Source organism: Balaenoptera borealis (genome assembly GCF_965194805.1).
Source record: "Balaenoptera borealis genome assembly, chromosome: 1".
Lineage (NCBI taxonomy): Eukaryota > Metazoa > Chordata > Mammalia > Artiodactyla > Balaenopteridae > Balaenoptera > Balaenoptera borealis.
Window position 1 is genome coordinate 19,520,060 of NC_138860.1, and position 143,648 is coordinate 19,663,707.

The window sequence follows — 143,648 nt, forward strand, 5'->3', positions numbered from 1 at the left end:
TGTAGGAGGTTCATACACATCTGGAAGGGACAGAGGGAGGACTCAATGGTAAACCCTTTTGAGTAAGTGCTCTAAGTGAGACAGGCTGGGACCTGGGACCCTTTGCTGCAGTGCTTGCACCTGGACAAACATCTCCTCCAGCGACAAAATACAAAGAAATTATAAGAGACTAAAAATTACTGCATCCCTGTGCAATTGAGGCAAATTATGAACAAGATACAAAACGAGCAAAAACCCAGCAAAAGCAGGGGACCGCACATGCCCCCTGCACACAGCACCACCAAGGGGGTGGGCAAATGACCTAAGCCACGCCTCCAGCGCTACCCCAGGACCCGCTCCTACACTCACCCCACTCAGGGAGGAAGCAAGGGAACCTGTTACTTGTTTTTGCTCTCTGGTGCTGCAGCTCAAGTCTCAAGAAAGCCTTGCCCGAATTTCTTGCCTGGCCTCTTAATCAGTTTCTATCGATTAAGGAGGCCAAGAACAAAGGTCCGTAACGGAAGGAAAGGGGGTGAGAGGCCAGTCCTGGATGTTGGCTGGAACAGTGAAATCTCTGGCAGCAGGGAGCTTTCTCAGGCAGGCATTTTAATGGGGAGCTAGGGTCATCCTTGGGACTTGGACTGATGCGGCAAGAAGCCATGCTCATATATGGAATCTAAAAAAAAAAAAAAATGGTACTGAATAAAGACGCAGACGTAGAGAATGGACTTGAGGACACGGGGAGGGGGAAGGGTAAGCTGGGACAATGTGAGAGAGTGGCATGGACATATATACACTACCAAATGTAAAATAGATAGCTAGTGGGAAGCAGCCGCATAGCACAGGAAGATCAGCTTGGTGCTTTGTGACCACCTAGAGGGGTGGGATAGGGAGGGTGGGAGGGAGAAGCAAGAGGGAGGGGATATGGGGATATACAGGTATGCATATGGCTGATTCACTTTGTTGTACAACAGAAACTAACACAGCATTGTGAAGCAATTATACTCCAATAAATATGTATTAAAAAAAAAAAAAAGAAGCCACTCTCGAGTTTGTTCAGAGCGCATAAGTTTCCACGGAGCAGGTTATGGGCCGAAAGTTCTGCAGTTCTCAGAGCGATCTGCCAGTAGGAGCTCCTAAACATTTAAAATCACCCATTCTGCAATCTACCATCCACTTGCACTGTTCCCTGCGCTCCAATCACGCAACAAAATGGGCAGTACAGGGAGCGAAGGGGCAGTGGAGAGCCGGGTAGCGTGAGGGCGGGCGAGGAGTTAGGCTGAGTCGCAGGGCCCCGGGAAGAGGGAGAAGTAAGGCGAAAGTGACCGTTCCAGAGAAAGTGGGCAGCCAGGCCTCTGGTGTGGGGCCTCCGGAACCGCCCCCAAGGGCACCTGAGCACCCCAGTTCGCTCTCGGCCTCGCTTCTCTCGGTTACCGCCTGGCCCTTGGCGCCCAGTTAAGCGTCCCCTCCTTGCGCACAGCCAGTCCTTTCGGCGCGCGGAAAGGGTGTCAGGGCCGGTGCCTGGGCCAACTCTGGCTCCTCCCGCTCGCCTGCAGCCTTGAGCGCCCGGGCGCCCTCCCCACGCCAATCGCTGCCGAGTCCGCCTCAGACCGCGCCCGCGATCGCTGGGTCATGGGCGCCGCCGGCTCGTCCGCGCTGGCCCGCCTGGGCCTCCCCGCGCCGCAGCCCCGGCCCCGCTGGCTCGGGGTCGCCGCGCTGGGACTGGCCGCGGTGGCGCTGGGGGCCGTGGCCTGGCGTCGCGCGCGGCCCGGGCGGCGCCGGCGGCTGCAGCAGGTGGGCACCGTGGCAGAGCTCTGGATCTACCCCGTCAAGTCCTGCAAGGGGGTGTCGGTGAAGGCGGCGGAGTGCACGGCCCTGGGGCTGCGCAGCGGTCACCTGCGGGACAGGTAGGGCCGGGCGCGGCGACAGTGCAGGACCTGCTGGGGAGGGAGGGAGTGGGGCGGGGGAGCTGGGGCCTGTCCCAGGGTAGGAGAAGAGACGTTTGCCACGTGCGTGTGCTGGGCTGCTTGTTGGATCCTCTGCCTTTGATCCTGAAGCTGGAAAGGTGAAGCTCGTGTCTGGTGCAGATTTGGAAAGGTAGTGGAGGCAAGATGTTAGCGCAAGTTCCTGTGCCCGAAGACACAGTGAGGCCAAACAAACCGAAAGGTTGGAGTTCGGAGCAGAGAAAGGTTCATTGCAAGTCTGTGCAAGGAGACGGGTGGCTCAGGCCCCCCAAGACCCAGAGCTCCCTGAAAGGTTTCGGCAAAGCATTTTTAAAAGCCAGGTGAGCGAGAGGGGTGTCACAGGGTATGTGATCAGCTCGTGCACAATTCTCCCATTGGCTGATGGTGAGGTAAGAGGATGGTGTCACAGGGGTTAACATCATCATTCCTTAGGCTCCAGGAGGCCTGGGGCTATGCCCTTCTGGTCATCAAGTAATTAACATCTTCCATTTGATGGGAGGTTGTCACATCTGTAAAACCATTCAGGAAATGTGCATCAAATACTGTTATCTAGGTACTTCAGAGAGGAGCTAAAGCAGAGGGTATGGGGGAAGGGCCTGTCCTGGGAAGGCCTCAGAGAGTCCTGATCCGTTACAAAGCCTCTGCCCCTCCCTGGAGGAGAGGCTCTGTAAAAGGACAGGGTCTGACTGGTTATCTCCAAGGCTCCTGCTAGTTCTAAGCTTTCTGATTCTTAGTATGAGCACAATAGTAGAAAAATAAAATGTTATTGGCACTAGTGGGTAGATGGGAGCAATGCTGAAACCAAGTCTTATTCAAGGACACTGGCTTTGGCCTTGCTGGGCTTGCCCCTCACAGCTTCTGGTGCTGGGGAAGGTGCTTGGGAGACGCAGGAGGTGGGGGCCTGACCCACTTTAATACAGAATGAGCACAGCGAAGTCTTCCTGTGGAGAGAGGAGGTGGCAGGTGGACTGTGCGTATAATACTTGCCATTAAAACAAAAGTGTGGGGCTTCCCTGGCGGCGCAGTGGTTGAGAATCCGCCTGCCAATGCAGGGGACACGGGTTCGAGCCCTGGTCTGGGAGGATCCCACATGCCTCGGAGCAACTAGGCCCGTGTGCCACAACTACTGAGCCTGCGCGTCTGGAGCCTGTGCTCCGCAGCAGGAGAGGCCGTGATGGTGAGAGGCCTGCGCACCGCGATGAAGAGTGGCCCCCGCTCGCCACAACTGAAGAAAGCCCTCGAACAGAGGCAAAGACCCAACACAGCCATAAATAAATAAATAAATAAATAATTAATTAAAATAGCTTTAAAAAAAAAAAGTGTGTCCCCTCCCTCCAGAGGCAGACTGCTCCTCAGTGAAGAACTCTAAAGTCCCCACCTACACAGGGCCTGGCACATAGAAATTTCATCCTCCTCCCTCAGAAAAGAAAAGGCAACCTGTCATTTTTCTCCCCCCAAAGGTGAGTCCACAGACACATACTCATGGACACAGAATGGTGCAGCTGGATATCGGGAAAGCACTCTTGACAGAGAAGGATGCTAAACCCTAAAAAGAGTGAACAAGGAAGAACGGAACCTTCTTTGCTTCCTTAGGATGCAGACGCTTTCCTGTTTGGCTTGGATGGATTAGCTGTGGTCCTGTGTCTAGGGAGAGGGAGGTTTGCCAATTGGTCATTCAGGGAGCCTTCTAGACAGGCTGTTTGCTGTCCTGAGTTCACTCCAGGACACGTGTATTCTCTCTTCTCTGGACACTGCTGTCCTCTTAAAGAAATGTGGGCTCCCACGGCACTGAAAAACTTCAGCTAGTTGTAGAGAACTGTTGTGTGTGCAGACCATGTAACTCATGGGGCATTTTCCATCCCCTTTCACCTCAGATTTCTGATCCTGGAGAGGTTTTTAAGACTATAATTTCCTGAGATTCCCATCCCAGACCTACGGACTCAGAATCACCAAGAGTGAAGCAAACTCATGTGGGGGGTGTTTAAATCTCCCCAGGTGATTCTGATGCTATCAGGAGAGGGTTTTCTCTGTGACCATTAAGAATAAGAGCATTTTTCGAGCCTATTCAAGTGTGAAGGCTTCGAAAAGTCTTCTGACTGCTGGGAAGACCTCAGGCAGAGTGAAGAGGTAAATTCTCAGGATGCACACCCAGAGAAAATGGACTTGTGCTCCTTCCTTCCTCACGTGAAGGACTGAGGTTATTTCACAGAGAGATTCAGTTCTTATCTGTGTTTCCTCTTTTCATCAGAATAACTATTGCTTTCCCACTGCTCATTGCCACTACTTTGCTGTGACTCTTGCTTCCATGGAAAGAAAATATTTGTCCTTTGCTTTTCTGCTTCTGTGGGCATCTGAAAATAGATGGAACTGTATCAACTTTCCCTTGTTTTGAACAATAAATGCTTGGGATGGGGTGGTGTGGTATGGAGACTGGGATGAGGTGGGGAAAAACAATGGAATAAACTTTTAGTCAATGGTTCATATGCAGCAGATGCTTAACTAAGTTCTTTCAACAGATGATGTAATTTAAGCCTCAAAACAATCCTGTGGGCTAGGTATTGTGTCCACTTTGCAAATACGGTAACAGTATCAGAAAGAATGAGTATCTCACCCAGGATCACAAGACCATTATGTGCTGGAGGGATTTGAACTCAGATCTCTGAGTGCAGCACTCACGGCCCTCCTGTAAAACCAGCATGTGATTTACAAGGGCAAGGACTGTGCCGAGGATCAGGAGACCTCAGGCAAAGTCACTTAACCTCTCTGAGCCTCATTTTTCTTTTCATTTGCAAAAGAGGTTGAACTTGATGATCTCCAAGACCCTATCAAATCTAGGTTTTATTTATTAAAGGATAACTGAAACTCGAAAGCAAGCTGGAAAGAACTCTGCTAAATGCTGTTATTCTCTCAACTTGAGAGTTCAATCACAAAACTACAAATAGTCTAGAATGCAGGAAAAGCCTGCCTTTATTTATTTCCAATTTGAATCTGTGTCTTTGGAACTGTTCTAAGAAGCCGAGAGCTTCCTCTCTAAGGGCTCTGTGCCTTAAATTTCTAGAGCGATTTTGCTCAAAGCCTTTAGCATATTTGTGCAAATGCTTGGCCTGAGAGCTCTGAGCTTTGAGCTCGTTTCAAGTCCATCCAGCAGAAGGCTAACACTGGCTGATTGGTACAGATGCTGGGAGGGCATGACTGCCCACCTTGACCTTGTAAACCCTCACTCTCCGCACCAACCATGTATGACTTGCCCGTTGATAAACCCAGCCCTTCATTTCTTCTGCATAGACTATTACCTCTTGGAGACATGAGTCTGCTAAGTTTATTATCCCAAGTGTCATTCCCTCCTGCCCTTACCCTCCAGCTCTCTGTGGTAGGGCTCCTGTTTTCCCCCCTTTTCCAGCTCAGTCATTCCTACTTCCCAGGCCAGTTTGCCAGTTTAGAGATGAGACTTTCCAGCTGTCTTGGACTCTGCCTCCTGAACACGGCTGTTGGTTGTTCAGGGCATTGCTGTTCTTTTGGAGACTCTGAGCTCTGGTCTCTGCACTGCTCTTCAAGCCACATACTCATGTTTTCTGTGTAAAACGAAGGTGCTGGCTTTCAGGGTTGCAGACGAGAAAAAAATGGGTCGTGAAAAAATCTACACTCCAGACATATCCTTTCTTTCAGATCGGGCAGAACAGAGGTCATTATTCATTTCCTGGGCATCATTTGTGTGCAAGAGGTGAAAAATATCATCATTCCGGTTACAGGGTGATGGGGGTGGCTGGCTGGGGTATGTTTCCGATGGCACCTTTGCATCTTTTATTGTGGTCTTCGTCCTACCGCAGTGTTGGGCTGCTTGCAAGTTGCCACCTGCCCCTTCCATTGCAGGATAAGCACAGAACCTCTAGCCACCACTTCTGCTACATCCCAGGGCTTAACCCCCAGGTGATTATACAACAGGCAGGAGCTGGGGGCGTGGCTTGAGAGCCAGAGTGAAGGGCTAAAGTTGGGGGATGGATGGCAGGTGAGAAGACTCAGCCCAGGGACGGGGCTGACTGTTGGAAATAATGGGCCATGGCGGGGGGCGACTCCTGTCTGGACATGTGTCTGGTCATGTGCAGCTCTCAGGGCGAGCCTTGTCTCAGAGGGGGACGGGCCATGTTGGAAGTTCAAGTGCAGGCTTTGGTGGAGTTCATCAGAACGGGGTCATCCAGGACTCTGCACCCAAGGATGAGGCTGGAAATAAGGAACAGGGCCCAGGCCCGAGGGAATAAGGCTGTAACAAAGTAGACAGGAAATCCCTGGTCACAGAACCCACCCTCACCCGGTAGGTGAACGGGCTAGAGAACCCTGGGAACCAAAGATCCCTAGAAAGAAAAAGGTGGCCTCCTCAGAGGGTCGGAGACCTACGACTGCCCAGTATCCTCAGCTCCTGGGAAGAGTAGCCACGGCGGTTCCTAAAATGCCTTTGCACTCTCACCATCCCGCCGCTGTACCCTCGCACCAACGCACACGCCAGTGAGCCGGCTCGGGACCCAGCCCCTGTGTGCTGGCTCGGCTGCAAGGGAGGGAAGTTATCCAGGAGCTGGACAGGGATGGGTGCCTGACGGGGAGGTTCCAGAGCGCGGATTACCTGCCAGGGTCAGGAGGTGGCTTAGACCTGGTTCCCTGCGCTGCGATGATAGCGGCTGTCCTCACCAGGTTATGGTGAACATTCCATCTGGCTCCAGTCATAGTTTGAAATGTCTCCCTCCTTCTGGAAGCGGCTGTCCTTTTTATCCTGCTCACGTGTGGCAGGCCCCAGCGTTCAGTGGTGGCTCACTCATCAGAGCCCGCAGAGTTCCTCACCCACTGCACTCGCTCTGTCTAAAATAGTGTTGAAACTCATTTCCCCTAGGGGTGGCACATTTTTCTTTTTTAGTCATCAAATCATTTGTGCGGTGTCACCCCAAAGACACGCTCTACTATCGATAAGAGCATAGCCAACCTAACCAGGTCGGCCTCCCATTCCATTCTTCAGCTCACCCCGCACCCCACTGTCCCCTTGGATGTGATACACAGCGTGTGAAAGCTGAGCCTAGAACGGGGGCTGAGGGAGGTGCTCTCTAGAAGGTGAGTGGAGTTCCTATCTAACACGTGATTTGCATGACTTTTTTTCTTCTCCAGCTCTATTGAGATATAATTGACATATAACATTGTGTGAGTTTCAGGTGTGCAATGTGATGATTTGATACACATATATATTGTGAAATGACTCCCATGATAAGGTTAGTGATCACATCCTTCACCTCGCGTAATTTCCGCTTTGTTGTTGTTGTTATGGTGAGAGCATTTGAGACTTTTCTCTCTTAGCAACTTGCAAGTAGACCATACAGCAGCGGTTCCCAACCTTTTTGGCACCAGGGACCGGTTTCGTGGAGGACAGTTTTTCCACTGACGGGGGTGGGGGTGGGGGTGGGGGATGGTTCGGGCGGTAACGCGGTCCACGGGGAGCGATGGGGAGTGATGGGAGCGATGGGAAGCAATGGGGAGCCGCAGGTGAAGCTTCACTCACTCGCCTGCCACTCACCCCCTGCTGTGCCGCCTGGTTCCCAACAGGCCACAGACTGGTACCAGCCCACGGCCCGGGGGTTGGGGACCCCTGCCGTACAGTATTATTAACTATAGTTGCCATAATGTACATTACGTCTCTGGAACTTTTTCCTCTTAGAACCTCTTTTTGCTCTTTGACCACCTTCACCCATTTCCTCCACCTCCAACTCCTGGCAACCACCAATCTACTCTCTGTTTCTAGCAGTTCCCCCCTTTTTATATTTCACTTACAAATGAGATCATACAGTATTTGTCTTTCTCTGTCTGACTTATTTCTCTTATTATAACGCCCTCAAGTTTCATCTGTGTTGTCACAAATTGCAGGATTTCCTTCTTTTTTATGGTTGAATGACATTCCATTGTAGAGATATATTTTCTTTTTTAAAAATGGAGGTAACATTGGCTTATAACATTATATAAGTTTTAATGTGTGTATGAAGAAGAAAGGCTGTTTAGGGGTTTCCCGATCAGGGCCCACATGCCCCAGCAACTTAAACCCAGCAGAGGCTGGATTGCAACCGCTGGAGTCACAAACATTCAAGACCTTTCTCTAGAGTTTCAGTCTGCTTGGGCCATTAGTCGGTCAACCCCATCTTGTTCCACAGCAAAAAGACCTGGAAGACATTCTGCTTCAACCAGAGACAGGCTCAGGGAAGTCTCTGACCAAAGCAAAGACCCAAAGTAAGCAAAGTAGTTGCCCCAGCAGTTGAGAAGGTCCCTACACCAGCCTCACCAGAAGGATTTTCAGGACTGGGGATTTTCGTACATTGGCCAGATGTTCTTTCCCAGGGCTGTTTGTACCAAACAGCCAAAGAATTTTGGACCCCCAAAATTTGGCTAGACCTAGATCCTGTCTGGAAGAAATTGTTGGGTCCTGAGTTGGGGCAGAGGGAGGGTTTTGATGAAATAGAAAGCTAGAGGGAGGCTATGGAGAGGGTGGTAGAAGATTTTCTGAGTGTGCCCTTGTTTGTTTCTTGGCAGGTTTTGGCTGGTGATTAAGGAAGGTGGACACATGGTGACTGGCCGGCAGGAGCCTCGCCTCGTGCTGGTCTCCACTACCTATGAGGATGATTGCCTTATCCTCAGGGCACCAGGCATGGACCAACTGGTTTTGCCGAGCAAGCCACGTTCTTCAAACAAGATCCATGACTGCAGGTGCTCTGCTCGGGGGCCTCTGGGGATCTGTGACAACTGATTTCCCTTTAGGCTCTACCCTGCACTCTGCCTTGCTACCCTTTGCATGCTAGATGATGAGACTGGTAAAGGAAATATTTAAGAGAAGTCTAGTCTATGTTGGGATCAAGCCAGTGGTCAGGTACGAGTGGGTGAAGCAGAATATTGCATTAAGGATATTTAGATTTGTTTTCATCAGATATGGCAAGACATGCAGATACAGAAATGACTGTCATGAAGAAAGAAGTCTTTTATATTCACAGATCCCTAGAAACAGGAGGGTTATACCATGCAGGGCCACATGGGGAAATACCAGGTCGGTCAGGAGACAGAGAGGGCAGGGGAAAATGTGAGCATGAGTCTTTATTCTGGTTTCTACAGGCTCTGGGAAAATTGGCTCTGGGGCAGAGGGGCTGTCCCCAGTTGTCTGGTACCTGGTCCTGGGTGATTAGAGCAGGGGACAGTGGACAGAGTATAAAAGCACAACGGACGAGGTCGTTGGGGTGAGGGCTCTGGATTGGCTGGTCTGCCTATGAAAGCCTAGTGTTTTACTATCTCTAGGAATTGACTAGCCCTGGGAGGGGTAGTTCCTTCAGCATCACCAAGTCCCAAGATGTCAAAGCATCAAAAATATAAAAAGTAAAAAGTCATGATTAATACAAATATAGAGAGGATACAAAGGGCCAATCTTTAGGGTTTGTCTCCTTTTATTCAAGTAGGATGGACTTCTATTCAGAATTACCAGGCAGGCAAGGGCATTAGTGGAGATGTTACCACCTGTATCTCCTGATTGGAGATTGTGTTCCACCTGATTGGAATTGTATTGAATTGAACTTGAGGCTCAATTAGAGAAAATTGTAATGAATTCATATATTTATTTATTTATTTATTTATTTCAACTGTGCCTGGTTCATCTCAGGCACTTAAATAAATGTTAGTGCTTACATAGTTGATATCATCTTTATTGCATAGAGCCTCCCTATCCATGAACGTGTTATCTTTCCCCACTTATTCATATTTTTTCCCCCATTTATTTATTTATTTATTTATTTGGCTGCATTGGGTCTTTGTTGCTGCGCGCGGGCTTTCTCTAGTTGCGTCGAGCGGGGGCTACTCTTTGTTGTGGTGCGCGGGCTTCCCATTGTGGTGGCTTCTCTTGTTGCGGAGCATGGCCTCTGGGTGTGCAGGCTTCAGTAGTTGTAGCACTCAGGTTCAGTAGTTGTGGCTCGTGGGCTCTAGAGTGCAGACTCAGTATTTGTGGTGCGTGGGTTTAGTTGTTCCACGGCATGTGGGATCTTCCCAGACCAGGGATTGAACCCGTGTCCCCCACATTTGCAGTTGGATTCTTATCCACTGTGCCACCAGTGATGTCTCTATTTATATCTTTTTTTTTTAATGACTAATTTACTGAATTGTAGGCTTTTCGTTTCTTTTTTGTTTTTTTTTTCAAGCTTTTTATTGAAACCGTTTTCAGCTTGTTAGGAAGAAACATCTCAGTTTCAGATAGAAGTGGCCCACACAGTTGCAAGTTTTTACCTTAAACTGTTTCAGACAGGAACTTTTTAATTTATTTAATTTATTTATTTTGGCTGTGTTAGGTCTTCATTGCTGTGCATGAGCTTTCTCTAATTGCAGCGAGTGGGGGCTACTCTTTGTTGCGGTGCGTGGGCTGCTCATTGTGGTAGCGTCTCTTGTTGCGGAGCATGGGCTCTGGGTGCGTGGGCTTCAGTAGTTGTAGCGCGCAGGTTCAGTAGTTGGGGCTTGCAGGCTCTAGAAAACAGGCTCAGTATTTGTGGCGCATGGGCTTAGTTGCTCTGCGGCATGTGGGATCTTCCCAGACCAGGGAATGAACCCATGTCCCCTGCATTGGCAGGCGGATTCTTAAGCACTGCGCCACCAGGGGAGCCCCTACCCACTTATTTATATCTTATTTTACTTCTTTAAAAAGTTTTATACCCAATCAAAAAATGGGCAGAAGACCTAAATAGACATTTCTCCAAAGAAAACATACAGATGGCCAACAGGCACATGAAAAGCTGCTCAACATCACTAATTATTAGAGAAATGCAGATCAAAACTAAAATGAGGTATCACCTCACATGGGTTGGAATGGGCATCATCCGAAAATCTACAGACAACAAATGAGAGGGTGTGGAGAAAAGGGAACCCTCTTGCACTGTTGGTGGGAATGTAAATTGATACAGCCACTATGGAGAACAATATGGAGGTTCCTTAAAAACTAAAAATAGAATTATCATATGACCCAGCAATCCCACTACTGGGCATATACCCTGAGAAAACCAAAATTCAAAAAGACGCAAGTACCCCAATGTTCATTGCAGCACTATTTACAATAGCCAGGACATGGAAGCAACCTAAGTGTCCATCAACAGATGACTGGATAAAGAAGATGTGGTACATATATACAATGGAATATTATTCAGCCATAAAAAGGAACGAAATTGGGTCATTTGTAGAGATGTGGATGGACCTAGAGAGTGTCATACAGAGAGAAGTAAGTCAGAAAGAGGAAAACAAATATCAAATATTAACATATATATGTGGAATATAGAAAAATGGTACCGATGAACCAGTTTGCAAGGCAGAAATAGAGACACAGATGTAGAGAACAAACGTATGGACACCAATGGGGAAAGCGGGGCGGGGTGGGGTGGTGGTGGGATGAATTGGGAGATTGGGATTGACATATAAACACTAATATGTATAAAATAGATAACTAATAAGAACCTGCTGTATAAAAAAATAAAATAAAATTCAAAAATTAAAAAAAAAGTTTTACAATTTTCTCTATAATAGAATTGCACATCTTTTGTTAGATTCAGTCCTAGACATCTTATCTTTTTGTTCCTATTTTAGATGACAATTAAAAAATTTTTTCTGTTTATGTTTGGTAGTATTTATTCTTTGATCATTGGTGGAAATTTCCAGTAAAACTGCCTGGATTTTCTTTATAAAAATCCATTCAAGCTTTTATGTCTTCTTAAGTATTTTTAGTAAGTTATTTTGCTTTATGAATTAGTAGATTACTAACTAATGTTAGTTCTATTGTACTCACACACGGAGATTCAGTTTTTTTCTATGGGGTGTTGATGATAGAACATTTTGTATCAGAACATGGAAGAAAGTAGACTTTGCATAAAATTCTGAGAGAACTTTTTTTTCTTTTTTGGCCACATCACATGGCTTATGACATCTTAGTTCCCTGACCAGGGATCGAACCTGGGCCCACGGCAGTGAAAGTGCTGAGTCCTAACCACTGGACTGCCAGGGAATTCCCAAATTCTGAGAGAATTGAAGAAGGTGGGATGGCAGAGGGATAGATAGAGTCTGCTGCAGGGGTGGGAGGGAGGAAGGATTAGGGGAGGGATAAGTTTCAGGAGTGGGAAGGGACACTGGATAATCAGTTTTCCCTTGCCCCACTGGATGCTTTCTACTTTTCAAAGTGCCCACACTAAGCTTATCTGAGTGGATGGAAGCTGAGGGTAGAAGTGTGTGCACTTATACACGAGGGCTGTGGTGAAGGGGTTGAGGGAAGTGCTCAGCCCAGGAACAGATACTTAAGGAGCTGGTGAACGGTGGGATCAGATCTGTGTGAAATAGTAGACTGGTGGGTTGAGGAGAGTTTTAGGGGAAAGGCTGAAGGCTCTGAGAGAGAGGACCATGAGATGACAGGGGGACCGAGGCCAAACAGCAGCTCCAAGAAGGGGGTTTACAGAGAAGGAAAAGGCCAAGAAACATCAGAAGAACAGCATGGAGATTTGACAGTAGGTGAGCTAGGTTGTCAGAGAATGAGGCGTGTGTAGCAGTCAGACCAGGACTGTGGGCCTCGGGGAGCGCAGGGTTGATTCCTGAGCCTCTCTGGGATTCCCTCACATACATCACATACATCACATACATACCCTCACATACATCACATACATACCCTCACATACATCACATACATCACATACATACCCTCACATACATCACATACATACCCTCACATACATCACATACATCACATACATACCCTCACATACATCACATACATACCCTCACATACATCACATACATACCCTCACATACATCACATACATCACATACATACCCTCACATACATCACATACATACCCTCACATACATCACATACATCACCCCAGGAGCCTTCAAGCTGGGAGAAGCACTCACGCAGAGAGGTGCAAACGCTTCCTGTGTTACCTGAGGGCGGGTAAGGGAATCAATTTCCAGATCCTCAAATCCCATAGGTTCTCCCTCCAACAGTGATCTTAGCTGCAGGGGGCAAGTTCTCCTCTCCACCTCCCCTTTGTACAGATGAAAGGCTTGCCCACCCCATGTCTTAGTAGGGAGCACTGCTCTGGGAGGGGAAAACCTATGGGGCCCAAACAATAAAATATACTGGTGTTGCTAAAGGAGAATGTCTCCAGTGATGGGGTAAAGTCATTCTACAAGACAGCGGTTCGAAGTCTTTGTCTTAACGCTAAAATTAAGGAGCCTCTAATCAAATTTGCTGATAAATTATTAAAAAACACTTTTCGATGAATGATTATTAAGTGCCAAAGATCACAGAAGGGTTCAGAGGATGAGTGAAATTATTATAACTCAACTTCTTCCATTCCATCTATTAACACAGTGGATCCTTAGAGTTCTCATTATAAGGAAATAAAACTTTAAAAAACTATGAGATGATGACAGCTAACTGAACTTGTAATCATTTCACAGTATATGGAAGTCAAGGCGTTACGCTTTACACCCTAAACTTACGTATGTCAATTATGTCTCCATAAAACTGGGAAAAAAGTTAAAAATAATTTTTAAAATGTGGGCCATAAAAGAAGACCGTAATCATTTATTTTTAAAAATAGATTGTTTTTAAAAATAGATATCAAACTAGCCTGGCATTTGGATTCCATTGCATGCTTTTAAAAGCATAATTTTATTTTATTTAATATAATTTATATATATTTATAATATTAAGACGCAGTATATAAATTATGATATAATTTTATTTTAAATGTTAATATTTATAATTCAATGGAAATTTAATCTTTCATAACAAATTAAACTTATAAAAATCATGGACAGACCTAGAGAATATCATACTAAGTGAAGTAAGACAGACAGAAAGACAAATATTATATGCTAACACGTATGTGTGAAATCTAAAAAATAATACAAAAGAATCTATATACAAAACAGAAACAGATTCACAGACATAGAAAACAAACATTGTTACCAAAGGGGAAAGTGAGGGGGAGAGGGAAAAATTAGGAGCGTGGGATTAATAGATACAAACTACGGTACATAAAATCGATAAGCAACAAGGATTTACTGTACAGCACACGGAACTATATTCAGTATCTTGTATAGCGACTTCCCTGGTGGTCCAGTGGTAAAGAATCCGCCTTACAATGCAGGGAACTCGGGTTCGATCCCTGGTCAGGGAACTAAGATCCCACAGGCCACAGGGCAACTAAGCCCACGTGCCACAACTACTGAGCTCAGGCGTGCTGGAGCCTGCGTGCCACAACTAGAGAGTAGCGCGCACCACAATGCAACTAAGACCCGCCGCAGCCAAAAATAGAAAAATAAATTAAATAAATAAATAATAAATAAATCTTAAAATAAATTTTGTATAAACTATAATGGAAAATAATCTGAAAAAGTATATATAAAACGGAATCACTTGCTGTACATCTGAAACTAACACAATATTGTCAATCAACTATATTTCAACTTTAAAAAAGAAAAAAGTTGACATGCCAACTTGCAATTCTGTGAGGGGTACATAACTTTTATTTTTTGGGGGACGCTCAAGCAAAAAAATCCTTGAAGACCATTTTGTTATCTGGTGGAATCTGTGTCCACCATATGAGGCAGGTGGTATATTATTATCTCCAATTTACAACTGGAGGCAGAAGGTCAGAGGAGTTTAATGATTTGCTAAAAGTCACAGACTAGAGATGGCATAGTTCCAGTTTTAACCGGGTCTTGCCAGACTCCAAGCTCAGGGTGCCTTTACCACACCACCGTTCTTCTCCCCTTCTGAAAGTATCCTAAATCCTTGCTACTCAAAGTGTGGTCCGTGGACCAGCAGCCTAGGCATCCTGAAGCTTGTTAGGAATGCAGAACCTCAGGCTCCAGCCCAACCTCCTGAACCAGAATCTGCATTTCAACGAGATCTGTGTGAGTTACAAGCCTATTAGGGTTTGACAAGCTCTTCCCTGCTCCCTCCCCCTCTGTTTCTGCCCAGCTTTGGCCCACAGACCACTTACTGGTCTTCTGGGAGAGTCAGGTCCCAGCAGCACAGCTGTTCCCTCTTGACCCCATCACTCAGTGTGTTGATGAAGAAAGTAACCCCACTGCTCTCTGTGACCCTTCCAGGGTGTTTGGTCTTGACATCCAGGGCAGGGATTGTGGTAACGAGGCTGCTCAGTGGTTCACCAACTTCTTGAAAACAGAAGCTTTCAGGCTGGTTCAGTTTGAAAAGAACATGAAGGGAAGACCATCGAGCAAAATTTTCCCTTCTGTTGTCCAGAATTACCAGGTGAGCTTGCAGAGAGCTGCCCTTCACTTCTGGCTTCCTTCTGGGCCCACAAAGAGCCTCTCTTGGGGCCTCAGTTAGGAAAGTGCAGTGATGGTCCAGGGGAGTGGTACTGAGCGTGATCCCTGGGCAGGTGTCAGGGATGGAGAGGGAAGTGGGTGAGAGCCTGGTGGGCTCTCCAGGATACGTGGAGGATGGAATATGGGAGGAGCTGTGGAGAGAGAAGTCAGGGGTGACTCCCGGGCAGATGGGGACTCAGGAGAGGATGGGCTGGGAGGCAAAAGTGAAGTTTGATTGGGACTAAATTCAGGTTTCCTAAAAGCACAGAAGCAGACTTTCTCCAAGTCCTCCCTTCGCAGCCAGTGGGGTGTGGTTGTTTCCAGGGCTGAGAAGTCACCTCCTCCTGTGTCAGCTACAGCCCCCAAACCAAAGCCTTTCATTCTGCCGTGAGATGAGATTCAAAATGCACCTCGGGGAGTCTCTCCTCATGATCCTTGGACGAAAATTTCCTTGAATGCAGGGGTTTTTATCTGCTGTGTTCAGTGCTATTTCCCCACCTAGAACAGTGCCTAATATACAGTTGGTGCTTAATAAATGCATGTGAGTGAACGGTGTTGATGAAGGAAATCATGGCTAGAGTATAGCTGATTGGCAGGAGACCCTTGCCCAGTCCGGTGATGTTGATGATGTGGCAAGGGGCTCATTGCTGGGCGCCTGAGGGAAGAACAAGAGATGTGGCTGGAGGGTAACATTGGACCTGAGTCTGGCTGCTGCCTTCAGTGTGTGGATGAGGAGCCCCACCTGCGTCCAGGGTGGGCAGGAACCCTGACCTGGCCGTTTCCAAGCCCTCAGTGTCACCTATCCTTCCTGAACACCACTCTCCCCTTCTGCGCTCAGGTGGTTTTGCTTCTGGGTTTTGCTCAGTTGTGCAGTTGGTCTGAGCCATTCCACGGGCAGCGAGGCATGATGGTGCTGTGTCCTTGTCACAGGTGGCCTACCCGGACTGCGGCCCCATTATGATCCTCTCAGAAGCCTCCCTGGAAGATCTGAATACCAGGCTGGAGAAGAAAGTGAAAATGGACAATTTCAGGCCAAATATCGTGGTGGCAGGCAGCAATGCTTTTGAGGAGGTAAGCGGTTTGCTGCTTTTATGCTTGATGCCCAGATGTGCTCCTTAGGCAGTGCCAAGTCAGACCCTCCGAGGTTGGCAGCTGGGGAGGCTCTCCTCCTCCAAGGATCACCTTCGCCTTGTGTGGAGTTGTTCACTTATTACTGCTGTCATCACCTCGCTGGCCTCAGGGGGCTGCTGTTCACTCTCTTCAGTGCTCAGGCCCCAAAGCAAGCAATGGCAACTCCACATTGGAGCAAGTCTGGGACAAGGTTAGAATGTCTAATCATAGCTCAGAGATAACTAATGGGAAAAAAAAAAGATGAAGAGAACAGCCATCTCTCCCTTTCCTGTAGCATCCAGGGGTGCTCAAAGATTTGAGGCTTCTGGAAGCCCCAGACCCCAAAGTGGAGGCCAGGAGGATATAGGAGATCTGCCTGTGAACCAGGACCTGGGGACATTCCATGCTTGGCCTGATTTCTCTCCCAGAGGACCCATATACTCCCCTAAGTAGTTGAAACTAGAAATTTCCACCCTCCAAAGACTCAGCCCCTTGTAGCCGTAAAAGGACAGCCACATCAGAACCCAGTTGTAACCTGCGATCTGTACAAGAAATACATATAGCTGGGTGTTGCTCTGTAATAAGAAGGACCAGGAATCATATTAAACATTGGGAGTCAGCTCAACTTTGTAAGCACTGGAAATAACAACAAATACCATTTGCTGGGTGTTTACTGGGTGTCAGGCACAGAACCAATGAATGGCTTCATGCAAATTATTTAATTCGATCCTTAGGATCAAAGCCTACAGTCTGTGAAGTCTGTACTATTTTCTCCTTTTTAATAAGGAAACAGAAGCTTGCAGGTGTTACACAGCTTGTCAGGCGTGGAAGTGGTGGCTTTGGATTAGAACCCAAGACTTGCAACTCCAGCTTCTGAGGAGCGGAGGTCATGGTTCCAGTCTAGAGATTCCAAGTAGTTAACTCTGAGGGGAGAGGCTCTTGAATACCTTATCAATTCTTTGCTCCCTTGGGTGAACACACTTTTTTTTGTGTGAGTGAAATGTGCCCCTATGTGCTGGTAAAGGTTGCCTTTTAGGGTAAACCTTTGCATGGAGGCTAGTATAAATCCGTGCACATGGAGGTACTTCATATTACTTGATAATGAAAAAAATAGCAATGTATACAGAAGTTGTCTACTTGTTGATATTATCCTGTTGTTTGTTATCTAATTTCTTTAATTTCTCTCTACATTTAAAAAAAATGTTTCTTAATTGATCATCTATCATGGGCCAGGCACTGTGGTCCATAATAAGGGCCCTGGATATAGAGATAAAAAGATACAGATCCTGCCCTTCAGAATTTCCCAACAGGAGAAGAATGGCCAGGAGGCAATGACAGCCCAGCGTAAGGAGTACTTTAATGCACATGCTTAGCAGGTGCCAAGGATGCTTAGAAGTAGGGATGCCTAAATCTGCCTGGAGAAGGGGGGTGTGGGGTCAGAGAGGGGTCAAATCAAGCTACCCAGAAGCCATGCTGTGTAGTTGTGTGTGCTGACGAGGGGGAGTGAGGGTCATGGTGGGTAAAGGAGGCCACCAGTTGGGAGGCCTAAAAGCACGACAGGCCATTACATTAAGGGTGCCTGGGAGCATTTCAGAATCATAGGGACACTGGGGGTAAAGGAGAAGTGGCAGAAGGAGGGTGGACCTGGAGCTGCCTGAAGGCCAGCATGCCGAGGAGTTTGGGTTTTATACTGTGGTAATGATTTTGAATGAGGAACTAATTATTGTTTGCATTCATCCAAGAAATATTGCCGAATTGCATGGTATTATGATTTGCACGGTATGACTCTGGCCACTCTCTAGAAAGTGCATGGAAAGTTAGGGAAACTGAGGCAGAAATATCAGTGCCATGCTTCATCCCCAGAGGGAGATTAGCAGGACTTACCTGAAACCTGCATCAGAATCGTGATATGCCTGTGACTGTGTCGGCAGCACCATCCCAGGTGAATCTTGGGCAAACAGTGCCTGAGGAAGCGTTGATTTAGGAGAGGTGAGGGGGCAAGGGTTACGGAGGGGGTGGGAGAAAAAGGGGTGCTGACATTCTCAGACCATCAGCTCCTTGAGGGAAGAGACTTGATTTCTCCCTAGGAATAATCTATATTTGGTGTGACCTGAAGTGGATAAAATTTGAGGGTGCTCTTTAAGAAAAGAAAATATCAAAACCAAAATTAAGTGCAGGGTCTCGAAAGGGTCTGGGGCTTGAGGCTCAAGCCTCATTAGCGAAATTCCCAGTAAACCCACCTATTTCTCCCCTGTTCTCCTTTCCCATGCTGATGAACAGAGGGTACAGAAGTATGGACTCATTAGACACTTGTTAAACACCGAATGAAATTAGACTCAGTGTTAATAATGCAAGTTACTAAAGACTGATTAGAAATTAGTCCAGGAAGCAAAAATTCTTGCACAGGACTCCTGTAACTGGCCCATTCTTTTCTGAGAAACTTTCTTTTAGGGAATACAATTTTTCTTGATTTGTCTCCCCTGAAGATAATAATTTTAGTTTAAGATCTTGAACCAGAGGAATAAGAAGAAAAGATAATCCCATACCTGGCTAAAGAATTTTTGCTTTTCTGTAACTTGTCAACTAAGAACTTTTGCTCACCTCTAACTTGTTAAACTGAACCTAAGACTGATGTAAACCTAACCGTATTCTCTTAGGCAATTTGAGCGGGTGGAGTCTTTTTTTTTTTTTAATGTTAAGTGACCTTGTTCTCCCAAGTCCGTTTGTTTAGTCCCGCATTGTGATGGATGGGCTTACAGAAATAGTGCATAAGGTAGAATACTCTTATTTGAACAGAAGAGTCCTCTGGAAATGCACATTAAAAACACTTTACTATAAAATGATGCTAATGTTGCTGATTTATTCTCCCTTAACTTAAGAAGACAAAGCGTTAAGGGCCTGATGAGTTAACCTGTCTACCTGGCACCATCACACAACTATAACCCTTCCAATTAGTGGGATTCTGTTAAATATTAATGTAAAATGATAATGCAGGTAAATATTTCATAGACCAACTAATAATAAAAAATATAGCAAACCTAAGCATGGTACAAAAATTCAGGCCATTATCTATTGCAGAATCATAGAGTGATAAGAGGATGCATTGTGCAACATTTACTCTTTGTGACCCAAAGCACTTTGTACTTTTACCGTGTAACTCAGAATAGTAAGCAGATTTTAAAAAGCGGCTTCCTTTGGTCCAGTGTAGTGTGTTTGAATTCTGGGAACGTAGAGCAATCAAGTTTGAAAGTAATAAGATTGACCAATGCTTCTTATCTCTAGTTGACCATTTCCCATATACACCCTGCCCTCACACGTGTAGCCTCCCCCATTATCAACATCACTCACTAGAGAGATACATTTTTTTTTTTTTTTTAACCAAGAATGGACCTATACTGACATCATAATCACCCAAAGTCCAAAGTTGACCTTAGGGTTTACTGTCGGTGTTGTACGCATGTGGTGGTCTGCAGGGGCTTCCCTCATCCCTTTATAGCATGCCTTTCAAGTAAGGGGTCCCTGTTCTCATCTGGGGAGCTTTTCTGACATCCCCACTTTGATAGGAGCCTCAAGCAAGGACCTCAGGTAAATTAGTCCTGATTTAGAAAAGCTAACATCATGAGCACATGGGAGACAGGAGTCCTGGGTGGAGGGAGCAGTAATACAGTCACATTCCTGAAGAATTTGCCAATGGAGTTAGTGCCTTTACTTAAGGAGATCTCCTTATACATTTGCTTTTTTTGTTTCCATCTCAGTAACTCGAAATATTTGCCACAGAGACTTTTAGGGGCTGAGAAAGAGAGAACAGAAGCATGTGAAGCCAAACCCTAGAGAACTTTGGCCCCTCTCGTATCAAGGACAAACTGGAGGACGCTTCTTGGGGCTTCTGTACAGCCTCACAGCGCCCTTTCCATCACTGCACCCACACAGTAAATGAAACACCCCTGAAAGCCCGCAGCAGGAAGACAAGTGGACTTAGAGTGGGAGGGAATGCGTAGAGATCAGCTTGGGCTGTGGTTCCCACACTGGAACAATCCCCATCCCGGGTCCCAGCTGCAGTCTGAGCAGAGGAGCTTTGTAAAGCCCCCTGGTGACTCTGGCTTGAGCCAGGGCAGAGACCCTCTGGCCTGGGGTTTTCCTTGGGAGCAAGGTGCTAATCAGCAGGAGCTGCACGTGGCTGGAGACCAGGAGGGCCACATGGTCCTTCTGTCTCTGTGAGCTTGACCTTAACCTGCTTGAGCATCATTTTCTGATCTTAAAGTGGACAAGTTTTACTAAAGGGTTTTAAAGGTTCTTTGCAGCCCTAGAGTTGTACAATTCCTGTTGCTTTTTTCTTCTCTCTGTTAATGTGTGAGTGTGAGTGTGTGTGTGTGTGTGTGTGTGTGTGTGGTCAAAAAGGTACTTTACCACAAAGGTCTCTCAGACCCCCTCTCTGACATGACCTCTTTTGTTGGCTTTTTTTTATTGAAGTATAATTGATTTACACTGTTGTGTTAGTTTCTGGTGTACAGCAAAGTGATTCAGTTATACACACATATATGTATATATATATTCTTTTTCATGTTCTTTTCCATTATAGTTTATTATAAGATATTGAATATAGTCCCCTGTGCTCTACAGTAGGACCTTGTTGTTTATCTATTTTATACATAGTGGTGTGTATCTGTTAATCCCAAATTCCTAATTTATCCCTCCCTCCCTTTCCCCTTTGGTAATCATAAGTTTGTTTTCTATGTCTGTGAGTTTATTTCTGTTTCGTAAATAAGTCCATTTGTATCATATTTTAGATTCCACATTTAAGTGATATCATATGATATTTGTCTTTCTCTGTCTGACTTACTTCACTTAAGTACGATAATCTCTAGGTCCATGCATGTTGTTGCAAATGGCATTATTTCATTTGTTTTCATGGCTGAGTGATATTCCATTCTATATATGTGCCACATCTTCTTTATCCATTCATCTGTCAATGGACACTTAGGTTGTTTCCATGTCTTGGCTACTGTGAATAGTGCTGCAATGAACATTGGGGTACATGTATCTTTTCTAATTAGAGTTTTTCTGGATATATGTTAGTTGGCTTTTTTAAAAACAAACACTAATGTTGCACATACTATATTCCAACTTTTAAAGAAAAGTAAGTTAACAAACACGTTTTAATCTTCCTAACAATTGCATGAGGTCTATTTCTCAAGACTCGCCTCACTGTGCTTTTTCTCATTTATCCTTGGTCCTGAATGCACAAGCCCTTGAGTATGTAAGATCTTGTTGAACTGAATTCAACAAGGGGCAGGGATGTGACCATTGAATTTTGTTCATCATATCTTACCCACCTCTAAGTATGTTATTTTTCAGATCAAGGAGGAAATAAAAGCCTTCGATGACAATAGTACATGGGTATTCCCTTTGAGCAGGTATGATCGCACAGACATACACATTTGAACATCACGAGTAAGGAGTGGCCATGTGCTTTACAAAACAACCCTAGAGATGAGCCCATCGAAGACAGATGTTGAAGCAGAGAAGGTATTGCAGAGGCGGGTAGGAGTCATCGGATGGACCCACCCCCCCATACACCCAACCCTTTCCCTCCATGTCCTCCTGAAGGCTGAGATTCACACACCTGGACCCAGATGCTGAAGAGCAGCCCAGGCTGCTGCCCTTGGGAATCAGGGCTGGCGGCTGCCTCTCCCAGACTCTGCTGTTGGTGGGTGTGGGACCCCCAGCATCTCAGTCAGAAGCTGAACCCCAAGGGGAGACTAGGATCTCGTACTGTCCATGAAGCACTGGAATCCTCAGGACCCTAACCTCCCTGAGAGGAGCCTGGCGTGTGGATGGGACACGAGCAGCCACAACAGCCCCGCAAAGTATCCCTCCGTGAATACACATCAGAGAGAGAGAAAGAGCCACATCTCAAGGTCTCTTCTTTCCTTTTTTGTAGCCTGTTACTGGTGTTCCGAAAAGTAGGTGACCCCTCCAGGGAACGGAAGCTAGCTTTGCTGGCTTTATCCAGCTTTAGGAAGTCCTTCCCTCCTGCCTGGATTTTCCAAGTCCAAGTGCCTCCAAAGAGCAACTTCCTCCTGGCACATTTATTATGCATTTAGGTTAACAGAAATGAATCTCCTGTAATTCTGTAGGAGCATACACCAGCCGCTGTGAGGATGAAGTGATTTACTTCTTTGCACGGGGTTGCTCAAACACGGGGTCAGGAGAAAGCCTTGAGGGCATCTGGAACCAGGGCTGCAGAGAAGTAGAAAGCTTCTTGATGATTTAATTCAAGAATCTTTTTAAGATACAGTTAATTTTTTTCTGATTATAAAAGTAATTTTTTAAAGTACCACATCCTCTGTATACAGTTAGAAAAATACAGAAAAATTTAAAGGAGTAAAACTCCCTCACCATCCTACTGTCAAAAAGTAGCCAGCAATAACATTTTATTGTGTTTCCAATATTGTTTGTATGATATTGTATAGATCATTTTGAATTCCACCATTTTCACTTCATGGCATGTGGCAAACACATCTCTTATCTTTACAAATTCCTCATCAGCATAGTTTTCATAGTTCCATATTAGTGCATCACAGAACTATGCAATAACTTATTTAGCCATTCCTGTATCATCGGGCATTTAGGCTATTTTCCATTTCCCCTTACATGAATAATGAACAGCTCTGTAAAACAGTCTCTGTCTACATTTCTAAATTTACTCTTCAGAAATGCTGAATCAGCACTTTAAAGGCTCTCCATATACATTGCCAAATTGCTTTGCAGAAACCCTGCACCAATCTATATTCCCACAAGCTCAGTGGAAGTATGCCCCTTTTCTTGTACTCCTGCCAGCATTGATGCCAATAATCTTTACTTATCTGGTAAGTGAATAGTCACGTCTCATGTAAGTTGGTGATTCTCAGTGTATCGCATCCAGTGTTAGTCAGTCTGTGAAGGAAGTTTGACCATGAGGTCGAGTTTTACTTCGGCTAAGGAAACATTTCCTGCAAGTTCATATCATAACCAAGATTCTGGAACATTCCTTTTGGCAACAAACATTTATTGAGGGCTTCCTGGGTGCTAATCTCTGAGATGGATGCTAAAATTACCAAAGTGACCTCACTGTGTCTGCCTACAAGGGTCTCAGGACGAAGCAGGATGTAGGAGAAGGGCTGTGGTACTGGGAACATAACCATGTTATGTTTCTCTGGAGCCCAGAGAGAGGAGCATGCAGTGCAAGGTATGTGTGTGTATAGGGATCTCGTTGTAGGAAGAATGCCATGGGGTTTCTTTATAGGGAGATTCAAACAGGACATTAAAGAATATCATTTTGCTTGTGTACCTTAGAAATAGAGAAACAGATTTTGGATTGAGATAGCTTAACTGTGCGGTGTAATGGGAAATATCTATTTGGTCTTTGTCCCCTGTTCCTGTCACAGCTCCTAAAACCCTTGGAATTTCCTGACTGACAAGGGTGATAGGAACGTTTTTTGTTAATAACAAGCCCCTTTCAATCACACCTAAGTTTATGGTAATGAGATGAGTGTCAGGATGGGTGAGGCAGGTCGATAGCTTCAGGAGGGAGCTTGGTCACCAGAAAGACCAAGACATGATTACAGTGTGGAACTTTCAGCCCCACCCCAGACTTCCAGGGAGCGGAGAGGGGCTGGAGGTTGAGTTTAATGATTTAATCAATCATGCCTAAGTAATGAAACCACCATAAAACACCTAAACGATGGGGTTTGGGGAGCTCCCTGATTGGTGACACATCAGGGTGTTGGGAGGGCGGTGCATTTGGGGATGGCACAGAAGCTCTGCCTGTGCCCTTCCCCCATACCTTGCCCTGTGCATCTCTTCCATTTGACTGTTCCTGAATTGTATTCTTTATAATAAACTGGTAATTGTAAAGCACTTTCCTGAATTCTGTGAGCTCTTCTAGCAAAATATGGAACCTCAGAGGGGGTCATGGGAACCCTTGATTTATAGCTGGGTGGTCAGAAGTATGGGAGACTTGGGACTTGCAGCTGGCATCTGAAGTGGGGTAGTCTTGTGGGACTGAGCCCTGAACCCATGGGGTCTGTGCTAACTCACAGCAGTTAGTATCAGAATTGAGTTAAATTGTTGGACAGCAGTTGGTGTCAAAGAATTGCAGAATTGGTGTTGGATAAGACACCATGTATTTGTTGTCAGAAAGAATCTGAGAAACTTTCTAGACTAAAATGATTTTTTTAAATGTGTTGTTGGGATTATAATGCTTCGTATAAAAAGTAAAATAAAAAAATAAAAGAAACATTTATTATAAAAAGCAAATAATACTATTTAAACTTGAGGAGCCTTCCAAATATATTGCTATAAATATATACACACAGGTATTTATACAGATTTTTTTAACATAGATGGAATCATCCTACATGTAGTATATATATCTAGGTGTGCCTTTTTCCCTCAGCAACATCTTGAACATTATTCAGCGTTAATAAATGTAGATTCACACCCTCCTTTCTAATGCCCAAACAGTAAGTCTGCATGCATATAGCCAGCCTCTAGTAGATGACTTTCTGAGCCTATGGTAATCTTGTCCAGTCACTGATACCAAGCCAGAAAATTACTTAAAGATTTCTAGACAAAAAAAATTTTTTTTAATTTACTTATTCATTCCTTCGAATTATCCTAACATAGCTTAAAACTTCTTCTAACAATTGTATGTATGACACAGTATACTGGCTACTGATGAGTAGCCATTAAAGAATCAGGAGTAGCGGAAGGAAAGCACCATTCATGTATCTGAGATTTGGGAGGGGAAGGGCTCAGGTGGTAGTAGGCGAGCAGGGCCTGAGGTGTAGGTGCCCAAAGGCTCTGTAGCTGTTGGTCTGATTAGAATTGCTGATCTGATCTGTGCTCTTCAGAAGAATTCCTTTGTAGATCACGGAACAGCAGACCCACTCAGGCTTTTGCCCTCTGTCTTTCCTTCTTACTTTCAAATGTCTTGTCTGTCTATGGTTAGTTGGTTATTCAAGAGCTTACCTGGGCCTCCATTCTCACCTGGCACTCTCCTCTCTCTCTCTCTCTCTCTCTATATATATATCCATAGAAAAAGATGGAATATATAGATATATATCTATTTCCTCTCTACAAATATATGTATATATCCATGTATACATGTGTATGTATAGCCACAAGTATATATGTATATAATCATAGAACATATAGAGAACCATAACATATATAGAGAATGATGGATAAATATTCTCTCTATATAGCTATTACCTCTCTCTAAATATGTGTATATAGCTGTGTGTGTATAGCCATATGGAGAGAGAGAGAGAGAGATTAATCTCCTGGCGTACCTTTAGTGTTTTTCTGGGCACATGCCCATATGCACTCCAGTGAAGGTCTCCAATAAACAGACCTCCTCCCCTGTGCTGTTCTGTGTGTTCCTCACCAACCACTCCAAGCCCTTCTTTTATGTCTTTCTCTGGATGCTTCTTGTGATAGGAAACCATGTAGTCTTAATTTAGTGTTTACAAAATGCCTGCAAATTAATAGTAAATTCTCAGGATTCTTCCACAAGCTGAGCCCTTTATGTATAGTACTTTCCCCTTTCTCCCTGCTTTCTTTCTTCCTTTCCTTTCTTCTTCCATCTCAAAAACTCCATGGTTTTTTCTGTGTTCGTTCTAAATGGCCTGGATTTTGCCAGACTGCAGAGAGGCTGCTTACCAGCAGGGGGAGCTGTAAGCTCTTGGAGCTGTTTCTGTGCTTAGGGAAGACACTTCGGGTGCCTAGTAGAATGTAACAGAAAATTTAATTTCCTATACTATTTAATTTAAATTTATTTTTTAAATAATTTAAAATGTATTATTATTTTCTCTAATAACATAATTAATAATTTCATTTAAATTAATGTGCTTAGTGCATTTTTTTTTTACTGCAAATAAGGCTTTACACAAAAATGCTGACAATCAGATCAGGATGGGTGATGTTATCATATAAACTGATTAATATTTTAGGAGGTAATTAGAACTGGCATTTGGGGGGCTTCATACAATTCATATGAAAACGGGTAATTTGTTATTCTAAACTGGGTACTTCAGTTGTGTAATAGCGTTGAGCAGATTAAATGTTTTGTTAAACTAGGAAACCTAACTGAACTTTTCAGACTTCCTGCTTTATATCCTAGTCACGAGGCCGACTTTTCACAGATAACGTTGTTTTGAAATATGAGATTGCTCAGCCCTTGTAAAAAGAAATTGAACGTTAGCGGGGGTGGGGGGCTACTTGGAAAGCTGACGGGGGGCGAGGTTCGGCCCGGGCTGCCTGATGGGCTCACGTTCCTGTGGCCGCAGCGCCCCCGTGTGGCGAAGTGCGTCCAGCCTTTTTAGCCGCTTCCAGGCCAGGGTACCACAAGACCCATCACTTCCCAAGGCAGGAGCTGTTATTACTGGTCATATTCCACCTTCCTCCAGGAGGTTAGCTAGGCACTACGGCTGTCTTGCAGTTTTGCGTTTGAACATTGCTTGTAAAAAGTCCTGGCTAGGCTATAGAGATTCCGTTTTACGTGATGTGGGTTTGCCTTTTACAAGGGTTACATAGTTCAGCCCTCAACGGGTTGTTTGGAACGCGGAGTTTATTTCCGCACAGAAACAGTTTCATAAATGATGGTTGGGAACCCAGGGCATTCACAGAGGCCTCCTTACTTCAGTCATATCCCGCAGGAGATTTCTGAGTTGGGAAGACCCAGTTAGGTACTGGACTTCCTTTGGTGCCTTGGCTGAATCACCCCTATAGGCCCTGGGGGGTTAGTGTATCCCTGAAGGAGGACCCTAGCATGATTGGCGCCTGGTCATCAGTGGCGAGGGGGAAATGTTACATGAGAGGCCCCACGCCCTGCTCTGCCCTGCTTCCGGTGGGGACAGACTGCTCTCCTCTGCTGTCCCTGGGGGAGTGAGCCCAGCGGGTGAGAGGAATAGATGCCTCATTGCCTCACTTGGAGGCTGATTTCTCACCAAATCCGTTAGACCCACGGTCTCCGAAAACCTCACGTGGGTTGAGATCAGGAAACAATTTTTCAAGGGTCATTTTTTTTTTTGCATCTAGTTATAAGTACTGTTGGTTTTTGGAGCCTGGAGTGAAGCCCCATTCCCCGATGCCTCCCGCCTCTCCTCTGGCGGCCTGGACAAAGGATTGTCCTGTGAAATTCAAGCTTTGCAGATAGATGGCTTTCCTGTTAGTAAGAGAGACCTGTAACATACCCTCCTCGTATATATATGTATATGTATGTGTATATATGTATATATAATGTAATCTGTATAACCTCCATATATGTGTGTATATATGTATGTATGTATGTGTGTGTGTAGATAGATATATAGATAGGTAGAGTTAGAAGCTGGGTGTTTAAAAGTCCTGCTTCAGAATCAGAAAGGTTTTCAAACCTAGCTGCTGCAACCCTGAGAAAAGTTTTTAATCTCTCTTTGCCTCCTTATCTTTGTGTAAAAATGAGACCATAAGAGTACCTCCCTCAAAGTCGTGAGGTTTGATGGAAGCCCTGAGGCAGATGTTGGCAGGACCTACCACGGTTCAAGGGTGGGAAAGCAAAGCAGGGCCGGCGGCCGTGACTGGCCAGAGCCGGGGGCAGGCTGCCGCTCTGCGGAGGTGGAGGTGCTGGATGGATGAGTCTCAGAACTGACTTTTCTTGGGTCATGTCCCACTCATCAAAGAACAAAGAAAGCTTCCATTGTAGCTTAGCAAAAGGAAAGAGTGGGCAGTCTTGCAAGCTTTCCGCTTCTCATTATATATCATTACCTTGACCTGGAGTTGTTTACGGTCCTCATGGCAAACTACCCCCTAGAGAAGATCTATTTTTGCTGTGCTGAAAGGGGCAGGCTCCTGAGACCAAGTCAAGGGCTAGATCCTGGTCTCACCAACACACTGCCTCCATTTAAGTCCTTTTGGGGGAATACTTCGTGGCATCCTCTTGCACTGCTTTCTTCTGCTAGCTTCATAGGACCAGCCAAAGAATAAACTGCTATAAAGACTGTTGAAGCCTTAATTCAAAAAATACCTTTTCCTTTTCTCCTAGGACACCTGGGGTGAACTCCTCATTGGCGACGTAGAAATGAAAAAGGTCTTGGCTTGTCCCAGGTAAGGACTCTCTGGGGCGCGGCATGCTCAATGGTTCTTAACTGTCCCCTAACCCTTTGTTATTGTGTGACAGGTGCATTATGACCACGGTGGACCCAGATACCGGAGTGATCAACAGGAAGGAGCCACTGGAAACCCTGAAAAGGTAGAACATCCACGTGTCCAGTGTATTTTTATATTATCCCCATCCTTTGAACTGCTTATGGCCATAGGTGCTCTGTCTGGGCAACTTTCTGCTCTCTGCTCGTTTTGTGTCTGTTGTTTAATGTACGTGAGTACTTGTGGCTTTCTCTTTTTTTTTCTAGATGGATCTTCGAGTGCTTTGGACAAATTTTTAATTGTATAATCCTACATTTTGCAATTTTTGTCTCTCTCACATCAATTTTTAATAACCTTTACATGTGTATTTCCAAATTAAGACCTCGAGTCATTTTATTTTTATTGCAACTCACATTTATTTGATAGAATCAATAGCAAGAATATGAGAATTGTTGAGGAAGCCTGGAGTTCAGGGCAGGTCCATTTTGAGATTGTACGGGCATTTATTTCCATGAGTTGTGAAGCTGGAAGTACACATGCAAACAAAGTATTTATTTTAAGTAACACGTACAAGTTTCTTCTTTTGGGCTCAAAACGAAGCCATAGAAAAGCTGTTTAGACTCTCAGGATACTTCTAGAAAAACCAGGATTATTTGCAGTTTGACTAATTGCCAAGACTTCTCTGTCCACATTTTAGAAAAGGCTTGCTGCTTATTTATACAGAACCTGAGAATGAACGCTTGAATTCCACTGAGAGCACTTAGATTATTTCCTCTGTGTGCCTAAGGGTGAATTTTTGCTTCTTTCAGCTACCGCCTGTGTGATCCTTCCGAGAAGCCAATTTACCAGTCATCCCCACTTTTTGGGATGTATTATTCGGTGGAAAAAATTGGAAGCCTGAAAGTTGGTGACCCCGTGTACCAGATGGTACAGTGACAGATCCACTAGGTAAAGGGCAATCTTTGCTTCTGGAATGCAGTGCCTTGAAGCCATGGCCACAATTTCTTGTGTTGAGATGCTTTTACGTTTTGCTACTTTAACTCTTGGGAGAATGAACAGTTTGTGCTCTGATCTTTGGAGCTGGAAAATGCCCTTTATTTTTATTCCCCGCAGCAATCAGTATTCTTGCAGCCTCCTCCACCTCACTTTCCCATCCAATTATAAAATGTGGATGCAGGAGCCCCAGCAGAAAGACAGGTTTGGGTCCCAGTTCATTAGGGAATATCATGAAGGAATAAGAAAGTGAAGGTGAGCGGTTCTGGAGAGTTCTGTATTTATTTTTTGTGTCTGTGATAGAAAAGTGAAGGGGAAATGTATAGACTATTCAAAGTCAACTTGGGGGAAATATGTTAAATCAAATGCTTGTTATCAAATGTATTTTTAAAATATGATTTAAAGTGTTAAAAAAATCGGTGCAACAAGGTCCCTGGATTCTGAATCTTAAGGAAGAAAACAGTGTTCTCACGTTGAGTTCATTGGGCCAAATAAAATTCAGACTCCTGGAGCGTAATGCCTACCCCCCAAATTATAGGAATGAGAAAGTCAATCAGAAGACCTCAAATTGAAGATTATAAGTAACTCTTCTCATAAAATCCATAACCCCGATCTTAAAGTCCCTTCATCTCCAAAACTCTTGACCATTCTTCTCTTTAATTCCGACATGGCTTTCACACCTTCTTGCCTGACCATCCTTCAGGACAACGTGGCACAGTGGTTTAGACAGTCGCGATCGATCCTTAGGCAGACTTGGGTTTATAATCCTAGCAGTTCCCTTTCCTAACTCTGTTGAGTTATTTAATCCCTCTGTCCCTCTAAGCCTCAGTACTCTTACCTGCAAAGTGGGATTAAAAATAGTACTCACCAAAACAACCAATACAAGTTATTCTGAGGGTTAATTCATATGAAGTTGTAGCATTACATGGAAAGTGGTCCATACATATTAGCTACGATCTTTATTGTCATCTTTGCAACAAGTACTCCATGTAGGGCCCAGTCTCAGGTGCCATAGTGAATAGAAAGATGAGACAGGCTGGGCAAAAAAGAAAGAAACTTCTCCTGGCTATGGTCAGACATGTACATAACCATATTACATCTTTCATATTACATCATACATACATGTTACATATTAGATATTTCATCAGTCTGAGGATGCCTATTTTCCCCACGTCTTAAAACCTCTGAAATCAGAAAGCTTCTTATAACATTTCAGGGTGTCTACTAGAAAAACCTTGGTGTGCACAGAATAATGTATCTTAGGGTTGAGGTATCTTGGATTTGCTGAAATACAGTAAATGCTGGAGAAAAAAATTGTGAAAGTCCCAAGTGCCTACTATTTCTAAAAGCATCTGGGGAAAACGGACCCAAGCCTGAGTCATCTAGCTTGAGTGGAACTGATCCTGTGTCCCTGCTGGTCAGGCTGCCATTCACAGGACCTGGATGGGTACCTGAGCCAATATCTTTCACATGTTGTCTGCATTTGAAGGACCCAATGGTCTCTGAGGTACCTTAACAGTTAGCGGTCCTCTGTATTGCTCAGTCTCAAACCTCCTCAAAATCAGATCCTGTTGTGTTGCAGTGGACGGAGGTGAGGAACACCTGTGTTTCACTCACATTCAGCCGTTTCCAATCGTCTTAGCTCCCAAAGCCCTTGTGTTAGAAAGCCTAAGATAATGTGTTATCTTTTGTAGTCCTTCTAGGGTCTCTGTGAGATAGATGTGATAATCAGCATTTTCAGGGGCAAGAAACAAAGTCTCAGATAGGTCAGCTGACCAAGAGGAGGCTTGAAGCCTATTATAGGTTCTTGAAAGTTAGTTTGCCGGTAAAGGTCACTGTGGAAACTGTGTAAGTCCAAATCATGATCAAAACGGTGCTTTTGGAAGATCGTCCTGAGAGCCATGTGTGGAATGGACAGGAGACAGGTGAGAGGGGAGGGGAAAGGCCAGGCAGGGGTGACAGCATGTGATTTAAATGGGGTGGAGGTCACGGGCGTGGAGAGGCAGGGTGGCGTGCCCAGATGCTCAGCATGACGAGGGTGCTATTTGCCCTTTGGTCCTAAGCTCCTTTTCAGCTCTTTTAAATCACTTTTCAGCTTTTTTTATCACCACTCCCCTGCCAAACCCTGAGCGCTTCCCGATGGCTCTCTCCTGCTTCTCTGCTCTGAACTTTCTTCTACCCCATGAGCACCCTGAGTGCCAGCCCCTCAGAGTCCCATCCGGGGAATGTGGTCATCCCTGCTGCCCGCCCCCCGGGGCACCGAGAGGTTTCCTCTCTGGTGGGCATTTCTGTTGGGCTTTACAAATAACAACGTTGCTCCCCTACTTTGATTGTGAGCCTACTGTAGTTTCTGATTCTGGAGGGTCTCCTTTATCCAACAGGTTGATTAAAGCCATTAAGAAAAATAGCTGTTAATACTTGCACCAGGGTTACTTGAGTTGTTTTTTTAAATCCATTTAAAATATAATTATACAAAAGTTTGTCTGTTCCATTATAAATGCAATTCATATTCATCACAGCAAATTTAGAAGACACCAGAAATGTAGAAGAAAAAATCACCCATTGTTACCACTTGTAAATTTTATTTTGGTTTGTTTTTTGTCTGTTTAAGGTAGCCCTGATCTATAGTATATCATGATCTGTATGATTATATATCATATATAATGCAGATATATATTATATATAATTTATATATATACAAATACGTATCTGTCGACTGAAGAAAAATACACAACCTAAAAGTTGTGAGTTAAGTCTTATTGGGGGATTTTACTGAGGTTATAGCCTGGGAGACAGCCTCTGAGCTAGCTCTGAGGAACTGCTCTGAAGAGATCAGGGAGAAGCCAGGATATATATGAGTATTTTGCTGGGAAAAAAGAAAATGTAGTCGAACTTCAAAAGGTGACTGCTCATCACAAAGAGTACACATCTCAAGTTAATGATTTGAGTGCTTTTCTGCCTGTGGGAAGGTGCAAGAGTCTGGGCTCATTGAAATTATTCCTTAGTTATGCATCTTAATGCTCTAGGGCCAGTATTCAAAGCACAGAACGCCTTCTGTTTTTCTCCATCCTGAATTCTCCTCAGGGCACACCTTCCTTGGGCTTCTGCAGCTGCTGTTGGCTTGATCCTCATAGAACCAGAATGGTGGGCAACATTTTTTGTTTACTGGAAGGGCAGGCAACATTCCCTGCCCACATATCATATGATTATATGTACACACACATATATATGTATATCTCTGAACTATGAGCTTATGAATATGTATCTATGAATTACAAACTAGGTATCATAAGCACTTTCATAGTCCTCCAACCTATTAAAATGTCATTTTTTAAAAAATAAATAAATTTATTTATTTATTTATTTTTTAATTTGGCTGTGTTGGGTCTTCATTGCTGCGCGTGGGCTTCCTCTAGTTGCGGCGAGCGGGGGCTACTCTTCTTTGTGGTGCGTGGGCTTCTCACTGCGGTGGCTTCCCTTGTGGTGGAGCACGGGCTCTAGGCCCGCGGGCTTCAGTAGTTGCGGCACGTGGGCTCGGTAGTTGTGGCTCGCGGGCTCTAGAGCGCAGGCTCAGTAGTTGCGGTGCACGGGCTCTGTCGCTCCGCGGCATGTAGGATCTTCCCGGACCAGGGCTCAAACCTGTGTCCCCTGCATTGGCAGGCAGATTCTTAACCACTGCGCCACCAGGGAAGTCCTAAAATGTCATTTTTGATGGCTTCGTAACATTACGTGACACTGTTTAAACACCATTTTACAGTATTTGACACTCGAACTATACCCAATTTTGTTATCAATAATATTCTAGTATATGCCGTTATACGCAGAGCATTTTAAAATTGTTTTCCTATAAGTTAGGTTTCTAAAGGTGGAATTATTGCCTCATGGGGTATCGGCATATTTTTTAGCATCTTGACCAATTGCTTTCCAAAGGGTTCTTCCCATCTGCACCCCGACCTGTCATATGAGAGAGAGATCCCTGGCTCTGGCCTTTGCCAAGGTAATTTGGTACAAGACATAGTTTATATTTTGTGCATTTTAACCTCAATAAGTGCCTGGTTTGTGCATGTTTAAGTTATTTATGACTGGTAAGAGAAACAGCCAGATAAGTAGAGATTCTTACAATTTTTTCAGGTTTCAGCATCCCGGAGGCACTGATCCAGATTTTAATGACCACAGCAGCACCACCTGGGCAAATTCTTATTACCCAGCCTGTGACCATCTTTATCGTAGAAATGAATCTCTTTTTGGAGTTAACGGATGCTCTGAGTTGATGCAAGGAAAGTATGAGAGGTGATTTGGGAATAAGTACATATGTAGATTTTAGATAATGAAGACTTTTAAAATAAATAAAATTGCCGATAAAATTAATGTGTGGTAGCTACTGCACTTCTCCAATCCCTGACATTAATATTGAGGAATAAAGAAAGTTTAAAGGACAAAATAGTGCCATTTACAGCAACATGGATACAACTAGAGATCATCATATGAAGTGAAGTAAGTCAGAAAGAGATAGACAAATACCATATGATATCATTTATATGTGGAATCTAAAATATGACACAAATGAACCTATCTAGGAAACAGAAACAGACTCATAGACATAGAGAACAGACTTGTGGTTGCCAAGGGGGAGCGGGGAGGGAGAGGGATGGACTGGGAGTTTGGGGTTGGTAGATACAAACTGTTACATTTAGAATGGATAAACAAGGTCTTAATGTATACCATAAGGAACTGTATTCAATATCCTGTGATAAACCATAATGGAAAATAATATAAAAAGAGAATGTAAAAAAAAAGTTTAAAGAATCAGCTAAAAAGCTACACAATTTTTTTGAATGCTTATATTTTATTACCCATCATTCTGTGTTTTAGGAGACATGGGAAACAACAGGTTTCCTAATATGCCTTTACATGTTAACATACAAATTCCTATTAGTGACATGTTAACACACATATTCTTACTGATTGGTTTTTACATTGCTATTGAGTCCTGTTGACTTTTTGCTTGTGTGGTTTTGACCCCACCATTATGGAATCGGGTTTTATTTGAGAATGGAAATTATTCTGTAGACTTTGCTTCTATATTTGATTATGCCTCCATTAAGCCAGGTAAAAGTAATTGTAACTGACAGATACACCAAGTATGAATTCCAAGTACGATAAAGAAGAGAATGGGATTTGAAAGAGAATGAAATTTTGACAGTAGGAGTAGGAGGATGGAATCACGAACCTATTCTTTTAGATGCCAGTGATTTTTGAACTATTGGTATGAATAGAACAAGAATTCTCACTGATGTAATATGAGAATGAATGAACTCACTTATAATTTTGTGGTTTCTTTAATATTAATAAATGTGATTCTCAATTGTACTTTTTCTTTGGTATTTCTGAGTCTGCTTCCAGGGCTTTTCTCATTTTGTATTAAAGCTTCAGTCACTGTCATTCGTTGTTCTTTACCCTTTCTGATAGACTAGCAGAGATGCAGTCAGACTCCACAGATGTCACCTCCTGTCATTGGTGGGGTAGGGCCATCATAACCTACACAGATAGCCCGTCTGAGGCGTGATGGCCAGTGACGGCCCAGGGACTGCCTGGTGCCCTGTGAGGAACAGCTGTTGCTTCCTTCTCCACTCTCCTTTGCTGGGGTCTGGGACTGAAATTCACCTCCACTCCCAGTACCCTGTGAGGTAAAAGTGTTAACTTAGCTATATCCCTGGGTGAAGTTTGGAAATGATGAAATTGAAAAATCATGCTCACTTTAAAGTCAACCGTTAAAGTAGAGAAGCAACTTTTTTTCCTGTTAAATTTCCGAAGAGAAATCAGGGAGGGAAGTAAACAGAAGTAAACAAAATTTAGTGCCCCTGAGCTGCCCTTTCTGTGGAGCATATGGAGCTCAAGTCCTGGCCGTCCTGTGCTGTGTTGCTGTTCACTCTGTCCCCCCAACCCGCCCCCCGCCACCCCGCCACTGCTTCCCCTCCGCCCCCCCATGGTGCACATCACCACCAGTCAACCTTTCTTCTGGGGAAGCTAGATTCATGCAAGGCCCTTCTTCCTCCAGCTCATTCCTGGAAGAGGCCAGATCACTGAAGAGCCCTAACGCCTGAAGCAGTACTGGCCTCTGTGCTCTGAACTCAGTTCCTGGATTTCACAGGAGTGGGGAGGGAGGGCGTACCTGGAGTGGGAGGAGGAAAGGAAGGACAGATATACTCTGTTTAGGCCTAAATATTTATGGTGGGGAACAATGTCCAGGGACAGATCTTTGCTCAGCACTGAAAGGCCCTGAGGTGTGTTGCCATCTGGGGAAAGAGGATTCACTGTCCTTTGGAAACTGACCCTTCTGTGATGTAAGGCACCCTCTGTCTGCATGGATGATTTTGATGAGGTCTTGTACCATCCTGGCCCGTGTGCTAAGCTTGAGCCTGAGAACAACTCTCTCCTTGGTCAAACCTTACTCAAGCTCCTCTGAGCCCTCTTCTCAACTGGGCTTCCACCTTGGCTATAGCCTTGTCAGACCTGCCTAGCCCAGTTTTAACAAGAATCCTGCTAAGCCCAGTTTTTGAGAGAATCCCTACCTTTGATGTCTCCGCTTAGTAATTTTTCAGCCACTCACCCCCTCACTGTGCCCCTTGGCTATACATCCCCAGATGTCTTTGCTGTATTCAGAGTTGAGCCCTATTGTAATGACCTCTATTAAAATAGTTTTATTTTTCTAATTGACATATAACATTGTATTAGTTTAAGGTGCACAACATAGTGATTTGATATGTATACATATAAATGAAATGATATGTATACATATAAATGAAATGATATGTGTGTGTATAAATGAAATGATATGTGTATTTATAAATGAAATGATATGTGTATGTATAAATGAAATGATATCTGTATATATAAATGAAATGTGTATATATAAATGAAATGATATGTGTATGTATAAATGAAATGATATATGTGTGTGTGAATGAAACCACAATAAGTTTAGTGAACATCCATTACCTCATATAGTTACAATATTTTTTCTTGTGATGAGAACTTTTAAGATCTAATATCTTAGCAATTTTTAAATATACAATACAGCATTGTTATATATGATCACCATGCTGTACATTGCATCCCCAGGACTTATTTTTCTTATAACTGGAAGTTTGTACTTATTGACCACCTTCACCCATTTTGCACACCCCACCCCTATGTCTGGCAACCACCAATCTGTTCTCTGTATCTATGAGCTTGGTTTTTTAGATTCCAATTATAAGTGAAATCATACTGTATTTGTCTTTCTCTGTCTGACATACTTCACTTAGTATAATGCACTCGAAGTCCACCCATATTGTCACAAATGGCAGGATTTCCTTTTTTTTTATGCTTGAATAATATCCCATTGTATATATATACACCACAACTTCTTTCTCCATTCATCAGTCTATGGACACTTAGGTTGTTTACATGTCTTAGTGATTGTAAATAATGCTGCAGTGAACCTGGGGGTGTAGATGTCTTTTCACGATAGTGATTTTGTTTCTTTCAGATGTATACCCAGAAGTGGAATTGCTGGATCATTTGGTAGTTCTATTTAAAAAATTTTTAGGAAACTCCATATTTTTTCTCAAAGTGGCTGTACCAATTTATATTCTCACCAACAGTGCACAAGGGTTCCCTTTCCTTCACTTTCTCCCCAAAACTTATCTCTTTCTTTTATGATCATAGTCACTTTAACAGGTGTAAGTGATATCTCATTGTGGTTTTGATTTGCATTTCCCTGATGATTAGTGATGTTGAGCACCTTTTCATGTACCTGTTGGCCATCTGTATGTATGTCTTCTTTGAAAAAATGTCTACTTAGTTCCTCTGCCCATTTTAAAAATTGGCTTTTTTCTTTTTGCTGTTGAGTTGTATGTGTTCTTTATATATGTTGAATATTAACCCCTCATCAGAGATATGATTTGAAAATATTTTCCCTCATTATATAGGTTGCCTTTTCATTTTGTTAATGGTTTCCTTTGCTGCACAGAAGCTTTTTAGTTTGATGTAATCCCACTTATGTATGTTTGCTTTTGTTGCCCTTGCTTTTGGTGTTAAATCTAAAAATCATTGTCAAGACAGATGTCAAGGAGCTTACTGCCCATGTTTTCTTCTAGGAGTTTTATGGTTTCAGGTTTTATTCAAGTCTTCAATCTATTTTGAATTGATTTTTGTGTATGGTGTAAGATAGGGTGGGAAGAGAAGTTTCAGTTTCATACTTTTCCTAACACAATTTATTGAAAAGACTATCCTATCCATTCCGCATTGTTTATGCTTGGCTCCTTTGTTGAAATTAATTGACCAGATATGTGTGAATTTATTTCTGGGCTCTCAGTTGAGCAATTCCATTGATCTATGTGTCTGTTTTTATGCCAACTCTATATTATATTAATTACTATAGGTTTGTAATATAGTTTGAAATCAGGAAGTGTGATGTGTCCAGATTTGTTCTTCTTTCTCAAGATTGCTTTGGTTCTTCGGGGTCTATTGTGGCTCCATGCGAATTTTAGGATTGTTTTTTCTATTTCTGTGAAAACTGCCATTGGAATTTTGATAGGAATTCCATTGAATCTGCAGATTGCTTTAGGTAGTATGGTTATTTTAATAATATTAATTCTTCCGATCCATGAGCACAGAGCATCTTTCCATTTATTTGTGTCTTCTTCAATGTGTTTTAGTTTTCAAAGTACAAATCTTTCACCTCTTTGGTTAAATTAACTCCTAGGTATTTTACTCTTTTTGGTAAGTTATAAATAGGATTGTTTTCTTAATTTCTCTGATAGTTCATTGTTAGTGTATAGATATGCAACTGATTTTTGTATATTGAGTTCGTGACCTGCAACTTAACTGAATTCATTTATTAATTATAACAGTTTTTTTTTTTTTTTCTGTGTGGAATCTTTAGGGTTTTCTAATGCAGCTGGACACTGTGAAGGCCACGTGGTGCCGCCCGCTCCTAGCTCCAGGAGAGGGATCTGCCCGCTGCCTGATTTCTAATTTCAAAATTATATTTTGTCCTGCGAATTTTTTTTGTTTGTTTTAGGTTAAATAAACAACCCACTGATAAATGGAATATTTATAAATGGTATGGAATATTTATAAATGGCATATATTTCCTACCATATCAATAAACAAAGGATGTCACAGTCATCAACGATTGCAACTCTCCAACGTGAACCTGTGAGCCCTGAGGAAACTCAGGGCTGAAGAGGATCCCTGCCATCTAGCAGCCATCAGACTGCAGTCACTCCCTGCGGGGAGCCCTGAGGAAACTCAGGATGTAAAAATACAGGATCCTGGCCCAGATAGCTGAGGTGCATATCAAAGGAATGATTTCAGTGAGCCCAGTCTCCTGCATCTGCCCATACATAGAAAAGGGGTAAATTCCTTAACTTGAGATAACTGGTTTTCTTTAATTAACAATAATCTTATGACGTTCCACACTACCTGCCCTTTGTTGCCAAACTCCTATGTATCCTTGGGTGCCCCCTCGCCTCCTCTGAGCAGTTTCCAGAGTTATCTGAACCGCTGTCTCCCGGGCTGCAGTCCTCATTTTGCTCCAAATAAAACTTAACTTGCAACTTTCACCTTGTGCATTTTTTTAAGTCAACGCCACAAATACGTAAATAAATAAACTGCTCACTTGTAGCGATCATGGGGGAGGGCACGTCGCCTAGCAGCCAGCAGGCGGCGGAAGTGGAGGCGGCGGCGGGCAGTAGACCGCGTAGAAGCCGAGCCACCACCTCCCACCCGCAGCGCCCCAGGGGCCAGGCCTCAGGAGCAGCGCGCGATACTCCGGCCGGAAGGAGATTCGGGAACCGCCCTCCCCTCGGACGCCCGGTTAAGGGCGGCGCCTCCGCCCGCAGCCCCCGGCGGCGGCCGCGCTCCTGCCTGGCTTGTTGGGCGTCCCGGGTGGGCCCCGCTGGAGTCCCCGGCGCGCCCGCGATCGCTGGGTCATGGGCGCCGCCGGCTCGTCCGCGCTGGCCCGCCTGGGCCTCCCCGCGCCGCAGCCCCGGCCCCGCTGGCTCGGGGTCGCCGCGCTGGGACTGGCCGCGGTGGCGCTGGGGGCCGTGGCCTGGCGTCGCGCGCGGCCCGGGCGGCGCCGGCGGCTGCAGCAGGTGGGCACCGTGGCAGAGCTCTGGATCTACCCCGTCAAGTCCTGCAAGGGGGTGTCGGTGAAGGCGGCGGAGTGCACGGCCCTGGGGCTGCGCAGCGGTCACCTGCGGGACAGGTAGGGCTGAGCCCGGGAGCGGGGGAGGCCTGCGGAGTTCTTCCCTTACAAAGAAAGTGGGAGCTGGCGGGGGTCGGGAGAGAGGCAAGGAAGAAGAGAAAAGGGGGCCGGCCGTCACCTCCCAACAGCAGACCCAGGGTCCCGATCTGCCTTCCGGCTATGGCTTGCGCCCCAGAGGAGGTGCGGCATTGGTCCCCAGGTGTCAGCCGGTGCGCAAGCAAACTGACTCAATTCCGTCTAGCGGAAGGGGCGAGCTGCACAGGATTGGTCCCCGCTAGTTTATTCTTACTGTCTCTTGAGAACTTGGGGAAACTTGGAGCCACGGATCCAAACCCTCAAAGAGCTCACCAAGGTGGAGCACATAATCGTAATCACGATTAAAGTTTAAGATTCTTGCAGCTTAAAAAGTGCTATTGCATACTTTATTTTCCCTAATTCTCTCTTGCACCCTTTTATGGATAAAGAAACTGAGGTTCAGAGCCACACAGCAGTGGCATCGGGACTCTTGTTTTCTTTAGCACACTGGTGCTTTGTAAATAGGGGTTTTATTCATGCCCTACCTGGGGAGTCTCGACCTGTGTGAATTCCTGGGGTTCTGCGAAGATCTCAAAGGCCCAGAGCAAGCAGCTTTGTCCTATTCTGGGTTTGGGCTTGGCCTCAGTGTAAGGCTGCACTTCAGACTCCTTCCCAGACCAGCCCTCAGTTTCTGTAGGTAACACACAGGACTGATGAGGGCTGTAACTTTTCCCCCTTCCAGTTCCCCAGACTGAGGGCAATTCGTGACACAGTGGAACCGTGAGCTGTTTTTGTCAGCATACTATCAAAAAGTGTGATGGAGAGAAGCGAACAAAGGCTTGCAGTCCGAGGTGGTAATTGACTGAATGTGACAAGTGCCAGGGAGCACAGAGGAAGGAGCACGAGAAACTGGGGTGGTCAGGAAGGACTTCATAGCTGGAACTGAAAATGTGGTATATACACACTTTGGAATATTATTCACCCACAAAAAGAAGTTCTAATACATGCTACAGCACAGACATATCTTGAAAACATTATGTTAAGTGAAATAAGCCAGACACAAAAGGACAAACATTATATAGTTCCAATTATATGAAATACCTAGAACAGGCAAATTCATAGAGATAGAAAGTGGATTAGAGGTTGCCAGGGGCTGGGGAGAGAGGGGAATGGAATGGGTAGTTATTGCGTCATGGGTTCAGAGTTTCTGTTTGTGATGACGAAAACATTTTGGAAATACATAGTGGTGATGGTTGCACAACACTATGAAAGTATTTAATGCCCCTGAATTGTGCACTTAAAAATGGTTAAAGTCATATTTTTTTCACGTCCATTCTCTGTTGTTGGAAATTTGGGTTGTTTCTACTTTTCGGCATCGTGAATAAGGCTGCTGTGAATATTGGCGCCCAAGTATCTGTTTGAGTCCCTGCTTTCAGTTCTTCTGGGTGTGTACCTAAGAGTATGCCAAGTATTTTATGTTGTGTATATCTTACCGCAATAAAAAAATTAAAAAGAAAAAGAAAGGCTGGCATGTGTGAGGGCACAGGTGGTGAGACTGGCTGGGAGGGTAGCCGGGTGATGAAGGGCCTTGCCTGCCTTGCTGAATGAAGAGTTAGAGTTTTATTCTGAAACCAGGAACCACAGGGCGGCGGTGGTGGGATGTGGTTTGCAGAAGGGGGTGACATGATCAGATTTGTATTTTAGAAATATCAGACTACCATTATTACTAGGAAGGATTACCAGAAAGAATATTCACGTGCTAGTACCAAGGATTTGGGACAGGGCAGAGCTCTGTCTGTATCCAGGATGAAGGGTTGATCAGAGGGTGTTCCTTCTGGAAAAGGCTTACACTAACTTTATTTTTCTAGCATAGCTGAACAACTCAACCACGATGACCTGCCAGAGGTGATGATCTAAAGTATCTGCCATAGTTTTTTCTTATGTCTCTGGATTCCCAAAGCACAAGCTCACTTCTATCATTGTAATCATTCCATTCAGTGTGAATGGAAATGACCAAAATGTCAACGTTTAGCTTCCTCAGTAGCTGAAAGGTCCCCTCTACAAACCCATCATTTTTTTACTGGAAACAGTTCTTTCTATTGCTTTTATTTCTCCATTTATCTTTGTTTTGGGAAGTACCTCTAGACCTTGAGTACTGGGCCAAATAATATTGTCCATATTAACAATAGGCCTTTTGGCAAATTGCAAAAGTCACAGCTCTGAACACTGAAACGTTAATTTTTTTTTTAAAGTTGGGGGTGGATTTGGCAAAGTGTAAGTGGCATTGTTGGCTGTTCAGCTTGACTCCACCCTCTGAGAACAATACAGCAACATCTTGTTATTGCCACCAGCAGGAATGCCTCCTTGTGCCAGGCACCATGCTTCCTCGTCTTTCTCCGAGATAGATTCCTATCATCTCCTTAGGGCATGTTTATGAAAGTGAGCAGACTTTCTGGCAATTGAGATGGACGTATAATTAAGTTCTTTGATTTCTGTGCCATCAAGGAGCTCAAAACGTTCTGCAGATATTTTGTCCGATGCACGAGTGATTATTAAACACTTTGAAATTAACTGACAGATTCAGTCTTGCTGGGCTGATGAGCTGGTGGACAGGCAGACAGACTGACACACACACACACATTCACACACACCAGGCTTACAGCAAGGAAATCAAAGATGACAGTGCATCCCTGAAGCTCCCCCAGAGACCGGCTGCCTGTCCTGGTGGGCCATGCTTACCTTGTGTTTTGAAAATGGCAGGTTTTGGCTTGTGATCAACAAGGAGGGGAATATGGTTACTGCTCGACAGGAACCCCGCCTGGTCCTGATTTCCCTGACCTGTGAGGGTGACACCCTGACCCTCAGTGCAGCCTACACGAAGGACCTGCGGCTGCCCATCAAGACACCCACCATAAATGCAGTGCACAGGTGCAGGTAAGGAAAGGATAGCTCTTAACCCTTGCGTGAGTATTTATTCCTGCAGTTTTGGGAAAATGGGAAATGTGGCGGAAATCCGGAGAAACATTGTCAATAATTAACCATTGATTGCGAATGTACCCTATGTAGGGTCAAGTCCTCCACATCGTGATGATCTAAAAGAAGGTGGAAAAGGGGAGCAGCTTCAGAAATGTGTGTTGACGTGGGGCAGAGAAACATAAAAGACTTATGTAGAAAACTATGGGATCAAAGGCATATTGACACGTCAACAAGAGAAAAATAACACCACCAGAGGATAAAGGACAAAAATGGGGTTGGAGTGAGTGGGGAGAGGGTCCTGGAAGAGGTGAGGTTAGATCAATGTATTACCCTAGGATCAATCTCTATGTTGCCTGGAGAGACTGGGAATCTTCAAAGACTGAGATATGGCGGGAGTTGCAAATGGCTATATGACCCGTGATATTTAGTTTAATGAAAGGAAGTTCCAAAATAGAAAAGAAGACCTGCAACCAGAAGAGTGTTCTGACCTGCAGATGCCCAGGGGTCCCTGTAATAGTGAGAGTGGAGATTCAGCCAGGAGACTGCTCTGTACAGAGTGTCTTTCCTCAACATCAGAAGGCCCTCAAGAGAGCAATTATTCCAGGAAACTAGCTCTGCTTTTAAGAAATCATGTCTAGAGTTCATTTTTTTAATCTTATTTCGGGAAAGTTAAAATATGGTCTAATTATATTCTTGTTACAGTTTCTGCATTTTGAATGAAAATGCCACGTGAATGCTTAATTAGTCCACAGCCTATCATAGAAAATAACATCACATCAAAAAATGTAGTTACTTGAAAAATGTCTAAAGACCCCCAAAAGTTCGTAAAATGCAGAACTAATATGATTTCTGTAATATCAGAATTTTAAACATAATAATATGTTTTCATTTTAATTTGATGGTTTTTCTGATTATAAAAATAATACATATTCATTGCTGAGAAATTGGAAAATACCAAAAAAGGGAAGAAAATGAAACCCATCTGAGATAACTATAATTCATATTTTGACATATTTTCTTTCTGTCTCTATGGCTAATACTTTAAAAACCAAATTGAAATAGTACCAAAGAACAGTCTTGAATATGGTTTATATACTTAAGTGTACGTTGAGTCTTTTTTCAGATTGTTAAAAAATCTTCAAAAATACCATTTTCATGTTGGTGCAATGTTTCATTCCATGGGTATCCTCGAATGCATTTTAGCACATCCCATGTTTATACATTTGGATTGTTTTCAGTTTTTTCCAGGTATGAAGAAGAATGTGATGGATAACTTGGCATAAATCTCTGTTCATATCTCTTATTATTTCCTTAGGGAAAAAATTTTAGCAGTGGTTTTGCCAGCGATAGGAGTATGGCTCCTATAGACTTTTGATATATGTTGCTCAATTGCTTTGCAGAATGGTTATACCAGCTATACATTCACCAGCAGTTTATAAGCATATCTGTCTCTTCTCATTCTGACCATGATGTTCAAAAATATTTTGCCATTTTTGTGTTAAAAACGGTAATTTCTTATTGATTTAATTTGCATCCATCATTGTCTGAGGCAAACTTTTTTTTTTTAAGAGAGTTTATTTTTATTTTTATTTTTTATTTATTTTTAAACTTTTTTGGGTTTATTTTTATTTATTTATTTATGGCTGTGTTGGGACTTCGATTCTGTGCGAGGGCTTTCTCTAGTTGCGGCAAGTGGGGGCCACTCTTCATCGCGGTGTGCGGGCCTCTCATTATCGCGGCCTCTCGTTGCGGAGCACAAGCTCCAGACGCGCAGTCTCAGTAGTTGTGGCTCACGGGCCTAGTTCCTCTGCGGCATGTGGGATCTTCCTGGACCAGGGCTCGAACCCGCGTCCCCTGCATTGGCAGGCAGATTCTCAACCACTGCGCCACCAGGGAAGCCCTGAGGCAAACTTTTTAATATGCCTATTGCAATTTGTATTTCATGTTTCTCCGCATTCTGGTTCCTGTTTGTCTGCCGCGGTTATGTTACCAAACGCACGTCTGTGTGCCCGATGCACAGTGAGGCCAAGCAATACCAAAACGTCGGAGTTTGGAGCAGAGACAGCTTTACTACAGGGCCGTGCTAGGAGACGGGTGGCTCATGCCTTAAAAAGCCCTGAACTCCCTGAAAGCTTTCAGCAAAGCCCCTTTCTAGGAAAGGTGAGGGAGGGCGTGGTTAGTTGTTGCAAACTTCTCGGGGTCACATCCTTTGTTCTTGAGGTCAGGTCACGGTCAGGTCATGATGTTCCTATAAACCTCCACCAAAACAAACGTTAGCAAATACCAATCAGAAACGCGAACGGGAGAGACTGAAGCCGGTAGAAGCTTTTACCTTAATGGCAGTGTGCATATACTCCAGTTGCTGAGGCCTCCATGGAGACGGCTGCGACCATTAGGTCCAAGCCTGGCCCTGACGGTGGGGGGCCGTGGCGGGGTTGCTGGTGCCCTCAGCCTGTCCCCGGTGCTCTCAGCTCACCCACCTGCTGGAGGCTCTAGGACTTGGAGGGCTCCAGGGAAAAGGAGCAATCCGCCTCCCATCACACCCCCTGCCCCAGGACCGCTCAGTGTCACCCCCATCCCCGAGGCCGGGTGCTAACAGCTGTGCGCCTGCCCTGTCCCTATTTCACGAGTGTGGCGCCTGCAGCCCTCACTGCCAGCAGCTCCAGGGCCTCAGGCCCTCCACGGCCCGCCTGCTGGCTCCTGGGGAAGGAGTGGCAGGGACGGGCCGTGGCGTCGGGCTGACCACAGGCAGCTACTCAAACCTGCTGGCCCGGCCCACTGAGCATGCCTGGCCCCTATTACAGTTGGATATATACCCATACTTTCTTGTGGTTAAAATTTTTTTAAATTTAATTACTGGTTCACTTGGAATTATGTGGAAACTTTTTTCATGGTCCCATACGGGCTTTTGGTCCATGCCCCAAAGACTACACAAGGTCACATTTGGAAATTGCAGAATCAGAAAGCTTAGATTAGGGTAAAGATACCAAGGGCCCTTGGGATTCAGGTTTCCTTTGACAACCCCCAAACTATTAGAACTAATAAATGAATTCAGCAAGGTTGCAGGATACAATATTAGCATACAGAAATCTGTTATGTTTATCAAGTAGATAAGAAACAAGGATTTACTGTATAGCAGAGGGAATTATAGCCAATATCTTATAATAACTTGTAATGGAATATAATCTGCAAAAATACTGAATCGCTATGCTATATACCCGAAACTAACACAATATTGTAAGTCAACTATACTTCAAAACAAAAAACGGGGGCGGGGAACAAGGCTTGAAACTGCGTCTTCATTTTGGGCTTCCACATGGTTCAGAGGCAGGGCCACGCTAAAATGACGTCTCCTGATAATGAAGGACTTCCAGCGACATCATAGCCTGGTGCAGCCTTTTGGATATGTGTAGGATATGGTAGGGTGTCCAGATCTTCAAATGCCTGTTCTTTGCCCCCAACCCCTGCAGAGTGCAGGGCCTGGAGATCGAGGGCAGGGACTGCGGTGAGGCCGCGGCCCAGTGGATAACAAACTTCCTGAAGACGCAGCCGTACCGCCTGGTGCACTTCGAACCTCACATGCAACCGAGAAATTCTCACCAGATAGAAGACCTGTTTCGACCCACAGACCAGGTCAGAGGAGCATTCCTGGGCTTTGGCCTTTGGTGTGTCCTATAGAAGACAGGCTCCCTTGGACGGGGGAGAGCAGGGCGGCATGTCTGCTGAGCTCGGCTCTGTCACTTTGCCATTACTTTTGTCACAAGCAATTGCAAAAAGTAAGGTCCTTCCACTAGGAGCACCATCTGTGTTTCTTGATTTAGGGGACTCTTGCATTTTTGCCTGAGAGCAAAAATTCCTATTTACAGAAACCTTCTGGTGCCAACGCAGCTTCAAAACTGTTCTAGGCCAGTATCTTTCCCAATCCATTCTGTAATTGCATGTGGAGTCCAACCTTTTTACACTGTGATTGCAATGGTGTGGCAGCTCACAGTTGGGCCGATGCATGTGGGTATGGAGATCCACAGATTTAAAATGACCAGACTGACCCTTAAAGAAATCAGGCTGTAAGAATTCATCATGAGAGTAAAACATACAATGCTACGTAGCGCCATTGCCACGGCCATGCTGAACATTGATTTGCAGGTTGCGTGAAAAATAAGTATCTGTGGAATCAGTGAATATTTTTTATCACACAAAATGAGGCCATCAAACCTTAACAAAATAAATGTGTGAGAGTTTGGAGGATGAGAAAGGGACAGCTCTAAGATTCTGAGACCTTGTTCTCTTCACTCCATCATGTAATTCCTGGTATCTGCAAGGCTATTTAAAGCTTCTGAATCGCTGTGACTTTTCTGTAAATAGAACTAGAGAAATACTTAGAAAGATTGTGTGGGGAGGTGGGGCGGGGGAGGGGTGGAAGGTTCCAGGAATCAGACCCATGTGACCTCTGAGAAATGCCTCTGTGTGCCTCACACTATAACAGCTCCTATTTTCTCATCAGATCCCGTACTCAGACGCCAGCCCCTTCTTGATCCTTTCTGAGGCATCGCTGGCAGATCTCAACTCCAGGCTAGAGAAGAAAGTTAAGGCAACTAACTTCCGGCCCAATATCATAATTTCAGGGTGTGGTGTCTATGCAGAGGTAACGTTATACCTTTCTTGCCCCTTTCCTTGGATTTAACTTTTTTTTTTTAAAGGTATGAGAGTCTTTGATGTTGGATTAGATTATTCAGAAGGATGCATTATGTATTGGCTCTGTATTATGCAATGATTCAAGTTTTCAATTTCTTGAGCATCTGATCAGTACAGACTTCTGTGTGGAGGATACAAATATAAAGGAGGCAGAGATGCTGGCGTCAAGGGGCAGTTCAGGGTCTGAGACTTCTAAGGAGAATTCCAAGGAGGCAGGTTAATTTTGAGCCCAGTGTACTTAGCATAGAATACATGATCTGTGTGGGCCACAGAGCAGGATGTGGAAGGTGGCCTTCCTGTGTAGTTGAGAGCTCCCTTGGGAAGACAGTCATTTACAGCAGGGCTGCTGTGGGTGGGTGGTGGAGGGACACTGTCCCCAAGCTGAGATGGCACTTCCCTAAAACTCTTCCAGTGCCACCTTCAACCTGAGTGAGATGGCTCAGCCAAGGGCTACCCCACGGCAAGAACCCAGACTGTACCACAGCCCACAGGAGCTCTGAGCATTCTAGGGGCCGGGCGTTGGGTCAGGACATCTGGATCTGAATCCCCCTGCTTCAATAAGTGGCCGTCTGACCCTGGATAAGTCCTGGAACTTTCTGAGACCTCTGCTTCTTGCGTTTATAAAATGTGAGTAATTTCAGCTGACGCCTCCCCCAAAAGCTCCAAGACCTAGAAAGTGCCCAGAGAGGTGGGCAGTGGTTTCATTGCTATAATCAAAGTAAAGAAGTTTGGTTCGGGCCATCGGTCCCTCCCTGACTGTGGCCCCCTTTAAGCTTCCTCCCTTCCTGGCTTTGGTCTTTGTGTCACGGTTCACGTGGAAGACATTTCCTACCCCACGGTCTGAGATGGGCAGATGAAGATGGGATAAGTTAAGAGGGGATGGCCCAGAGTAGGACCTCAGATTTAGGAGGTTTCTTTGAACTGACTCTTGTCCTAGAAGGCTTTCTGTCTGATTCTGAGTGTTCCCTAATTGGGATTCTTTCATATTTTAAGTTGGATGTTAATACAACACTGCAGCTGAGCTGGCCTCATTTTCTGGAATAATGTTTCACGCCTCACACAATGGGTTAGTGCCCCTGTGTACTTTGCACTGTGAATAGACCTGTAGGAAAACCAGGATTGAAGAAACAGTTGCTTCTCTGAAGGAGTTGACAGTCCAGGTGATTAGAATGTGAACAGGTAGTTACAGCCGCGTAAGACAGGCCAGGAAGGTGGTGAGCCGAGCGTGGTAGGTGACCAGCCACCCAACTTTTTTAACACACACAGGAGAGGGGGGCGACTGGGCAGTATGGGCTCAGGCTCATAAAGAATGGAAATTTATTTCTCACGGTTCTGGAGGCTGGAAAGTCCAAGGTCAAGGCACCTGCAGATTCGTGCAGGTGTCTGGTGAGGACTTGCTTCCTGGTTCATAGACGGCTGTCTTCACTCTGTGACCTCATGTGGTGGAAGGGACAAGGGAGCTGCCTGGAGTCCCCTTTTTTTTTTAAAGATTTTTTTTAATGTGGACCATTTTTAAAGTCTTTATTGAATTTGTTACAATATTGCTTCTGTTTTATGTTTTGCTTTTTTGGCTGCGAGGCATACGGGATCTTAGCTCCCTGACCAAGGGTCGAACGCACACCCCCTGCATTGCAAGGCAAAGTGTTAACCATTGCCAGGGAAGTCCCCTGGAGTCCCTTTTATAAGGACACTAATTCCATTCACAAGGGTACCACCCCCATGACCTCATCACCTCCCAAATGCCCCCTTCTCCAAATACCAACACACTGGGGATTAGGTTTCAACATATGAAGGTTGGGAGGACACAGACCCTCAGTCGGTAGCAATCTCTGTCTCTACTCATGCCCTGGTCTGTGTTTTTCAAAACCTTCTCCACACTGAGGACCCCTTGACTAACATCTTTACACCAGAACTCTCCTTCTGCCTTCTCTGTATTTCCACTGGGGTATCTCATCTCAGATTCAGGATGTCCAACACCGAGGGCTGAATTTCCACTCCCAAGTCTGCTCTGCTCAGCCTTGCACATCTCAGTGTATGTCAGCTCTGACTTCTAGCTGCTCAGGCCCCAAAGTGGGAACCACTCTGTGTTCTTCTCTTCCTTCACCTCCCACATTCAAATAATCAACAAATCTTGGTGGCTCTGGCCTCTTGCCATGCTCCTCCACTTCCTCTCTGGGCCAAGTCACCACCCTCTCTTGTGTGGTTTGTTGCAATAGCCTCTCTTCACTGGTCTATCCTTGATTGACCCCCACCACCATACAAGGTCTATTCTCATCACAGCTAAGGTCAAAGTCATCCTGTAAATATAACTCACATCATGGCCTCCTTCTACTCAAAGCTCTCTCTGTGTTCTCCATCTCTCTTCAAGTATAAAATGGGATCCTTATAATTGCTATCAAGGTCCTATGTGATGCCACACCCTCCTAGTTCCAGAGCTTTACGTCCTGTCACTCTTCCCTTCTTTGTCTCTCTGCCCCTTCCTCCCCCGGGACCTTTGCTCTTGCTGGTGCCTCTGTCTGGCATGCCTTCCCTCAGGTATCTGTGTGGTTCACTCCCTTACCTCTTTCACTTCCCTGTTGAGGTCTTCCCTCCCCTTCAGTGAGGCCCTCCCTGATTACCCTATACCCTGCTTGGCCTGCGTGCCCTAGTCCCCCCCAGCACACATCCCCACCGGACACACCGTGTTTACTGGGAGATTTGTCGTCTGTTTCCCCTACACATGCTTTCTGAGGACAAGACTTGACCATCGTTGTCCTCCCAGCTCCTAGAAAAACACCCAGCATGAATTCTTTGCTAAGTGAATGAATGAGCCGAGGTTGGCCAGGTGACGCAGAAGGAAGAAGCACTGAGGGAGGGGGCACAGGAGCAGGGCTGCGCTGGCACGGAGATAACTGCTGTCTTTTACAGCATCGGCGCTCAGGGAGGCGGGTAGAGAGCCAAGGTCCTTGGTGTCAAGGGGTATCCCCTTCGGAGGAAGGGTCTGGAAAGGATTTTAGGCAAGAGAGTGACAGAAACCAATTTGCATTGTGCATGTCTGCCTGCGGCAGGGATCTGGAGACGATTCGGGCAGGTGGTGCCGGGTGCAGTGGGCTAAGCAGACTGTCCAGAAGCTGAGGACCCGCACGGAGGCTTCTGGGAAGTGAACCCCCTCCTCATTTCAGGACCTGCCTCTCATGGTCGTGGTCCTTCTCTGCATCCCTTCACACCCATCATCTGCTCTCCTCACCCTCACTTCTCAAACCTTCACTTCAGCCCGAGGCTGCCCTTCTCCCCTCCCTCGTTCAGAGACCTTTTCCTGGTTTTCATTGCCCTCCCCTTGGACCAATAGGTACTACTTCTGGAACTTTCTCTCCCTGGCTGCACTGCCCTTGTGCCTTTGCTGTTTCTCCTTGTACTCCTCACTCAGGTAGGGGCTTCCAAAATTTCTGGCCTTGACCCTTCTCTTTCTCTACCTTCCCTTGGTGATGACACCCTCTCCTGCAGCTTCACCATCTGTCACCCTTAGGTGGGTCCTTCCCAAGTGTCCAACCGTGGATTCCCCCTTGCAGTGTGGGCTCACATTTCTGACTGTCTGCTGGGAGTTTTCATATGTTCTGTGGACCTAGCAAACTTGTCCTTATAAGCTCCCCACCCCATACCCCCACCTCCCCAAACTCCGTCTCTTGACTTCACAGCTTCTATCCTGGCTACTATATTCCTTCTTTCACCCTGGTTTAGAGCTTATAAGTCACCCCTGACTCCTTCTTCTCCCATGTTCCCCTCATCCCCGGCCCCATCTGCTCCCTTTCTCTTCTCAGCCGCCAGCTAGATCACCTGTGTTGTCTCAAGTCTGGACCACTGAGGTGTCCTGGATGTTGTCACAGCCGAGCCTCTCAGAGCACCAGAGTGATCTCTTCTACTCTAAAAGTTTGTGACAGTCAGTGTTGCTGCCTTGCTCAAAAGCCTTCAGTGGCTCCCCAGTTCTCAAAAGTCCCAAACTGCCCACTCTACCATTCTGGTCCCTCCATCATCTTGCCACACTTTGCTTTCCCAGCCTTTACTTCCAGTAAAAGCTCCGAGCTACAGACTGGACTGAGAACCTAATATATTCTCTTATCTCCTGCTCACCCCAAGTCTTGCCTCTTGCCCCACTTAGAAACTCCTGGCCTTCTTTAAAAGCCCAGATGAAAAGCCACCTCCCCTGAGAGGTCTGCTCTGATTGCCAGACCTGTAAGAGCTGCTTCTCTTTTCCAAAGCCGCACTGTACTGTGTCTGTGCCTCTCCATATCCAGCTTCTCCTGTTTCAATTTCTTATCACCTCAAGATAACATGTTCCGTAGGAAGATTTTCATGGGCCCTTCTCTAACGTTTAATACGGTTCTGGGCCCATAGTGTGCCTTCAACATGTAAATAGTTTTCTCCTTTTCCGCCAGTTTGCCAAATAGATACTTTCCTGATGGTGGAATTTTTAACTTATTTATCTGTGACTCAATCCCCAACAGTTTTTATTGCCCATAAAAGGGGCTCTGTAAATATTTCTTTAATTAATAATAAATTAATTTCCTAACCAGAACCTTCATTTCTCGCCTTTCGGATCTTTTATGTTTTTTTGTGACCACAGTGCCTCCTGGTGGAGGAATGTACACAGAGCAGGCTGGGTTGCTCTAATCCGAGGTGCCCAGCTTTTTGGACTGTTGTGAAACATGCCGTGAAGAGACTCATTTTATGATTAAAAAAACAAAAACAAAACCCTGCAATACACAGATCAAGAATAATACACACTGTCAGAGTTAAAATTCTGAGCCTGGAACTTTCTCTCTGGCTTGTGATCAACAAAAGATTGGGCAGGTTTGTTTTAACTCATGGATTCCTGTCTTTGGCTCTCAGGCACCTTCTCTGTGAGGGTAAGAAGGTCAGGACCACAGTCAAATGTCCTTCCTTCTTGTTATTGCCTGAAGTCCCCTCACCCTTCTTTTGTGCCTCTCAAAGTCTCCACCTTGGAAGACTCAATTCAGATCCTACCTTTACCTTAAAACCTCCCCTGCCCAGAGCAGCCTAAAAATCTCTTCTTCTAAGCCACTGGCACCATGCTTGTCTGCAAAGTTCAACCAGCACACAGGGTGCTGTCTTGTAAAGCTTTTTCTCAATTTTTCTGAAACTTTTAAAAGGAATATTGACCATTCACTTTTCACGTGCGTATGTTCTATCTCCCCTTCTGGATTTGAGGGACACAGTCCATTGATTTGATTTGTCCTGAAAAGTAAGCACCAGTGACCCAGGCCGTAGACAAACGCCCCAGGAGGTTCCTGGGCTGGAGAGCTTTGTGAATGCTCCCGTGGAGATGCAAAGGGAAGTAAAGCTACTGGCCTGCTCTGGATTTGTTCCTATCTGGCCAGGGGAGCTACAAGGTAAACAGACACAATGATTAAGGAAATTCATCCACCGTAGGCCAGCACGGAAGGGATCTGATACAACCTAGAGTAATCCCCCCTCTCCATACCCTCTCCTCTCTTTCACCCGCTCCCTCCAGCAGCCCAACCCTAGCCTTCCACACCACCTCCAGTCAAGTGGGGTCAGTCAGGGAGGCTTCCTGAAGGAGATGAGTTTCAATTCCAGCTTTACAAGTGAGAGGAGAGGGAGCATTTCATTTCAGGGGAAAGAACCAACAAATCAAAGGCAGAGGGAGGGAACAGGGAGGCGTGATGTGCAGTTGGCCATCTTTGATGGAAGTGGCTTCATCAGCTGTTGAATCACGCAAAGTCCCTACACGGGTGGGTCAGGGCTGGGGATCCAAAGTGCTCACATGAGTTACGTGCTTTGTCCCCAGGACTCTTGGAATGAGCTTCTTATTGGCGATGTGGAACTGAAAAGGGTGATGGCTTGCTCCAGGTGAGGTGCATGCACTGCTGCCCAGGAGACGGAGGGGAGGGTGAAGATCGTCTGCTTTGCCCCGTGTGTGATGCCCTGTGTGTGTGTGTCCAGGTGCATTATAACCACGGTGGACCCGGACACGGGCGTCATGAGCAGGAAGGAGCCTCTAGAGACCCTGAAGAGGTAAGACTAAGCGATTTAACATCTCTGCGAGGAAGCAGGGGAACACCATGCAGGTGTATTCTTGAAGTGGAAGGGGGTCCTGGTGACTGGATAATTTGGGAAACATTCCTGGGTGCTTTGGTCCCCAGAATGCCTGCTTGCACAACTCATTTTATTTTTCATTTAGAATTCATGATCCGAACACACCAATTACAGTGCAACAACAAAACATGGTTTAGATGTTTTGGCAAACTTTATTATGGACTGAGTATTTGGTGACATCACAAATTCATTAGGTGTGATAGGGGCTTTCTGGTGCTATAAGAAATGCCTATATGTTTTAAGAGAAGCATGTTGAAGTATATAGGAGTGAAGTGATGTGATATCTGGGGTGTGCTGTCTATTATTTTAGCAAAAGAACACATGGAAAAATGTGTCAAATCTTGATAAATAGAATCTGGGTGATAATTATGTGGGGATTCATTGCACCAATTTTTCTACTTTTATGTTTATGTTAAAATTTTCATAATAACAATTTTTTTTTTGGCCGTGCCACATGGCATGCGGGATCTTAGTTCCCCGACCAGGGATCGAACCCCAGTCCCCTGCGGTGGAAGCGCAGAGTCTTAACCACTGGACTGCCAGGGAAGTCCCATAACAATTTTTTAATGAAAGACAATGACAGACAATAAGTTTAAATTGCATGGAATGATATTTAAGATAAGATTCATTTTAAAAAGCTGATTACAAATTAGCATATATAGTATTGACTTTTTTGTTTATTTGAGTTTCCTTTTTTAAATATATAAATGTGCCTGAGTAGCTAAAAGCCTGGCAGGCTGTAAACCGAAACATTCATGGCTAAAACAACAATTCATGATTCACACACTTCTGTGCTGTTACCTGCCAAATCTACGGCCGGGATATTGCTGAAATCCTGAAATGCTCGTCTTCACTGGTCCCTTCCATGTTGAATGCAGGATCACAGGTGGGGTGTCAGGTCTCATCTCTGCAGCCCCTGAGACCCTTGGCTTTGACCCTGACATGCGTCCTCGGGTATCACTTGCAGGGGGGAGGGGGAAGGCAGGGAGGATGGTGGCCCCTGCTTTAGGCAAAACCCTGGGAGACTTGAGGAGAGAATGCAGTGGAAGTTTGGTCATCTGACATCAAAGCCCTCATGAAAGAGCACATGAAGGGCTGGTTATGCTTGGGCTTGTGTGACCAAACTTGTTCCCCTGGAATGGGAGTCTCTTTCATTCCATCTCTCATCAAGCTCATGGCCCTCTTTGGACCAACAATCTAGTCTCCTTGGATTAGCACCCACCCCTCTCTGCTAATCCTGCTGTCCCAGAAGCTACTAATCTGGCCCCCTCCCTGGCAGGCTGAAGCCTGGGGCAAGGGGCTCTGTCCCAAACAGCATGTTGCCCCCAGGCATGAAGCCGGCACCTGTGGTCCATGGAGACCAGCGTTGTGCATCAAGGCCAGGCTACAGCGAGGTAAACAGCTGGCCTTCCAGGGGCCAGGCCACGTGGCAGAGAGACGGAGGTCAGGAGCAGGCTCAAACAAGGTGGGTTGGAGGGAGGTTGGGAGGCGAGGTACAGAGAGGAAATCTTGATGTGAAGGGCAAATGGCTGCTTTTTACAAGAGTCCCCACCATGGGTTGTGGATTTGTGGGAATATTCAAAGAGGGGGCTACAGACCAGCTTAAGATGAATCCCATCATTTTGAGGGATGTTGTGTATATCTCAACATCCAGAACAACATTAATTTTCTGTAAAAAGTTAATACGATGGCACACTTAAGATTTGTAAATTTCACTCCGTGTAAATTTTATCCCCTAGCCACAAAGTTAAGAAATTTTAACCCTAGGAAATGATTTTCCAGCTGAACTGTTTAGAGGTGAAATTTACTGAAGTCTGCAACTTACTTGGAAATGGAAAAAAAGTTACCATGGACTGATGGATGGATAAATATGTGATAAAGGAAATATAGTAAAATGTTATATGTAGGGTCCGAATGGTTGGTAATTGGATGGTCTCTTTAAAATTCTTTGAACTTGTTTGCCTGTTTGAGGATGGTCACAATATAATGTTGGGGAAGAGTTTACTAGATGTGGTGGGACATTCCAGAGAGGAGTGGTTCTGAGAACCGGCAGCGATAGACTAGCGATTCCTCGGAATGTTCTGGCTCACTCACCACGAGAACAGATCAGAATTTGGTCTTCCCACTTTCCTGCGCCCGCAGAGGAGCTACGCGGAGGACGAAGGCAGGGTGGACCCGGGAAAGCGTTCTGTCGCGTGGGTGTTGGGAGCCCTGGTTCTACCAGGTGATCCGCAGGCCCCACTCTGGCTCAGGCCCTGGTGGACAGACCTCGATGGTTCTGTGTGCAAACCAGACAGGTGATTTGGGGAATTGACTGTCATCCTTTTTTTTTTTTTTTTTAATGTTTATTTATTTGATTTACTTGGCTGTGCCAGGCTTTAGTTGCGGCACGTGGGATCTTCGTTGCCGCGTGCGGGATCTTTTTAATTGTGGCTTGTGGGATGTAGTTCCCTGGCCAGGGATGGAACCCGGCCCCCTGCACTGGGAGCACGGAACCTTAACCACTGGACCACCAAGTCCCCGTCATCCTTTTTTTTTTTTTTTTTAACATCTTGTTCTTTCTCTCTTCCCAACACTGTGCTTGGAGTCTGGCACTTTTCCCTCTGGATTCACCAAGTGCCTGTGTTTGGGCCAGTCCTCGGAATCTTCAGTGCCTCCCCCCAGCCCATCGGGAGCCTGTGTTTATAGAAGGAGGATAATTGAGCCCAACGCAGAGCCAGGGCAGGCAGGCAGGGTCTCCGGGAGCAGTACAGCCCTCCTGGTCTCCTGCAGGCTCTCAGGAACCATCCCAACCTAATTTCTCCTAATACCCCAGGAAATGGGTGCCAGCCTAGGTGTCTTCTCCTGTATCTTACTGAGATTTAAATTGCCATAGATGCAGTAATTTATGTTCTCCCCAGGACAGACGGCCATAAATCGGGAAGAGAAAGGCCCCGGCTGCCTGACATAAATCACGGAAGCTAAGCAAAGTGGTGTCAGGAGAATCCTCCCTGCTCTACGGCTGTCCGGCAGGATACTGGGAGCCGCACTGCCTTTCCTCTTCCTGGGTCCCCCGTGCCCAGGGCTGTGCTGCTTTGGGAATGCAAGTTCTCAGCAGGGAGACCACTGCTGAATGGCTGTGGGCCTCAGGCCTAGCGGAGCCTTTGTCTGGGAAATACTCACAGCCCGCGGCACGGTGGAGGCTGGTCTGCTGGCTTGAAAATATGAAGAGGGAATTATTCTTTTCTTTCTGAAGGGAGAGTGGCTCCCACACTGATCCCACAGGAGTGGTGGGGGTCTATCGCTGTTGCTTTCACTAGAAAGAATAAAGCTCATTTGTTCTGTGGATGCACTAGTTTTGTTGGATGCAGGAATACTTGGACAATGAGGGCGTTCGCTGCTCTCCACTTGTGTTAGGCTGTGCTGTGCCGAGCTAAAGACAGAAGGATTTGGTGGTAGTGATCCCGTGGAAGGAGACAACCGCCCCCCAGCCAATCTGGCTCTATCACCTCCCAGTAACTGTGTGACATTGGCAAGTCAGCTACGTTCTTGATGCTTCAGTTTCTTTATTTGTAAAAACTGGGCTAATAATACATCTCCTGGTTCACACTCCCCCTTGATCAGAATAAAGCAATAAATACTGTTTTTTTAATACATGATAAAATACATAACGACCATGTAGGCTATGGTTATTGATAATCTCAGCTTATGAACTTGACACCTTCTGACAGAAGGAAAATCCTGGAGACACTTCTTTCCATTTTCTGAGGCTGCATTAAATGCAATGCAGCCCCACCTGCTCAGCCTTTGGCTCCTCCTCTCCGTGGTGTCTTCACGGTGCTGTTTTATTCCTGGTCTGGCCGTATACATAGCAGGTTGGGAGGTCCCAGAAGTGGCCTGTGCCCCTCGCTGGGGACCCAGCGGTGATCAGAGACCCTGCCTGCAAGTCAGGGTCTGGGCATTGACCAGTAAATGAATAAACCAAGCAGCCCTCACCGGTGCACAGCACTTTATAGGTAACAGTTTCCACTCACACCGCGCCCTAAAGGATGGAGACCTCTGTTTAAGGTAAACAAAACGTCTTGTGTCTCCCATTAGAGTCAGTCGTGGTTTGCTTCATATTTATTGAAAGAGAAAATGCACTAAGAAAGGCGCTTTTAAATGGCTTTGTAATTTATTAATCCCATCGTCATCAACAACAAAATATATATATATTTGGAGAAAAAAAATCATAGGAGATCCGTGTATGAGGTAATGCCGTGTGTTCCGTCTCTTGAGCAAGGTTGGGTGTGCCCGTGAATTCACAGACCGCTGACAATACCGCCGCAGCCCCACAAGGGGTCGCCGTTGATCTCGTTTGTAGAGTCTCCCCCCGTAGCCCTGCAGGGACGCGGTCAGCAGGAGCGCAGATGGGACGGAGCTGGGGGCGGCTGGCAGGACAAGCCGGTCGCCTCGCCCCTGCGACTGTCACCTGCGTTTGTCCCTGCCCCGCCCCGCCGAGCAGGTTAAGGTCCTGGGCTGGGAGGGGCGACGGCTTCTGTGTGTCCTCCGCTCCTAAGTTACCTGGGGGGGAGTAAGTGTGTGCCTGCGTGGCTGATGCGAAGGGGCGGGGGAAACCGGCGCGTGGCCGAACGTTCGCGTAGGAGAATAAATATTACCCCCCTCAGCTCTTCTCAGGCCTGCGCGTGTACTCAGGAGGTATAAGGAGGACCAGGGATCACATCCCTGGTGGGAAAAGTCCTGACTCTGGAGTGAGCCAGACCTCAGTTCCGGCCCCAGCCTGACCACTTAGATCTGTGATCTTGGGCAAGTCCGTCACTCCTCTGAGAGCCCCCCTGTAAAGTGGGGACGATACGCATTCCCACATAGACTTGTTGTAAGGATTAAGAGATAATCTGTGTGACGTTCTTCATAAACTGTCAGTGTATGACGCACAGAACTCCAACTCTCAGTTCCCTCCCTGAGATAATCAGAGCCTCAGGCTACCGAGCTGGCAGCAAGGAGAAATCCCAAGCCATAAAAGTAGCCGATCTGCCCGGATCCTGAAGGAGTCACCCTTCAACAGACACAGATCCCCAGATGTCCTTGGTATTGCATGCTGACAGAGGAGAAGCAGGCTAGGAGAGGTGCCAGCTTCCCAGGGTCCAAGGTCATTGCAGAGACCTGGCTACAAGACCGGCTGGATCAGCGGCTCATGGTTCTCATGCATTTGTTGATTTCTCCATTTGTTCATCCAGCCTTCTTTGGAGTGGCTACAACGTACCAGGTGCTGTACCAGGCTGTGGGCATATAGCAATGACCAAAACCGACATGGTGCCTGCAGCTGGGGAGGAGCTGAGGGTCTCCAGAAAGAAGGTCTAGATTTGACCCTCTCCATTTTCTCATTAGCCGCTTCTGATCTGAAGAACAAAAGTAGGACTGATTTGTTGCCATAGTTTTTTTTTTTTTTTCTCGAAGCACAGTAGAATGAAAAAAAAATGCTTGCCATCAAAATGTTTTAAATATAAAAGTGATGTAAAATTGGAGTTAGCCTTTGTTATAAAGCAGAAACTAACACACCATCGTAAAGCAATTATACTCCAATAAAGATGTTAAAAAAAAAATTGGAGTTAGCTTAAATGAGAAACAGAAGGAAAACATTCTCCCGGTGGAGGTGGGGTGAGGGAAAATCTTGCCACGTCATTCACACACATCTCATGTACACTCTTCCTGGGGATTCTTGCATTTTCTGCCCGACAGAGGTATGATACTACTTCTAAGAGAGGATTTTACTCACCAACACATTCATCTGTTCAACAAATGATTGTGGGTCACCAGTGACATACAGTGCCCAGCACTGGGTGTGAGTAGTACAAGGGAGTTAGTTAGTCACATTTCCTGCTCTCTACGGACTCTCTGTCTTGTACAGTAGAACAGATAGACACGTGCCCTGACACAGCAGGACACGGCATGTGAGTGGCAAGGGGCAAGCAGAGAAAATTGAGGATGGGGAAACCACTCCTGGCTGGGAGATCCTGGGCTTCCTTCCTAGGAGAGGTGGCATTTGAATTGGACCTTGAAGAAAAGGTAGAATTCTAATGCTTGGGTAATGGAGGGAGGGGATCCCACAGAGGAACTACCGAGCCAGGAAAATGCAAAGCAAGGTGAAAGGACATTGAGGAATCCAACAGAGCACTGCAGAGGTGCACAGAAAGGGCAGAGGGTGACAGGTTTTGAAAAAGCTGTCTGGGACCAGGTCAAGAGCCTTGCATGCCAGGCTGAAGACTTGGAATGTTATTCCTCAGGCACTGGGGATCCATTGAAAGTTTCTGAGCCTTGGAGTGATAAGACCAGAGCAAAATTAAGAAAGTAACGTAGGGTAGTGTTAAGAGTGAATTGAAAGTGGAGGAGGAGAGAATGAGGAAGATTGGTTGGTTAAGAAGTTATTATAGGGACTTCCCAGGTTCGATCCCTGGTCGGGGAACTAAGATCCTACATGCTGTGTGGTCTGGCCAAAAAAAAAAAAAAAAAAGAAGTTATTATAGTCATCTGAGGATGCTTGAAGGGAGATTGTGACAGTGGGAGAAAAAGTGAGCAAATTCAAAAGATGTGGTACAGGAAGAACCTCAGGACCTGGCAGCTCTGGACAAGCTGTGGGAAGTGAGGGAAAATGTATAAAGGATGACTCCAGGGCTCTGAGCCTGATAGACCGGTAGGACTGTGGTTCTGATGATGGACAAGGAGAAATGCCAAGGAAAAAGGGAAGTGATAAAGTATGTCTGAGCATATCGAGTCCCTAACCTCTTAATGCTGAAAAAGGGAACATTCCAAGGAGAAAAGAGGTGGGAATATGGCCATTGGTTTGCTTTGGTAGTTTGTGCATTGGGTGGGCAGTTTACTGTACAACCTCAGGAGGCGCTGTTATATTAGTCGGGGTGGGAACAGTGCTCGCTGGAGCTGGGCAACCTGGCGGCCTTGTGTGGGGCGGATTCTTCAGCCGAGAAGAAATCACCTGCTGTTTGAGCTCTTGCTTCTGGTTGCCTGTGACTCCTTGTGTTCTTTCTCCTGTTGCAGCTATCGCCTGTGTGACCCTTCTGAACGAAAGTTATATGGAAAATCACCTCTCTTCGGACAGTATTTTGTTCTGGAAAACCCAGGGACCGTCCAAGTGGGAGACCCTGTGTACCTGCTCGGCCAGGAATAGGAATCATATGTCCTGGAATAGCAGGTGTCTTTAAAAAATGTCCTAAAAAATGCCAACACTTGAAGCACAGCATTTTGGACCTGACACCTCAGCATTTTCTTTCGATCTGTGATCTCCAAGTTTTTCGTCTTTTGGTCTCTTCCTTGTGTCTCAGTGCTTCCAACATCCCAATGCACCAAGTGAAGAAAAAGAGTTTTGATAACTTAATAGGACTTCAGTAAGTCATTTAAATGACAAGGCAGGATTCTAAAAATCTCTTGTTTAACTGTGATTGTGGAATAATTCTTTCTCCTCCTTCTCCATTCACCTACCCAGAGGGCTATCTTCCATCATCTCATTGCTACTCTTTAGGGAAAGAGGAGAGAAGAGAAAGAGTAAGAGTGGGGGAGTGAGAAGAATGTTCTGGAATCTTTTAGTACCCCATGCCCGGGGCATGCAGTGGAAATTAAATAGCTCTCCGAATAAGGCTGGACTGTCACTTCACTCTTCTCCTCAAGCCCTAGACAAGCTTTTAAAAGAGCATAAGGAGCCTGACCTTCAGGAAACACTTAGGATGTTCACTTTCCATAGATCATCTTGGATCTGGCACTGTTGTCTCTCAGACAGTGTCCATGAGGATTTGACGGATCTTCATAGCATGCAGTACCTCTGGGCTGTAGGACAGCAGAGATGTCAGGGTAGAAAATCAACTCATGAGAGCAGCATTGCAGTCAGACTCTGATATGCAATATGTGGAAAGCAAGACAAAAACTTCCTTGCCTTGAAACGGAGCATCAAATATATCCCACTGGTGAGCCCCAACTTTTCCCAGTGTATGAGAGTGAACAGTAGCACTAAGTAGGGGAAGCACGCTTGCCTGATGTGGTCTGTTTGATGCTGTTTGATGTTGTTGAGATGCTGTTTGATGTTGCCCAGGGAAACGATGGTGCCCGTCTTAAGAGCAAAAAGAAATAGTCTGAAAAGGACATGATGCCACCTAGTGGCATTGAATGACAGGTCAGCCTTTCTCAGCTTTTCAGCTGTTGAAGAGAGGGAAACTTATGGATGGGTTTTAGTTTTCTATCCTACAAAATTTTTTTGAAAGAAAGTGGGGTACCCTGCAGGTACTCTCTGTTTCTCTGCTGTGGGCATTTGGTTCTAAAAGCGTGGCTGTGCTGTCACGGGGTCCTTCTGGATCTCGCTGGTGCTATCAACTCAAGACTGCTTGCTCCTCCTCAAAATCAGGGTGAAAAAGTTCTGAAGTCCATGGATGAGAAGAAATGTGATTGTGTGATTTGAAATAAACGACTTTATTTTAGGTTTTGAATAAAACCTTCCAAAGGTGAAAAAGAAAACATATGCCAATTCACTTAAAAACCAATATCTGATTTTTCTCCTGATCAGATTCTATAACTCTAAGATCTGATGAAGTATATCTTTTGTTGCCGTTTTGCCCTTTGACTGTATTAGGAAGCTAAGTCATGAAAAATGTGTTTCAAAACTGTAAATAAATGGAAGTTACTTTGATTACTTTCAGATCGTACTCACTTCTTGGCAGGAAGTCAGACTTTGAAAGCTGACCGATGTGAATGGGCAAAACCAATCACCCTGTCACCTGACACATACACAAAGCATCCTCCGGCGAACGCCCGTCTTTGAAGGGCTGTCAAGTAAACATGCTTTTTACCAAAAGCTGTGCATGTTTCACTTTGGTTTTATAAAAGAGGTTAGTAATCATTGGAACCAAGCCTAGCTCTGAGGTAAAGTTCCAAGGTAACAGGTGCACATATGTATTCTGGTTGGTGAATTATTGCAATTTGTTTTTCACACACTTGGCGTGAAGTGCAATTAGAATAATTAATCAGTTAACCTTGGCCCATCACCTTCCCCAACAGATCCACTTTATGCTGAAGCTACAGATAGATTAAGGCAAAAATAAGAGTTCAGCAGGTGGCATTACTAATGGGACCTCGTGAACCCATGGCAGAATGCACACAGGATTTAGGAGACCACGTGAACGTCGGTTCTCTGAGAGCAGCCAACAGTTAGGCACTGATGAGAAACTCAAGGTTGGTTTGGTGGATACCCCGAGATATTTATAACCAGTGGCAAGCTGAATGCCTTCGACCTGAACTTCTAACCCCTTGTCACTCGTAACAGCCACTTCCCCAGGGGCTCAATCTGTTTCCAAGGCCACAGTCACGCAGACCCTGTCCTGTGCACTGCAGGGGACTTCTCCGGTGGAAGGAGACTCTAACCCTAACACCTCCCTCATTTGTCTGGAGTCTCCTGCTACTCAGAGTGTGAGGAAGATTCCAGTTTAGAGACAGAGGTTCCAATGACCTCTAGAATCTCAGAGTAGTTGCCAAGCTTTCTGTCAGTGAGATTTAAAAGCCATTTACTTGTGTTTATTTTATATTTAATGAGTTGGTTAATGCCAAAGGCAGGGCTGATGTCTGGTTTATTTTGGATACTGAACCTCTGCACACAATTCCACTTGAAATATCGGGTCAGGAATATAGACCGTCGCAGGCCCTCAGAAAGGTCTCCTTATAGCTGCAGACGATGGACATTCAGGGTCAGGCCAAAACATCCACCGTCGTTGTGTGTTTCATTCTGGGTGGCAACGTCTCGCTGCAGTCACAGCGGAGAGCTACAAAGCCACAGCTGGAGATCTTGCAAAGAACCACGTGGGAAAGAGCCTAGGCAGACTGCTTAAAGGCTCACTTTCCCAGCTGTTCCCCAGAAAAAGCGAGAACGTCACAAATGGGAGAGAGAAGCAGCAACTTACACACAAGGGCAGGAAGAAATCGGTTGGTGGGGGGGGGGGGCTGATGGAAATTAGGCAGTTGTCCAGCAATGAGAAACACTCTCCTTCTGCCCTTAGTGATACGGGGTGAGGAGATGCCCTTGGGGGAGGGCTGCCAGTTTGCCAGAACTGTGTGCAGAGGCCAGGCGAGCTTGACTAGCCAAGCGTGACTTTGAGAAGCCACCTATGAGGCTGTCACCAACAGTGACCGCAGGCAGGTGCCCCCAGAACTCTGAGAGTGTGACAAATGCAAGCAATCCGTGGTGGCCGAGAGCAGATATGTTAGAGTCACTCAAAGATGCCAGAGTGGCTCTCAGACCTGTTGATAACATAACACTGCCCTTCCCTAAGTTTTACTGGTCCAGGGTGTTCTGAAAGTTTGCCTGCAAGGATGCTCCTAAAAAAAGAATTCCATGGACCAATACCTTTGGGAAGTCCTGCACGCCTCACTCCTCCTCCAAAGGCCCAGCAGCCTGTAGAAGGTTCTGGATTGACCTGCAGTGAAGAATTCTATTTGCGTTTAACACTGCCCTCCCTAAAGGTCTATTTCTGGTCATCTTTTGGGAAGCCCTGCATTGATCTCTAGAGGGAGCACCAGCCAGGGGTGAGCGGTCGTGCTTAGCGGGAGAGGTGTGTTCGTGGGAAGCATGAAGAAGGTAAAGGGCTCCTGCCACGTGGAGGAGGCCTCTCTGGTGGTTCCCTGTCCTTTACCTTCATTGAGTATCTTAGACGGTTCTTCCCTGTGTCTCCCTCTTAGACGGTTCTTCCCTGTGTCTCCCTCATGAAGTCCACAGCCCCTGATTCTTCCCCTTCATCTTCTCTCTCTAGCCCCTCTACTAGTCCCTGACCTGTATCTTCAACGGTTCGGACTCCATCCAGTCTTTGTGGAGCTTGGTGGGATCTAAGTCAAGTCCAAGTTCAATGTCTCCCTTTGGCGTTTGCTGGGAGTACTATAAATAAAGTATTGTTGTCATAATTATTTCTGATTAATATTTTTACACCTAATAAAGTCTCAAAGGGGGGGGGGGGCGTTTACTTGGTCTAGGGGAGGGGCACCTTCCAGATGACTTGCCAGCAATTAAAGCAGCTTGTTAGTCGGAGGCCCAGGATGGCCGAGGACAGCTGGAGAGCTCTTCTTTGCAAGCAGCTCTGGTTAACATCAACCAGGAAAGCTCTTTGTAAACACATGAATAATTGATCGTCCCGCGCTCACATAGCTACCGAGGATCTGAGCCCGTATGACTCATTTGAGAGCCATCCCTGTCGTCTGGATGCCATAACATTGGAGGAATGATGATCGTTTCTTGGAGATTCTTCTGTGGCCAGAGTTGCCAAGACCAAGGCTGTAATGGTTTGTTATGATGACCTTTGTTATTCCATTAGGCTCAATTGCTTTAAAAAATGATGTGTGCATACTTTCGGAACGTTTTTACCCTTTACGTTGACCTGACATCATAGTTTATATTACAGAATGTATTAATGACAGAGGAGTGTTTTCATGTCCCAAGGACAAATTTTAACAACCATAATCTGCCCTTAGTCATCATAAATATAAATGTATTGGTCAAACAGATCTCGTTAATGTGGCCAAGATAAATGCAAGCCTATATTTTAAGGCAGCTGAAGTCCTAGAGAATATATTTGGAGCTTTTTGTGGGGCTAAGAGATCTTGTATAGTGCTATCAGAAGGCTGAGAAAATTAACGTTTCCCCCTCTAGTTTGGCGTTGGACAGATATTAACGTCTTGGGGATGTCAAGTAAGATTTCTCACATAGTTTCTGGACACCATTAATGCCTGGTGGGGTGAATCTTAGTTCTTAAAGCGGTACTCTCATTATGCTCCCAGGGCTTTTGAAAAGAAAGAAAATACAGATTTCAAGTCTCAACCATGTGTTGCTCAACTGTATTTCCCTGTATCACACTGTGTCTTAAAGTTTTAATTATATTAATCCTCCTGCCCCAACATCTTGTTTCCTGTGGGAGGAGGCCCTTTTCCACAGATGTGTGTCTGATGTTTTGCATATTCCAGTTGGCAATCCATATGTTGGCAGATAATGTTCTGGGCGTGAGCTGTAGGACGGGTCAAATACTTTTCCTCTTCGTTACACTACGTTCAGAAGTGTGGGCCTTTATTGGCAGTATCTACGTTTCAAACTTTTCAGGCAGAGAATAAATGCTTGTTTTAAGAAACCCTTTTTAATCATGTTTTTATTTTGCACCATGAAAATGTGTTTCAGGCGGTAATGTCTCACATGCTACTCTCTGAGCGTGCAGACTGTTTATAGGGGTGAGTTCATCTCCCCCAGATTCGGTAAACATGGTACCATCATTAAACTCCATGTGGATTACAGTCACCTAGCAATGATTGATGAGCACTTCAGATAAAACCATTTACCCTTCTTCCCTTAGAGGAATCTTCTGAGAAGGATCTTCCCTTCTCAATCTGCTATAGCCTTTGGCAAAAGCACATATTGGGCTTTGGAAATGTGATTTTTTTTGCCTGAAACTTTTCTACAGGGGATTGGATTATTTTCTAAATTTATTGGTGTGAGGACAGTGCCATGATAATCTCCTGTGTGGTCTAAACTTTTTGGTCTTTTTAAAAAGTGAGGCACTTACCCCCATGTTCGTAGCAGCACTATTACCAACAGCCAAAAGGACAACCGAAGTGTCCATCGACAGACAAATGGGTAAACAAATGTGCTATATCTGTACAATGGAATGTTATTTAGCCTTAAAAAGGAAAAAAATTCTGACACATGCTACAGCATGGATGAACCTTAAGGACATTATGCTAAGTGAAATCAGCTAGTCACAAAAGGACAAATACCGTATGATTGTACGCATACGAGGTATCTAGTGTAGTCAAATTCATAGAAACAGAAAGAAGAATTGTGGTTGCCAAGGGCTGGGGGAGAGGGGATGGGAGTTATTGTTTAATGGGTGCAGGGTTTCAGTTTTGCAAGATGAAAAGAGTTCTGGGGATGGATGGTAGTGATGGTTGCACAACAATGTGAAAATACTTAATACTACTGAACTGTACACTTAAAAATGGTTAAGAGGGTAAAATTTAAGTTATGCGTATTTTACCACAATTTAAAAATAATAATAAAAAAGAAAAAAAAGTGAGGCACATGAAAGGCTTGGAACTGAATTAATCCAAACTCTAAGACCCCTTCCTGGAAAGCCAGCCCAGGCTATAGCTGCTGACAGCGCCTCAACCCCACTCAGGACATCAAGAACTCTTCTTGCTGAGGCTAAAGAGAAAAAGAAATGGAAATGGAATGTCTTTGAACTTGATCTTGATTGAGAGTGAGATAATTTAACTTCAGGCTTTCATTTCTTCTTTTTACTTCTTTGGATCTTGTAAGGGGATTAAATTTTGGACCTGGGACTCCCTGGTAATTTGACACTGAGAAGGTTAAATTCAAGTGTAGAACATCGTATTGTTGGCATTTCATTTTTGGGGTACTTTTATGATATCATCAATTATGATATCATGATTTTACTGCCTAACCTCTGATAGGCTATGTTGGTCAATGTAGCTTGAAATAATTTGAGATGGAAAATTGAAGAGAAACTACCTTTTTCTTCTTGACTATAGAAAGGCCTTGAAAAACATAATGTATTTCACTGACCCAACTCAGAAACTTATAGGAGAAAAATCCACACTGCCTGCCCAGGAAGATCTATAGTGGAGCAGTGGCTGGTTTGGGGGTGGAGGTTGATTCCCTCTCTGAAGATGTGGTACCCCTTCTGGTTGACCATAGGCATAATGATTGAGCACAATGGGTTCAAAGTACAAAAAGTTGAGTAATTTGGGGGCAGAGATTGTAACTTCCCTCAGGCTGCTTGAGTATTATAATCACACTTATCCCCAGTGCATCCAACGAAGGGGCATTAGTTAGTCTTGGCCCCTTCCCACTTCCTCTCATTTGCCTTCTCAGGAGAGAAATGATTGGTAAACTTGGGGGTAGCAGTTGAGTTCTGCTTCTCCACCCTCTTCCTTCCTGGGATCTGCCTGCCTTCAAGCTGCTGGAACTCAAGTCTCCTTGGTTCAAGTGGTGAGCTTGGCAGAAAAACCCCTGCCCTAGTCGGGAGAGACCCGTAACAGTCCAGTGCTGTCTGAGGCTTGGTGGATAAATTTTAAACTGAGAGAAAAAAAAAAAAAAAAGAAATTCCATTGCCTCTATATTCCTAAACCACAGCCTCCAGCCTAGCCTTTATCAGTAATAAAACAGATAATTTGACCTCAAAAAAAAAAAAAAATAGGACTTTTCATCTGAAACTATGTCCACACTCTTAATTGTGCTGTGCCTTTGTCAGGTGCCATGAAGTCTGCAGAGAGAGTTCATCCACTGCACGCTATTTAATCCTCCTGACAATCCAGTGAGGTGGATGGATGGGAAAGCCTTTTGTAAGCTGTTTCAGTATTGCCCTTAGCTGTTTCACACTTGCCCTTAGCTGCATAACTCAATGTCAGGGAGGTTTGAAAAGGTTAAGTAACTTGCCCACGTTATAGGTGATGGGCTAGAACAGAACTCAAGGCTTTTGATTTCTGGCAACGTGCTGCTAAAAATCTGTTAGCAAGAATTCATTCAAAGAGCGGTAGTATCTTCAACTGGAACCTGGTTTAATCCTACAGTCTCGTTTTGATGTATTTGCTTATGACTTAATGAAGGGAACTTTAAGACCGGTGTGTGTAGGCTGTAGTGTGTATGTGAATCACCTAAGAATTTTGCTCAGCGTGACTATTCCTGTATCTGACCCCCTGATATCCCACAGTGGCAGGTCTGTGGTGGGACCTAGGAATCCTCAGTTTTATAAGAGCCCCAGACTCTTCTAAACTCTTAACTGATTCCCTGCAGGCTAAGTTCTCACTGACACCTTCTCACCCTACCTTAACGTTGGCATTCTCTTTAATGGTGTGTAAAGAAATACTGGAGGGACAAATCCTGTCTCTCTTTGAGAAATGGAACTCACTAGAATGCATTGCGGTTTAACATGACGCACCCACGTTGGGCAATGTGCTCACGCTAATCCAAACACGCATCCCCCAGCCCTCAGAGGACCGCAGAGCACCCACATCTGGATGCAACAGAGGACCACCTGTGCCCTGAAAGAGAGCCGAGCCCTGAAGACACAACCTGGATGGACCTTCGCACAGCTGGTTAACTCTCCAGGTCAGTAACTAATCCTGAATTAATTAGGCAGGAACCGGCAAGGCTTGGGGCAGAACAATTGTGTACAGACGTGTGACAAATGCCTGCGTGGGAATGTATGCGTGGGGGAATAATAAAGTATGCTTTGTCAGAATATTTGTTTCTTTTAAAAATCAATTTGTGCCTTTTAATGAATCAACGAGTAAGAAGGAAGCCCAAAGTACAGCATTAACAGTGCAAAGAACATAGGAGTCAATGGCATGGTTTTTTTGTTTGTTTGTTTGCTTTGTGTTTATTTTGTTTTCATGTGCGATACAAGGTAAGGATTAGGAATGCTGGTGAGTGATTGCCACATTCTCTAAAAGCTCTGGGAGATTCTGTCAACTGGTTTTCCTCTCTTTCTACCTCCCAGCTAATATTCAGAGGAAACTCTTTTCATGTGAACTGGAAAAGATGAATTTCAAGCTTCATTGAGAGCTTGAAAATCTTAAATCCTTCTTGAAAATAACCTGCCTCTCAGGAATCTTTGGTCCCCAAAATTAGAAACCTTCTTTCTTGGGCTGTGGAATGGCTGCATTATTAACTATGATTATAGAGTCTCTGAATGGAAGGATGTAATAAATCTGAAAGTATTTGTTCTGCTTTGTGACTAAGCAAAACTGTATAATATTAAATCAGATGTTGCTATAAACATATGAAATGGCACATTTTTTTTTTTCCAGCTTGGGGCATTGTGGCATGAAGCTGCTGGGACTCTAAAAAGAAATGTTTTTACATTCTTGGATACTGAGTCTGGTTTCTGCTAGGTTTTCTTCTTTCTGAGCATGAATGCTAAATAACAGTGTTTCCGTTTAGAGCTCTGTGTTTTCCCAGAGAGTTAGCAAGGCTGAGTAGAGGTGTTCTTACTCTTTTCAGACTGTTCTATGGGGTGGAATGGAAGACCTGGGCTCTGTGTGTGTGTATGTGTATATGTGTCTGTATGTCTGTGTGTGTCTGTTAGGTGGAAGGGATGAACAACATCCTAGTAACCTGGCATGTTTGGGTTGGAAGGAATCTTAGACACAAGCTAGTTCACAAACCTCCTCAAGACTCTGGGGAAAGCTGCATTGTTGCCTCTGGTAAATGGTCGTACTGGCCTTCAGTTTCCACTTCAAAGTGGTGGTAATATTGCTGTATGGGGCACAAAACGATGAGAAAAAACTACAAAGAAGTCATGACATACGGAGTGTCAAAAAGTGATTATAGTTTTGCTTGTGCTGGTGCTTAGGGGTAATTTTTCTTTCCACAGTTTCCAAGTATATTATTTTTCATAATGAAGAAAATAAATTTGTATTAAAAACAAAACTGTAGCCTCACAACGTTTTAGTATTTAATAACCACCCTTCAAAAGATGACTTGGCATATTGATAGCATTCTACAAACTGTTTAGAGCCACACCACCTAACACAGTAACCATTAGCCACGTGGGGCTTCTGAAATGTGGCTGGTCCAACAGAGATGTATGGTATGTGAGAGATACACACCTGATTTCAAAGACTTAGTGCAAATGAAAGAGTGCAAGATAGCTCAGCAATCATTTTTATAATGATGATGTGCTGAAATGATAACAGTTTGGAAATATTGGATTAAAGAAGTTATTTTTAAAAATTTATTTTATTGAAGTATAGTTGTTTTATGTGTTAATTTCTGCTGTACAGCAAAGTGATTCAGTTATACACATACATGTGTCTATATTCTTTTTCATATTCTTTCCCATTATGGTTTATTACAGCATTTGAATCTAGTTCCCTGTGCTATACATTAGGACCTTGTTGTTTATCCATTCTGTGTATAATAGTTTGTATCTGCTAATCCCAAACTCCCACTCCATCCCTCCCCCACCCCCCAACCCCCTTGGCAACCACAGGTCTGTTCTGTAGATAAGTTCCTTTATGCCATATTTTAGATTCCACAGATAAGTGATATCATATGGTATTTGTCTTTCTCTTTCTGACTTACTGTGCTTAGTATGACAATCTCTGGGTCCGTCCACGTTGCTGCAAATGGGAGCAACCTAAATGTCCATCGACAGATGAATGGATACAGAAGGTGTGGTACAGATATACAACAGAATACTATTCAGCCATAAAAATGGATTAGATAAATTATTAAAATTACTTTCACCTGTTTCTTTTTACCTTTTTAGCATGGCTACCAGAAAATTTAAAATTCCATATGTGGGTCTTGTATGAAAGAGAGAAGATATGCATTCCTTTTGACAAGATTGGAGGAGGCCTGGACAACACACACATAGTTAAGGCATTGCCACCTACTTGATGGCATCTGAACATGGTTCTGAGGAAGGAGAGCGACTGCTTAATGAGTATGAGGTGTCCTTTTGGGGTGATACCAAGGTTCTGAATCCATAGAGTGGTGATGGTTGCACAGTATTGTGAATGTACTAAATGTCACTAATGGTAAATTTTGTCATGTATATTTTACCGCACATACACACACACACACACACACACACACAAATTACAAATGTGGCTTATGTTATACTTTGTTTTCAGCGGGTGTTTAAAGAGGTAGGGGGGTACGGCTTTGCTTAAAATAGCATCTCCAGAAATAGAGAAAAAAGGGAAAAGAGGCAAGGATGGGCTGAAGACGGCTGGGAGCGGTTGGAACTCTTTTCTCTCTCCCTTTGGTGAAAATGTTAGCATGTGTTTCAGTTTCCTGCCATCTTTGCGGTCCCCCTCCCCCACCCCCCACCCCCCCGGAGGCCTCAGCTTCATGTGGTCCCTATCTCTTCACAACGCCTTCATCTTATTTATCTCATTCCACTTTTCCTGCACACTTGGCATGCTGCCCACTGCAGGGTTTCTCACTTAGATAACTCCTTCCCTAAAATTCCTCACAGTTATGTGGTGTCAGGGAATTAGGGATCCTGACAGTTGAAAATAAAATAGAACACCCAGAGCAGGCTCGACAAGCCTCCTGCCTCCCAGATATTGTTGATAGAGAAAAATTAAAAGTCTTGTCTGTGCATCTCTGGAATCCAGCTTCTTAAGTGTAAAACCCATGAGGCAAAACTGATGTGTGGTGTCGGAAGCCGGGATGCTGGTTGCTGGGGGCTGAGGGAGAGAGGCGGTAGGCAGCGGCCGGGTCGGGGTATAGGAAGGGGCTTCTGGAGGTGGGAAGCCTTCTGATCTGGGTGCTGATGACCTCAGTACGTCCACGTCGTGAAACTTGATTGGGCTGCCGACTGGCGCACTTTTCCGAATGTGCATTACCCATCCATACAAAGTTGAACGAAAACCAAATCACCCTGTGAGGCGGATACTTCTCTGAGTGTTGAGTGAACGGCCCTGGAATGAGTAAACGCAGTGGGGTGGGTGCGTGTTTCATGAGGATGTCTGCCGGCGATGCCGCATCCCCTTTCTGTGGGATCTGGATCGACAAGGCCTGTGATATGATGGGGGTCCAGATGGGGAGGCGTCCGGAGGTCCCGCCCCACGACCCTCGGCCTGGAGGTCTATGGGTGAGTGAGCCACCTCGGCTAACTCACCTGTGTACCTTCTCTCTCGTCTCTGCCTTTGAGGAGACCAGGGAGGGGCGGGTGTGAGGGTGAGTGATCTTACCAAGAGGCTGGCTCAGCTGTTGGCGTAGGTGAGATGTCTAAGGATGGTCACATTCTTGGGGGGGGATTGGAATTCTTCCGCGGCTGTAAATAGACCCCCATGAGGGGAGGAGGGACAGCGCCGGAGCCAGCAGGCCCTGTGGCTATCACCTACGGAAATCCTGTGTGTGGGTAAATACAGTCTCAGCAAAGCCTGGAGAAGAGATTGCAGGGGGAGCCGAGGGGGGCTGAGCAGGCTGATGTGGGAGGTTATTAACCAGATAGTGGCGGGAAACCAGAGGCCAGGGGGATTGGGGCGGGAGGAGCACCAGCGGAAACGAGGGAGGAAAAATAAACAACGGAGAGAAGCAAGCTCATTTGCTTCCTCCACCCTCTTATTTTGTGCCGGGACTGAGGTCTCCTCTTCTGGGGACCACAGGCTGGAGGCTGATTTTGAAAACCAGGCCTGGCTCCTGCCTTCTTGCTCTGTACCCACCGGCCCCTACTCCCCGCCCCGGCAGTGACCTTCCACCCTGAGCCAGCCCGGGGCTGTGTTCCCACACGCTGCCCCCTGCCCCCTCCTCTGCAAGTGCAACGTGCCCAGGGCCACACTCCCAGCTGGACGCCCCCGTACCCCACACACCAAGGGCACCAGATGCTGGGGCCCCGTCGGCGAGCTTCCTAACAATGTTGTTGGCCCACGGAGAGGTTTTCCTTTCCTTGATCACAACCGGAGACGATCAGGTTTGATCCCACGCTCAAGGGCTAACGTCCAGGTCCCCCGGCCTGCTGGAAGGCAACACTTCAGTTTCCAACATCAACTGGTTCCCTTGGAAAAACCTCAGCCTTATAAGACAGGCAAGAGGGAACTGCAGGTGGCTGGGACAACAGCCCTTCCAGGCCCCAGCTCTGGCTTGAGCTGGCTGGGTGACCGGGGGCAGGCTTCCTAAACTTTGTGGGCGTTCGTTGAAACAGCCATAAAATAGGTATGAGGACATTAATACCACATACGTCATACGATGTTGATAATGCCTCATGTGTGTGCGAGGATCTGATAGCAGGTGTGTAAAAAGCACTTTGCAAACTGCAGAGTTGCCTCCCTGGGGGGTTGTTAGCCAGCGTGCTCTGGGGCTGAGTGGACAGAAAGTTGTTACCGAGAACTCGCGGCACTTCAGTTTGCAAATGGTTTACTTTTACATTAGAGAATCTTTAAGGAGAATCGATACCCTGGTGAAATCAGCTAACCCCCAACACTTGCCCAGAGCTTGGGCTGTCGAGTTACTTAAGAGAGAAGCAGCTCAACAGAGAACCAAGTCCTTGGGATGGCATTTCGGGGTCACATCTGAAATCACTCGGTTCTCAGTTCACTTGTGGGTGGGGCCTTTCTCTCCTGCTCAGACACGTGTCCGCGCCGGGGAGGGGGTTCCCTCACTGGGCTCACTCCTTGCGTGGCAGGCAGTGCCTTTAGAAGTCATTTCTGCGTTGCTTGTTTAGACCCAGTCCAACAAACTCCCTGTCGGCTAGGCCTGCCTCTTTAAGCAGTTTGAAGGTGTGATGTGCCAGGGTAGTATCGGGAGGGAGGGGAGGCCAGGAACAGCTGTACTGAAAGCCTCTCTCCTGCTTAGCTGCCCTCTGGACGGTCTCCATAAAGATTATGAGGGATTAGAGACAGGGAAGATGTCCTAAAGCCTTTCACTAAATACTGATTGAGTGTCTACTACGGGCTCTACACTGTTAGTCATGAGCAAAGCAGACACAGTCACTGTACTCATTAGTGGAGCTTACCCTGCTGCAGGAAAGCCTGGCAGAAAGCAACTAATGACACAAATAATTAATTGCAAGTGTGATGAATATTACAATGGGGACGTTCAGGGTCCCAAGAGAACATTTCAGCTGGGCCCTGAAGGATAACTGCCTCAGCCCACTGAAGGGCGTTGGGATGGTTAGGGTCGGATGTGGGGAAAAGCTTTCCCAGCAAAGGGGACCTACGTATGCACATATTCCTACCTGGGAAGGGACACGATGCCATATGTGCCACATATAGTCTACCTCCTCCTCCTCCTCCCGCCAACCGCAAACCCAATCCTACTCGTTCTCCTAACACCTTTTTCCTCTGGAGTTCTGCAAATATAGTTTCTTTTTTGTATGTCTTGACAGCTTATTTATTTACTTTTAATTTATTTATTTTTAGTGAGGTATAGTTGTTTGACAATGTTGTGTTAGTTTCTACTGTATAGCGAAGTGAATCTTCACCAGACCCAGAGAGGCTACGCTTAATTATGAAATTATCCCAATTTGTACCTTTTCTTATTATGCTAGTAAAACTTGCCTATTCCTTTTTGCCGCCCCTTCCCTATCTCTCGCATGACTGCCCAAAAGAGAAATCCTAAGAAAGCACACACTCGCAGTTTGTTACAGTTATTATGACTCAGACAGCTCTGAAGACTAGAATTTAATGGCGGTTTTCTTAACAGTCCCTGGGGACTCGAAGGACCTTTTTTCCCACCAGCCATTGAAGTTGGATTATAAAAACACATTTCTTTCTTGAAAGAAAAGAAGAAACTCTTTGAATTCAAAGTTCTGATTACCCTAAAAGCAGAGCACTGGTTCATATTTTTGTATCTCCTCACACCTGCCTTTTCTCCCTCCTTCCCTTTTTCTTTATTTCTCCGGTGAAGGAATAAGTAAAATAGAGCAGGAGTTGGCCTTGCTCCCGACCTTGCTGTATGACTTTGGCCAAGGCACTTCCCCTCTCTTGGCCTCAGTTTCTTCCAGTGCAAAATGCAGTGGTGAATCACAGGACTCAGGTTTCCTTGGAACTCTAGCAATCCCTACTTCTCCTGAAAGAACCTCAGCAAATGGGCACTACATTCAGCAGCTCCAAGCCCCGTATGGAAACCCAGGGATGATTGAAAATCTCCTTTCTCTATATTTAAAATAGATAACCAACAAGGACCTACTGTAGAGCACAGGGAACTCTGTTCAACATTCTGTAATAACCTAAGTGGGAAAAGAATTTGAAAAAGACTAGGTACATGTATATGTAAAACTGAATCACTTTGCTGTACACCTGAAACTAATACAACATTGCTAAGCAACTATACTCCAATATAAAATAAAAATTAAAAAAAATACCAAAAACCCTATCACTTGTTAAGTTTGGAGTATAGTATTAAAGAAGGACAGCCATAATTATCTGAAAAGGCTATTAAAATACTCCTCCCTTTTCTGATTCCATCTCTGTGTGAGTCTATTTTCTTCATATACTTCAGTCAAAACAATGTATCACTATAGACTGAATACAGAAACAAACACCAGCTGTCTTCTATTAAGCTAAACATAAAGATATTCGCAGAAATGTAAAATAATGCCACTCTTATCACTAAAGTTTTTGTTTTAGGAAATATAATCATTTTGTAAAAATATGTTTTTCATGTGAACATATAATGGGCTTATTAACATATAATGGGCTTATTATTGCTTTTTAAATGACTTAATAAATGTATTTTTAAATTTTTTTATTTTTTTTATAGGAGAAATATGCAGTTTATTCAGTTCACAAAGGAATTCTATTTTACATTGTCTTTTCTTTTTTAAAAAGTTTTTATTGGAGTATAATTGCTTTACAATGTTGTGTTAGTTTCTACTGTATAGCAAAGTGAATCATCTGTAAGTATACATATATCCCCTCTTTTTTGGATTTCCTTCCCATTTAGGTCACCACAGAGCATTGAGTAGAGTTCCCTGTGCTATACAGTAGGTTTTCACTAGTTATCTATTTATACATAGTATCAATAGTGTATATATGTCTGGGATTGACATATATACACTATTGATGCTATGTATAAGATAAGTAAATAAATGTATTTTTTAATTTCTCAAAAAAAAAAAAAAAAAGAAAATCTCCTTTCTCAGGAGGGAAACTAGAGGCATGGCCACCTCGTCCTCAGCCATCACCTAGCCAGAGCTCCCACCTTTAGTATTTAGGATCTCCTCCCCCCAGGTCGGCCTCCCTCTCTCCAGCTTCACATGCTGCACTTCCGAGGACCCCTAGAACTCCAGAAATCCTTCCCTGGTTCCCTCAGTTATACCTGCTATTCCCCACACCGTTCTCCACTCCTGTGAATGTCAAGACCCAGAATCAAATGCTTCCAGGAGCCAAGTCGGCAACACACGTGAGAGCAGATGTCTGGGTGAGGTGCACAGGCTCACGCAGTACGACAGGTGGGGACACGGCCACCTCAGGGCTCGTGCTCAATAGGAAAATATAGGTCCCACCCAGCGCCAACCAGTCAGTATTCTGGAATAAGTGTGCAGTGTTGCCAGATATTCTGCTGATCTTTGAAGAGAAGTCCAACATCAGTATTTTAAAGTCCAATGTAGTACAAAGTTTTTAAAAATCACGATATGGGCCAAAGACAAAAGTCTGGGTCAGATTGAACCTGTGGCTGCTGATTTGCTACCTGTGTGTGTAGGCAAAGTATTGGATCCTTTATACATTCTACATGGTATTTACAAAACCTGAAATACTTATGTATGCATTCATTCATTTGATAATTATCTGTCACCTCTCGTGAGCTGGTACTACACAGGGAGCTAGGGAAAACAGGTAACTGAGATGCAGCATATTCGTAAATAAGGAATGCCAGCATGCCGTGGTCCATGCCCGGCTGGGTCTACCGCTCCTCTCCTCCCACAGCCTATCCGTGGATCCTGTGCTCACCTCCATCACGGCACTGAACAACACACTGGCTGGAAATTCACGGTTTGCTGGGCTGTGTCTTTCTAGCTTCCTGACGTCCTACCTACCTGCTACCTGAACCATATACTTCAGTTCTGTACCCCCAGCATCTAACAGAACCTGACACATCGTAGCAACTCCAGAAAAGCATAATGACTGACAAGTGAGTAAGCAGCCCACTAATTGTGTGTCATTCAGGGTAGTGAAAGCAAAGGAGGGTCTCCCTGTACCCAGCTTCTATCTTCCCCCTCAACCCCAGCTTTGGAAACCCTTTTGCCAAAAAAAGCGCAAATGCTAATTGTTCCAAATTAGGCTAATTTACTTCTACCTTTTACCCACCCTCCCCATGCCAAGAAAAAAATAACGTAAAGAAGCAAAAACCATAGAAATCAATAAGAACAAAAGTATTATCTCTGAGAGTCAAGGTCATCATTCATTCAAAAAATGTCAAGATGAGTAACATAACTCCATTGAACAGAGGAGACCCTTAGATGTTAGATTTTAAAAATCATTATTAATGTGAACTCTCAGTGTCATGGGAAAGCCATTGATATAGGAGTCAGATCACATGGTTTCTTGTCTACCTCTGCAAATGTGAGATCTGGAGCAAACTACTGACCGCATCTGGGACTCAGTTTCCCTCCCCTGTAAAATGAGAGGTGATCAGAGGATTTCTAGTGTGACTTCTGGCTTTCACGGTCTCTTCTGAGACCACCTAGCTTGGCAGGAAGAAAAACATAAAGAAATCTGTGAGCCAGACTACGCCTTCCTCCCTCTCCAAGAGTGGCCAGCGCCCTGCTCTCCACAGGACAGAGGAATGAATAATGGTGCAGTGGAATTCTCACCTCCTTCCCTCTTCCTTGAGAACTAAGGGACTGGCTCAAACATATTGAGATGCAACATAAAACACAAACGGACCACACCAGAGCCCTTCTCAAGGTTTTAGGACACTTGGATGCTTGGCATATTTATCTGGATTTTGGTATTTGTGGGCTGAATCTCTGTACCTTTCCACTGACCCTGCAGTATTCTCTAACTGGGGCTTTGGAGATGTCTATCAGGAAAAAGAGCACGGGTGAGCAAGGGGTGTTTGGATGAAGAGCTGGGAAATGCTTCCTCAAGGAAGGGGAAATCTGGCACCGTCAAGAACGTTTAGTCTACAAAATCATTTTCCTCTGGGATTAAAAGCTTGCTTGATGGACTATATTTATCACGCAGTGAATCTCATTGTCTTATTCAGAATTTCCACTTCCTATAGTTGATTTATTTTGGCCCATGACTGTCATATTTCATATAAGGCTAGTATATTGAATTTTAACCATTAGCACTCATTTATTAAAAACAAAATACAAATAAAATTGCAACCAATCAAACAAAACTTGGTAAATAGCAAGCCCATGTTTTCCTCTTAAATTTCTTTAAGATCAGAGAAGTGTTTTAAAAGTTGCTAATGAGGCTTCCACACTTTTTAAAGAAATGTCTTGGAGCAATCCCACAATTTGGAGTTTCCTAAATAAGGTAACAATTAAATACTTTGGAAGCTTCCTATTCCACAAAACATGGTAAACTAGCAAAGGGTGCCACCTTCCATTCAGAGCCCAAATTGGAGAAGTGAGAGGAAGTTGATGGATGCCAGAACCTAAGAGAGAAACTGTAGGGACAGACAGGGTGTGATGATTAATTTTGTGTCAACTTGATGGGCCATGCAGTACCCAGAAATTTCGTCAAATATTATCCTGAATGTATCTGTGAGGATGTCTCTGGATTAGATTAATGTTTGAATTGGTAGACTGAGTAGCAGATTACCTTCCCCAATGTGGATGAACCTCATCCAGTCAAAGACCTGAATAGAACAAAAAGGGTGAGTAAGAGGGAATTCCTTCTGCCTGACTGCTGAGCTGGGACATCAGCCTTTTCCAGACTGGAACTGAAACACTAGCTCTTTTTGGGTCTTGAGCCTGCCAGCTTTTGGACTGGAACTTAGACCATTGGCTCTCCAGGTCCTCAGGACTTCGGACTTGGACTAGAGCTACACATCAGCTCTCCTAGGTCTTTATCTTGCCAACTGCAGATTTTGGGACTTGTTAACCTCCTAATTTCAAGAGTCATTTCCTTATAATATCTATTTATCTATCTATCTTCTATTAGTTTTGTTTCTCTGAGAACCTTAAGGCACTGGGGTTGTGCCTGGAACATGCTTTCCAGTTGGGTTCTTTCCCCTCCTTCATATTTACTTGGATAAATCACTGCCTGCTGCACAGACCTTAGGACAGGAAAATAATCATGAATCTCAAAGGCAGCATATTGAGATCCTAGATCCTGCCTGGGGTTGGCTAGATAGCCCCCTTTCAGTATTTCTTCACAAAGCATCCCTGTTGATACTTTGGACTTGGTGATTAACACAGAAAAAGAGCTTCTGCAAAGGAGCAGGGAGGTGGAGGTTCTGGGCATTTCCTTGAGGGTCAGGTTTGCACAGATAGTGATTTTAGTGGAATTATAACATCACCCTGAATTGCCTTAAAGTATTCTCCCTCTCCTAACTCACTTGGAATTCATAAAATCTAGATACAGGCTTTTGGAGTCTCCAGTGGATATGAGTTCAAAAGAAAAATTGACACCTCCAAGGAACACAAACATCAGGAAAGAAAGGCCAGAACTGGCCAACATATGCCAGAGGAAGCAGAATTAATGAACTGGAAGAACAGGAATGGAAAAAAGCTTGATAAGTATCTTCAAAACCCTAATAGAGGATATTGGAAACATGAAACAGGAATAATAACTTATGAATATGAGTCAAATGTACATACTGAATGTGAAAAATGTAATAGTTGAAATAAAGAACTCAGTGGTTGGATTGAAAGTACTTTTTTCTCTTAATTTCTTTAAAACATATATGGGGGTTTATAATATATTGACATGTATGTATGTAATATGTATTGACAATAGCACAAAGGTTGAGGGGGTGGATGAATGGAACTATGCTGTTGCAATGTTCATATATTTAATGCAATATTACTTCTAAGTGACTAGTTAAAAAGCCCTAAAACAACTACTAAACAAAAACAAAAGCAAAAAAATAAAAATGCAAAGAGGTAAAGCTAAAAAGCCAGAAGAAGAATGGAATGCTAAAATATATTCAATTAACTGAAAAGAAGGCATAAAAGAAAGCATAGAGAAATAAAAAATAAACAAAAGAAATAGAAAGCAAACAGCAAATGGTAGACCTGAATCCAACACATCAATAATTAAACTACATGTAAATGGGTAAATTTAATAGGAAGATTTTGTTAGAGTGGGTAAAAAAGCAAGACCAAAACTATCTACTGTCTACAAGAGAGGTACCTTAAATATAAGAACACAGATGGATTGAAAGTAAAAGAGTGGACAATGATATACAAGGCAAACAAAAAGTATAAGAAAGTTTGAATGGCTATATTAATAACAGGCAAAAATAGACTTCAAGGCAAGACATAGTGTCAGAAATAAGAAAGACATTTCATAATAATAAAATGGTGAATCCATCAGGAAAACATGATGACCCTAGATATGTGTTATGTGATAACAGAGCTACAAGATACATTGAATGAAAATTGGTAGAACTAAAGGGAGAAGTAAAAAATCTTACAATCAAACTTGGAGATACTTTTACCTCTCTCTCAGAAATTGATAGAACAACTAGACAAAAAACCATTAAGGATACAAAAGATCTGAAAAATATTATCAACACACTTTGATCTAAATGACATACATAGAACATTACAACAAATATCTGTGGACTACACATTCTCTTCAAATGCATGTGAAACATTTATTAAGATAGATTATATGCGGGACCATATAATATGTTTGAATAAACTTGTGGAGAAATTTTCTATCACACCATAATTAGTTTATAAATTATTATCAATTATATAATATGTTATAATTAAATTTATAATATATATTACAATATATACATAGTTTTAATACATACACTGGGAAAAGACCTAATATAAAACCTAAGTTTCCACTTTATGAAACTAGAAAAAGAAAAGCAAATTAAACCCATAGTAAATGGAAGGAAAGAATAGAGAATAAGAGAAAAAAATCAATGACATAGAAAAAAATAGAAAAAAAAGATTAACAAAACCAAAAATTGGTTCTTTTAAAAGACTGATGAAATGACTTATATGTCCATAAAAAGACTTTCATAAGACTGTTCATAACACGTTTAATTATAATAGACAGTTACTGGAAAAATCAAATGTCTATGAGTAGAAGAATAGATAGATCATTGTATTATCTTCATACAATGTGATACTGCTGAACAATAAAAAGGAAAGAAGTAGTAACACAAGCAGTAGCATGGAGGAATCTCTCATATATGCTGAGCAAGAAAAGCCAAACATAAAGGAGTAGATGCTATATCATTCCATTTATATGCGATCAGGAAGGGACGAATAAACAAAAATCTATGGTGAAAAAAAAACCTAAAAAAAAATGGTTGCCAGTGGTGGGAAGGTTGTTGTTGATGAGGGAACTTCCTGGGGTGATAGAAATAAATTATATCTTGATAATTGCATGGGTTATATGGGTGTATTCACTACTCGTTGAATTGTACACTTAAGATTTGTACATTTCACTCATGAAAATTTTATATTAAAAAGAATTCTAAATAAATATTAAACTAGTTAGAAAATTGCTCATTGAAGTGGTTTGGGTTAGCAAATTAGTAAATATATTGAAGATAATGGAAACTAGGTTTCCTGTTTTTTTAAATTGAAGTATAGTTGATTTACAATACTATATTAGTTTCAGGTGTACAACCTAGTAATTCAATACTTATATAGAATATACTCCATTTAAAGTTATTACAAAATAATGGATATATCTCCCTGTTCTGTACAATATATCCTAGTTGCTTATTTATTTTATACAAAGTAGTTTGTATCTCTTAATCCCATATCCCTATCTTGTCCCTCCCCACTTCCCTCTCTCCACTGGTAACTACTAGTTTGTTCTTAATATCTGTGAGTCTGTTTCCATTTTGTTATTTATATTTGTTCTATTTTTTAGATTCTACATATAAGTGATAACATAGAGTATTTGTCTTTCTCTGTCTGACTTATTTCACTAAGCATAATACTCTCTAGGTCCATTTGCATTGTTGCAAATGGCAGGATTTCATTCATTTTTACGGCTTAGTAGTATTCTATTATATATATACATATATATATATATATATATATACACACATACATATATATATATACACACACATACATATATATATATATGTCACATCTTCTTTATTAATTTATCTGTTGGTGGACACTTAGGTTGCTTCCATACCTTGGCTATTGTAAATAGTGTTGCTATGAACATTGGGGTGCATGTATCTTTTTGAATTAGTGTTTCTGTGTTTTTCTTATTTATTTCAGACCTCTCTCTTTTTTTCTTGGTGAACCCAGTGAAAGATTTTTCAAATTTGTTTAGCTTTTCCAAAAATCAGCTCTTGATTTCATTGATCTTTTATACTGTTTTTTATCTCTATTGTATTTATTTCCTCTCGGATCTTTATTTCCTTTCTTCTGCTAACTCTGAACTTTGTTTGTTCTTCTTTTTCTAACTCCTTTAGATCATAGGTTAGATTTTTTATTTGAGATTTTTCTTGTTTCTTGAGGTAGGCCTGTATCCTATAAACTTCCCTCTTAGAACTGTTTTTGGTGTCTTCCATAGATTTTGGAGTGTTGTGTTTCCTTTTTCATTTGTCTTGGGGTATTTTCTGATATCCTCTTTGATTGCTTTATTGACCCATTGGTTTTTTAGTAGCATGTTGTTTGGTCTCCATGTGTTGTGCTTTTCTCATTTTTCTTCCTGTAATTAATTTCTAGTTTCATACTACTGTGGTCAGAAAAAAATGCTTGCTATCATTTCTATCCTCTTAAATTTGTTGAGAATTGTTTTGTGGTCTAGCATGTGATCTATCCTTGAGAATGTTCCATGTGCACTTGAAAAGAATGTGTATTCTGCTGTTTTTGGATGGAATGGCCTGTAAATATCTATTAAATCCAACTGGTCTGTTGTGTCATTTAAGACCACTGTTTCCTTATTGATTTTCTGTCTGGCTTTTTAAGAAATAAAAATCAAAATGTTTAGGGATAAAGGAACCTGATCATATCTCCAACTTACTCTTAAATGATTAAAAAATTTACACTTATAAATAAAGATAAATAGATAATGAAAAAGCAAATGGGACAAAATGTAATCAGTTGGTGAATTTGGGTAGACTAATGGCGGTTCTGTGCACTATTCTTTCAACTTTTCTTTAAGTTTCAAATTATATTAAAATTATAAGTTATCAACCAAATAAATGGGGAAAGGATTGATTGTTAGTAAGAGTAATTAAAATCGTGGGTAGGTAGAGGCAATCATATGTCCATTCCTAAGGGAATGGATAAGTGTAAGATCATATACAAAAATAATGGACTATAATGCAGTAGTCAGAATTAAAAACATATATATACATGTAACAGCATGACTAGATCTTCAAAATATACTATTCCATGGCAAAAGTAAGAAATCTAATGAGATACACATAAATACTAAGTGTAAATTAAACACACATATAAAATAATGCCATGATATTTACAAGTATGCACATAACTAAGAACATAATTTAGATACTCTGGTGTGGGTGCTTATGGTGGAGAGAGAAATGGGATTCAGGCTGGAGGAACAGAGGGAGGAAATAATAAAGTAGAATTAAAATAAGAAGGGAGACTTGCAAGGACTGATGATGATGGTATGACATGGACAGAGAAATAGGATTAAATATCTGCTACTGGTGTCCAAAACAAAACAGGGAGTTGATGGAAGAAATGCTGGGTCCTTTCAAGATGCCTCTTAGACTTATGTTCTTATTCATTGCTTCATTTATACAACACATACTGACTGTGTATGAAGCACCTTGTTAGATGCTTGGTAAACAGTTTGAATAAGATAGGAACATTTCTTGTCCTCACTTTACAGTTCAGGAAGTGACCTGGAAAAGTGAGTCTTAATCATATACCACTAGAGAAGGCTATGAGTGGTGTCTGAGATGAAGAAAATTTCAGAATAACCATTTTTTTCTGAGTTTGCACTATTCATTCTGTTTCTATGAATGGATCACAAGAAGCTACTTTATCATTTCCCCTCAATTTATACTTCCTTGCCATTTGGAGTATTCCCTCCTAATTCCTGGTGTCCATAACGTATTATCAGTTTTGTTTTGATTAATTTGATCTGTTAAACTAGCCCTGTGCACCATTAAGCGTGATCTGTAGAAATGTGAGGCCTGAGGGTCTAAAATCCACTTGACCTTTACACTCATTTTCCATCCCGTTTATCAGGCCTTTGTTACTATCCTTTACTATAGTCTCTGGTAGACACGTCTGGCCCTTCCTATAAGAATGTGTAGGCTTCTTTCACTCTCCTTACAGTTACAATAATACTCAGTTGTACTGAATTAATATTAATCAAAAATGTGCTAACATTGAGTCTGGAATAATCTAGTTGCAACATCCTGACCCTTGGTTTCTACTGATGCCCTCAGTGAGGTCCAATCAGGGTTACTGTACACAATTTAGAAGAAAAAAGAACTTAAAGTATTTTTACAAACCTTAGCATGAATTACTATGTCGTCATTTTCTCAGTCGTCAGCAGCTCAGGATCCAACTAATGAGAAATATATTTTCCCACAGACGATCTAGGATGCAAAACACATTGTTCAAGCTTTTGAAAAAAAAAAAAAAACAAATAATAAAAATAAGATATTGTGAGAGCTTTGAAGTGCCTGGGGCACAATGGTAGGTTCCTTTGTTGAACAGCGGATTTTCCTAATGCCACTCAGCTAGATTCTTATCACACATTTCTGAGCAGGAGACAATGAAAATGGCCCAGCATGAATAAAAGAACAGATGAGAAATGTGCTGAGATAAAGGCTGAAAAGGAGGCCTGGCAAGTGCCTGGGTCCTCACTGAAGACAAATAGTGAGGTGGGGAGAGAGGTACACTTTATCTTCAGTGTTCTTTTTATAGCTCTGATCCAGAGTTGTTTTCCCTTGAAAATGAATGGAGTGCTGGGGGAAGCTGCTTGGCCTTGTTCTCTGGCCTTTTCATTGCACCCTGCAGCCATTTTAATGAGTTATTTCTCACAGTCGCCCTACCAGGCAGGTTGTCATCAATATCCCTGCTTTAGAGGCAGAGCTTAAGTGAGGCAAGAGCTGAGGGGTGACCCAGTAATGGGTTTTAACTATGTGAGGGTCATGTGGCTGAGGATGGGGAGCAGCTGTCCTTGGGAATCTCCTGAGTTCAGAGCAGAGGGTGTGAACAGAACTTCAGCAAGGAGGGGCAGATATTAGTTAGAGTGAGAAAGAGTTCCTGGTCTAGGGGAGTAGTGTTCCCTGTCAGATCATGAAGTTTTCTGAGGGAAGGAATCTATCTTCTCCTTCTTGGTTTGCACCACCATAGCATCTACTAGATACATGTGTTCCCAGAAAATTAATGTTCAGATGATTGGTTAATGAGTGGTATGGACAAGTCTTGATGTAGGGATCTTTCAAACAAGGCTAGAGACACATTGATCTTGGCTGACTTGCTCTACCAAGAGGGAAGGACCCAATGACCCTACAAGGTCACTAGTATTGCTTGGGTTCCGTAATTAGCTCTTATCTGATACTGGCTCTGTCCAAGTCAATGGAAAATTCTGTCAAGCCAATATTCTTGATCATCTACTATGTGGAAGGCAATAGGCAAGGCTTTGGGTGGCTTGCAGAAATGAATGTCATGGCTCCTGCCCTCAAAAGGCAAAAGGTAGATTGGGAGGGAAAGAAATGCATACAACTTCTTATAATATGCTTATTTGAGAATATGAGAACTGCTATCTTAGAAGTCCAGTCAAAGCTCATGAGACCACAGAGAAGGAAGTGATGCATTCCAGTTTGGTAATTGGGAGAGGAATGATAATGAAAACACAAACTAACATTACTGTGTACCATGCAGGTGATAAGTGCTTTACTTGGATTATTTTATTTAATCCTTACAATAGCAGTATACAATATGGACTAATGTTATTTTCATTTTACTCATGATAATATGGAAGCAGAGCAAAGCTAAGTAACTTACTAGCAGGCAGCAGAGGCAGAATCAAAGCTGGCTTTCTGACAGAGCTTAAGCTAAGTATTGTAGAAAATGGACATATTAGCACATGCTAGAGTCCAATCTCTGGGCCAGGTGTTTCATATAGATAATTAACTTACTTCTCATGAAAACTCTGGAAATTATATTATTGTCCCCATTTTACAAATTTGAGACTCAAAGAGATTAAATGACTTGAACAGTTACATGGCTAATAAATGTCAAAAGAGGCATTCAAACCCAGGCTAGTGTGGTCTCAAAATATATCATTTTTTCCCACTATCCACAATGCTACCTCAATAAAAAGAAATGGCCAGTGAATGGTCCCTTAAGGCCTCAGGAACTCCAAGAAGGCAGTCATGTCCAACTGAAGGCATTGAGAGATCTCAGGAATGGATCCTGAAAAGCTTTCAGCCCCCTGTAGGTATGTCCACATAGATGACCTGCCACTGGTAGGCCTGCAGCAACAGCAGACTTCAGGTAGAGCGTCCAGCATTTCAAAACTGGTCCAGTTGTCTGTAGGGCTTTTGTATTAGTCATATATTGCTGCATAGCAAATTACTACAAATTTAGTGGCTTAAACAATACCATTCCTATCTCACAGTTTCTGTGTGTCAGGAGCTTGGACATAGCTTAGCTGGGTCCTTTGCCCAGGGTCTCACAAGGCTACAATCAAACTGTTAGCCTGCTGCATTCTCATCCGGAGCTCAGGATCCACTTCCAAGGTCATTCAGATTGTTGGGAGAATTCAGTTCCCTGCAGCTGTAGGAATCCTCAACTCCTAGACTCTGCCCTCTCCTCAGGAGTTCACAGCAGAGCTATTTGCTGCTTTGAGGTCAGTAAGAGAGTATGTCCTGAGGAAGAACCCAACCTCCTTATAAGGGCTTTCACTTGAATAAGTCAGATCCACTCAAGATAATCTCCCTTTTGTTTAACCAAAACTAACCAATTTGAGATGTCAATTACAACTGCAAAATCTCTTCATCTTTCCTATATAATGTACCCTAATCACAAGAGCAATATCCCACCCTACTTACAGGTCCTGTCCACACTCAAGGGGAGGGGATTATATAGGACATGTACACCTGAGGAGTGGAATTTGGAGGTCATCTTAGAATTCTGCCTGTCACTTGGGACTCATTCCTGGTGTCCATGGGTGCGCTGGCCTCCCTCTGGTTAAATCAGGACCCCATTATCTAGGTGGGGTCAGAGCAGAGTCTGTCTATGGGTTGCATGTACTTTGAAATTCTTTGTCTCCATTTCCCCTTGTGCAGGGCCCATCTACCACCCTTCAGTCAGTTTTGGCAATGGGTTAGCATTTCTGATGAAAGATTTCATGGGAAAGGGGGGACATTTATGTCAAAAGTTGATTTGGTGATTAGCTTTGGTGAATATTTTTTAATTAGCTCTGCTTCCCCTCCGTCCCATTGTTGACAGTCAAGAGGTAGTTGTACATATTATTTATTAAATGAGCTAAAGAGCAAAAGGTCAAGGCTAAGGCCAAATAATTGAAAGGAAGCAACATGTCTGAGGACGTCTAAATGTCATTTGATGGAATCAGCTTCTAGACTTGAAGATTTTATCTTTAAGCAGTCTTGGGAAACTGCATTTTAATTCAACCAAAAAACTCTTATAAACGGAATTGGATTGCTTTTTCGACGATTGTCTATTGAGACCCCACCTTAGGTTTTTTTCCTTGGTTTTATTTTGTTCTGTTTATCATTTTCACGCATACACACTTAGCTCCAAAAGGATTGGACAATCATGAAAGCCAAGCCTGTGACACTGAGCAAATTTGTAAGAAAGTAATTTAGGGATTTCAATCTCATTTTAAAATGTCCAACGTTTTAATATCCTTAGTTCATGCCATAGTTCTGCCAAAATAGGGACAACTTTTTCTCCAAAGTCAACTCTGATGGTGAGCCAGGTTTTATGGAACAGAAACAAAAATAAAACCAAACAAACCTCCCCCACCATTGTGATCAAAGGTTGATCTTTACAACGTCCTCAGGACTGAAGAGGCGTTGATTCCTACCATCCTCCACTGCTTCAATGATTGTCTGCTCAGAACGCAATCAGCTTACAAAGGCTCAGCTCCTACAGCTCTTGGGTGTGCAAGGCTTTGACTAGACAGCAGGGCAGAGGGATTTTTGTGGGCCCACATCTGGGCCCAGAATGGGACCAGTGTGAGTCTGGAATATTCTTTCAGTCCCCATTCCCTCCTCGGCACCCACCCATTTCATATAGCCTCAGCCTTGAAGGCCTTGATGACTTGAAATATCTTCCTGGGTCTGTAGTGAAGATGCTTATAAATATTACAAGAGATTTATCACTTCGGTGTGAAATTCTCTGATACCAGCAGGGAGTTTTTAAACACAACTGGCAACAAGAGGCATATGGTCAGAGATTCAAGTTACTGCTTTTTTTTTTTTTTTATTGTTGTCTGCCAAGGACAATATATTTTTTTCCCTTCTTCAAAATAAACATTGTGCAGGAATGTGCCTCAACAAATGGCTGGGGTTCTATTATATTTCATGCAGCTTTCTAAACAATTTCCAACCCTGGGCTGGCCTGGTGTCAAACAGAAGGCAACCAACAATAGCAAAATCCCATTAAAGCTGAGAAGGTTCCTTCCTGAGGTGAGCCTGGCCAGAAATAGTCATCTTGGCTCATTCTGCAGTTTGGCACCAGGGACTAATAATGCACGGTCTTCTAATGGAAATTATCTAATTTCATCCAAGAGCTCCTCCAGAGAGAGCCGGGCTGACGCACTAACAGTCAATATAACAACATTCTTCTTGAAGTGCTGAACAATGGGTCTTTGGAGAGACTGTGATAAACCACGTCAGACTCCGGACAAACACGAGTGTAAAAATAGGCATCAGAGGTACTGACACAGCCACCTAACTTCTCAGGAGGGAGGCCCACAGAGGAGGGTCTGTTCAGAGTGCTTGTTAGGAAGACTTCATCAGACCTGGCGGGAGAAGCATAGTGGGGAAAGAAAGGAAAGGGCGTGGGAGAGAGAAAAGACAGAACAAGATTAAGAAGGGGGGAGATTAAGAAAGTGATAAATGAAAGAGAGAAGAGTTAATTCTCCATCTGTGGTGCAAAGTATTAAGCGACTGTACATGGTCGGTTAACATAAATCATGCTTTGGGTATTTTTCCCAGTAACATCAGGGGGCTGCTTTTCAAATGCTACGTGTAAGGAACGGCCAGCAGGAAACAATGCTCCATTTAAAGATATAAATGCTCCATTTAAAAATAGTAGTTCTACATAAAATATAAAGTGCTAATCCTATTACTTAAATGTTCTTCATTAAAATATTTTTATGCTTCCTAGCTATTAATAAATATTGAAATATATACAGGTAAAAGAAAATTTGAGTTTCATATAAGGAAAAGAGATATATTGGAGTTCTGTGAAATACACACACACACACACACACACACACACATATATATATAGGTTATATACCACTATATATTATATGTTATATATAGAATATATCTTTAACTATATATTTATATATATGTCTGTCTAGTTAGCTAGCTATCTAGCTATTCTATAAACTATCCCAATAGCACTAAGACCAACAGGTTCATCCTAAGGCATACACTTGGTTTTGTTTTTCATGTTGTTACTTGTTTCATGAATATTTTTAGCCCCATCTAAATTTTAAGCTCCCCAGCGGTAAGAACTGGCTATGTCTCTAATGGTTATCCACATTAAGACAAATAAGCATCAGTCAAAACTGGTGGCCGATTGATCGAATCATATTGCCTTGAAATGTCAGAAGGTCTGTCATGTATAGGCATTTCAAGAAATAAAAATTGGAAAACTTCTTCAAGATGAGTAAATTCAAGGCTCAAACCTATATTACACTTACATGCCTACTACCCTTTTCTTCCCTCCCCACAAGGAAGAAAACAGTCTAGGGTCAGGAATATGGAAGGGCTGCCCTAGACCACAAAGCCCAAAGTGGATAGATCACAAAAAATTCTCTTTGGGTCTAACGTGAGAATTTGCAACTCTAGACTGATGCAAGAGAACATATGCTAGCTGCATTCCCCCCACTGGAATAATATTCAGAGACCGAATCAAGACGGCAGCTTATGCTTGTGAGCCTGTCTCTCCAGCCCCTCCCCAATCCAGATATACATTTAATATACTGATAACACTTGTGTCTGGGGAGGAAAATTCTGTGGCTTGGAAAAGCCAGAGTGAAAAGGCAACTTCTCTGAATATGCTTTTGTTTCTTTTCAAGGTTGGAATATGTAAATACAACACTATTCAAAAATTTAAAATTAAATTTAAATAAGCTAGTATTAGAGTCTTAATATGAGACAAAATGTAATTTAGGGCCAAAAGTATTAAAAAGAAAAAGAGATTCATAATGATTAAAAGTACATTCCACCAAGAAGTTGCTAACCTCAACATCTAACAACATCAAAATATAAAAAATAAAACCAATAAAAATGCAAGAAGAAACTGATAAAGCTATACAAAAGAATGAGATTAAAAATATAAAACATGTATTATTTTTAAAAATATTAAAGACAATTAGAACATATGTTGAGCCACAGAGAAAATATCAACACATTCTAAAATGAATGAAATCATACAGGTTGCATTCTCTGTGTGCAATGCAATAAAAATAAATATTATCAGAAATGATTGTCACATACACACATATAAATCTCTCCATTTGAAAAATGTCTTACATGTCTTTCTAAGTTCTTGGGTTTGAAAGTAAATCGAAATTATTTATAAATAAATTATAAGAAGGTCAGTTATCAAAACAAATTATATATGGCCAATACTCAGAGGAAATTTTGTAGTTTTAAAATGCATTTATTTTTTAGAAAATGAAAGCTTGAAGAATAACTAAAGCATTTTAGGACTCTGCACTTCCACTGCCAAGGGCCTAGGTTCAATTCCTGGTTGGGGGACTGAGGTCCTGCAAGTTGGTGGTGAGGCCAAAAAAAACCCCAAAGCATTCAACTCAGGAATAATAGCAATAACAAACAAAGCCAATAAATATAAAAGAAGAAAAAATAATAAAATAGAAAAATATTAATGTGCATACATATTAAACCACTTTAAAAAGAAACTATTGTCTTTTGGGGGGATTTCTTCTACAGAATACATTAAAATGGACCTTGTTGAATATCTGTTTAAAGAAAGAAGCAGTAAGAACAATTTCTGGTGTGTTTTGCATAAAACATTGCTAGAATTAAATGATATAACACATGTAAAGGATTTGATGCAGTGCCTGGCACCGAATAAGTACGATTTAGCTATTGTTATTACCATTAATTTTATGTGTGTGTGACAGGGAAGTCACAAAGAAGATCAGTTTGATTTTTTAAAAAAATGTTTTTGATTTACTGGACTGAAATTGGCTTTGAGATTACATTTCTTTCATTGGCACTGTTAATGATTGCCTCCACTTCCTGTCCCAACTCCCACAGTCTCGAAACCTAGAATCAATCTACTCTCTTTTATACAGATGCTCTTTCAAATATATAGCCAAATAAGATGGCCATCATGCCTGTGCATGGTTTTTGCTTCTCTTATTGGGCTCAACATGCCCAATTATTTATCTTTTCCTTATGTGTGATGGAATCCCAGTGTTTTATCATCTGTGTTATTCCCTGAGCCCTCTGTTACTTGCCACTGCCTTTCTCTTTTTGTAGGAATCTATTGGTCAATGTACAGTTCAGAGAATTATTTCTTCACTTAATGTTTTAAATGCAATCAGTTTTCTTTGTATTCTTAACTCCTTTATTTATCATTTCAGTAGCACTGTTGGCTCAATAAGTCATTGAAAACCACTTACTGAGCATCTGCTGTCAGTCCATGTGCTAGGAATGGAGGATACAGAATGAATAAGACAATCGCTGCCTGGAAGGGACTCTGAGCTAGGTGTGTGTGTACAGGGGCAATTGTAACATGGGGTGACAGGGGCTGTGACCAAGGTAAACACAAATGGCTTTGGGACTCGGAGGAAAGTTCCCAGCATGGATCAAATAACGAATGGAAATGAGGTCAGGGAAGGCTTTTGGGAAGAGCTGTGGTGTGGGCTGAGCTCTGGAGGGTAAGCAGGAGCTAGCCAAGAACATGGAGTGCAGGGTGAGGCTGAAGAATGCTCCGGAGAGAAAATACAGTATGTGAAAATGCAACAAAATGAGGGGAAACAGCTTGCTTTCAGGGTGTCAAGCAGTTGGCTCACAGAATTTCCTCGTATAAACTCCTGCTAAAGCAAATTGCCCTAATCTGTACTTGTGCAGGTGGTTTTTAAACTGAAATGTAAGCCTTGGCATTTTATTTTAAATAATATTTTTATTGGTATTTAATTTACATACTGTAAAATTCAGTTCCTTAAAGTATACAATTCAGTGGTTTTTAGTATATTCACAAAATTGTGCAGTCATTACCACAATCAGGTTTCTTCCCTCAGCCCCTGGAAAACCACTCATTTACATTCTGTCTCTACAGATATGCTTATTCTAGACCTTTCCTATATACTGAATCATAACATGTGGCCTTTTCATCTGGCTTCTTTCACTTAACACAGTATTTTAAAGGTTCATCCATGGTGTAGCATGTATCAGTAATTTAGTTCTTTTTTATGGCTGAATAATACTCCATTGTATGGACATACCACATTTGTTTATCTATTCATCAACTGAAGAACATTTGGGCTGCTTCTGTTTTTTAGCTATTATGAATAATGCTGCTATGAACACTTATGTAAACTTTTTTGTATGGACATATGTTTTCAATTTTCTTGAGTAAATACCTAAGGAGTGGAATTGCTAGGTCATATGATAACTGTTTAACATTTTGATGACTGCCAAATTATTTTTCAAAGTGGCCTCCCCACTTTATAACCCGTCAGCAGTGTATGAAGGTTGTGATTTCTCCACATCAAAAACCCTTGTTATTTTCTGTCTTTTAAAAAACTTTAGCCATTCTAGTAGATGTGAAGTGACATCTGTGGTTGTGATTTGCATTTCTGTAATGACTAATGATGTTGAACATCTTTTCATCTGCTTATTGGCTATATGCTTATCTTCTTAGGAGAAACATCTCTTAAAATCCTTTGTCCATTTTTAATTGGTCTGTCTTTTTACTGTTGATTGTAAGAGTTCTTTACATATTCTTTATAAAAGTCCCTCATCTGACACATGATTTGCAAATATTTTCTCCTGTTACATGGGTTGTTTTTTACTTTATTGATGGTGTCCTTTGAAGCACAAAATTTTTAATTTTGATGAAGTCCACTTTGTCTATTTTTTCTTTTGTTGAATGTGTTTTGGTGTCATATAAGAAACCATTGCCTAATACAAGATCACCAAGATTTAGTCCTATGTTTTCTTCCAAGAATTTTATAGTTTTATCTCTTACATTCAGATCAATGATCTATTTTGAGTTAATTTTTATATATAGTGTGATGTAGGACAACAGCTTCATTCTTTCCAAATAAATATCCAGTTGTTCCACACTCTTTGTTGAAGACTATTCTTTCTCTATTGAATGGACTTGGTACTGTTGTCAAAATCTTTTGACCAGTGTAAGGGTTTATTTCTGTACTCTCATTTCTATTCCATTGGTCTACATGTCTGTCTTTGTGCCAGTACCACAATGTCTTGATTACTGTAGCTTTGTATCAATAGTAAGATTTAAAGTCAATCTTGAAATGTGAGCCCTCCAACTTTATCTTTCTTTTTCAAGGCTGTTTTGTCTATTGAGATGATCATATGATTTTTCCCTTTTGTTCTACTAGTAGAGTATATTATGTTGTTTGATTTTCATATGTTGTACCAACTTTGCATTCCTGGATTCCACTTGGCCATAGTGTATGATTCTATTTATATGTTGCTGGATTATGTCTGCTAGTATCGTGTTGAGAATTTTTGCATCTATATTCATGAGGGATATTGTTGTGTACTTTTCTTGTGATTTCTTTGTCTAATTTTGATACCAAGGTAATATTGACCTCATAGAACAAATTGAGAAGTGTTACCTCCTTTTTTATTTTTTGGAAGAGTTTGTGAAGGGCTGGTGTTAATTCTTCTTTAAAGGTTTGATAGAATTAATCAATTAACCCATTTGAGTCTTTGTGACAAGTTTTTTTGGTGACAAGTTTTTTTTTTTTTGTAGGAAGTTTTCTTATTACCAATTCAATCTCTTGACTCACTATACATCTATTCAAATTTCTATTTCTTCTTCAATCAGTTTTGGTAGTTGTGTCTTTCTATGACTCTAGCCATTTCACCTATTGTACCTAATTTGTTGGCATATAATTGTTCATAATATCCCCTTGTAATTTTTAATTCTATAACGTAAGTAATAATGTCACCTCTTTTATTCCTGATTTTAGTAATTTGAGACTCTTCTTTTTTTTTCTTGGTCAGTCTAGCTAAAGATTTGGCAATTTTTATTGATCTTTTCAAAGAGCCAGCTTTTGGTTCATTGATTTTCTTTATTATTTTCCTAGTCTTTATTTCATTTATTTCTGCTCTCATCTTTATTATTTCCTTCCTTCTGCTAGCTTTGGATTTAGTTGCTCTTCTTTTTCCTTATGATGAAAGTTTATTGATTTGACATCTTTCTTTTTTTCAAAAATAGGTAATTATAGCTATACACTTCCCTCTAAGCACCACTTTTGCTATATCTCATAAATTTTGGTATGTTGTTTTTTCATTTTCATTCATCTCAAAATATGCTCTATTTCCCTTGTGATTTCTTTTTTTTAATCTATTGGTTATTTAGGAGTGTGTTGTTTAATTATCACAGGTTAGTGAATTTCCCAAATTTCTTTCTGTTATTGATTTCTAGCTTCATGTGGTTAGAGAACATACTTTTTATGACCTATGTACTTTTAAAAGTATTGAGACTTGTTTTATGGCCTAACACGTCTATCCTGGAGAATGCTCCATGTATACTTAAGAAGAATGTATATTCTTCTTTTGTTGGCTTGAGTGTTTTATAGATGTCTATTAGGCCTGGTTGATTTATAGTGTTACTCAAGTCTTCAGTTTTCTCAATGATCTTCTGTCTCGTTTTATCCATTGCTGAAAGTGGGGTATTGAAGCCTCCATCTATTACTGTTGAATTATTTATTTCTTCCCTCAATTCTGCCAGTTTTTGCTACATGTATTTTAGAGCTCTATTGTTAAGTGCATATGTGATTATAATTATATCTTCTTGATAGATTGACACTTTATCATTACAAAATGTCTTTCTTTAGCTCTAGTAATAATTTTTGCCTTAACACCTGTTTTGTCTGATATTAGTATAGGCATTCCCTATCTTTTTGGTGCTGTTCACATGATATATATCTTTTTCAAATTTTTAACTTTCAACGTGCTTGCGCCTTTGGATCTCAAGTGTGTCTTCTGTAGACAGCATAGTTAAATCATGTTTTAAAAAATCTAGTATTCCAATTTCTGCCTTTTTATTAGAGAGTTTAATCTATTTCTATTTAATATAATTAATGAGAAGACAAGATTTACATCTCCCATTTTTTTTGTTTTATACATGAGTCGAGTTGTTTCTCTTCATCTATTCCTCCATTACTGCCTTATTTTTTCTTAGACATTTTCTAGTACACCATTTTAGCTCTCTTGTCCACATATATGTTATTTTCATATATTTATAGGTGTTATTTTCTTAGTGGTTGCCTTGGGGATTACAATTAGCATCTTAACTTATAACAACCTAGCAACCTAGTTTGGATTAATACCAACTTAATTTTCAATAGTATACCAAAACTTTGATCTTAAATAGCGCTCCTTTGTGGAATCATTGTCATATAAATTACATCTTAGACATTGTAAGCCCTGCAACATAGCTTTCTAATTATTGCTTTATGCAGTTATCTTTTAAATAAGATAGGAGGAAAAAGTTACAAACCAAAATTATACCTATACTCTCTTTTATATTTATTTATGTAGTTGCCTTTACCAGTGCTCTGTATTTTTTTGATGTATATTTTCAATATACATGAAAAAAAAAAGTCTTTTATTTTAGCCTGAAGGACCTCCATTAGTACTTTTTGTAGGGCATGGCTGCTAGCAATTATTCTCTCACGTTTTATTTATATAGAAATATCTTAATTTCTACTTAATTTTAAAGGATATGTTTGCTTGACATAGAGTTGTTAGTTGGTAATCTTTTTCCTTCTACATGATAAATATGCCATCCTACTGGCTTCTGGCCTTCTGAATAAGATGAAACCAAAGAGACACACACCAAGGCACATTATAATTGGAATGGTAAAAGTTAAGCATAAAGAGAGAAGCCTAAAAGCAGTAAGAGAAAAACAAGCGATTACATACAAGGGAGACCCCATACAGTGACAGCAGATTTTTCAGCAGAAAACTTACAGGCCAGAGGGAGAAGCATGACATATTCAAAGTTCTGGAAGGAAAAAAAACTTCTAACCAATAGTTCTCTACCCAGCAAGGTTATTATTCAGAATTCAAGGAGAGACTGAGAGTTTCCCAGCTAAGCAAAAGCTAAAGGAGTTTACCAACACCAAACTGACACTACAAGAAATATTAAAGGGACTTCCTTAAGCTGAAAAGAAGTAGCACTAATTAATAATAAGAAAACATAAAAAATTGACATTTCACTTAATAAGGTAAATGTATAATAAAGATGGTGGATCAATCACATTAACCAAATGGACTTAACAGATATATGTAGAATATTCCATCCAAAAAAATGGCAGAATACACATTCTTTCCAAGTGCACATGGAACATTCTCCAGGATAGATCACATGTTAGGTCACAAAACAAGTCTCAATAAATTCAAGATTGAAATCACATCAAACATCCTCTCCAACCACAATGGTATGACTAGAAATCAATCACAAGGAAAAACTGGGAAAACCCACAAGAACATGGAGATTAAACAACATGCTACTGAATAAGCAATGGATCATCAAAGAAACCAAAGGAGAAATCAGAGGCAAATGAGAACAGAATTATGATATACCAAAATGTATGGGATGAGGCAAAAGTTGTTCTGAGAGGAAAGTTCATAGCAAACAGGCATACCTCAAGAAAGAAGAAAAATCCCCAATAAACAATGTAACTTTACACCTAGAGGAACTAGAAAAAACACTCAAAGCCCAAAATTAGTAGAAGGACGGAAATAATAAAGATCAGAGAGGGCTTCCCTGGTGGTGTAGTGGTTGAGAGTCTGCCTGCCAATGCAGGGGACACGGGTTCGAGCCCTGGTCTGGGAAGATCCCACATGCCGTGGAGCGACTGGGCCTGTGAGCCACAATTGCTGAGCCTGCACATCTGGAGCCTGTGCTCCGCAACGAGAGAGGCCGCGATGGTGAGAGGCCCGTGCACCACGATGAAGAGTGGCCCCCGCTTGCTGCAACTGGAGAGGGCCCTGGCACAGAAACGAAGACCCAACACAGCCATAAATAAAATAAATTAAAAAAAAAAATTCACCTATGCTGACTCCTGTCCCTTCCCTTCTTCCTTTAAAAAAAAAAAAAAAAAAAAATCAGAGAAAAAAAATCAGTGACAAAGAGGTTAAAAAAATAGAAAAGATCAATGAAACTAAGAGTTGGTTCTTTGAAAAAATAAACAAAATTGACAAGCCATTAGCTAGACTAACAAGAAAAAACAGAGAGGGCTCAAATAAATAACATCAGAAATGAAAGAGGGGAAATTACAACTGAATCCACAGAAATACAAAGGATCATAAGAGACTAGTACAAACAATTATATGCCAACAAATTGGACGACCTAGAAGAAATGGATAAATTTCTGGAAACATACAATCTTCCAAGACTGAATCATGAAGAAATAGAAAATCTGGATAGACTAATTACTAATAATGAGATTGGAACAGATCAAAAAGCTGCCAACAAACAAAAGCCCAGACCTAGATAGCTGCAGTGTCAAATTCTACGAGGCATTCAAAAAAGATTTAATATCTATCTTCTCAAACTCTTCCAAAAAATTGAAGAGGATGGAAACCTTCCAAACTCATTTTAAGTCAGCATTACTCTGATAAAAACCAGACAAGGACATGACAAAAAGAAAACTACAGGCCAATATCCTTGATGAACATGTAAAAATCCTTAAAAAAAATTAGCAAACTGAATCCAACAATCCATTAACAGGGTCATACACCACAATCAAGTGGGACTTATTCCAGGGATGCAAGAATGGTTCAACATCCACAACTCTACAAACATGATACACCACATTAACAAAATGATAGATAAAAGTTGTATATCTTTTCAATAGATATAGAAAAAATTGACAAAATCCAACACCTATTTATTATAAAAATCTCTCAGTGAAGTGGGTATAGAGGGATTGTACCTCAACATAATAAAAGCCACATATGACGACCCCACAGCTAACATCATATTCAATGGCGAAAGCTTACAGATTTTCAGGGACAAGACAAGGATGCCCACTCTCACCATTTTAATTCAACACATAGTATTAGAAGTCCAAGCCACAGCAATTATGCAAGAAAAATAAAGTCATCCAAATAGGAAAGGAAAAAGTAAAGCTGTCACTATTTGCAGATAACATGATATTTCATGTAGAAGACCTCTCCATGAAAAACTTTTAGAACTAATAAATGAATTCAGTAAAGTTGCAGGATACAAAATTAATATACAGAAATCAGTGGCATTTCTTACACTAATAAAGAACTATCAGAAAGGGAAAGTAAAAATACCATTTACTATTGGATAAAAAAAATACCTAGGAATAAACTTAACCAAGGAGGTGAAAGACCTGTATACTGAAAACTGTAAAAGAAATTGAGGAAGATATAAACAAATGGAAAGATATACCATGCTCATGGATTGGAAGAATTAATATTGTTAAAATTTCATACTGTCCAAAGCAATCTACAGACTTAATGCAATCCCTAACAAAATGCCAATGGCATATTTCACACTACTTAAACAAATAATTCTAAAATTTGTATGGAACAAAAGAAGACCTCAAATAGCCACAACAATCTTGAGAAAGAAGAACAAAGATGGAGGTATCACACTCCCAAACTTCAAACTATAAGCTATAGTATCAAGACTCTATGGTAGCTGACACATAGGACAATTAATCTATGACAAAGGAGCAAAGAACATACAATGGAGAAAGGACAGTCTCTTTGATAAACGGTGTTGGGAAAACTGGATTGCCACATGCAAAAGAATGACACTAGACAATTATCTTACACATACATAAAAAGTTAATTCCAATTGAATTAAAGACTTGAATGTAATACCCAAAACTATAAAATTCCTAGAAGAAAACATAGGTGGTAACATCATTGACATTAGTCTTAGTGATGTTTTTTGTGGATCTGACTCCAAAGACAAGGAAAACCAAACCAAAAATAAACAAGTGGGACTACATCAAACTAAAATGTTTCTGCACAGCAAAGGAAACCATCTTCAAATTGAAAAGGTTTGAATGTGAGAAGATATTTGCAAATCATATATCTGGTAAGGCATTAATATCTAAAATACTTAAAGAACTCATACAACTCAGGAACAAAACAAACAACCCAATTAAAAAAATGGGCAGAGGATCTCAGTAGACATTTTTCAAAAAAACCCCATACAAATGGCCAACAGGCTAATGAAAATATTTTCAACATCACTAATTATTAGACAAATGCAAATAAAAACCCAATGAGGTATTACCTCACACCTGTCAGAATGGCTATCATCAAAAAGTCCACAAATAACAAATGTTGGCAAGGATGTGGAGAAAAGGGAACCCTTGTACACTATTGATGGGACTGTAAATTAGTGCAACCACATTGGAAAACAGTATGAAGATTCCCCAAAAAATTAAGAATTGTATTACCATATGACCCAGGTATTCCACTTTTGGGTATTTATCTGAAGAATACAAAAACACTAATTCAAAAAGATATCTGCACCCCTATGTTCATTGCAACATTATTTACAATAACTAAGATATGGAAACAACCTAAATACCCATCAACAGATGAATGGATAAAGAAGATGTGGTCTATCTATATGTATCTATCTATCTATCTATCTATCTATCTATCTATCTATCTATCTATCTATATATATACAAAATATATACATATTATATATATACACAATTGAATTCTATTCAGCCATAAAAAAGAATGAAATCCTGCCATTTATGACTACATAGATTGACCCTGAGGTTATTATGTTATGTGAAGTAAGTTAGATGGAGAAAGACGAATACCATATGATTTCACTTACATGTGGAATCTAAAAATAAACCCTACAAAACCAATGAACAAATAAAATAAAACAAAAACAAACTCATAGATACAGAGAACAGATTAGTGGTTACAAGAGGGGAAGGGGGTTGACGGGGTGGGCAAAATGGGTGAAGGGGGTCAACCGTATGGTGACAGATGTTAACTAGACTTAGAGTGGTGGTCACTCTGTAGTATACACGGATGAGGATCTATGATGCTTTATACCTAAAACTTATATAATTTTTTTTAAAAGAGCAAATATTAGAAAAAAAGGTCAGCCCTGTGAGTGGAGGTTTCCAGTGAACTGCCAGAGAGGTCAAATAGTGACATTTCTCTGGGGATGGGATTTTGGGGGAAATCCAAAATTATTCAACTTAGTCTAATGATGGCTAGGCTGCTGGCTTTCATTGTACTATGCTTGTGAAATTATTGGTTTTCATGGCTACTGCATAATTGGGGAGAGGGGTGTCAAAATGGGGCAAGCTAAAATGCCACAAAGCACACTGTTATTAAAAAGATTCAGCCATTTTTCTCAAATACTGTAAATATTTCTCAAAGTGTTGCAAGGTTTTGGTTAATTTCTAGAGTTCTGAAATTGTTTATTTTGACAATTTTTGCCAGTATTCTTATTGTTTTTATAAAGGAGTGAATTTTCAAAGGTCTTATACCATTATTTTGCCCTTTTTTGGTTTTCTATTGGTTTTGTCCAATTGTTCTTCCTAGCTTTGTTGCACTGCATCCTAATGGAGATGCATTCTACATCTCCATCCAAATCATAGATGCCAGTGTTGATCAGGACTGGACCAGAAACAGTCTGAGGCATATTCTTCAACCACCCTGTCTTTCTGTCAACAACTGTGTGTCAGGTTTGGTTGAAAAATTCAGTCGGCTAGCATCACATATTAATCCACATTTCACCTTTTTGTCCTAAAATATATTACGCAGCCACTGTTGAATGTTTTGCTTATATCAAAATGCAGTTTTCCAGTATTATTCCTCTTACGTTTAACCCCTTACCCAGCTTCATTTTTCTCCACAGCATTTATCACCATTAACACATGACCTATCTATTCATTTTTTGCCTGCCTCACCACTAAAATGCAAGCTTCTTTAAAGCAAGGACTCATCCGTTTTCTTCTGCTAGGTTGCATAGAAGAGTTCCTGGTATGTAATACCTGGCTTAATAAATATTTGTGAATGAAATGAATGAGTTATTCTATCAACTTAGTAATTTTAAGGGAAAAAAAAAGCTATTAGTTTGACATGATTTGTTCTTTTAAAAAATCCATATTGCTTCAGTGGCATCCTATATGTTTTTCAAAATCAGACAAATGATCAACTGGATATTCCAACCCAGAACTAGAGAACATCATCATCTTTACCAGTTTAAAGTTTAAAAATCCTTTAAAATTTGGCCTAGTTTTTGCCTCTAGGTTTTGGTACCTCTCCCACTCCTCACAAATTCCCAAAGATATAGCTAACAATTAATCTAATATCATATTTGAATGCTTTTTAGCACTTTGGGATATTGTGACTCTGAGCTCAAGAACTGAACTAATTTAAGGTAACTGCTTTTTTTTAGTCCCTCCAAGGAAGAAGAGATAATAGAAGAGTATACTATATTGGAACACCAAATTTACATTGCTATTAAAAATTACTTGCAATTTGAAAGCCATTCTCCCTGTAGAAAACAAATAAAATGAGTTGAATAATTCTTATTTCTCTTTGTTATCAGCTGATATCACATGATTTTCACTGAAGCTGGGTGCTTTTTCATCCTTTTTAGACATAGATTTAGAAGTCCTATTTTTTTTTTTAACCGATCATGTATGGTAGAAGTCTAACTTCACCACGGCTCTAGCCATTTGGCAACTACACTTAGAGGTTCCTACCACTCTTTTGGTCTTGATGTTGGTAACTTCAAGCTTTGGTATATGATGTTTTAAAAACTGAAGCTTATTGAAGAGCATCCCTCCTCCTCATACGCCCATGTTGGCTTCTTCCCATCTTCCATTGGGTTTATGTACAATTCTTAAGTGTGGAGTTTGCTATGTCAAACTCCATATGTCGATATGTCTGAGACATATTTCCCCTTTTACAGTCTCTGTTCATAGGAGTGAAGTTACATTGTTTCCTATGATAGTTCTATAAACACCTACATTTTTCTGTGTTTATTAGATAATGTCTTCATTAACAAAGTGTTGAGACATTCCTGCTTCAAAGAAGCAAACAGGGGCTTCCCTGGTGGCGCAGTGGTTGAGAATCTGCCTGCGAATGCAGGGGACATGGGTTCAAGCCCTGGTCTGGGAAGATCCCACATGCCGCGGAGCAACTAGGCCTGTGAGCCACAACTACTGAGCCTGCGCGTCTGGAGCCTGTGTTCTGCAACAAGAGAGGCCGCGATAGTGAGAGGCCCGCGCACAGCGATGAAGAGTGGCCCCCACTTGCCACAACTAGAGAAAGCCCTCGCACAGAAATGAAGACCCAACACAGCCAAAAATAAATAAATAAATTAATTAAAATAAATAAAAATAAAGGAATTCCTTAAAAAAAAAAAAAAAAGAAGCCAACAGCCCTCATAGTGAAGCACATATTGAGAGCATTAAAAAGAATTACTTAAAATAATTCAATAAACACAAGAATAACATTACAATCAAATTTGCTAAACAATTGAACTAAACATATATTTCAAAGCAACCTGTAATGAGTTGTGACCACCAAACCCTGCTCATAAAAGGATTGGCCATAGATTTTTGGCTGGGCATAGATTAAGGGTCACTATCCCCTCCCCTCTTTTTACATTTTTGACATGTTCAGCTCAGCCTTGAGGGGGTTAACTGAGAAGAGCTGAAACTAAAACTAAGCAGAGTAAAGTCTCAGCTGCCAGGAAAGCTAGGTCTGCAAGTAGACACAACAGGCTATTGCTATATGCAGAAGCCATAACCTCAGATTATAGGTGGCAGCACAGGAAATCTGGCGTCACTGGACAAGTCTGACAAGGAGTGAGGGGGTTGTCCTCCAAGTGTAGGGAGCATAGCAATGGCTATAAGGAGGACGTGGGCGCTTTGACATCTAGGCCTGTATAGCAAGGCCCCAAGTTCTCATGGAGGTAAAGGGACAGGGATAAAGCAAATCAAGGCAAGCCACAAAACTGGGATAAAGGAACTATGACAAAAAGTCATAACGCATCTTCAATAAATAAAAGTTCACAACTACCAATAAGAAAAACATTAAAGTTTCATCAGAAAGAAATGAATGAAGATTAAGAAAAGACAGTTTAGATAAAGAAAACTGAGAACGATGTGAAAATGTCAATTCCATGAAAGATCAAATACAGAATTAAAATAGTGGTTTTGAGAACCAGGTTAGCCTAAGAAGAGATGTTTTGTTTTAAGCCAATAAATTGGTGGGAATTTGTCATGTAGTATAGAAAACCAACACATGACAGGTTTGAGAATTCAAAGCTACGGATAAACTCTTTTGTTAACTACAAACCTATATTTTCCTTTTAAACTACCTAGTATGTCTCATCTTCTTGGAATATTTGGAGAAAGAGCACCCCTAAGAAACAGGATGTATAAGACAAACAATGGCACGTACGGAATGGCATCTGAAAAGTGACACATGAGAAAGCAGTGAGCATGGAATCAGAGCTCCTGTAGATTTTTAGAAAAGGGACATTGAACAGGTATCACTGGGAGGGACTAATCAAGATGATCTTCATAGCATAAGTGAGCTTTGTTTGAATTGTGAAAGAAATAGTGGGTGTAGATTTGGGAGGATGAAACTATTTCAGTGGGGATGATAGAATGAGCAAGACAGTAAGATGCATTCTGCTTATCAGTCAACCAACAAACAGTTATTGAACATTTACTACGTGCCTGGTGCACTTATAGAAGAAGCAGTGGTGACCTTGCAGATAAAGACTTGTTCTCATGGAGTTTACAAGTGAGTGGGGATAGATAGACAATAAACATGTGTGAAAAACAAATAACAGTTCCAGTTGTTTATGAGTGCTCTGAAGAAAAGAAGATAAGACAGTGTGATAGAGAGTAACAAGTGGGCTTCAGGGATGACCTCTTTTACAAGATAACGGTTGAGTTGAGCTCTGAATAACACAAAATAGACAAGTCATGCAAAGTTCAAGGAAGAGTGTCTTAAGGAGATGGAATAGCAAATGCAAAGTCACTGAGCTTAGCATGTTGTAGGGACAGAAAGGGCTGTGAGGCTGAAGCACATTTAATGAGGGAGAATGAAAGGAGATGAAATCAGAGGGCCAGATCAGGTTGGAGAGAGTGGAGCAGAGGAGAACAGAGTTGATTCGGTGAAGGGAATCTGGCTGAGTCAATGGAGGTGAAGGATTTCAGAGACGAAAGGCTGGAAAGGATTCTTGAGCAGGGAGCTACTGTTCAAGAGGCAATGGTGCCTGCGAGAGAAATTTATGGTTCATTATCTATAGAAGGAACAAGAAAAAAGAAAGGCCAAAGAAGAGATGAGAATGGGCCCTAGTGGCCAAAAAAACCCAAGTTCAAATCCAGTGTGCACCACTTACTAACTGTGACCTTAGGCAAGTTACTAAACTATTTAAAACTTTACTTTCCCGAGTAGAATGGAAATACTAATGACAGCTCCTTACTGGGCTTATTTTCAGAATCAAGTGAGATAATGTCTATAAGGGCTTAGCACAGTGCTGGGCCCTAGCACTCACTATTTGTGTATATCTAGGCATGAAGCAAGCAGACCCTGACCCAGGGAGGTTGGCAATAGGTTTGGAACATTTTAAGAGGAATTTCAGAATATTCTCCATGACTCTGATGATTAAACTATACAGGTTACGGAGGAGGAGAGAGAAGGGCAAAGGAAGGGAGAGGGTAGCTGAAACCTTTTTTACCTCCCCACAGATTGGGGTAACGGTCCATGCTGTGCCTGCATCGAGGTCTGAGGCTCGCTGCCATCCGGGATGCTTGCTTCTGGGCTCCTGCAAGGAAGCCTCTTAAAATCCACTCCCAGGCTTCTTGGGCTTCTGCTCCTTGAGCACCTCAGATCGCACCTTTCCTGCGGAATTCTCCATCACACGTGGCTGCTGGGGAGAGAAGGGCGGGGTGGAAAGAGGAGGGGGAGATGCTAGAGAGAGGAGGAAACATTTGAAGCTGAGAGGCGTTCTCAGAGCCAGAGGGTCATTGAGCTGGAGTTGGGGCTTTGCTGGCAACCAAAATAGACTCCACTTTCAAGTTGCAGTGGAAAAAGGTGACCTGGATGTTAAGATTGAGGGCACGAGTGGAGGGTCAGATGGTTTGGATGAATGCCTTCCTAGGCCTGTTTCCAAACCATACCTAGTTGGTCAAATATTTTAAGTATTCAGGGTGATTCCTTTTTAGTAATGCACAGACACCTCAATATAAACTGAGGGATTTCATTTCACTTGTGAATTGGACACTGTCTTTTGCCCTCATTGAATTCTGATCATGGGCAGCCTGATACCAAAGGTGGGAGGCAAGGAAGTGTGTACACTGAGTGCTGGAGAGAGAAAGTGGGTTCAGGTTAGTGTGGAGGGCTCGTGGAGTTGGGATTTCTCTTGACAAGGGGGTGTCAAAAACGGGGTGCTTGAAGAGTTATTGTATTTTTACCAATTAGAGCTGCAGAAATTGAAGTCTGTGAACATCTACTGTAGGAAAATTGGGCACCCTCATGAGAAGTCGGGGAAATGTGAATTGAAATAATAAGGAGATATCAATTTATATCCATCAGATTGGCACAAATTAAAAGGACCGATAACATCTATTGCTGTCAGGTCTATGGGGAAGAAGGGTAATGTTATAACTAACGGTGGAAAAGTGAATTGGTACAGCTATTTTAGAAAGCAATCTGACAACATCTACTTAATATATATATACAGATATATATGCAGATTTAAATATATAATAGTTTTAATTAATTATTAATTATATTAATAACTAATTAAAATATAATTATATATTTATGTCACGTTTAACCCAGCAGCCTTGCTTTTGGGAATCATTTTTTTGAAAGAAGTAGCGGAACCAGTATATAAGGACCAACACACAATAGTGCTTTTTTGCAGAACTTGTATTGATCATAGTGGAAAAAAACTGGAAACCTAGTAAATGCCCATCAATACAGGGATGATATATTATCATATGTGCACATTACGGAATGTTATGCAAATCAAAAGCAATGAGCAATGAAGGAAAAATTAAATGAAAGCCCACAATTTTCAACAGGAGCAACAAAGCCCTGGAAATAAATAGCACAATAGTGAAGTTTGCAAAAGGAGGCTATCAGTCCCACCCAGCAGCATACAGAATGTCAGATGTTGACATCAAGCCTCCCTCTCTCTCTCAGTTCTTGGCTTGTTTCTTGGATAGGTTTTCTCCTCTTGATGGCACGATCCAGACATATATTTTCCTCAGAACTGGTAAATCCAGGGAAAGGGAGAGATCCTCTCTTTTTCACTGTCTCTATCCATCTTGAAGAAGGACTCTGATTGGTCCCACTCCAGTCCCACTCTCATAAGCTTGTCACATGTCTGCTGTGACATACTTGTCCTGTGCAGGGTCCCATGATTTACAACCCAAGCTCTGAGGAGAAAGGTGGGTAGTTTCCAAAAGGAAGCGTGCTAGGTTGATAGAAAATATAAGAGATGCCCACTATGATATCTTCCTAATCTTTTCTCTATGCATATACATGTATAAATATAGTTCAGCTTATACTGCTAATGAAAATATTTTAACATGTATAGCACTTTCCTGTACTACTGAAAACTTTTCATAACCTTCAATTTTCCATGATATTGACTGCAAAGAGAGAAGGAGACTCAACCTGTTGTCTTCCACATTTCTGCTATCTATTGATACTGCTATATAAAGCCAGACATCTTGGGTAAGAGGAAGACCCATGTGTGAGGAAACAGGTTCTCCCACTACATCAACAGCCCCATTCAGTAGTAAGAACAAAGGAAATTGTCAAGTTACAAGTAAAAGGAGTGAAGAGAGCATTGTTCCCCACTTCTCTGTCTATTGATTTAGGAAGGGAAGATAGGCAGGAGAATATATGGGTGGCAGTAGATGGGAGAGTCTAAGATGAATCAGCCTAGATATGAAATCAAGGAGCCAACTCATTATTTCGACCATGAATTTGTCCACAAATGTTTCTTGAACACCTAATATGTATCGGGCATTTTGCCAGATATAGAAACATAGGCCCTGCCCTCATAGGAGAGACAGAGGACAGATAGAAAACAAATGATTACAAGTGTGATGAGGATCACTTCCAAGAGGTACCTAGAACTACAGGCTGGAGCAAAGAGGGGCAGACCTGACTTGGCTGGGAAATTAGGGGAGGCTTCCTTGAGGAAATGTCCTTTAAACAGACAGCTGAAAGAGAAACAAGTTGGCTACACAGAGGGCTAGCCAGGAAAAGGTCCTGCAAAGGCCCCATAGCAGACAAGGCACGGTGTGCTCACAGAATCCAGAGAAAGCTGACTCAGCTCCATCCAGAGAGTGAAGACGGTGGAGCCAGATGCGGCTGGACCAGTGCCCAGGGCCGTAATCATGCATAGCATTGTAGGTGATGTGCTAGATTAGAGACTGTGTGCTAAGGGTGGTGGGAAGCCAGTGTTGGACTTTGGATAGAGGAGAGATTTGATTAAAAATGAGTTGTTAGTAGGTCTCTTGGTTTCCAGAATAGAGAACAGATTGGAGAGGGACAAGCATGGTTGCAGGGGGGCCCATTAGGAGGCGCCATAATATTTCAGGGGAGGATGGATGGTGGTCTGGACTGAGGTGGGGGCCAGGGTACAGAGAAAAGTGGAAGGATTTTTGATATCCTTGAGAGTTGGAAGACTGATTAGATGTGGATAGTGAAAGAAAGAGTCCAGGATGATGAGATTTGGGCTTAAAAAACAAAACAAAACAAAATAAAACAAATAAAACAGCAAGGCAGTGGTGCCTTTACCAAGAACCCCGGAGGAGAAACAGTTTGTGGAAGTAAATGATGAGCTCAGTTTGGGACGTGTTCAGTGTGAGGTATAAATGAGTGAAACAAGTAGAGAGTTTGAGTATGTGCTCCATATACATGGAGAAGTCAGGGAATCATTCACATGAACTCAATGCCAAATCAACTTTTTCTGAGAGGCTGGGCCTGAATTAGGTGGAGAATTGTCAACCATTCACCTTCTTCCATGTGGGGAAGGAAGAGTCACCTGTGTGGGCCAGCTTCATCTTTGTGTTCATTTTCTGCTCACATGGTTTCCCATTTAGTGATATGAGCGAACATCTGAAATGTTGGTATTCTTGAAATAAAAATTCTTTCCTTTGTGGATTCTGAAAAACACAATGAACAAACAACCCAGTGAGGACCATTAAGGGACTGAAGGGAAGAACTAATGCTCTAAAATGGTAGTTGGTTCTGTGATGGTTTTCTTCTCCATCACCAAGAGGCCTCATACATTCTGAGTGGTGGGATTTCTCATTCTCCTGGTAAAGCACTGTTAAGGCTAACCACTAAATGAAAAATAAGATAAACCCCCTGAAGATTAAATGTACCCTAATTGTGTTTTATTTTCTACAAAGGGAGGGTATTGAAGTACTATTATGTTTCAAACCTTGCCTTCCTCAACAGGCTCATGGCCATCCCAAATCACCAAATTGAGTTTTTGTAAATATTTCTATTTTGAACCTACCAGCTTATTTATGTGAACCTAATTACAAACAAACACAAAAATGAGCCCTAAGTTCAAAAGTATAAACTCAAACACAACTGATCACTTGGAAGAATCATGAACATTTTGTTAGCATTTCCCAAAGAAGGAAGCAACCACGCAAGAGAAAACAAACCATAAAGCTGAATGTTAAATTATCATCAAGCACTCCATCTACAAATTTGTGATTGAATGTGGTTATATCCACGTTCTAATACAGTATGTGCTCTTAACAGGGACTGTTTAAATGAAGTCACTGAATATCCTGTCCATTCTACCTCCTCAACATCTTGAATTCTTCCCCTCTACCCGCCATCTACACCCATCACCCCTGCTTTACTTTAGGCTACCCCCATCTCTCTCTCGGGAATAAAGTTTCTGTAACCAGACTGAGCTGGATGGACACTGGTTAACGGAAAGATCCCTGTCCCACTGATGTCTTGGTGACCTCGGGCTTGCCTTTCTACTTCTTTACGATTCTGATTCTCTTTTAAGACCCATGAAGACTAGTATTATGGTCTTTTTTTTTTTAAATATATTTATTTATTTTTGGCTGCTTTGGTTCTTCGTTGCTGTGCACGGCTTCCTCTAGTTGCAGCAAGCGGGGGCTACTCTTTGGTGTGGCGAGTGGGCTTCTCATTGCAGTGTCTTCACTTGTTGCAGAGCATGGGCTCTAAAACATGCGGGCTCAGTAATTGTGGCACACGGGCTTAGTTGCTCCGTGGCATGTGGCATCTTCCCCGGCTAGGGCTCGAACCCGTGTCCCCTGCATTGGCAGGCGGATTCTTAACCACTGCGCCACCAGGGAAGCCCCTACGGTCATTTTTTAATACCTAAGACTCAGACAAAAGAACCACTGTGCCTACACAAAATAACTATAATACAGTTATACTACTGTATAACTATGAGCTTCAAAAGTGAAAGGTTATTTTTGTGTGTGTATTTCAGTTGGGTATTGAAATCTTATAAAACTATTTGGGGCTGATGGGGGAAAATAAATGCCACAGTGCCAGGGTTTGGAGTACCCATCTTTGCTCCCCTCTCATTATTTAGAGAACTTGTGGACAGAGGACAGACCCTAGAAAAACTCTAAAATGCCATTCTGCAATCTCCCTCTTAAGTTCCCTGCAAGGAGACCATGCCCAGTGCTCTCACACTGCTCTCTCTGCCCCACAAAGGCCTGTGCCCTTGGCTGCTTCATGCTCAGAATCTCCTTCTGTCTTCTCCCGGTCAAAACAACTCCTTGCCCTCAGGTATATGCACAATGAAAAGGATCAGATATATGAATTCATAGTATGATGTCTCATTTCCAAAGAAGGAATCCTGCAGGAGTAGAATTTCAGCTACCTCGAGCAGAAGGGAAGGGAAACATTGCGAACCCAGGGTCTCCCTAATACCTCTAATCACAAATTAATGATGTGATCACCAATCTGTTCTTGTTTAACAGTGTTCCTATGACAAGCTCTGGGTTAGACACAATTCTACTCCCCAGCCCCTTGCCTGCAACAAATGCACATTCTGATTGGGGGGGTGGGGCAGAGAGTTTTCCCTCTGAATGAACTGTTTCTCCTAAAGAAATTGACTGAGTGGCATAGCTGATGAGTCAGAAAATGTAACCTCTGCTCCCTGCAACACCATTTCCTAACTATGTAACCTCAGACAAGCCACTTAACCTCTCTGAGGATGAACTTCCTAAACTCACATCGGGTAATAATACCTCCCCTTCATCTTTACAATAGATTATTTTACAGAATAAGTAAGATAATAAATGTGAAGTTGGCCTCGAGATCTGTAAAATGTAAGGTTTTAGTACTGAAGGATGACAGCTTCCCTCACCCTGTCTGGTGATTTCAAACACATAATACAAGATCTTTTCATATTGTCGGCAATATGGAAGGAAAACAGCTGCTGGTCCAAGCCAATTTTAGAAACCTGCATTTTCGCAAAAGGAAGAGTCAACTTTCATCACAGCAACATCGCTGGCACAGGATGGGTGCTGCCAGAAAGCGATGTAAAGATGGCCCAGCAGGTGTCAGCAGAGAACCAACTTTTGGTACTAAGCAGGCTTCTTCGGGATGAGGAGATGCAGGGGCCTGGGGAGCTGAAAGGGGGCTGGCAGGATTCTGCCGTTAAATCCAGAGCTGTCCCAATTCTGGAGGGGTGCAGGTGGGGAGGCTGGAATCACTGAGATGGGGGCAACCCTCCGGCTCGATCTACCTTGGATTGAGGATCTTCTCCCTTCAGAGGATTCCTTCCGGTTCCCGCCTCTTAGTCTGGGTCTGAATCCCTCCTCTGTTCTTAGAACCTGTGCTCTAATTTGGGGAACTTGTCTCAAAGGAAAGGAAGGCTTTGTTTGTTTAGATAAATATTGTTTTGGGAGTGCCTTTCCTCTCTCTCTGTCAACACCAGAGTTGTTTGGAATATATGATTTTCACCTACACCTGCTTCTCCTATCTTAACGTTCAACTCACTCACTAGAAATAAAACCCCACCTATTCAGATTCAATAACTCAGGCAGCACATCCAGCTTCTACAAGGCAAGTGACTAATATGTGGAGAGGGAGTGAGAACTGGTTCCAGCGACCAAATAGAAACCTGTTGAATGAAGTACTGAATCTCTTCCATGTTAAAGACGGTCTCTCATATTTTATTCTTACGAGGACATGATTTCACTGCAAATATGTGTGAGTCTGTGTTACAATGTGCCATGTGGAAATGGGTTCTATGAGGTCTGAGGTCTTTCTTGGCTAGGTGTGGAGAGGTGACTTGGAGAGACAGAGATGTAGCTTTTTGTAACGGGAGCAAACCCCAAACCGCCTGTCCTGCCCTCCTCCCTAGTCTCTAAGATCCCCAGTGATGGGTGTGTGCACACATGTTTGTGTGTGTGTGTGTGTGTGTGTGTAAGAGAGGAAGAGGGAGAGAGAAGGTACATGTATGTGAAGTGGTATATCCTATTAACGGGGAAAAAGAAATATGTGAGAAACTCTGTGAGGAGAAAGGGCAAATGGGATCAGACCCGAAAAGCTGTCTGCAGCTCTGAAGCCAGATCTGTTGGCAAGAGGTCAAGGGCAGGGCTATGGCCACATAAAGAGATGGCCACCTGTAAGTCTGCCTCACCTGGGAAATGAGAAAAGGAAAAGCAATAAATCAAGGGGCTATGGACCTTGCGGTCCTACCACATTGTTATTCACCTTTCCTTCCCCCTATCAAAGTCTAACTATCTTCAAAAAACTCAGGAACTTTATTTACTTCTGGAATAACTAAGGTCTCCAGGAAAAGGGAGTTGTGGCCTACTTAGAATAATCCAAGGTGTGTGTGTGTGTGTTTGCGTGTGTTCTCTAGAGTCCTAAACTCTAGTATCTAGCATCACAAGGAAGAGAAGGCCCGCACTGACCGCTAAAATCAAGCACTGGGCCCAGCAGTCTGTAAATCTTCAGCTAGCAGAATGACAGGCAGAATATACTCAGATTCCTACATTGCTGCAAACCTCTCATATCCTGATAGCTAGGGAAGCTGCTTCCTCCTCGTTCTGACTGAATATTTAATTATTTCCATCTCTTTCTTTGTTTGAATGAATATTTGAAATTAAGGGTGTGTGTTGGGGGGTGTAGCTTGTACATTATTTTTTTTCCAGAGTCCAAAAGCAGAAAGCACATCTGGACAGGTTAAGCCCTTGAAGAGTTATGTTATGTAATAAGCAAAGCTCAACATTCACTCTCCTTGAGCTTTTATGCTCGTTTGGTGTGTATCTGTGTTCCCAAGCATTGGTGATTTAAGGATGGAGACTCAGAAGATAGGACAACCAAAGGGTAATGAGACCCATCTCTCCCTTCAATGCATAAACCTGTGATTTAGAAGGGGAGGGTGTAAACATTAAAGACAGCCATCAGAATTGATCTGAAACCCCTGCTATTATGGTATCTCCCCATCTAGCGCGCCCCCCACCCAAAGCTGTTTAACCTTTCAGTATAAACGACTACCTCTGTTGCTCTATTGTCAACTGTAATTTGCCGGTGCAGCTATGCAACCTCAGACAAAGTCGTCTTTTCGTCTGAGCTTCCTCAAAGGACGGTGCAGCCACATTTAAGCTCAAGTTAATTCGGCTTAGTCAGGCCCTCTTCACTCCTGGGGGAGCCCGGAATCCGCGGCTACCAGGCCCCCGGAGCCCTCGCCTCTGCCCCCAGGGCCTCCCCCCATCTCCCCCCCACCCCCCCCCCCCGTCTCAATTGCTCTGGACCAGTTAATTTCGCCACAGCCCGGAGCCGCTCGGAAAGCAAAGATTAAAGGGGAAAGTCGCAGCTGTATATTTATATTTTCATTGCTAGAAGGGAATTGATTTCCGCGCATTTATTTTGGTAGTTGTAATACACAAGGGCGGATTTGCGTCACCCGAGCAACTTGTCGGTGGAGATAAAGTTGCACAAATATTGAAAGGGGAAGTGCTAGGAGTCATTATAGAGTTTTTCTCCGGAAGAAATAAGGATTTCTGCAGTATCCTAAAATACTAAGGGCGCTTCTATTTTGAGACCAATCTTGCAGGCACATCCGCTCATTTAGTCCGAGTTTGAGCCCATCAAAAAACAGGAGATGACCTGAACTCCGGCGAGTCCAGGGTTTCCTGCTGCTTTCTTGGTTCTGAGGGGTGGGGTGGGGGGAGTAAGGAGGAGGAGGGGATTCTGCGGACTCAAAAGAGGGAGAGGGGCCCGCAGAGCCGAAGCCTGGGCCTGGGAAGGAGTGTGGAGGGGAGGCAGGAGGTCGTTCCAAAGGTTTCCTTTTTCGCGTTTCCCTCAGGGAGCTCCGGGTGGGTCTGGGTGGTGCTGATGCGGTTGCAATGAAGCCGAGAGTCTGGGAGAGCAGAAGGGCGCGCGGGCCAAGTTGCAATTTACAATCAAGCCGCGGGTTTTGCCGGGAGAGAGGAGCGGGAGGCGGGGCTAAGAGTCTGCGGGGGAAAAGTCGCCCTCGGGCCTCGTCCTCACCCTTCCTGCCTCCTGCCCGGGGCCTTGAAATGCTGCAGAGGCGGGTAGTGGACGCCGCTGGAAAGCCGGAGAGCCCGCGTTCCGCCCAGCCTGTACCCCGCACCCACTCCCGAGGGTCGCGTCTTATTTGCCGGCCGGCTGCCGGGGGTGAGGCCTAAATGTTAGCGCCTCTTTTCGAACTGTGAGTTTGTGCTTAGGCCGCGGTTTCAATGTTTGCAGCGGAATTGGAAGTGACACCGGAAAAGAGAGGAAGAGAGGGCTTAAGGCCACCCTTACCAAGCTCGCGCTAGTGTTTTTCCCCGAGGGCAGTGAAGTTATACTGAGGCCGCGCCCTCCCACAGGAGTCTCGCCAGAATCCTCAGCCTTTTCCTGCAAAGCCTGCACTGGAGCCTTTCAAGGAGGGTCCAACACCTCGAGTGGCTTTATGCCTGTCTACCCCTTGGCCTCTGGCTAGAAACAGAAGGACTGGTCTTCCTGCGTTTCTCTCGCCCCAGGTGCCCTTCACCTCAGCAGATCACCCCCCTCTTTTCCATCTCTGGACATAACACCTCTGTCGGGGCTGAGGTTGCACGAAGCAAGGCAAGAAACCCCATTAGTAAAAGAGGGAGGGAGAGACAGAGACAGACAGAAGCTGGTGTGTGTGGGGGGCAGGGGGGCGGCGGTTGTTCTCAGTGCTGGCTGGTCACAAATGATTGATCAGTGATCGATACTTTCCAGGACATAGTCAAAAGCTTAAAATGACAGCATCTGCAACCAGAGGCTAGAAACCAAATTCATTAGCCGAATCCTGAACTCGAGATAGGCATGGCAAATTCAGTTGCCTTCCTGGATTTCTTCGGTAAGACCTGTAAATACTGAAGTGGAAAAAAAAAAAAGCCACAGAAGCTTTATTGCAACTATATTGAAAGTCTGGGGAGGAAAACGCCACAGAAGATGCTGTTCTGTTAGGAGACGCTTATTAGGACAATCGAAAACAAAAGATTTCTCTGTTTCGGTATTATTATTATTATTTTATTTTCTTCCTGAAAATGTGCGAGAAGAGCTCATCTAGGTGGCCTGTGGTTTGTTTGGGAGAGGGGTGGGGAAATCCACTCTGACTATAATTTAAAAGAGAACGAATTCTTAAAATAGAGACGTTGGTGTTGCAGAAAACCCCGCACTACACCCACTATGCGCTCTGAAGACCCGAAGTCCGAAGTGAAGACGTCGGTCACCACTGCAGCTTCTCCTGCGACCAGGCCCAGGGGGTTCCCTGGAGAAATAGTCACAGCATTGAAAGTAGTATTTAACCCCAAGGAAATCTACTCTTGAGGGCCCTTGCAAAACAATGGACCCCACGTGATCGGGGATGTGGCGGAGGAGGGAGAGTGACATTTCCTACAAGGTGCAGCAAAGGAGGGGACGCGCGTGCCGCTCTCCCGGGTTTCGGATGGCTGCTTGTTTTGTTGTCTCCGAGGCTCAGGTTGGCTGCGTCCAAGAGAGACATTCGGAGACATCCATCTTATTTTGTTTGAAAAGTTCCTGGTTCAAGTTGTCAGTGTGTGACAGCTCGGAATACAGCTAATTTGCGACCGCCCCTCCTCTCTTCCCTGAGGATCTCCGAGGCAGGGAAGCGGACCCAGTGCCGCCGCAGTCCCGCGCGAGAGCAGAGCAGGGCAGCGTGGGGGCGGGGACCCACGAAGGACGGAGCTTTGTAGAAGACACCGACTCTCGGGATAAAGGCCGACTGGAGAAAAATCTGGCCCGAGTGATGTAAACAGGAGGGAAACCTAGGGCGCCGCCAGCGTTCCAGAAGGCGGGCCTTGCACCCGCGATAATCTGCGGGAGCACCAGCTTCCCTAGGCGCGAGCTCCAGGAGCGCTGTGACCAACTCTCCACGCCTGGTGCCGGTTCGGAGCTGCAGAAGTTAGTGGGAGTTAGAACTCCCTGGAGCCGCGGTTCGAGGTCCCCTACCCTTTGGAGAAGGACGCGCCCGACCAAGCACAGCCCACGCGGCAGCAGAAAACAGTTTGGCGTGGCCGGGGCGTGGCCGAAGGGGCGGGCCACGCCCTCTTTCCCAGTTCCCCTCCACTTCCCGCTCCCATTGGTCACCAGGATGGCCAATGATCGCTCGGATCGAGGTCCTACCCTGGGTCTGACTCGAAAGCTCCTGCCAAAACTTTGGGAGTTTTTAGAGAGGAGTTTTTTTTTTCTTCTTATTACTTTTTTTTTTCTTTTTAAACTAACGGACTATTATTGTTTTAAATTTATCTGTTAAGGCTTAGCTGTTTGAGTGTTTCTTTCGGTGCCCGGCTCCTGTCTCCCCGGCTTCCCTGGCGTTTGTGGAGCCGCGGCCCCCGCCCGCCTAGCCGCTCCAGCACCCCTCGCTCGCCTACAGCCCGCGGGGAGCGCGGGCGCCGCGCCGCCTTTAAAGTGAGGCCAGGGGCCGAGGCCGTGAGAGGCCGGGATCCGGCCCTCGCCTCCTCCCTCGGTGGCGTTAGGGCTCCCTGGCCTCCCTTCAGTTCGGACGGAGAAGAGTAAGCGGATCATCCCCGGCTGGGCTGCCGCCTCCTCCTGGACTTAGCGCGCCCCTCCCCGCGCACCTACCCACCCACCCGGCCCGGCCAGGCCGCGGCGGCAGCTCCGTGCACCCCGCCAGAATGTTCGCCGCCGGGCTGGCTCCCTTCTACGCGTCCAACTTCAGCCTCTGGTCGGCCGCCTACTGTTCCTCCGCCGGCCCGGGCGGCTGCTCCTTCCCCCTGGACCCCGCCGCCGTCAAGAAACCCTCCTTCTGCATCGCGGACATCCTGCACGCCGGCGTTGGGGAGACGGGGGCGGCTCCGGAGGGTCTGGCGGGGGCCTCGGCCGCTGCCCTCACCGCGCACTTGGGATCGGCTCACCCGCACGCCTCTTTTCAAGCTGCCGCCAGATCCCCGCTTCGACCCACCCCAGTGGTGGCGCCCTCCGAAGTCCCGGCTGGCTTCCCTCCGCGGCTGTCCCCGCTCTCAGCCGCCTACCACCACCATCACCCACAACAGCCACCGCAGCAGCAGCAACCGCAGCAGCAACAGCCTCCGCCTCCACCCCGGGCTGGAGGCTTGCAGCCCCCGGCCTCCGGGTCGCGGCTGGTCCCGAATCCCCACCATAGCGCTTCCGCCCCGGCCCCCTCCAGCAAGGACCTCAAATTTGGAATTGACCGCATTTTGTCTGCAGAATTTGACCCAAAAGTCAAGGAAGGCAACACACTGAGAGGTAGGTCTTGGGCGAGAGGCTGCAGGCCTCTGACCAGGGCACTGACGCACTCCCCGATCCCTGGGCCATTTGGGATTCCTTTGAGTGTTTTTACAATTAAGGACAAATCGGTAAAATGAGGGAGAAGAAAATGAGTTGTAAGGAGACTATGAAACATTAGGTTTAAAACTCACCTGCTCTACATTAAAAAAAAAAAAAGGAGGAAGAAGAACCCAGAGATGCTTTAAAAACACATGTCACAGAATCAGTATTCATAGAAACGGTTGGTGTAAATATTAGCTAAAATGACTATCATCTCTCTGTCTCTTTAATCACGTATCTACAAAGAGGACTACATTATTTGGCAGGAAAAGCCCTTTTGGGGAACACTTTCCCGTCCATTGGTCTGATTTCTAGTGAAATTCCACCCAAGGAATATAGATGAACAATATTGACTCTAAACTCCCAAGAGGAGAGAGCAGGGTGAGGGATCCTTTGGAGGGACAGTTTAGGTCTGTGGAATTCTTGGAAGGCACCTGAAAGTGACTTCGTTCAGGCCTCTTTACCTGAAGTCCTTCCTAGCTGTGTGCGTGGACGTGGACCTGTGGGACACACAGGAACATTTCGTGCAGTGCCCCTGGGCCACTGTCAGGAGAGAGGCGTCTCGGCGGCACGGAGACAGAGGTCTCTCACCACTTCCCTTCAGGAAAACGGAACGGAGGGGTGGGGGAGGAGACGAACAAGTCCCAGAGAGTGTGAGTGTGGGTTTGCCGGAGGGGTAACAGCGCTTCTTTTCCCTCGTCCCCAGATCTCACGTCGCTGCTAACCGGCGGGCGGCCCGCGGGGATGCACCTCCCCGCTCTGCAGCCCTCCACCGGCCAGTTCTTCGCGTCTCTAGATCCCATTAACGAGGCTTCCGCCATCCTGAGTCCCCTAAGCTCGAACCCGAGAAGTTCAGTTCAGCATCAGTTTCAAGACACCTTTCCAGGTACGGAAACCCTCCTGAGCGACGGCCTAACGGGCAGGTCGACTGCCAAAACACTTAGGACTGGAGTATCACGTGGCCACCGAGGTGTAGCAATCCCGGAGTTGATGCGGGAGGCTACCACGTCCGGAGAGAAACCGAAAGATTTCTCAGTGAGCTAGCTCACTCTTTGGTCGGCTCCCGGGGTTAAGGGGTGGGGAGCCTGGGGAGGGAAGAAAGTGTGGGCGAGCGGGTGGGCTGGGGGGGTTTCCCTAGTCTTTTCGCCCGAGAGGGTGGTTTGAAAATGCAGCAAGTGGTGGTGTTATTAACATACACTCATTTTGGAACGACCTCAAACATTTGCCGGAAGGTTCCGTCTGCGCCGATGGGCATGGATGCGAGTACACACACACACACACACACACACACACACACACACACACACAGTGGCTGTCATCTTTAGATCCTTTAGGCCGAGGCGCATTTTCGCCTGCTCTTAGCATGCATTCGGTTTACGTCTTTACTTTGGAATTAATCGATGCAACGCCGGGCTTCTCCACTCCACACTCGCGTTAGGCCTTCCGCCTATGGTCTTAAGAGCCGTACATTTCCTCCTGAGAGAGGCCATTCTGTGTCTGCGTGAAGGGCTTTCAGAGCCGACTGTTAACGTAAAACAAGTTCAGGCATCACGGTGAGCCCCAGGCGCGCAGGCCGCGGACAGGGCACTAACTGGGTCCTGCTGTCTCTCTCTTGCTCCCGCATGGTGGCAGGTCCCTACGCTGTGCTCACGAAGGACACCATGCCGCAGACGTACAAGAGAAAGCGCTCGTGGTCACGGGCGGTCTTCTCCAACCTGCAGAGGAAGGGCCTGGAGAAAAGGTTTGAGATTCAGAAGTACGTGACCAAGCCAGACCGAAAGCAGCTGGCCGCGATGCTGGGTCTCACCGACGCCCAGGTAAGCCAGCTCCGGCCCCGATGCACAGCCCCCTGGACGGGCAGCAGCTCTCAGCCTAGCCCCAAGGCCCCCTCCGCCGGCTGACTCTCCTTTTGCGGTGGAAACACTAGGTCTCGAATTTCAGGAGACTTCGTGGACTTCTCAATTTGAGACAGGAGAGAGGAAGGGGTGGGGGAGAAGGACGGAAAGAATAGCCCATCCCCAAAGAGGTTTGTCAACAAGCGCTGCGTGTTTATTTTGGCCAACAAGCGAAAGCATGTTGCCGAGAAAGCAAATAGGCAGCAGGAGATAATAATTATATACTCGACTGTAGCACAATTTGCTGTAGGAGGCAGTTTATTTCAGAAGAGATAAAAATCCAAAGTCAAGAGATTGTTGTTGTTGTTTTTTCCCCCTCCTGTCCTCCCTCCCTCCCCCTCCTCCTGCTGCTGCTGGATTGTGAAATCCCCAGTTGTGAGGAAGTGAAAACATTATTTCAAACGGAATTACTTAGCCCCAGTAGGGCAAGAAGTCCACTTGGAGCAGCCACAGTCAGTCCGATTTTCTAACGGCATAATGGGAGGGGGAAGTGAGGAAGAGAAAGAAAAAGAGATTTTCTTAGAATGCCCAAGAGCATTTCACCAGGTTCTGCCTAGTTGAGTTTTTTTTTTTTTTCCCAAGACAAATCTTCAAATAGCAAATCTATTGTGCCTGAATTCAATATTTTTTTCTTTTCTCGAGTTCAAGACCTTTTTTTTTTTTTTTAAGTTTTGAAAATAGAAGAGTCACCGTTCTGGAACACCTCACCACAATGGCCCTTGCTCCCTGGGTGCTTCTGTCCTCCATCACACAACTCTCCTCCCCAGCACACACACTGGAAGAGCCCAGCCGTTTTCCACCAGCTGTGGATGTTATTTTTAAAAGGGAAGCTGGAACTTGTGTGAACGCATTGGGTCCCCCAGGGGATTATATATTTATATAGATTCTCCGCCCCATCCCTACCCCCTTCCTCCACTTTGCACAGGTTTAATTCCAGTGTTCTCTGAGCCCACAGAAGGATTAGTTTATCCTGGGCAGGGGCAGGGTCCTTATCAGCGTCTGGGTACACACATGCCAAGGAAATGCTCTTTTATAGAAGGTCCATTGGTGTTCCACCCCACTGGGATTAACTCTTTGAACCCCCTTCCCCCTTTGTTTTCCACGGTTGCTCCTTAAAAAGAATTGTTTTTGTAGGGACTTGCCTTGGGTAGTGGCAGTAGAGGAGGGGGCCAACTTAGCAGGGATTCTTAACATTGGGTCACCAAACCCTTGAAACTGTGTGCAAAATCTTGGGTATATATGTGCATTTTTCTGGGTCAGGGGTCCATAATTGTAATCAGATTCGTGGGAGGGGGGGGTCCTGGCTCAAGTGGGGTTAAGAAGCATCGATTTAGAGCATTGATCCTCCCTAGGTTGAGGGCAAGGTGCAGGGATCTGCCTTTGCAACAGGCATCCAGGTCACTGCAGGCTAGAAGTCGGAGGGCCACATTTTGAGAAACAGTCCTAGTTGCTTCCCTAGGCGAGGATCTCTGGTGATCCTCGTGGTTTCCCTGGGCTGCCTCTCGGTCCCTGCTTCTAGCACAGTACCTGGCCTGTGGTAGAGGTGCTGGGGACGACTAGCGACGCTTTCCCGCCTTTGGGAGTGCTCCGGGATGCGCGCAAGTCGGATAGGAGCGAGCCTGCGTCTCACCTCCGTGTCCCTTCTTGTCTCCCGGTGCGGTGCGGCGCGGCGCAGGTGAAGGTGTGGTTCCAGAACCGGCGGATGAAGTGGCGACACTCCAAGGAGGCCCAGGCCCAGAAGGACAAAGACAAGGAGGCTGGCGAGAAACCGTCGGGCGGAGTCCCGGCTGGCGACGGCGAGCAGGAGGAGCGGAGCCCCAGCCGCTCGGAGGGCGAGGCTGAGAGCGAGAGTAGCGACTCCGAGTCTCTGGACATGGCCCCCAGCGACACGGAGCGGACTGAAGGGGCCGAGCGGTCTCTGCACCAAACGACGGTCATCAAGGCCTCGGCCGCCGGCGCCCTCCTCGCCGCCAGCAGCGGAGGCAGTGCGGGGAGCGGCGGCGGCGGCGGCGGCGGTTTTAACTTCGGCGTCCTCAGTAGCGGCAGCACCGGCGGCGCCGGGAGCTCCGGCGGCCACGGCAGCGGCAGCGGCGGCGGCGCCTCGGAGCTGCTCCCTGCGCCCCAGCCAGCCCTTGGCAGCGCCCCCAAAAGCCCCGAGCCCGCCCCGGCGCCGCTCGGCGGCCTGTAGACTGGACGAGGTTGGAGGAGACGCGGGGCCCTTCGTGCAGGCTCCCAGCCTTCCAATGTGGGCTGGATTCTGTGCCTACTTTCCAGTGGCGGCGGGGCCAGGGCCGGAGACTCAGCGGCGGAGTCCCAGCTCGCGCATCGCTGCCCCGACCGGTGCAGCCCACCCCGCCCAGAGCCGAGGGGAATCGGAGTGCCTCTCGCCAGGCTCCCAGCGCCGGCGGAACACTTCTGCCTGGATACAAGCAGCTCGCCCTGTGAAGCGTTGGACTAAACAGTCCTCCCCGCATTAGGGGTCGTGGCGGAAAGACGCGATGCACTTAGGATGCCACAGACTTGTAAATAAAATGTTTACTATGGTTTGTAAAGGCCGCTTGGCTTGCTGGGGCGATGCGGTCGTTAGGGTCTGGAATCTCCGACCCGGACCTTAGCCCCGGGACCCTGCAGGTCCCAGCAGCTGGAGGTGGGGGACTAGAGTTTCGGGGGGACATGCTGCAACCTCAGAGCCACCTTGCTGCAGAGATCGGCGCCGGGGCTTAGGGGTTCCACCAGTTCAGAGGTCTCGTAGGCCACGCTAAACACCTCTGATCGGGTGAACCGCAACGCTGAGTGTGGCCTGAGAGCTGAGTCGGCCATAGAATCTGTCAGGCCTGTCGGGCAGATGGCTTCCCCAGCTGGAGTCAGGACGCGAGGAGGGTGCACACCAGCCTTCCGCAGCTCCAGCTTAAGCAGAGTTGGGTGGAGAAGACAGTGGTGCGGGACAGGGTCAGTCTAGCCACAGCTGGTACTAGAGAGGCAATTCCAGCGCAAACTGCCCCTTGCCTGGGGATGGAGTAGGGGGACGCAGCAGGTTTGTAGTGTCTGGAGAAAAGGATAGACAGAATAGACAGATCACAGCGGTTAGGGCTGGAAGCCTGAGCCTGAGATAGCTTTAAAGCTGCTAAAACATTTGCAGGGCAGGATGGTGATCTGTTCAAGGTCCCTTCCCTTGTCCAAGGTTGAGGAGGAGCCCAAACCAGAACTCGGAGCTCCTAGCTCACATTTGGCCAGTGAAGGATCTGCTAAACCGCACACCATCTGCCCCCCATCGGCGTGTACACACACACACACACACACACACACACACACACAATCTTCCTTTGCAGTTGGGCCGCTACCGGTGTCCAGTTGAACTCTTACCCCACCCCAAGCTGGGGTGAGATGAAAAGCAGTTTCCCCATCACACTGCAACTGGAATATAGCACATCTATTTTGCCTCCATGTTGCTACTGGGATGGACCATTCCATTTTTTTTCTCTTTTTTTGAAATCTTGAAGCATCAAATCTCTCTCCGAGACACCCATGCCCCCTTCCCTGGAAACCACGAAATGTTCGGAGTTGGTAAAAAGTGATTTCAGGAGATTTTAGAACAAATAGACATTGTGGACAAACCTGATCACCCGGGTCTATTTGACACTGAGCTGGGGCAAAGCCACAGGCCTCTTACAGGCCCATCATCCATTATGGGAAGCTGGTTGTCACATGGAACCCGTTGGGGAGAGAGAGTGTTGCTCCTGTGTAGATGCTGAGGCCAGCAAGCCTAGGACCCACTCCAGACCCCTGGCCTTATCGAGAAGGCTCCTAGCAGCTCCCTGGTCTGGCTTAGCTATTTCCCCATTTTGACCCATTCGCTTGAGCACAAAGACGTCTGTTCTAGACTTCCGGGCCCAAGGGCAGAGTAGAGGCCTCAGATTTAGCCTTCTTTGGCCTGGCTCAGCCGGTCACCTGGGCAAGTCCCAGAGTGCAGCCCAGGGATGCAAGGCTGACTATTCCCTGCTGAAGTGAACCACTCAACCCGCCAGTGGAGCTGAACCCCTAGAGAAATGTGCACAGTGGGGAGAGGAACCACCGGGGTGGTCTGGCCTAGGAAAGATGAGAAAGGTAAAGTGCCCCAGAAGGGACCTCAAGTTAAATGGGGACACCAGCCAGCTGTTATCCCTAAATGGAGCATATGTTTTGGGGTGATTGCAGTCTCCACACTTGCTGTGAGTCCCAGCCCTGGGTTAGGATGACTCCTCCTCACCACAGGCTTTGCTACCTGAACTGTAGGAGTCTCTCTGTACCTTTATTTTGCCTTCACTTCTGAAATTCATTTCCTCCCACTACAGAAATACTGAAACCAGGACATCCCAGGAACATCGAATTTTGAGGCACTAGAATTCAGTTCTGGCTGGGAAGGCAAGCTGGGGAGGGGGTGGTGCTTTCTGCACGTCGCAGCTACCCCTCCTCACGAGGCCCGCGAGATACTCATGCTCCCAAACCCGCGCTGCATTTTCCTGCCTGGGTCCTGGGCTTTTGAAACTGAAGGAAAACTTCGCCCAGGGACTTCAGGCATGTGATTTCAGGTAGAATTCACCCTTACCCCAGTCAGGGTCCGCCAGACCAGAGGGCACGGTGGAGCTGAGGGGCTGGGAATGAAATGGGCCATCGGGAGTCAGGATGCTCCTGGGGTGGGGGTAGTCACAGGAGGCGCCCCTTCCTCAGCCACCCCGGTCTCTCGTTCCTGCATATTTTCCCCGTGAAACATTAGCGGGTCTGTCCCCTGGGCTGTGGAGTTCTTCCACATTTTCATCAGGAACGGAGTACCATAAGCCCGGGAGAAGTTTAAAGTTCATTTTGAAGGAAAGCTGCCGGGTCGGAGGGTCTGTCTAGGCGGGATGGAAAAGCAGCATTTCGGGCCAGGCCGCGTCATCCCCGGGACTGCTCGCTCGGCCTGTGTAAGGGGATTTTCCCGAGGGCGCTCGATGCTAGCAAGCGTGGCCAGGGAAGCTAGAAATTCTTGAACTAAGACCGAGATTTCGCAGGCACGGAAGAAAAGGCCGAGCGCGCCAGGTCCGCGGACCCCAGGCCGGCCCTGGCCCGCAGAGCTGGGGCTTGGACGAGGCGGGTGCGCCCGGGCCCCGGGCTCCAGAGAAGGGCAGAGCCGCGACCCCCGCCCTTACCCCCGCGCCCCCGCCCCACGCTTCGCCCTTTGCTGAAAGCAGTAATAACTCTTTGCCCAGAGCAGGGCCCCGCCTCGCCAGTTCCGGAGTCCGGGCGGCGCCAAGCCCTCCGAGCAAGGTTACCTCTGCGCAGCTCTGAGCGCGCAGAGGGCGGGCGAGCAGCGCGCGCCTCTCTGGGACTCGAGGGGGATCGGCTACGCCCCTCGGGTGCACGCACGCCATACACACCACTCTTACACACGTAGGTCAAATACAAATATACAGGCCCTCAGAGCACACAGAAACGCAGACGCGGACGGGCTAGTTCAGCACTTTGTGGATAAACCACGCAAATAAAGTTCCACGCTCTCCTCCAAATGGCAAAGCAAAGTGAGGAGACTCACACCGCCTTCCTCTGCCAGTGTGGGTGCCTGGGGCGCTTGTCTCTAGAAAAGTTTTCTTGAGCCAAGATTCGCTGACTAAGCCACTGAAAGCAGGCGCCGCATTCCCCTGCGCTTGTCAGCCTCAGCCGAGGGTGGGCAGGGGCCGCGATGCCGGGAGTTGTTGGGAGCGTGTAGCCGTCGCCGTCCTGTCCCCACTGAGGCTAAAACTGTCCCATCCGGCGGCACTTTAAGGAGAGGTCTTGCTTCTAACGGAGGCTGTGGCCCGCATACCCTCCAATGGAGATCATCCCTTGTCTCCACCCGCCCCCCCTCCAGCAAGGATTCGCTCGTATGGTGGAGGTGGGGGGCAGTTGCTCAAACTCCGGTTGTCACAGATCCTTCCAAACTTCAGAGGGAACGAGCGGCTCTGGGATCTTTTTGTGGCCACTCCCTCTAACTAGGGTCTGAAGTGGGGTGTGGGCAAGGGTTCTAGTTTGCGGCCAGCTTGGCGCAGGTGAGCTCTGAGTGCCGGGCTTACTGGTCCCTCCTGCTCTAGGTACCAGAAGCCGACATACCGGGAAGGTGACCTCGGGTTCTCCAGTAGCCACAGCCTCCGGGAGCTTTGGGGTACCCTGCAACGGGGGATGTTCTGCGGGCGTTTTAGACTTGAGCTTTAACCTGTTGAGCTTTAACCTATTCCCGGATCTGACCCCACTAAAGTCCTCAAGCAGTGGCGGACTTTAAACAGACCTGGAGTGCAGGATGCGCCTGGCGCAGCTCTGGAGCCAGAAATGAGAAGTCAGAGCCTGAGGTCGACGCACCCTCCTCCGGTTTGCGCACCCTAGTCTCCCCTCCACCTTCGTCCTTCTTTAAGAAGGAAGAGCTGGTAGAGGGACTGAGAGCTCAGACCTCCCCGTGCGACGCGGTGATACTACTTTAAAGATGCTCGAGAGGGCCCTAAAGGCTCAGGGCCCTCGAATCCCACCCCCCCTTTAGCCTGGGGTAGGGGTAAGGGGGTTGCACACACTGTGGTCTTTGTGAAGATGCAACTGCTGGGTTTTAAGGAGGACTTTAACGGCAGGTGTTCAGCCTGGGGGTGATACACCCCGATTTACTGTGATTATGTCTGGCTCACAGCCTCACCTTTGAGGTTGTGATGGGATTGGCCGGAATCCCAAAGACGAACGATCCGCCTTCTCCGCGGCTTCTCACACACACGGATATTAGAACCTGCAGCGCACACCCCTTCAGCGGTGCCCTTTGGGAATTCGAACTACTTACACGGGATGTACTTTCTAAGATATCAGTCCACCCGGGTTCTAACGGAGCACAGGCTCTGCCCAGACGGACTCGGGGGGCCTCTGAACTTGGAGTATCCCCAGGTCCCTGGGTTCCTTAGCTGCCTTGCCCTCACTCACTTTAGGAACGAAGATTAAATGTCCCCGCAGGTATGATTACTTCATTTTAAAGGGTGAGGCAACGGAGGGCGGGAGTCTTGACGTTTGCCCAAGTTCCTCTAGAGAGTGAGTGCCAGGACTCGGTTGGGCCATGGGGTTAGTGCCTCTGAGGTGCCAAAGAAGGAGAGGGATCCTCTAGGAATCGCAGGCCTGGGCTTCCCCCGGGGTTGACACACCTGCCCTTCAGCCTGCGCCCTCTCCGTACAGGTTTAGCTTTGCTAATAGTGTCTAGGGCCCGGCCCACACCCTGCTCACAGGAGTCTGTGTCATCCTTGGTGCTTTTCCGTTTTCGTCGGTCGTTGCTGATAGTTGGGGTTCTGGGCAGGACGCGGGGTGCGAGGCCTGACGGCGCCTGCCCCGCAGCCGCCACGCCGGCTCCTCTCTTCCCTGCCCTTGGACGGGCCCCAGCCGTGGTAGATACTGAGCATCCTTCTTTTGCGCGGTCCACAGATCAAGAACAGCGGCTACATCACCTGGCGCACGCTCAGAGCTCGCGGCTTCGGTGACCCCAACGACTCTTTCTGGGGAGCGGGTATGGGAAGAGGCCGGCGGGTGGAGCGCGGAAGCCTGATCCCAAGCCGGAATAGGGGAACCCAAGCTAGCCCAAGAAGCATTCATTCATTCACCAATTACCGCGAGACCTTGGAAAATTTATCTAATCAATTGGCTTCAGTGTCTTCATCTGTATAGTAGGAAATAATCAAAGTTACCTAACTTATAAATTGCTGAGGGTTAATTGCGTTATTAAACGTGAAATGAGAAGAGTGGGTGGCATACAATCAGTGCTGTAGGCTTAGATGTTATTAAATTCATTCACTCGTTTATTCACTGCAGTATTTGAGGTGCTTATTAGTATTTGCACAGTTGGAAAAAAAATGCATGACAATCCTTACTCTCCAGGAAATTAAATCCATACATGGAGGCTCTTTTAATGTGTGCAGTCACAGTGTCCCCCTGGGGTTGGGGGTGGGAGGGAAAGCCTTTAAGGAGTATCCCAGAGTGCTTGGACCTGCTGCTGGATGACAGCAGGGGTTGCCTCGCAGACCCAGACTCCAGGAGATACCCATTTGCACTTCTTCCTTTTGGTACTCCTGGCACTGTCCTCTGTGCCAACAGCTGTGGTTGGGAGTTTTCCTTGGGAGTTGGAAGGGGACGAAGCTAGAATTTTCTGACACTTTGGCTCTGAGGGAAGCTTAACCAAGTGTCAGGGGTCCAAGGAGGCAAAAATATGTGCCCGCTGCTGAGATCATGTCAGGACACATGGCACTTCAGGAATTTTATTAAGTTCTTAACTAATCGCGTAGAGGGAGAGTGTTCGAAACGGAAATACGACATCAATTGCCCCTTTAAGTGGCGGAAGGCACCCTCTGCGCGCGGTTGCAGAAATTCTAGCACCTAGCGCAGCGCTCGGCACAGGGAAGGCTACTCAGAAAATGTTTATTGAACAAACGAATAACACAATTACTGTGGCCCCTGTGGTAATTTATAGTCTCAGTAGAGTCTCAGGAACAATAATGATCGCCTGGTTAGCACTGTAAACACAGGAGGACGCTAAGAACAAAGTACAGAGCTACCGACTGGTGACCCCGGGAGATGTGGACTTGGAAGCCACCAAGCATCTGGCTGAGGATACCCAAGGGTCCCCGATACTAAGGCCATCACAGAGCAACGAGCAAACGAATTCACAAGCTGTGCTCAACACAACTGACGAAACGCTGTTCGCGCAAGTTCATCCTAGTGTTGAGCGTAGATGGGCACCGTTGGCCTCATCTTGTAAGTTGAATAACTCGTCCTCAGTCACGTTGCTAGCGGTCTACAGAAGGACGTGGACTGAAGCCAAAAGCCTTCTGTGCTTTCTCCGGACCCCACTCCGGCCTGGCCGCGCGGGGCGCTGGGGCTGCGGGAGCGTCTCTGGGCGCCGGGAAGGGCAGTGCAGAGCCGGAAAGAAGGGGCGATGAACTGGCTTCAGTGGGTCTGCATCTCGCCTTCTCCTCCTGCTGCGCAGCAGCGCCCGTTTGTTTCGCCGGGTTCCGGAGTTTCCCTCACCGCGCCCCCACCCGCAACTCGCCTCAGGCGATTTTCGGGTCAGTGAATTTCAGCCTCACTTTGATTAGTCAGGGCTGTTTATTTGTGTTTGTCGGTATCGGGGTGAAGAGTGCACACCGCAGGGTTCCCAGCACGTGATGGGAGCTCAGGAAATGAGCGGATGACGAAATGAACGAGCAAATGAACTAATGCGTGAATAAGACTGCGTTATCTCGCGATCCCCGCAGGCAGTGGTCGCTGCATCCGGCCATTTTCTGGATCCCTCTATGGAGAGAATCACAGGCCGTGCACGCCCTCCAAGGGAGTGCCCAGGACGCTCAGCACTCAGTACCAGGAGTGCCCCGCCAACCCCTCCCCCAGCGCGCAGACCGGGCTCGAAGCCTCAGGCTTTCGGGGGTCGCCTGACTCCGCCCCGTTCGCCACTCTTTTGGGTCTAGTGGAGGGTCCCGGGTCCTCTGTCTTCTCAGATCCTCAACGCGCCGGCCGAGCACCCAGTCCAAGGTCAGTGTGGGCCCTCGGGCCTCGACGTCGCCGGGGTTGGTCCAGACATCAGCACCGCGCGGGTGGGCAGCGCCCGGGAGATCATCCCTGTAAGGCTGCTTCGGGTCCTCCGCAGCGATCTAAGCCAGACCCCCTTGTCCCCGCCTCCCGCAGAGTCCCCGCTGCTTGTGCTGACCTCTTTTGCGCGCCAAGAGAGGTCAGCACAAGCAGAGGTCAGCACAGGCAGCAAGAGGTTGTGGGTGAACAAATGGGGTGAAAAGCTAGAAAGGAAAGGAGTCAGATACACAGTTTAGACACTGAATGACGAGTGTGATTTAAACTTTCCTATTTACTTCGGTCTTCACTCTCCCTTCTCCTCCTCGCTTGCTTTGGGCATCCCATTTTTTTGTTTGTTTGTTTTTCCTTCTCCTCTTCCTGCGCTCGGGTCTTCCGTTGCTTCTGAGATTGTTCAAGGTTCCACTCAGGTCTTGAAGAGGAGCTGGGCCACGCTGGCTCGGTTCTGGGGCGATCAAGGCGGACAACGTAAGGGGCAGGGTGTGTGACTTTAGAGGAGCGACCTGGCCCTTCCAGGGGTGGTGGACTCCAGCCTTGTCTATGAACCAAAATGTACCGAAAGGCAGTGGTTTACTTTATGATTTTAAAAAAGGAATGGGCCCCTAAAAACAACATAAAAGACCCTCAAGGGCCCATCCTCCCCAGAGGCATTGTTCAGGAGCCGAGGGCGATGTGTCTGTGACCCACGGGCCACCCGTAGCCTCCCTGTCATCCATCAACGCACGCGCCCATGGTTTGAGCCCCGACTCCGTGCTGGGCGGGTTCTGGTTTAGGGATTGGCGGCGGCTCCGGCTGCAGCGATCTGAAGGCTCCCGGAAGTGTGTCCTCCGAACCAAAAGTTTTAGCAGCCGGAACCTTTCTTTCTCGTCTCTTTCCCACCTTTTTCGGGTTTCCTATCGCAGAAGAATGGTCGTAGGGAGACCCATCCTGCTTCCTGAATCCTCTTCCACGATGCCTGTCAGTCAATTTGCTTAGCAACTTGGAGGCAGTTCAGTATCCCCTCTGCTTACGTTAGGGGAACATACCTGACACAGAGCAGAGCCACAGTGATCCTGGTAAACAGATTCCCGCTCAAGAAGCGGAAATTGTTATTAAACTATCACCACTACTACCATCATCACACCGCTAATCTCTCCTGGTTGGGGACGCGCCTTTATTCGCGGTTTGAAATCACCCACGGTGGGAGCGTGCAAGTGAAAGTAGAGGAAACAGACACGATCCTCTTCCACTCTTTAAGCGGGAATTGAAAATCTTGTATCTCATTTAACCTTCACAGCAACGCTGGGCGGGAAGACACTATTCTTCCACTCTTAATGAGTAAGAGGTAGAGGTTGGGTAATTTGATCCTGGTACCTACTCAGCTGGCAGGGGGCGTGGCCAAGCCTCTGACTCAGAAACCCACAAGTTTCTTGCTACAATTCCTGAACTGGTGGGCTTCTGTGAGTCACTCTACAAAGAAAAAGTTCAAAGTTCAAAGAAAAGCTTTGCTCTCTTTTTTGATGACCTTTTCGGATCATTCTGTCAAATACCCACCTTAAATCGTGAGTGTAGATGCAACCACGTAGAAATCTATTAAGAATCCAGTCGCTTCACCCGCAGGGAGAGCGCATTCCGGGTAGGCAGAGGATGACCACCGCGGGAAGTGAGGGCCTACTACAAAAACATCTTTAAGCGACTGGTTGCCACGTGCACTGACTGTTCCCTCCACCTCCAGCTGGACAGACGTGAGCGGTCTTGAACTCAAAGGCGCTTTCCCCTCCGCGCTCAGTCACCTCTTTCTCTTTCCATCCTCTCCTGGCCTGCCCCAGGCCTCGCCTCCTTCCCGCTCCGCTCCCCTCCCTCTCTCCACCGCAACCTCCTTGGCGGCGGAGAGGAGCCTCCTGAAGGCTGTGGCCGGACTCCTAGCGCTGCTGTGCTGCCCTTGCGGCGACAGGACAGCGAGGCGACCCGGGCAGCCGCCGCCGCCGCCGCTACCAGCAGCGCTCTGCCGCCCGTCTCAGCCACTCGGGCCCGAATGAGGGGCCCGGCGCCAGGAGGCGGCGGGAGGCGGGCGGACCCCGGCTTCGGAGCGCAGCGCCGGGCGGGGCGGGAAATTTATGGTCTGTGTACACTTTCTGGCTCCAGAGGCCCGCGCACCAGCAGGATGGGGCCACACGAGCCGAGGCCGCGAACTGGGGCCGCAGGCGCCCGGCCATGTATGGTGCCCACGAGTCTCTCCTTCCTGCCCCGCTAAGCCCATAAACCTCCCTGGAGGGAGCGGCTGAAAACGAAAGTCCGGGCGGGAGGTGGGCTCAAACCTAGGAAACCTGTTCAGAGGCCTGCGCCGGGGGCGCGTCTATACTGGAGGCTGGGAATCGCGCCCTGGGTGCGGGTGGGATTGTAAACCCGGTGTAGGGCTGCGTGGTCCGCAGTGCGAACAGGTCACTGGTTCCAGGTGTCGCTTACGCCCGGTGTCACGTCGAGGCCTAGACTCCGTCTTCGGCCCTTCCACCGATGACAGATAAAAGGGCCCATCAAAAAGCCAGATTGTAGAGACACAGAAGTAGAGAACAAACATATGGACACCAAGGGGGGAAGGGATGGTGGTGGGATGAATTGGGAGATTGGGATTGATATATATACACTATGTATAAAATAGATAACTAATGGGAACCTACTGTATACGGCAGGGAACTCTACTCAATGCTCTGTGGTGACCTAAACGGGAAGGAAGTCCCAAAAACAGGGGGATAAATGTATACGTAGAGCTGATTCACTTTGCTGAACAGCAGAAACTAACACAACACTGTAAAGCAACTATACTCCAATAAAAATTAATTATAAAAATAAAAGCCAGATTGAATGAGAACTGGGTCCTTGGGTGTCGGTGGAGGCGCGAAGATGGTCCGCGACCGGCCGGGCAGGCAGGCCAACGCGGGGGCGACTAGGTAGAGGTCTGAGCGCTCACACTTCATTGCTGCCTGCTTAGCACCAAATGTGTCCACAGTTTCCCAGGCCGGACCATGCCGGCGCACAGGAACTGTGAACACTGAGGCCAGAGCAAGGCAGGTCCTTTTATTCATGTTGTCACCTGGACTGGTGTCTTACAGTGTAACCACATAACCAAGCCCCTGTAAGGACAGTTTGGCTTAACACAGTTTAACCAGTAATACCGGGCACGACTTTACAATTGACACGTAGTAAAATTGTTGCGTTGCTTCTGTGTCAGGCACTGTTCTAAAAACTTCATATGTATTAACTCACTTGCTTTCTACCAAATTCCAGTTAGGTGATGTCTTACATTATCCTCATTTTACAGATGAGTAAATGGTGGCAAAGAATATTTAATGGACTCATTGAAGGACACGTGGTTAGCAAGTGGAGTCGGGAGTAATTTACATCACCCTCTCTCCGTCGCCTACTTTATCTAAATCATCTATAGTACCAATGAAACAAGTATTTATCTCGAGTATTGAGTCATGCAGGTGCGAGGGCGCTGAATTCACACAGAAAGTTAAGAGTCGGTTTTCCCACTCCTAGTGCTTCTGCGGAGGGGTGAGACACTCACCCTGGCGGTGGGAGTTTGGGGCCCTCCAGGTCAGGCGAGCAGGGTGGCAGAGTCCATAAATACCGGCCATCTAGCAATTACCCGCGGGGCGTGTTAACTGCAGTAGTAATTGTGAGTCTCTCTGACACTGGCTTCTCTCCGCCCTCTGCTTTCTTTTGATTTACTGGTGGGCCCGGGTCTCTGTACCTGGAAACTCTCCGAGACCCCAGGCTTGGTTAAAACGCATGCTCCGGGATGCAGAAGGCCACTTAGGCAGGAGTGCCTTGCTATTACAGCGTCTCTCCAAGGACACCTAATTATTCTTGTCAGTGGTTCTTTACTTTGCATGGGGAAAGTGAAGAGTCGCACCTCCGAAACTTTAGCACCTTGAAATTGGGTGAGTCCTGGGATAGGGACGTGGTGTTGACAAAGATGGCAATTTATTGGAAAATCGGTGAAGAGGTAGGAGTAAGAGGAGCGGGGTGGAGTATGAAAGAACAGAGTGAAAAAAGAGAGACGAGAAATAGGAGGGAGAAGATGGCAATCAAGAAAATAAGTGGGATTTTGAAGCATTTCTCACATTTTTTTTTAAAAGGGTGGGCGGGGTTGACACAACTGGTTTGGGGCTGGGCCATAAATTAATAGATTTATTCCTCAATCAGGAAAAAGCCATTAAGATTTTCTTGGCTTCGTCTGTGGGAAAATAATTTCTATGATTGAGTTGCCCCAGAAGACCCTCTGAAGTCCTCTCCTCCCCGCCTGGAACAGCCTTCTCTTTCCTGCCTGCCGGAAGGAGGGGAGAAGGGGAGACCCCAGGGAGAAGAGGCCTTTCCATCTTTTCCAGCATCTTGAATTTCACTTTCTGCGTTTCTTTCTACTTCTTGATTTGATCCTCACTGCCTTGGAGACTTGGAACCTCAGAGGGAAAATTCTCCTGCAGCAAGCCCGCCACCGTCTCTGCTCTCCTTCCCTTAGGTCCTCTGTGTTGATCCAGACTGGGCCCTTGGTCTCTTGCCTGCCTGCTCTAGCACATTGAGGACTTTGGGTCTATGAGCAAGAGAAACCAACTACGGGGGCAGGGATGAGGCAAAAGTCTCCCTCAAAGGGAGGGCGGAGCCCCAGAGTAGGGTGGATGAAGCATTGTTCCTCCCGAACATGGACGAGCTGAGCTCTTCTTGTCAGTCCTTTAAGACGCCAAGTGTGGTCCCAGGATCCTTAAGGGTCTCTGAGACCTTCTCAGAGAACTCCTGAGGTCAAAACTATTTTCACAATAAAAGGTTATTGACTTTTTTGCCAGTGTACAATGGAGTTTCCCAAAAGTCCCATTAGGCATGGTGACGTCATGGCTCTGATGGCCTGTGGCATGTGTTCATGTTCTAGTACATTTCAAGATGTACTTCTAGTGCACTTAGTTTAATATCTATACCTGTGCTGTGTGGTTATTTACATTCAAATTAATTTAAATGAAATGAAATATTCATTTAAATATTTCAGCCTCACTGATTCATTTCCTCAGCCACAGCCACATTTCCAATGTTCAATAGCCACATGTGGCCAGGGACTCTCACATTGGACAGTGCAGATAAAGAATATTTCCATCATCATAGGAAGTTATTGGACAGAACTAATCTACAGGTAAATATAAATACACACAATCACACAAACAAATGCCCTTCAGCATCCTCAGTGTTTAAGATGGTAAAGAAGATCTGAGGCCAATACTGTTTGAGATTCTTCCCTTACAGTATTTTCAAGGTCACACCTTTGACATAGGCGTTGGAACTAGAGAGGCTAAATTTGCGTCTGGACTCTGTACTCACTATCTTCATGATCTTGGTCCATTTTCTTAACTCTGAGCATCAATTCCTGCTTCTGTAAAAAGGGGGTAATAGTTCCTGATAATAAACGGTGGAGAGGCAGTTCATATAGCTGGTCATGAAGAGCATAAACTGAATGGGCTCATAGCTCAGCCCAGCTCAGATGACTCTGGGTTAGTTTGAAAACTTCTCCATGGCTCAGTTTCCTTATCAGGAAATTGGAATAATAATAATAGTAATAATAATAATACCTATAGGGTTGTTGTAAGAATTGAATTAGATAAGTGAAAAGCACTCAAGAATGAGTAACTGGCACATTGAAATTACTACTACTGGGGCTTCCCTGGTGGCACAGTGGTTAAGAATCCATCTACCAATGCAGGCAACACAGGTTCGAGCCCTAGTCCGGGAAGATCCCACATGCTGTGGAGCAAGTAAAGCTGTGCACCACAACTACTGAGCCCACATGCTGCAACTACTGAAGCCCGCGCGCCTAGAGCCCGTGCTCCGCAACAAGAGAAGCCACCGCAATGAGAAGCCTGTGCACCACAGCGAAGAGTAGCCCCCACTCACCACAGCTAGAGAAAGCCCGTGCAGCAACAAAGACCCATCACAGCCAAAAATAAATAAATAAAATAAATTTAAAAAAACCCCGAAATTACTACTACATGTGTGTTGGATGATATTATTATTATTATTATTATTACATATACAAAGTCCAAACCTTACTTGGTGACAATAAAAGTTAATTCTCCTCCCCTTTCAGTTACGTACGCAGACACACACACACACACACAAAATTGTGGTAAAATACACACAACATAATATTTACCATATTAACCATTTTTAAGTATACAGTGCAATAGTGTTAAGATATCCAGTTTCCATAATTTTTTCATCTTGCAAAACTGAAATTCTATATCAGTCAAAAAGAACTCCTTATCAGTAATATTTTATGTTGATTGTGAATTAGACTCCAGGCTTTAGAATTTTAGTCGATGCTTTTGACTAAGTACTAACGATTCCAGTTAAGAAATCAATTAGTCATTCAAAATAGCTGAATTGGTTGGGAAAGGACAACCAGAGTCCCCCAGATGTAATCAGTCTCCCTTGAATGTGCATTTTCCATTGATTCCTCTGTCTTTAACCCTTTGGATCCCAACAGCCCCCTCCTGACTAAGCACTGAATACAGCCTAGAGGTGAAGATGATGTGATGTCCCCCAAATGACTGCTCATCCTGGTTCTAGGGAGTTAATGATGGCTGGTGGGTTAAGTCACTGAATCTTTGAAATACTCTCCAGCAAGTATCTGAAAGCTTGATGTTACAATAGCAGGTAAAGAAAAATAAGCTCAAGATTAGTCTCTGTTTGCATCTCTAGGGCCTGGTGAATGTTAATGATCATGAGAAGGACAAAAATCAGAATATTTCACGATCCTTTTGGTAGAGTGGGCAGGAGGAGAGAAAAAAATATTCCCTAAAATCACAGTAGTCGCTAAAAAGAATTCAATGCTTCCTTTGGGTAGTGTTTATCTCTCTCCGAGGATTTAGTTTTCTGCACTTTTTTATCGAAAAAATAAAATTTTCAGTGTGGATTTTCAATCGAAAAATGTTAGATAAATACAATAGCTATACTGTGTAGGACGCTTTCAGATGCAAGTAAAAGAGAACTCAACTTAAGCTAGCATAACCAATGGAGGAAATTTATTGCTTCCCATGATTGAAAAAGTATAGTGGCAGAGTCAGTTTCATGCATGGTTTGATCAAGGCTCTTGTTCTGTTTCCTGTGGGTTTCTCATCTTCTCGCTGTATTCATTTCATGCTCAACCTGGCCACTCTCCTGGTATCAAGGCCTCCCTCATAGCTGTACATACTATACTGTGTTGAATAAGAAACTGTCTGTAACCCAGAATTCCCAGAAAAAGGCCTGGTGGGGTTGGCTTAGTTCACACACTCCTTCTTGCTCCAGTCATTATGGTCAGAGGAAGGGAACATCTGCTTGCATTTGCCTAGGTGGCTTCTTTAGTCCTGATCACAGGGACCCCTGAAAGCACATTGGGAGGGAGGGTATTTGGAAAGGCTAACAGAGAATGGAAACTGAAGAGGCAATACAGGAATCCACTACTGTATGAATCTTCATTTAGGGCACAGTTAAGTTGTCATCTTATTGTTCATGATTAAGATCACTTCTTTTGTCGTATAGCTGTGTGCTCTTTGGGTGTAGAAGACAGTGCTTGGCCAAGCTGGAAGGGTATTCAATTGCAGACATCTTTCCAGCCTTGAGATGATGGCTCTTTTTTTCACATCTTTAACATTGTTCCCATTGTCAATGATTCCCATGTTGTGTTCTTATCTTATAGATGCTGTGACTTATCTAATTCATGTTGGATATATGTTAAAATCCAGATTCTTACTGCTTGTCTGCTGGGTTCTGCCTTGCTAGGTCTTGGAGAAGGTGATGACTAGATATTTAACAAGGTATCTAGGTGATTCCTATTATCAGGCTAGTTTAAGAAGTAGTAAACTAAAATTGGTTGTGCTTTTTCTCTTTGCATTGGCTGCTGGGGAGCTCAGCGGGCTAATTCCTGAAAAGTGTTCAGGGCTGTATGGCGTGAATTTTGCATACTAATATTAGTCTTGGCAGCATTTTTCTTTTATCCATGTTTTCTTTCTTTCTTTTCTCTCTTTTCTTTCTTTTCTCAGTGAACAGGATCTTATTGTACCATATATTTTTTGATATTCTATCTTAAATTCTTTTTGGATGCAGTAGAATATATCAGATAGGATTCTGGCAGGAAACAGAAGACACACTCAGCAGATTTTTGAAGAGACTTTTTCAACAGGGACTATTTACAGTGGTGGACAGGATTCAGGGAATCCACAAGAGATGTGGAGGATCTAGTAACAGTTGGGAAACCATTCTGATCCCAGGTCTAAGGACTGGGGAGGTGTACTTATTTCCTAGAGCTACCGTCACAAATTACTACAAACTGAGTGACTTCAACAACAGAAATTTATTCTGTTACACTTCTAGAGACCAGACGTGTGAAATGAGTTTCCTTGGGCTAACATCAAGGTGTTGGCAGGGCTGGTTCCTTCGGGAAGGGTGCAGGAGGAAAACCCATCCATTGCCTCTTTCAGCTTCTGGTGGCTGCTGGCGTTCCTTGGCTTGCATCTGTGTCACTCCAATCTCTGCTTTTCTGGTCACACAGCTTTCCTTCTGCGTCAACTTTCCCTCTGCCTTCCTCTTATGAGCACACTTGTTGCATTTAGTGCCCGTCCAGATAATCTAAGATAATCTCCCATTTCAAGATCCTTAATCACATCTGCAAAGTCCCTAATGCCATAGAAAGTAGCATTCACAGGTTCCAGGGATTAGAAACTAGTTATCTTCGGGGGGCCATTATTCAGTCTCCCACACAAAGAATGGTGCTACTGGAGCCCAGAGCTGGCAAAGAGAGCACACTCCGCTGTGGCTGTAGGTAGAAGGCACGGCCACCTTTACAGTGTTGTCCCCTGTCCCTTGAGGGAGGAGGAGGAAGAAATACTCTCACCCCTGTTTTCTCTCCCCCGCACCCCTGCCCTGACCTCCTGCTGCTGCATCCCATCAACTAAGCGGGGAGATAAGATTCACAGGAGTCAGCTCCTTGGGTACAGGGCAGGGCAGAGCAGAGAGAACGGGTCTGGAGAATAACCAGCCTGCAAGTGCACTGAAGTACCAGCCCATCGTCGAGCTGCGGGCGGGATTGCGGTCCTGATCCCTGAGCTGTGTTTCTCAGAGGAGGGTCCCGGGCCAGAGTTAGCTGCTCAGACACATGCTCCAGCGTTTCCATGGAAATCTTGAGTCCGGGCCCTTCCAGTTAAGAGGAGATGGCCTGAGAGATTTGAGGCCGAGTCTCAGTCAGGTTTTGGGTTTCTCTTTGTTATCCCCAGTGCCCTAGTCTGAGGTAGCAAAAAGGCTGTTGGGTTGACATTAAAGGGACTGAGCGGTAATAGGATCCCGGGAGTTCAGGAAACCACACTCTGAAATCAGCACAGGTCCTCTCTCTCCAACAGGTTTCAGTCCCAAGAAATTATGCTGCCTATCTTGTCTGCAGGAACCCATGCTGTTCTGAAGACTGGCAGTGGCATTCTGATACCCCACATACCGTAGCTGCCATCTCCATAGAGAAATTTAAAGGCAAGCTTGGATCAGCAAGAGGCTGGGGCCAGGCCTGGGTGATGGTGCACGAGCCCATGGGGCTGCAGCCATCTGTAGCACAGGTCCAACCCACCCATTTCACAGCTTCTCTTTCCCTTTGCCACTTCCTAACAGGTACCCTCCTCCCTTCCTCTCCCAGGGTCCGCCTCTCAGCCAGGCCCACGGCCAGCAATTCTGCCCTTTTTCTCCTCCCCCACTGCTCCCCCCGCTGAGACTTGGTCAACCCTTCCTGGCACACTGGCTGAGATTGACATCAGGTGTTTTGGGAAGCTCCCATGTACAAATTCCCGCCTTCTAATGATCGCCCTGATTTTTTTTTTTTTTTATGGACATTTGAAACTAAAGACAAAACCAGCTGCTTCTTGAGGAGAAAAAAGCAAAACATGAAAAGAATCTCCCATATAACCCACTGCCCCCCAAATCCCAAGCCAATAAAATGAGTCTAACCAATAATTCAACCTCCCTGCCTCGTTCACTGGCAAAGCAGCACAGCAGGGAACGCTCATTGACAAGAAATTTATCATTAGTAATTTTATTAGGTTTAATGTAGCCAACAGGGGCTACTGACAGTTGCAGTATTCTTTTTCCTGAGGGATTTTTCCCCCCCGAAAAAGGACAAATATTCTGTAGTACTGCCATTTAATCGTCTTTGTAATTTAGTGTAGGTTGGTTGAATGACAAACTTTTCAAAATGCCATCTCTGAGAAAGGATTCCACAGTTGGTAATCTATACAAATTTGCCACTTGTATCTTTCTTTTAAAAATTTCTCAGGGCTTAGAAGCGTAGCTACCATAATTATTGTAATAATCCTCTAAAGGAGACATCCATCCGTCATGGTTGAAAGCAATTTCTTTTTAGTAGGAACGTTTTACAGTGTCTTGTTTGGACAGAAAAGGCCATCCATTAGTTGGTAATTTAAGCTAGTTACTTAAAGTCAGGCAATTAGGTTAATGAGACAGTTGGTCTTTTGAAGTCGAAGGGGAACAGCGATGAGCTCACCGCTCCTCAAGAAGACATTAAATCAATTTGGTGTAAAAGGTAGAGGGGCACCCTTCCCTCCTACAGTTTCAAGGGAAGATCATGCACACACAGATTTAGCTCCAAGCATGGCAATCAGGTGGCGGGCCCCTAAGTCTCTCTGGCAACCACCATACGATGGAGGAAGAAACGACAGCTGCTCCAGCTATCGCTGGGCAAGATGACAGGCCTGGATTAGGCCTTTTGTGGAGGCCAGCAACCCTTGAGGGAGCAGCCCCAGGCCCTGACATGACAGGACCATGGACACATGGAATGCCCCCAAATGAAGCAGATGGAACTGCTGATAAATGAGTTGAAATGGTAGAGGTCCCTATCGTGAGAGCCGGCTGGATTTACTGGAGAGCCGCTCCATGGAGGGGCAATTTCAGGGCGGCCAGGCTGCCTTTAGATGTTAATCAGAGGCATTCATATGTTCTGTCATTCACCCTTCAAAGGAAGGTGTCAGATGTCTCGATGAAATGCCTCTCCCGCTAACTCAGACATGGGGAATCAGCCACCCCGTTGATAAATGACTCAGGGCGAATCGATAGAGTGAGGGTCAGGCTTGGCTAGACCCATGGTCACAGGGCAGGAGTAATTATGTCATAATCAGTCTGTGGGGCAGAGCCCAGCCAAGGTCATGGTCCATGTTTGAAGGCGACATCTGGAATTGGGAGGGTTGGAGATTATAAAGGATGAGAGTACGGGGGGTGAGGAACTCAAGAGGACTGAACTCTGATGGCAGCCAGCCCTTGCCAAATCCTCTGACTGTAATAGTCCAGCAGCCACCGCATATAGCTGTTGGGATGTAAATGGCATCAGAACTGCATAATGATATTATTGGTGCCTGCGAAGGATGAGTGGTTTAATCGTTTGGGAGGTCTTCTGGCAGAACTGGGCTGAAGGGAAGGGTATGCTCTACGGAGAGAAAATATTGGTGCTGTCATGCAGAAACAAGGTTGACTTTGAAGTCTACCACTGGGAGGGATCACTATTCTTTTTTTTTTTTTAACATCTTTATTGGAGTATAATTGCTTTACAATGGTGTGTTAGCTTCTGCTTTATAACAAAGTGAATCAGTTATACATACACATATGTTCCCATATCTCTTTCCTCTTGCATCTCCCTCCCTCCCTCCCACCCTCCCTATCCCACCCCTCTAGGTGGAGGGACCACTATTCTGAGACTGATTTTTCTGTTGCATCCCTCCTGCCTCTGCCCCTTCCTCGGTGACCTTTCACGCCCTGCAGAAGAGCAGAATAGAGACACCATTAGGACTCTCTAGATTTGGGGAGATAGGATTCTTTGCTTCATAATGCTGCTAGCAGGGACAGGTGGGTGGAGACATAGGAAAATCCCTGCATTCACGATGTTTCTATGGCACCTCCACAGAACATGTGTCTTCTTTCCCATCCAGTTGTTCCTTTTAACCTGATGTCACCTGGATCATATGGAAGAGCCCATTGTGATTGTGTAGGCTCTGGGTCCTCCTAAGGTTAGTCCTTCCTGCCTGAGCCCTTCGTGGCTTGGCTTCTCTTTGTTGAAGTTAGAGAATCAGGGTGAGGTCTCCCCTCATTTCAAAAACTGAGTCTATGAAACAATTGTGCATGGCCTTGGTCTGTCTTGGCCAGCCGTGTGATTGAAGCACCATACCCAGTTCAGTTCCTAAGGCTGGTCAACACATGACAGTATACTCAGAGTGTACAATGTAGAATGTGGGGCAGGGTAATTTGGATTCGCAAAAGCCTGGGTGAGATGTATGTGTAGGGCAAAGGGGTTTGCACTGGGCAAAGTCAGCTTGCTAAGGTGGTACTAGACTGGTCAGCCTTACTAGCCAGGACCAAAGGAGTGTCAGAGGCAAACTTCTGGGCAACTGAGATGGGAAATTCTAGGGAGGTGTCTCTTCTCCTGAGTGTCTTCATTTCTAGGCTATTCAGAACCACTTGGATGGGGGCTTTTGGACATTCTATTAATTTCACCTTAAATATTTATTTCTTACAGACTTTTAATGTGCCAGGCACTGCCTTAGGTCCTGGGGAAATGGTAATGAACAAAAGAAACATTGTTTCTTCTTTTGTGGAACTTGGAGTCAAAAGTAGATGCAGACAGGAGAACAAGTAATTATGATGTGATGTAACAGTACATGCTAAAATAAGAGGATTTTGGGGTCCTGGAATGGGGTCACAGAAGGCTTTTTGGAAGAAGCCCTGTCTCAAATGGGACTTTTGAGGTGCTTTTCAGGCAAGAGGAGAATTATCTTCAAAGACCTGGAAGAAAGAGACGGTGTTGTACGTCTCAGAATATGCGTGGCCAGAATGTAGAGTAAGGGGTGCAGAGTGGAGAGCTGGGTAGGCACTTTGCTGCACAACCCAACCCCAGATCATTACCAGATGGGGAAGCCAACTTCACAGGGATGTAAGGTGCTTCCTCCAGGCACTGGGCTCTGAGCTAGGAATTATGGGGACACCAGATGAGCAAGCCAGAACTGCTGTCTTCAGGAGATTTCCTCTGCCTATGACCTCTATGCCTGAGGAGGAACACATTTCCACCCTTTTCTGAGGCTTTTTGTCACAATGGTCTTACACGGTTGCTTCTAAAATCTTCTGCCCATGAAATCAAGTCCCGACTCAAAAGGAGGACACCCACAGGTTAGAGATGCCGTGCTTGAGTACCGACAGCTGGCTGTCCTGGGATAGGTGCCCTGCAGAGCGGGGGACCTGTACCCAGCCACTCACGTTCTCTCTTATTTTCTTCTGTGATCAAAGGTCCTAAAGGCTTAAAAGGCTGGGCTGTGCCAAAGGATCCAGCTGACATTATGTGTCACGCTGTGCTCTCCAAGACCTTTCTCTTTTGCTTCAAAGATTTTCCCCACAACTTGCACAGGAAATTGTTTTTCCTTCTTTCTAATCAGCCCACATCCTTTTTCCTTTTCCCCCTTACATTTCAAACTAAGATGTACCTCTTCCAGGAAGTTTGCCCTGATTAATTCTGTCCATCACCCTGGCATCTCCAGTGGCCTCTATCCAACATATAATTGATGTATTTTAAGTATGAGGCTTTCCATCATTTCTGAATTTTGGTTTTGTGCTTTCCTGAGTTGGGGTTGTATTTTCACCTTTTGTGCTTTCCTGAGTTGGGGTTGTATTTTCACCTTTGCTGCTGCTTATACAGTTTTGAGACCCGTACACCAGGTGGTGAGGTAGCTTCCTCATGCTCTGATTATACATTCTGAATAATTTGCAGAGGAGGAAAATTGAAGGGGAGAACTAGTTTTTAAGCGAGTACCTACTATGTGCCAGGTCTTTGTACCATAGCTAATTTAATCATAAGAAATAATCTACATGAGGTAGATATTATTGTTTTCATTCTTCCAGTTAAGGAAATTGAATTTTGGGAGAAGTAAAGTAACTTCCCCAAACTCACACCATCCTTTGTGTTGAAGCTGGAATTGCTATCTGGGTTTGATCTCCCCAGCTTGGTGTATATGATGAAACAGGACGATTTTCTCTGATTATGAAAATATTGGGTTGGCCAAAAAAGCTCGTTTGGGTTTTTCTGTAAGATGTTACAGGAAACACAAACGAACATTTTTGGCCAACCCAATAATAATGAAATCAACCATTTCAAAGAAGAACTGTTCTAACAACACCTCTGGGATAATTTGGTATCTTCCTCACTAATTCTTATAATAATCCAGAATATTTGTAGATGGGCAAAAAACTGGCTTGGACACTATTTCTCAGCACTGACCACTTTTTTTCTCCCTCATCAATCGTTTCCAACTTAAGTGTTCGGATGATTTGCCAGGATCTCTAGGAAGACCTTTATGTGCTACTGAGACTTGGAGAGGTTTGGGAAAGGGTCCAATTAGGACTTTAAGTCAGGAGTTAAGGTCCTGTGATTCAAAGGGTCAGAAATAGTGAAAGACTTGGGGGCTAGGATGTGATGGGGGAGGGTATCCCAAGTCTTAGGGGCAAGCCCACGGTCTCAGGATTTGCATTCGAGGCAGAAGAAAGAGATCGCTTAGTCTCTAAGGTCAAAGAGGAGGTGCTAGGAGGTGGGCAGCGGAGAGGGTAACACA

The 143,648-nt window shown here is 44.6% G+C and overlaps 3 protein-coding genes across 6 annotated transcripts; all 3 read left to right on the forward strand.

Moving 5' to 3' along the window:
- Positions 1-1,085: 1,085 nt before the first annotated feature.
- Positions 1,086-34,952, forward strand: MTARC2 (mitochondrial amidoxime reducing component 2). The gene is made up of 8 exons (XM_082395183.1): positions 1,086-1,886; positions 8,499-8,672; positions 15,093-15,255; positions 16,242-16,382; positions 28,489-28,550; positions 28,624-28,695; positions 29,399-29,537; positions 33,714-34,952. The coding sequence occupies exons 1-7, from the start codon at positions 1,612-1,614 to the stop codon at positions 29,523-29,525; spliced, it is 1,014 nt and encodes a 337-aa protein (XP_082251309.1). The 5' UTR covers positions 1,086-1,611; the 3' UTR covers positions 29,526-29,537; positions 33,714-34,952.
- A 4,386-nt stretch (positions 34,953-39,338) lies between these two features.
- On the forward strand, positions 39,339-71,207 carry MTARC1 (mitochondrial amidoxime reducing component 1). 4 transcript variants are annotated; one of them, XR_014245537.1, is made up of 9 exons: positions 39,339-39,837; positions 42,613-42,786; positions 46,299-46,461; positions 47,330-47,470; positions 53,327-53,388; positions 53,482-53,553; positions 68,645-68,767; positions 70,754-70,834; positions 70,932-71,207. XR_014245537.1 is itself a non-coding variant. In XM_082395155.1 (8 exons), exons 1-7 carry the CDS (start codon positions 39,563-39,565, stop codon positions 68,757-68,759), a joined length of 1,002 nt encoding a protein of 333 aa, XP_082251281.1. In that variant the 5' UTR covers positions 39,339-39,562; the 3' UTR covers positions 68,760-68,767; positions 70,932-71,207. The 4 variants fall into 4 exon arrangements, 3 of the variants coding, with proteins under 3 accessions (XP_082251281.1, XP_082251282.1, XP_082251280.1); XM_082395155.1 differs by lacking the exon at positions 70,754-70,834; XM_082395156.1 differs by lacking the exons at positions 68,645-68,767; positions 70,754-70,834; positions 70,932-71,207 and adding an exon at positions 56,535-60,127 and having other exon boundaries at positions 39,340-39,837.
- A 43,144-nt stretch (positions 71,208-114,351) lies between these two features.
- On the forward strand, positions 114,352-121,973 carry HLX (H2.0 like homeobox). The gene is made up of 4 exons (XM_082349535.1): positions 114,352-117,445; positions 118,233-118,412; positions 119,159-119,343; positions 121,097-121,973. The coding sequence occupies exons 1-4, from the start codon at positions 116,854-116,856 to the stop codon at positions 121,607-121,609; spliced, it is 1,470 nt and encodes a 489-aa protein (XP_082205661.1). The 5' UTR covers positions 114,352-116,853; the 3' UTR covers positions 121,610-121,973.
- Positions 121,974-143,648: the final 21,675 nt, after the last annotated feature.

What these genes read in the sequence shown, in the direction of transcription:
- HLX (XM_082349535.1), top strand. Translation starts at nt 116,854, where the DNA reads ATGTTCGCCGCCGGGCTGGCTCCCTTCTACGCGTCCAACTTCAGCCTC. An exon ending in GTTTCAAGACACCTTTCCAG is followed by an intron (nt 118,413 to 119,158) that starts GTACGGAAACCC and finishes GCATGGTGGCAG; the next exon opens with GTCCCTACGCTGTGCTCACG. An exon ending in TGGGTCTCACCGACGCCCAG is followed by an intron (nt 119,344 to 121,096) that starts GTAAGCCAGCTC and finishes GGCGCGGCGCAG; the next exon opens with GTGAAGGTGTGGTTCCAGAA.
- MTARC2 (XM_082395183.1), top strand. Translation starts at nt 1,612, where the DNA reads ATGGGCGCCGCCGGCTCGTCCGCGCTGGCCCGCCTGGGCCTCCCCGCG. An exon ending in AGCGGTCACCTGCGGGACAG is followed by an intron (nt 1,887 to 8,498) that starts GTAGGGCCGGGC and finishes GTTTCTTGGCAG; the next exon opens with GTTTTGGCTGGTGATTAAGG. An exon ending in CCACTGGAAACCCTGAAAAG is followed by an intron (nt 28,696 to 29,398) that starts GTAGAACATCCA and finishes TGCTTCTTTCAG; the next exon opens with CTACCGCCTGTGTGATCCTT.
- MTARC1 (XM_082395154.1), top strand. Translation starts at nt 39,563, where the DNA reads ATGGGCGCCGCCGGCTCGTCCGCGCTGGCCCGCCTGGGCCTCCCCGCG. An exon ending in AGCGGTCACCTGCGGGACAG is followed by an intron (nt 39,838 to 42,612) that starts GTAGGGCTGAGC and finishes TGAAAATGGCAG; the next exon opens with GTTTTGGCTTGTGATCAACA. An exon ending in GGTGTGGTGTCTATGCAGAG is followed by an intron (nt 47,471 to 53,326) that starts GTAACGTTATAC and finishes CTTTGTCCCCAG; the next exon opens with GACTCTTGGAATGAGCTTCT.